At 38.4% G+C, this 121896-nt stretch overlaps 2 protein-coding genes across 8 annotated transcripts; both read left to right on the forward strand.

Moving 5' to 3' along the window:
• Positions 1 to 3393: 3393 nt before the first annotated feature.
• ZNF451 (zinc finger protein 451) lies at positions 3394 to 117397 on the forward strand. Of its 7 annotated transcripts, none has more exons than XR_010413661.1 (16): positions 3434 to 3737; positions 4305 to 4388; positions 13606 to 13686; positions 38451 to 38576; positions 43173 to 43284; positions 49571 to 49721; positions 50980 to 51106; positions 59860 to 60013; positions 60494 to 60641; positions 69681 to 71290; positions 75630 to 75773; positions 76837 to 76967; positions 78549 to 78735; positions 86622 to 86690; positions 114695 to 114804; positions 116912 to 117397. XR_010413661.1 is itself a non-coding variant. In XM_064597731.1 (15 exons), exons 1-15 carry the CDS (start codon positions 3717 to 3719, stop codon positions 99295 to 99297), a joined length of 3192 nt encoding a protein of 1063 aa, XP_064453801.1. In that variant the 5' UTR covers positions 3434 to 3716; the 3' UTR covers positions 99298 to 99460. The 7 variants fall into 7 exon arrangements, 5 of the variants coding, with proteins under 5 accessions (XP_064453805.1, XP_064453803.1, XP_064453802.1 ...); XR_010413660.1 differs by lacking the exon at positions 116912 to 117397 and adding an exon at positions 99251 to 99390 and having other exon boundaries at positions 114695 to 114807; XM_064597731.1 differs by lacking the exons at positions 114695 to 114804; positions 116912 to 117397 and adding an exon at positions 99251 to 99460.
• On the forward strand, positions 102980 to 118361 carry BAG2 (BAG cochaperone 2). The gene is made up of 3 exons (XM_045867058.3): positions 102980 to 103188; positions 114695 to 114804; positions 116912 to 118361. The coding sequence occupies exons 1-3, from the start codon at positions 103076 to 103078 to the stop codon at positions 117328 to 117330; spliced, it is 642 nt and encodes a 213-aa protein (XP_045723014.1). The 5' UTR covers positions 102980 to 103075; the 3' UTR covers positions 117331 to 118361.
• The last annotated feature ends 3535 nt before the right edge of the window (positions 118362 to 121896 follow it).

Here is a 121896-nt window from a genome sequence, read left to right on the forward strand (position 1 = left end):
CACCTTTATTCACAATAACTGAGACTTGGAAACAATTTATCCAGATGACTGGATAAAAACAATGTGTATATATACACAGTAGAATACTATTATTGTGCTATTATACACAGTAGAATATTATTCATCCTTAGAAAAAAGTCAAATTGAATTTTGAAGAACTATACCAATTACAATAGCATCAAAAAATATGAAATACTTAGTGATTAACCTGACAAGATATGTGAAATATCTACACACTGAAAAATACTAAACGTTGCTGAGAGAAATTAAAGAAAATTGACAATTTGAAAAAGAAGATTAAAGCTGGAAGACTAACACTACCTGATTTCAAGACTTATTGCAAAGCTACAGTAATCAAGACAGCATAGTATTGGTGTCAAGATAGATAAATACATCAACAGAAGATACTAGAAAGTTCAGAAATAGGCCCACAGATATATGAACAACTGGTATTTGGCAAAGGTGCAAAGGTAATTCAGAGAAGAAAGGATAGTCTTTCCAACAACTGGTGCTGAAACAATTGTACATCCATATGCAAAACCATAAACTTTAATCCATACTTATCATAGGTAAAAATGAACTCAAATGGATCATAGACCTAAAATTAAAACCTAATTGTAATTTTCTAGAAGGAAACAAAAATATTTGTAACTTTGCTTATGCAAAGATTTCTTAGGGGCGCCTGAGTGGCTCAGATGGTTGGGCATCTGCCTAAGGCTCAGGTCATGATCTCCAGATCTTGGGATCGAGTCCCACGTCAGGCTCCCAGCTCAGAGGGGAGTCTGCTTGTCCCTCTCCCTCTGCCTCCCCCCCCTGCTCCTGCTCTCTCTCTATCTTTCAAATGAATCAATAAAATCTTTAAAAAAAAAATTTCTTAGATACACCATCAAAAGCATGATAAGGTAAAAAATTGATAAATTAGACCTTGTCAAATGTAAAAACTTCTCTTTGAAAGGCAACTTTTTAAAAGATTTTATTTATTTATTTGAGAGAGAGAGAATGAGAGAGAGAGAGAGAGCATGAGAGGGAGGAGGGTCAGAGGGAGAAGCAGACTCCCCGCTAAGCAGGAAGCCTGATGTGGGACTCAATCCCTGGACTCCGGGATCATGACCTGAGCCTAAGGCAGTCGCTTAACGAACTGAGCCACCCAGGCACCCCTGAAAGACAATTTTAAGAAAATGGAAAGGCAAACTATAGACTGGGAGAAAATACTTGGAAATCACGTATCTGTTAAGGTCTTGAATCCAGAATAAACAACTCTTAAAATTCAATAATAAGAAAGTAATTTAAATAATGGGCAGAAGTCCATAAAAGGCATGACCAATGAAGATATATGGATGGCAAATGAATGCATAAAAAGATTTTCAACATTATTACTAATTAGGTTAATACAAATTTAAATCACAGTGTGATATCACTACACACCTATTAGAATATCTAAAATGAAAAAGACTATCCCAGGGGCTCCTGGGTGGCTCAATTGGTCATGATCCCAGGGTCCTGGGATGGAGCCCTGCTGTGGGCTCCTTGCTCAGCTGGGAGTCCGCTTGTCCCTCTCCCTCTGCCTCTCCCTCCAACTCACACGGGCATTCTCTTTCTCAAATAAATAAAATCTTTAAAAAAAGAAAAAACTATCCCTGCAACAATTACTGAATTGAAAGGCATGATCATATTTGGGCTATAGCCACATATTTACTGTTTGTTTTCCAAGAATTTAACTGAATGACTCCCACCTGCAACCTTTCACAGTACATGTTCCACTGAACTCTCACCAGCACATAAGAAAAATTGTTTAAATGCAAATCTCATCTAGATTTAAGAGATTTAAAAACGGTTAATTTACATGCAGCTTTTGGGTCTATCATCTTAGCAGATGTTTCTTTTTCTCAACTTTCATCTTCAAGTCCCAAATGTAGTTGGTACAAATGCACCTGCAGTTGTAATGCCCTTTGGAGAAATCAAACAGATTCATCAAATACTAGCAGGGAACATAAGTAATCAAATGACATGTTCTCATTTAGACCAGCAAAAACAGGCCTCCAAATGAGAAAGTAAATATCTGCTGGGCTCAAATAACAGACAGAGAGAGAAAGTTAGCTGAAAAATTAACAGACAATATTCTCCCAAAGAAATACTGCGCCTGTAGAATAAAGGTGACCTTGGTGACTACTGCTTTCTTATTTACACAATGAGAAAATTTGTTCTCTAAAATCATAGAGTACCAGCTTTGTTGTTTGAAAATCTATCAGTAAAAATGAAATATCCCTCCCTTGGCTGGTCACTGTGACACAGAGAACCAGCCTCATGCCAAACCAAGTGCAGGGCTACAGATAAGGGGATTCTGGGCCAACAATTAGTATCTATGTTCACTCTGTACTTTCCAAGTTAACAGAAGTCTGTAGTCCAGACATGACCTTGAACTCTTTACACACAGCCCTAATTGGCTTTGTACCTATCAAAAGACTGCTTCACTTAAATTTCACCTACCTCGACCCTTCCTTAAAATTTCCTAATAACTCGGGCGCCTGGGTGGCTCAATTGGTTAAGCGACTGCCTTCAGCTCAGGTCATGATCCCAGAGTCCAGGGATCGAGTCCCACATTGGGCTCCCTGCTCTGCGGGAAGCCTGCTTCTCCCGCTCCCACTCCCCCTGCTTGTGTTCCCTCTCTCGCTGTGTCTCTCTCTGTCAAATAAATAAAATCTTAAAAAAAAATTTCCTAATAACTCTATTCCTTTGTCTTGTGATATGCCTCATTGTTCCTCTGTTGTGTGATCTCACTCATTGTAGGCCACAGCCAAAATCATAAAGGTGATTTTGTGGGACTACAGATTTGTCAGGTGACCTTGGGCGGATATGCTAGGAGAAAAAGCTTTACAAGAGTATCGCCAGGAGGCGCCTGGGTGACTCAGTCGGTTAAGCATCTGCCTTCCATCAGGTCATGATCCCAGGGTCCTGGGATGAGCCCCACCTGGGGCTCCCTGCTCAGCTGAGAGTCTGCTTCTCCCTCCCCCCCACCCCCGCTTGTGCTCTCTCTCAAATAAATAAAATCTTTATTAAAAATATCGTCAGTAAACATTTGTTTTCATAAACTGTATCTCTTAACAATCATTCATGTGTAAATATTGAAAAAAGTCGGCCACTGTTTTGGTAGGGAAGTATCTGAGCAAACAATGAAAGAGCATTTTAACACCACTGATCTAGATTATTTAGACCAATGTTCGTATAAAAAGAAAAGGAAAAAGTAGAAGAATGGTGGGGAGAGGAAAACTGACTGAGAGAGAAAGGTCATCTATTACACTACTTTAGTACAGTAACCGCCTAGAGGAACGCAAGCGCCTCGCTGAGAGTCCCTTTCCACTCTTCAATTAGGCGCGGCACAGGCTCAGGAACGAGCAGAACTACAACTCCCAGCATCCTGCGCGGCCCGGGGAAGGCAGGCCGGGACTGCGAGAAAGAGGCTCCGGGGGATAGCGGGCCAGAGCCGGCTTCTCCTTTTGAAGGGGTTTCACACCTCTTTCCGCCCGCGGCGTCGGTGGCGTCGGCGGCGTCGGCGCTCACGCAGGGGCGGGTCACGGCGGCGCGAAGCGGTGCTGGGCGGGAAGGGAAGTCGTGGCGGCGGCGGCGGCGGCGGAGGCGGCGGCAGCGGGGGCAGCAGCGACGGCGGCGGCGGCGGGGGCCGCAGGAGCGGTGGTGCTGTCAGTTAGGCCGTCGGAGAAATGGGAGACCCGGGGTCGGAGGTGAGTGGTCGAGCGTTGGGCCGCGGCATTCTCAGCCGAGCCGGGAAGGGCTTTGTGTTTTTTGTCGAGTGTGAGGCCTGGTGCGCGGCGGGGCCGCAGCGGCGGGGCCATAGCCTCCGCGTCTCGGGCCGAGCCCAGCGTTCGGGCCTGGTGCGGGTCTGAACGAGGAACCAGCGGTAACAATGGCCGCCCGGCCGCCCCCGGCCCCCTGCGCCGGCCCCGGAGGTCGCTGTTGCGGCTGCTCTGGCCGTGAGAGCGACATTTTGAGACAGGCTCGCTCTTCGGCGGTGTGCGTGCATCCCTCCTCCTGGAGGAGATTGGGGAATTCGCAGGGGCTGGTAAGTCGTTTTCGGCGTCCGCTCCCTCTGGCTCCGTGTCTGCAGAGCCATAAGCCGACTCCATCGAGTCCTGTTCTTGGTCGGATTTGCATGCAGTTGTGCTCAGTTCGGTTTTCCCGAGAGCTCGCTGTGTTACAGAGCTCTTCCTTTTTCGTTGCTTTTGGGACAAATCTCCTCCTCCAAGTATGTGGCTGTATATAGATAAGCATGTTCTGCCTTATCTTTATAGATAATAGAGTCTGTCCCTCCAGCCGGGCCTGAGGCATCTGAGGCAACAACGGATGAAAACGAAGATGACATTCAGTTTGTGAGTGTAAGTAGCAACGATATTCGGGTTTTTCCCAGAATCCCAAACCTATGCGTGGTAAGCCATTATGTGATGATACCTCACCTGTCCCGTTCGTCATTCAGCAGCGAGGTATGAATGCCTCGCAGGTACTAGACACTGGGGAGCATGGCGTAGGATTAGGACATTTCCCGAAGGGGGGGTCTCTGAGCACCTACGGTGGCCACCACAAAGACTGTGCCCGAAAGGACATGTTGCGCATTGAATCACGCTTCTCGTGCCTTCATGAGCGCCATTTTATACTTCATCTAGGCCAAGTTCTGGTCTTTTAGAGTGTGTGTGGAAGCAGGGCAAGAGCGTCCTTTCAGAGATGACCTGCAGGTTAGAGGGAAGGGTCGGCTGATGATGGGGAAGGGTCGGCTGATGATGAGGAAGGAGGTAGAAAACAAGAAGGGTTGCAAGAACTCGAAATCTGAGCGTTCTGTAGCTTCATAACGTGAAGGCAAATAGCTTGAAGACTTCACCAACCTCTGAGATCGTCATGTTACAGCATAGTGCAAGAGTTGATGTTCATAATGAAGATCCCTGCATCACCAGGAGCACACATGGTTTTCAGACTTCCTTCCCTTTGGGACAGTGGTCTCTGAGCATTAGGAGGTGTAAATGTGCAGGTTCCTGGGCCTCACTCCACACCGACTGAATCAGAATCTGCAGGTGGGACCCAGGAATCTTCACTTTGGAACAAATGAAAGGAAATAGGAATCTGTGAACCATGCTTTGTAAAGCCTTGGTTTAGGGGGGAGCGGGTTATGATGTATTTGGGGATGGTTTTCACCCAAAACTGTAAAGTTTTGCAAAGGCTCTGTTTAAAGTGGTATCTTAGCCAGCTAAAAACTTCTCCAAACCAGTGATTAGTTGAGGTTTGCTGTTAAAGGTGTATAATTTTTCTTTAATAGATTGTCGGATGTGTTTTTGTGTTCATTGATTTGGGGCACTTTGTTAAGCTAGTTATTAAATGATATCCTTTACATACCCCAACAAGGGGCCGTTGTGGTGATCTATTGTTGTTCTGTGGTTTAATGGGTTTATTTAGGAGTCTTTCACAAGATTTTTTGTGTGTGTGTGTGGGAGCTTTCTTCACCATTGCCAGTGCGTATTGTGCTTTGTCCTTTTATTTCAATTCCAGTATAGTTAACATATACTGTTACATTAGCTTCAGGTGTTCTCTGTCCTCATTTTAACTTAGAAGGATTTCCGGGATGGGGGTGAATCGAATTGTATCCTGCCCCTTCTTCACGGTGGACTAAAGTATGTTGGTAATGGGATTCCATGTTCCTTAGGACAAATATTTCAGGTTTCTGAATATTGGTATATTTGGAGAATATTTACCTTGATATTTTGTGCAAATAAAAGAATGACATACTTTATAAACTATGGGCCTTGCTTTGAGAATCACAGATGGAATTAATAAAAAGATTTGAAACCTTTTTTTGGTACTTGTGGAGTGAAAAATTATAGTATAACTTGGATTAACAAGCTTAATAAGGTATTAAGCTGAAGTTTAAAATATTCTTAAGTTTTAAATAGTCTTTTAAATTTTAAATGTAGAGAATCTGTGTATCTTTGCCTGAAGAATAAAAAATATACAATCAGTGCATTGTGTATTCATCTCGATCCAACATCTTCTGTTTATCCCTAGGGGTTGGCAAAGGAAGGTTCGAAGTTCTGATAGTGCAAATGAAGGATTTTATGTAATAAGTGCAATTACAGTAGTAGAAGAAACCTATTAAAAACATTTCTTGTACATTTTTAGTGATAACACTTAAATGAAACCTTAATTCTGTTTCAAAATAAATTCAGAGACAGAGCCTTCTGCTTCTTTCTGTAAACTAATACTTGACTCCTTCAGGTAATGCTTATGCAGTAAAGGTAACAAACTGTTCTTTGCTTAAGATTTCTTCAGATACAAAAAGGACATCATGGTGTTGCTTCTTGATTTACTCAGGTTTGAATTTCTTAGTTCACTCTCACTAATCTAATTTTCCCATCTTTAATCCACATGGTGGCACAGCAGTCTTTATGTGGTTTGCAAAATATATAGTATCTGGAACCAAACAGCATGCTGAAGGGAAGGAATAATAAGGATGTGGAGGTGCAAAAATGAGTTCTTTCATTTAAATTTTTTTTTTTTTTTGAAATGTACATACAGAGAACTGTACTGTTTGTAAGTGTACTGTTTGATTTTGCAAAGTCAGTAACTTTGTGATCTCAAATGAGAAGTTACCGTAACAAAAACTTCAAGATTTTGCTCTCATTTTCTCTTAAGTAGTATAGGTGTGTCTCCACCCACCCCCTGCCCCGCACCCCACTATTGGAAAGTAGAAATTTTTGAAACCTCTGAAAACTTTCTTAAACTAAGATGGCATAAAGTGAAGAAGCAATTACCATTAATTTATATGGAAAATTTTTTAGCATTTCCAGACCAAAAAAATAACTCCTTTTAGGCTTTTTTGATACCTTAGGACACATCTTGCTAACGGATGCACAAAATAAATCAAGATACGGTACAGGTGCTTGCAGATAACTCAAAGCTGTAGCAGTGAGATGCTGAGTTCAGTTCCCAGGGAAGGAGCTTGCTTGGCTGTGCTACTCTTGCTGCTTGGGGTGCATGTTGGGGTGCAACAAGACAAACACTGTACAGTAGTTTGGCTTTTAAAAAATTTTTTTTTTTGTATAAGCTCAAATCCTCTTCATATTTCCTTCAGTTAGTGAAAATGGGTACTAATGTAGGTTTTTTGTTAAAGTGAAGTGATGTGGATGCAAGCTTTCCAAGAGTGAGAATACCTCTCTGATCCCTTATTCAGCCACCATCTTTCTGTCTTTGAAACTGCAGATACTTTAGTTAATTTACTCCCAGAAAACTTATTTTAGCTAAGAGCTGATGACATTTTCACAGTGCTGCTTTAGATACAAAGATATAAAAACTGCTGAGACAACGTATTGTAATTTCAGTAATAGCACATGAGATTTAGGTTTCAGCCAAGGTTATTGGTATTATGTGAAATCATTGAGCATGTAGAAATAGTGAAGAAAATCAAGGTGTAATTTCATAAATAACTTCAGAAGCACGTAGGTGGAAGGATAATACTTTAACTACAGTAGAAAGGGGTGATGGGCAAAAATATCAAGGTATCTTTTGGCTGGGTGTCTTGGGCCTGTAATTAGGTCAATAAATAAAAATAATGTTGGAACTCATGATATGCAAAGTCCTGAAGGAAGTACTCTAGAACTACAAAGATTAATTGGAAATATATCCTACCTATAAGTGTCCATATTTCAATGTGGGAGATAAAATAGGTGATGAGAACTGTGTAAATAGTTCTAGTAGAGGGACGCCTTGGTGGCTCAGTCGGTTAATCAACTGCCTTTGGCTCAGGTCGTGATCCCAGAGTCCTGGGATCAAGTCCTGCATCAGGCTCCTTGCTTGGGGGGGAGCCTGCTTCTCCCTCTGCTGCTCCCCCTGCTTGCGCGCGTGCTCTCTCTCTGACTAAATAAATAAAATCTTAAAAAAAAAAAAAAAAGTTCTAGTAGAAAGTAGTTCTTTTATAAAAAGTACATGGTGCTATTTTTAAAAAAGGCAGACTTTTTGGCATAAATAACATTTAGTATTTGTATTTAAAAGCGCATTTTGAAAAGAAATAAGGAAAGCATCAAAATGGGAAAAGCAGAGAGGATTATGTGTAGTTCTGGAGGATAAAAATTTTTTAAGTAGAAGAGAAAGGGTGGGCCGGATAGTGTAGATCTTGAGCTGTGGCCTAAATTTGAACTTAAAGTAGTCAGTTGGGAACCATTCGAAATTTTTGAACTGGGTAGGACTACAGAAGTAAACTATATCCCTAACTTCTATATATGGAAATATATCAAAAAAACATGTATTATATATAAGGTTTTATTTATTTAATTTTTTTTTTAAAGATTTTATTTATTTATTTGACAGCAAGAGAGGGAACACAAGCAGGGGAGTGGAAGAGGGAGAAGCAGGCTTCCCGCTGAGCAGGTAGCCCCATGTGGGACTCGACCCCAGGACCCTGGGATCATGACCTGAGCAGAAGGCAGACGTTTAACGACTGAGCCACCCAGGCGCCCCTATATTTAAGGTTTTAGATTAGAGTTGTGCATCTATGCTCAAATCCATATTCTTTGTTTTAGACTGGGGTAAACTACATTTCTTATAGACCATATCGTAGTGTATTGACATCCACTTACACTTGACCGTTGAGCAACATGGGTTTGAATTACATGGGTCCACTTGTATGCAGATAAGATTTTTTACAGTACTTTAAATGTATTTCCCTTATGATTTCCATAATACTTTGTTTAGCTTTATTGTAAGAATACGGTATATAATATATACAACATACAAAATATGTATTAACTGTTACTGGTGAGACTTCCAGTCAAGAGTAGGCTTTTAGTAGTTACATTTTGGGGGAGTCAAAAGTTACATGTAGATTTTCAATTCTGTGTGGTGGGAGGGAGGGTCAGAGCCCATAACCCTCATGTTCTGCAAAGGTCAACTGTAGTAGTAGGTAATTGGTGTCTGGCTTTGTATGAGAATCATTTTTCTGACAGGAGTGAAAGCTTTTTGTGTCATTAGAAAAAAATTTTTTTTAACTTAGAATATTAATTCAGCTGTGTTCCTAAACTATTTTGCTTGTGCCTGTGCTCCTAGCCCTAATTATGTGGCCTTGGGGAGTAGAATCCCTTGATTTTGTTATTGGTACAAAACGGATGAGAAGAATGATGGTTTACTGGTTGATGGATGGAGCAAATTCAAATAAAATACCTTTAGTTGGAGGACTACATGGATTTATACTTGTTAAGAACATAAGCAGTTGGGCGCCTGGGTGGTTCAGTTGGTTAAGCGACTGCCTTCGGCTCAGGTCATGATCCCGGAGTCCCTGGATCGAGTCCCGCGTCGGGCTCCCTGCTCGGCAGGGAGCCTGCTTCTCCCTCTGACCCTCCCCCCTCTCATGTGCTCTCTCTCATTCTCTCTCTCACAAATAAATAAATAAAATCTTAAAAAAAAAAAAAAAAAAAAAAAAGAACATAAGCAGTCATTATAAACATTTTAAGAAACCATGTTTGACATTTATATAATAAACATTTTTGGGGGGAATTAATAACTTACTTTTTGGTTAGTGTTATGAGTTATTCAGAGTTGGGGACAAAGCAGTAAGTCCATTTGCTCTTATTGAAGGAATACAAAGTATCTCAAAAACTTAGGTAATAAGGCATTGATTTAAAAATAGTATGTAGGGGGGTGCCTGGGTGGCTCAGTCGTTAAGCGTCTGCCTTCAGCTCAGGTCATGATCCCAGGGTCCTGGGATCGAGCCCCGAGTTGGGCTCCCTGCTCAGCGGGAAGCCTGCTTCTCCCTCTTCCACTCCCCCTGCTTGTGTTCCTGCTCTCGCTGTCTCTCTCTGTCAAATAAATAAAATCTTTAAAAAAAAAAAAAAATAGTATGTAGGGTTTCCTGGCTGGCTCAATTAGTAGAGCATGCGACTCTTGATCTTGGGGGTGTGAGTTCAAGCCCCATGTTGGATATAGGGATTACTTAAAAATAAAATTAAAAAAAAAATTGTTTTTTTAAGATCTTATTTATTTATTTGACAGAGTGCACAAGTAGGGGGAGCTGCAGGTAGATGGAGTGGGAGAAGCAGGCTCCCTGCAGAGCCCGATGTGATGTGGAGCTGGGCAGGATCCTGGGATCACGATCTGAGCTGAAGGCAGACACTTAACCCACTGAGCCACCCAGGCGCGCCCCCCCCCCCCCAAATAGTAGTATGTATACTTTGAACTTAGCCTCAGAATTATAATGACCACACAGCCAGTTACATATTTAGAGAACCAGGTGTAGCTCACTTAGTTTTCTCATTTGTTAAATGGAATAATAGTAATAATTCACTATTTCACCTTGTAAAGTAATTAGGGATTAAATGAAATAATATATATGAAAAGTTCAGCACAGTGCCTGTATAGAGCCCATACAGCAATGACAAATGTTATTGATTAGTAGTAAAATAAATGGAATACTAAAATGTTTTGATTCTTTAAGTCATTATGGTAAAACTTTTCCCGTATCCAGTGTGAAAATTAGCTAAAGTGTAGAGTGTTTGCTTCTGAGTAATATTTTCCTTTGGGATACTTCTCTTTTTAACCCAGCCTCTGCCTTTTTGGTGGTCTCAAATATGTGTCTTCATCTTCTACCACTCTTTCACTTATAAGTTCACAATTATTTGTTGAGTGAATGAGTAAGTATTTTAAATGACTCTTGCTTTTTCTCATTTTTGGTTTTTCTATCTTGGTTCTTTTTATTCTTTTAATTAGTGTGAGTAATGAAGTTACTTTTCAGTAGTTCAGAAATGGTTTCATATTAGTCTAATGGTTGACCCCAGTAGTAAATTTCTAATAGTCTTCTCTCATCATTCCCTGCTCTTGTCCTTTCTACTATTTCTGCAGCTATTTTTAAATCCCATCTGTGACCATTTTCCTTATTCTGGTTTTTTGTTTTGGAGGGGTTTTCTTGTTTGTTTGTTTTTCCCCATTCTACTTTTTGCTTTATATTCTATTACCTTCTTTCATCTCCCTTTTTTCCCTATCTGTTCATGGAAGCTTTCTCTGCCCCACCTCTGTGTATTTCTGATAACCTGAGACTTTCTTGGTGTGCTGTTTCTATGGACGTACATTTCTTGAAGAGACAAAATGTAACATGATTATATGAACAGGAGACGCTATCACATTTTTACTTCTTCTTTCTTTTTGTGTTTTTTGCTTGTTTTAATTCTTATTTATTTATTTGACACAGAGAGAGAGAGAGAGAGACAGCTAGAGAGGGAACACAAGCAGGGGGAGTGGGGGAGGGAGAAGCAGGCTCCTGGCTGAGCAGGGTGCCTGATGCAGGGCTCGATCCCAGGACCCTGGGATCATGACCTGAGCCGAAGGCAGATGCTTAACGTCTGAGCCACCCAGGCACTCCTCTACTTTCTTTTTGGATTGAATGTATGATGTTTCCCATAGCAGTGGTAGATTTTAGTCTTAAGGTAGGTGGTTCATCTCTGTTGATCGTAATTGGAAACTACTCTTTCCCTCTTTTCCTCTTTTTTAAACCTCCACTTTTACAGCTCATGCAAAAATCTTAATTATTTATTACATGATCCCTGCCCAGAAGTTCTGCTCTCTGGTTTTATTTTAGTGGCTAGATAAAACCTGTCTGAAAGGATAGCAGTTTTCTGCATGGGGAGAAGTTGTAGCCTAAGAGAGAAACAAGTTATGTTTGAGACTGGATGCCTCTTCTCAGGAAGAGGATCTTTAACTAGATCTTAGCTTCTGTCTCCTGACTCTATTCTTTTTCTGTTAGTTTTTACACTAAATATATCACTTTGGTTTGCCAACAGTCAGCTTTCTGCATCTTAAGAAATCTTTCCCTCAGGGCGCCTGGGTGGCTCAGTTGGTTAAGCGACTGCCTTCAGCTCAGGTCATGATCTTGGAGTCCCGGGATCGAGTCCCGCATCGGGCTCTCTGCTCGGCGGGGAGTCTGCTTCTCCCTCTGACCCTCCTTCCTCTCATGCTCTCTGTCTCTCATTCTCTCTGTCTCAGGTAAATAAATAAAATCTTTAAAAAAAAAAAAAAAGAAATCTTTCCCTCAGCTGAATTCGCCTCCTATGTTCCTTACTCTTGTTCTCAACATACTAGATTTTTAAAAATAATATTCTTTACTCATGGCTTTTACTGCCTCTTTTTCTTTTTTTAAGATTTTATTTTTAAATAATCTCTACATGCAGTGTGGGCCCGAACTCACAACCCCAAGATGAGGTTGCATGCTCTGCTGACTAAGCCAGCCAGGTGCCCCTACTGCTTCATTTTCTACTTAATTTTTTTAGAGCGTAGCTTCTGTATGCTTGCTACTTTATTAAAAGTTGCTCTCAGGCATTTTAAAAATCTTGTTGCCAAATTCAGTGGCAGTTTTTTTGGTTGTCAGCATTTTGGGCCACATTAGCATTGACAGCTTTTTGTTGAGGTTTTCTCTAGCTTCTTTGAATTTATGCATTCCCGATTCTTTTCCAGTCCCTGATTACCTGCTTAGCAGTTCTTCCTGAGTCCTAAAATTCTGGCATTTTCTCGAGAACCTTCTTAAATCTCTTCTTTCTCCTCTTTGCTTTCTTTGTTGGCTCTGTCACAGTTTCAGTTTAGTCTTTTAGGGGAGCAACTCCCAAATCTGTTTATCTAGCTATGTTCATACATCCAGATTACAGCCCTGGATTTCCAGCTATCTGCCAGTTACTTTTGGGTACCACTGGTACATCAGCCCATTATGTCTAAAAGAATGTCAGCTTCCTGTTTCTGTATTCCAGATTTATACTAAATGGCATTAGTATCCTTCCAGTTGCCCAAGGGTGAAACTTTAAGGACTTTTTTGATTCCTTGTTATTGCTGGGGTTTTGTTTTGTTTGGGGGGGAGGTGTGTTTTTTTATAGCCAATCTTTTTTTTTTCTCATTCTACCCATGTATTCTCTTGTATGTGTACCACAACATATTCTCTTTGCCATTATTTTAGTTTTGTATTATTGGACTGATTGATTATCCTGCTTTCCCCATTTTCCATACTTGTCTGTGTGATTAATCTATTTAAAGCACAGCTCTCATGTTTTTCCTGTCTTTGTATTTATTGATTCCCTTTTGCCTGTAGAATAAAATCTAGGCATTTAGGCCTAGCATTCAAGGCCTGGTCTGTGATGCAGTCAGAATGGTTCCAAAGAGGATGAAGAATCAGGTTTGATGTTTGACTATAGGAGTGGGAGATAAAGCTGAGCTGTTAGTCAAAGAACTGCATGTTTTTGAGCTTGGTTATCTAACATAATTAATACTCATCCCATCTAAAAAGCATTGAATCATACTATCTGCTATCTGTGTCCTTGTAGCAGTGTTCCTTTATTATTAATAATCTTTTCCTCAAAAAAATCAACATTGTCATAATATTCTACCGAGGTTTAAACTCTTAGATCTTATCGTTTCTTATGCATGTATCTGAATATTTTTCTGTTTGTTCTCATTACTTTCTGCCACCCATAGGCTTCTTCTTTAGAGGAATTTTTGCCAATCCCAACCAAAAATGGGATGTTTTAAATGACTAGTTTAGTTTGAATAACTATAAATGATTTGTTAATTTGCTCAATTCTTTCATAGGAAGGACCATTAAGACCTGTTCTTGAATACATTGATCTGGTCAGCAGTGATGACGAAGAACCTAGCACCTCTCATAGTGATGTAAGTACATTATATTTGATTTGCATTTCTTTCACTTCTGTGATTTAAAAGACATTGCCTAAAGAGAGTTATCAAGTCAATGATCGCTGTTTTTAGGAGCTATAGTATTTTAGAGAATGGCCCGTTTCTGTAGAATGAACCACAAAGGTGTCCAGTGAGTCCTGGCCCAAAATATCTCCTACTTCCAGTTTTGTTTCTTTACTTTCAGTGAGGATGTGAAAGGATAACACAACACAGGAAAGTTCTAAGCCTTGAAGATGGTATCTGATAAAAGGAAAATGGAATAAAAACTGCAAGCTGCTTGGCTCCTTGTGCCCTTCTCCCCTTCTCCTTTCCTGTCTCTCCTCAGGTGCCATGTATAACTGGATCCTTTTCTTCCAGAACCACCTGGCCACAGAAAGTTTGTTTTACCTTGGAAGGAAGGATATGTGAAGATCCTTTAGGAAATGGAATGTGGAAAAGGGTTTAGGTGGCGTAGTATTTCAGTCATCATTCCTTTTAACCTTGTTTATCCCTCACATATTTAAAGTTTTTTTTCCTCTTACCTGTGATTTTTTTAGTTGTGGGTTTGACCCTTAAACTAATACTTCCCTTACTCTGAGAATCAAACTAGCTGAGCCCTTTGTAGCAATCTTGTCTTTCATTTGTCTTAGCCCAAATTTCTGTTAATGGGCTATTTTCTTGATGGGTTGAGAACTCCTGGCTCTTGTTCAAGGTGGCCAGAAAACTTCTTTCTCTATGATACAGGGGATTGAGACTTGGACTTGGAATCAGTATACGTAGGTTTTAGTCTGAGCTTTACTCCTTATTAATTCTGTGATTTCGGACAAATTAGGAAGCCTTTAACCTTAGTTTCTTTATCAAATAAGAGTAATACCTACCTCACAGGGTTGTTGTGAGGACAAAATGAGGTAAAAAATACATAATGTAAGCTCCTTGGAAACTACGAACAATAAAGTAGGACTATGCAACTGGAAGGTTTTGTTATGCATGGAGACTGAACAGGAGAAAATTTTAAAGGGGCTTAAAAGTGACTCTGCAGTGGGGACTTTTAGAAATATTTTTTGTTCTCAGTGGAACTTTTCCCAAGTTCTCTGTACCATTTTTAGCCTCTACTTGTTGACTTACATACATTGAATGGGATTTTTTTAATCACCAGTAGTCTCACCACCTCTTCTTATCCTAGCATGGGACCAAGCAGCAGGCCAGGATGGCAGCACTTGAACTGGGCTTGTTTTCACTCTCTTTTTTCATAGACAGAGTGCCACATTAATGGCCATAGTTGGTATTGGGTTTTTGGGTAGTGAAGCTTGTGGATTTGACTTCTCTGACCCCCTTGCTGATCTGTAGTGGATTGCATCTTTCATTGTTGTTATAATAATTTAAAAAATTGAGTTCTACTTACTGGACATGCATCTCTGCACTTGAAAGTTAACATATTAAAAGCATTTTTTTTTCTTCCTTGGTTTTCTTGTTCATGTGGATAACCCAGAGAATGCCTGAGTCTAAGGTGCCATCCTCTGAGAATCATCGCCCAGAAATGTGCTCTAGCTGCAGTGTTCCTCTTCCCATTGGAGACAGCAGCTCCTCCTCTGGGAGTTGCACCAGCAGTCCACAAAGGATAGTTTCTCAACCTTCTTCTGTTGAGAACCCATTGGAGAACCAGAAAAATGATCAAAATAATTCAGATATTAAGATCTCTGAGACAGAGACACTTAAACCATCACAAAATTATCAGACTCAGCCTTCATCTCCAGTTCTGGTCCCCCAAGAATCTTTGGCCTCTTCAGAGGTCAAGGAGGATTTACCTGTAGAGTCTTCTTCAGTTTCACAGCATGGACAGGATGCCATCCTTTATCTTCAGACACAAGTGGCTGAGATGTCCCGAGTGATCCGTGATCTGCAGTCTAGGAGCTGTTTTAGATTTCATCATTCTAGGCCAAGTGAGAACTCCTCAGTGCCATGGGATATCTCCACCTCCAAGGATGAAAATTTATCCACAGTTGATGAAGAAGCTGACTGCAAATCCCCCTCAGCTGATGACAAAGGGCAGCCAACTGACCCCAGTCAGTCTAGTTTCACAGGTCTTTTGAAAAGAATGGAACAGAGAGGTGTTATAAAGAGAGTAACATTACAGTCTGAAGCAGAATCGTGTGAAGGGAAGCCTGATTATGTGACCTCTAAGAAACGTTTGGTTCCTCCATTGCATCCTCTTCTGAGAATTGCCACCACTGAGGTTTTTAAAGACCCTGCTGATTGCCATCCTTCTTCCTTCATGGGGCACAGGGTATATCCTGTGGCCAAGGATACCTCTCCTTTCCAACCAAATCCACCAGCTGAGGGCCCTATTGTAGAAGCATTAGAGCACAGCAAAAGAGGAAGCACAACATCTCCTCTAGATTCTACCTCAAAAGAAATGGAGGTCATGGGTTGTAGATTCTACCATGCAGCTTCCATTGCAGCCCGAGCTGCTAGCTACATGGCCTATATGACTCAATATCAGCGTAAACTCTGGGAAGATATGGAGGATCTGGTTCATGATCCAGAGTTTGATCGTGGAAAAGCAAGATGTATAATATCTGATGGTATGGATGCAGGCCTTTGGCAGCTTTGTACTACTAGGGACATAATGGATTCTGTAGTCAGAGTTATGGCAATGGCAATAGACTACAGAAGACAAGCCTGGCTCCGCCTTACATCTCTCACTAAGAAAACCCAGGAGAAGATATCACACTTGCCCTTTGATGGTACTTCCCTCTTTGGACAAGATGTGAATGCTGTTGTTGCAGAAGAAAACAGTATTAAAGAAAATGACTATAGAGACCACAACAAATACTATAACCAACATCGATACTTTTATAGTCATGATCAGAAAGCACATTATCACAATAGGGGGTATTCCAAAGGAGATTGGTACAAACCTCGAAACCACCCCTATAGATACAGAAAAAAGGGAGAATCCCCCGAACGCCATGGGTACAAGAATTAATAGCCTGTTTGCGTTCAGCAGCATAGTCATCCAAGATCCTAACTATTTTACTTGCTATTCCCCACTCAAACAGGATCTACAGGTAGGAGGTCACCTCAGAAACTGATGCATGTCTGGAATTATCACAGCTAACATTTAAATTCTAGACTTTTCAAATGAAGTATATAATAAAGAGACTCATGTTTTATTGGCCAAGTGAGCAGTAGAGACTTTCATCTAAGTTGGGTTGGACAAAGGTTTACCCATTATTTCTGGTCCAGAATAAGTTCAGAGGAGGGTACTCAGGAATCTGAATCCTCTTGTGATTAAAGAAAAATACAAAGATTTGTTCCTCAGGAAAATCTTACTGGTAAACTGAGGACTGGCCGATTTGGGGTCTGGAAATAACCTACTATTAGATCTTTGTTTACTAATACCAGAGGCAGATCCTTCGTTTTTAGGTCATCAGTGCTTCCTTGTTCAGGCGTCAGCTTGTCAGATCTTCACAAAATGACAAGTCTGTTGTACTCTGTTTATGTCAGGATGATCAACTTATCAAGAGTCCATCCTACTCTCAAGGTCTCTCAGACTTCAGAATCAACCATGAAGCTGTATGTCAAGAACTGGAATACAAATAAAATTTTGCCAAATCCAGTTTGCTTCCAGTGGGATGGCTAGATGTTACAGGTCTACTGTGGACACCAGCTGGAAAAAGACTTTCCTACCTGTAACATCTCTAGAAATTTTCACAGTAACTATCTATCGAGACTGATGGCTACCGTGTCATTACCACTCAGAGCTACATGTGAGAGAATTCTTTGTTACCATCACGCCTAAGTCTCCATCCTATCAAGCTCTCAGATGTAAAGAAGCTGTGAGACCCAGTCATGGTGTTCTCTCAGGATATTCTGGGCCTTTCACCAAGATGACCTCCTTAAACAAACCTACCTTCTAATCAATTAACTTTTTTGAGCTTGATAATTCATCACTCTAAACACAAAAAAGATATGTACATTAGTGCCCTGGATATAAAGGATGTTATACCATCCAGGCATGCAAATCTGAACTCTATAAGAGAATTCCAAACATGCCTGACAATCTGGTCCTCTTACTGAAATAAAGAAAGAGGGATGCCATCAAACTAGATGATACTGAGAATCCTTAAGTGTTAAGAGTCTTACTGTGGATGTCATAAAGAGAACATCTCACACAGCTCTGTTTCTGGATATCTATGTAAATGATGATATCCATTAGAGATTTCTTAAAAGTCTGAAATCAAGACTTCAACAACATGTTCTTGGTTTACTGGTCCCTTAATCTAGTCAGACTCTTATCACGAGAGACGACTTATCATTTTGCTCCCAGTTGGTTCCATTAATAGTTCTTCACAGTTCTGGAACTGGCAGCAGATACCTCAATTGTATATCCCACAGTATCTTTTTAATCTCAAGGCAGTGGCTGTACAGTATACCAGCCCTTAGATCCTCGTTTTCGCAGCATGACTTCAAAAATGGAGGAAGTGTCAAGTTTGAGGGGTCTGAATACATCACCTAATATTATTTGCTTGGCAGCCAAAAAAAAGTTTTTTTATCAACAGACTTAAAATTTTGTAACTTGATTTGTCAAACATCTTCATTTATTTCATCTGCTTGATCAAAATATCTTGGGTCTACTGTTAGTGGAATATAACACTGTTTTAGGGTTCGTGTGGTTTCTGTTTCTTGCCATAGTTCTTGCACAGTGGTGATTGACATTTTCCCTAGTGCCCCACTTTTTGATGGTTGAAGCTCATTCCCCCTCCATTGTAACTATCTTCACCCTTTTTACTACTTTTCTTTCTCTCCCTATTTGTGCTAGAGGTTGAAGACGCAAGCATCCCTACTTAGAAGAAGCTATTTTATTTTGTCAGATAATTTCAGAGTACTATATTGGTCCTCTTTTTAGATTAAGCCTAAACAACAGGCTTGATATAGGAAATCGTCTTGTAAGCAAATTTGGTCAAGTCCTATCTAGAGTTAGCATTTACCTTTATTTTTGTATATTTTCCACAGTGTTTTACTTCTGCCTTTTTTAGGTCCATGTCATTGATGTAGAAACTCTTCCAAATTAAACTCTAGAAGAGCATTGATTAACTACCTTTAACAAGGGCCTAAAAAAATCATAGATTTTTAGAGTTTACAGTATATATCACATCAGTCAAGCAGTCTCATGTGCCCTTGACATGGCACTGTAGGTTTTTTGTTCGTTTTTTTTTTAAGATTTTATTTATTTATTTGACAGAGAGAGACATTGAGAGAGGGAACACAAGCAGGGAGAGTGGGAGAGGGAGAAGCAGGCTTCCCACGGAGCAGGGAGCCTGATGCGGGGCTCGATCCCAGGACCCTGGGATCATGACCTGAGCCGAAGGCAGCCGCTTAACGACTGAGCCACCCAGGCGCCCCGGCACTGTAGGTTTTTTATGAAAGGAATAGTCACAGGTGAACTTACTGGAGAGAGGAGACCTTGGAACTGTTCTATGTGGCTGCACAGTTGTTCCCAATTAGCCAAGGCTACTTCAGTCTGTTCCGTTCCCACTTTTCCATTTCTCCCCTTTCTTTCCCTGAATTAGATACTGGGTTACAAATGTGTTGATTTTTGAGGTACTCTTATTTCCCAAAATCTAAACCAAAGTAAATGATGCTTGAAGATGTGATTCTCTGAAACTGCAATGGCATTTCCACTTAACATGCTCCTTTTAAGTTTTTTGTTTTGAATTGTGGTCAGAAAAAAGACAACATAAAATTCACCACCTTAACCATTTTTTTTTTTTTTAAGATTTTATTTATTTATTTGAGAGAGAGAGAGAATGAGAGACAGAGAGCATGAGATGGAGGAGGGTCAGAGGGAGAAGCAGACTCCCTGATGAGCAGGGAGCCTAATGCGGAACTCGATCCCGGGACTCCAGGATCATGACCTGAGCTGAAGGCAGTCGCTTAACCAACTGAGCCACCCAGGCGCCCCACCTTAACCATTTTTAAGTGCACAGTTCACTAGTGTTTGCTGTGTTTACATTGTGTAGCTCCTCCTTAAATATTTATAAAGCAGCATTGCTATTCTCTTCCTCTTGTGTTATTTATGTTGCTCAGTATTAAAGTAACATTACTTTACCACTCTCTCACTGATAAGCGCAAACATCTCCAGAAAATTTTCCTAAAAGTGGAAAGATATTGCGGAATCATCGAATTGTTGATCAAGTAGATAACTTCTGAAAGGGATTTGTTGAGTGGGGACTGTCTCAGAATGCAGTAGAATGGGAACAGCTTTTAGCTATAGATGAGTTGGTCTCTTGATTGCAGAAGAAACAATATCCTTAATCTGTTTATTTTAAAATCTTTCTCTGGTATACTTGGATGATGATGGTGTTAAAAAGGGGACTTGATCTAGGGAGACAACCCCTAAGGCATATGGAATTCAAAATTAGATATTAAGTTTTCATACTGTGCCTGCCACAGGAAGCTCCATTAGGTAAACCTTGGATGTTTAAATATCTCTAGATTTTCTAGGAAGCTTTGGGATAATTGCAAATTTAATGATTTGGTATTCTCAGTGGGGATGCGTCTAATGATCCTTTTTCTTCAAAATGTTATTTCTCCACTAGACATGAAATGTATGTGAAGACAATATGATTTCTTGCAGTTATTGTGTACAGAGAAACTGTTTCCATTGTTATATGAAGTGCCTTTTTAAATTTCACCCTATTGTTTAAAACTTAACATTTTGATGTCTTGCATATGTTGCTGGTGATATTTATGTGAGTTCTGTACAGTGATATTTTTTAATCTTGTAGTTTATTCATCATCTGTACAATTGCACTAAATGTACTCTCCTTCTGAATGTTAATTTGTTTTCTTTATAGCACTGTTAATCCATTTCAGAAGGTTGTAGAGTATGCCCCTCCCCCTTTATTTAAATAACTTCAGAGTAGTTCTTTTTAGTTATTAGTGATTGGCTCAGTTTCCTGAGCATTAAGGCAGCTTTGTTTTCTATCTGCACGTTCTAGGTTTTCGGATTGAGTCATTTGTCTCATAACTAACCTTGTTCTAAGCCATGGTAACACAACTTATATTTGATAAGTGGATGTGTTTACTTGGTAAGAAGAAACAAGAATATTAGGAAAAGCAGTAAATTTGCTGACACTTTATCCTTCCTTTTTAGACAGTGAGACAGTTTCCTTATCAGTGTAATTGCATTTAAACTTTTTTTTTTTTAACTGCGTGGCAGCTTCTTTATAATTCCATTTATTTACTTAGCCCTCAAGATAACATTTTGAGGGGAACAAACTCTTTCAGGATACTTGGATACTATTTAGTATATTACATTAGTACTATACTAACATTTTACTGAATGATACCTAAGTGACCTGATTGATAATGTCCTTAAGGGCCCAATACATCAGGATAACCTCTCAGGTACTAAAAATGAGGAGGTTGGAATAGACACAATCCAGAATCCCTTCTAGTTATAAAATTGGATACAGAGTTAAATGACACATTCACTATTCTTGAGGATATAATTTAGTGGGATTCTGATGAAGGTTAGAAATTATGGACTAGAACTTTGTAGAAATAGTTTAAAGATTGCAATAACTGAAAACTTTTTTTTTTTTTTACGTGAGGCATATTTTGCCCCAGACTTGCACTGTTTTAGGTTTCCTTGTCTTTTGAAATTTACCATTCTTAATGTTAGTGACTAGTCCAATAATTGATTGTGATATCTGTGTGCATCTTATGCATGTCAATCAGTTGGCCAGGTCCATTCTATATAGTTTCCATTTGTGGATACAGAAACCAATTAATTCTTCCGTTTTTCACTTAAAATATACAGGCGGAAATTTTATTTAACTGATGATGATCACTGTTGAATGCAAATCTTTTAGTTATTTTTCCAGAAATAATGAGTTTTGTAAGCCATTAAAATATTCTTTTATGGAATTTCCCTTCCTGGATGAATGATAAGAATATTGTTTTATTAAATTTTTTTTCTCCTGTTGATTAGTGGGATAATATTTTTGTACTACTTTGTGTTTTTGTTTGCTTGACTTTATAGTAATGAAAACTTTTTTATGGTAGTGTTTGGTACCATTGAGATTTCTTATTACTGGAAATTATATGTTTGCTTCCAGTGGGGTATATCTGGAAGTGATCACAGTCCAACTGTGTCCTTTTGATGTTATCATATTAATTGTTTCATTCTTTATATTGATCTTTTCTTCTCCTTTATGTAACACCTCTTTCCAGAAGGATGTCTGATCTTCCCTTAATCTCTTTGATGTAGATTATATTTTTTATTCTACCAGTAAATACTAGCCAGGATTTGATGTGGCTTTGTATTTGTGTACTTAAATACAATGCCTTCAGCATTATTGTAAGAGATTTTCTAGTTTTCTCTTTTGTCCTTTTTTAAAAAAGCAGCCAGTCCAGTCTCTGGAACTATTATTTCCTGGCTATTGAACTTCAGTCAGTTTTCAATGCCTTCTTATTTAATGGTAGTCTTATTTTTCTCATTTTGTATAGTTTTCACACAAATGTATTACTACATATGGTTTATGGTTAATTGCATCTTAAAAAAAATTCTAAGCCCATCACCATGAAGTTATAGAACAGCTCTGACATAAACTGTATCTTAAAATTAACCAGTTTTCTCTAGGTCTTAAGGGCTTTACGTATTTTATTGAGATAACTATTTCAAATGATCTCTTGGATTTTCTAATGCCTTGTCAAGAATTCAGCAAGAATTCTCAGGTTGTCTGTACTTTGTTTTAGGACTTTGGAGATCTCTCAAGTTGTATTGAGTTTTCTAATATTCCTAAGTCTATTCCTTGGTAGCAGTGAAAGTAAATGGTTTATATCTAGTTGTATTTTAAACTCTTCTTTGATCTTAAATGCTTCAAGTGTTATTAATGAGTTCTGTTAGTAGTCTCTTTATAAGACCTATTTTCATGTGCTATTTTTTCCCGTCAGCTATCTATCATACGCCTTCTCTTTTCTGTCATTGCCCATAAGAGTAGCTCTATCACATCATTCAGTTTTGAGGGCTACAGTTAGACCTCTTGTCACCTCCCACTTTTATCTGTGATGGCTATGTTTCACACTACTTAGTGTGCATTTAATACTAATATCCTATAATAACTATCATGTTTGTGGTCCCTTTATCTGTACCACTTTTAATTACTAGGGCAACATGATCTGGGTGATGGGGGGGAGCATTTTCCAAGTCACTAAACAGTCTCAAATTTTCAGTTCCATTTTTTTGAACATATTTAATTACATTAAACATCCTGCTGTTAGGTGTGCAGCCCTTCCTTTCTGCCTTGGTTCGAGTATAGTCAGTGTTTAGTTAGCCTCATTTAGATTCTTAGCAAGAGTTGCATGCAGGTTGGTCTTTGTCTAATGGCTTATAACAACTCATGTTTACTTTTAGCAAAAATACCTTTTGAGATCTTGGAAGCACCTTGATAGCCTTGGGCCTAACAGTTGTCTTCCTGCCTGGGAAGCAAGTAGAGGAGAGAATTTTCATTTATACAGCTCACGTTTACTGCGCTGTGTGCCAAAAGTTACAAGGCGTTCTTGAGGAAGAAATTCACTGTTATTTTGCAGATGAGGAAATGAAACATCATTAAGCACGTTGCTCAAGTGGTGGAGCCTAGCTTTTGAATATTGACTCTATTCCTCCACAGTCTCAGTTTAGCATTGTGTACTAGGCTGCCTCTTTGTATTTTTCACGGCTCAACTCAAGTCTTAACCTCTCTGATAAGCTAATTTGACCTATACTAACCTTTTTCTTCCCTAAATTTTGTGTTTATGGCTGTACTCTCATCCCTTAGTACTTGATGTCTTCTATTATCTAATTCCTGGTCATTTCACTTGTCAGATCAGAAACTCTAACCTCTTCATTTTCCCATTGAGATTTCACTGTGTGGGACTAAGATTGTCTTGATGTGTGGTCATTGGCTTGTTTCATATATTCCATTCATTTTCTGCACTGATCATTTTAGTCAAGGGTCTTTTTTGCTGGTTTTTTTTTTTTTCTTCTGCCTTTTTTGTTACACCGTTTTGTTTCAGATACGCAAAATTGTTTTTTTGGCGTTTTTTTCTGGCATCTTTAGGATATTGGCTAGAAAGGAAGGTGGAATGGTGCAAAGCACATGGTATTTAAATTCTAAGACCTTGATCTGAGTATTAGCAAGTCACTTATTTTCTGAGCCTCAGTTTTCCTACTCTCAAATGAGGTAACGCCTGGAAGTACTTTGAAATTTCAAAAGCCCAGTATAGATTTCTTTCATAGGTGTGCTGTTTCTACACACGTAGATATAACTGTGGGATGGTATTGGATATAAATACAGATACATTTTAAGATGTATATTTAATAGCATGTAATTGTTCATGTCATCAGATTATGATCCCCTTGTTTACAGTTTTTAAGGCTCAACCATTAAGCTGTATTACAAGCCCATCAATGGATTAAGTCGTTGAAAGGCATATTTAAAGTAAAATAGTCTCTTTTCTCAAGTACAGGCTAAGAAATGCTCATTATAAACAATAAGGAAATAAAGAGAATGTAGAATGAAGAGCTAGGTTATGTAGGTATGTGTATATGATTTTTGATGGATGCTGTTTTGTCACTTTGTGTCTGTTGGCAACAATTTTCTATCATAGTTTTCAATACCTTTGTGCAGGCAGACACTGAGGAAGGTCTGGGGGAACCTGGAGTTAATAAGAGATGGTATATTCTCTTTAGAGAAAGAAATAACAATACAATGTAACTGTCCTGTTTAGAGGCATGAGTGCAATGAAGTTGAACAAAAGAGGGCCATCTAGAGGAATCAGAGAAGCTTTTTTTACTTAGCAGATACTTAAGCTGAGGTCTGCAACATGATTGGAGAAGAGATAGTTGGACCAGTGGAGAATCAGTAGCCAGGCATTGAGATGAATCAGTGCATGCAAAGGCATGTGGAACGTTGTGTCTGGTTTCAGAATTGTAAGGAACAGCCTTTATGGGGGACAGTTGGTGAAGATTAAGTTGAAGAAAGGATAAATTACCCATGAAAATGTATTGGTTCCTAGCTATTCAAAGTGTACCAAGTTTGTGTGGCTATTATTTGTAAGGTTATAGAAGTAGTCTGTCTGCAGTTCGCTTTGTACCAAAATCCCCTGTGACCATCTAGAGCAATTCTTTTTCTTCTCTGAACTGAGACAAAGGAAGGCTTTCAGTCAGTGCACCTCTAGTCCCAGGGACAACTCAAGCAGTGAAAAAGAACTGAGACACTGGTAGAGAACAACTTTGAAGATGAATGGGATGAGGACACTGAAGTGGAATGTGACAGACCATTATGGGTATACAGTTGCATACTTCAGGACCTCCTATTGGCATTCTGTCCTCAGTGTAGCTAAATGTGGCTCATTTCCCTGTACGTTGGCTTACAGATAATTTGAGGGTAGACTTGGGGAAAATTAAGGTATTTCTAAAAATGTTGCTTCATTGGAGTTTGGAGTTTCAAAATGTTGTATTGAAGACAGACCCGTGAACCTTGTGCCAGTGGTATCTCCAGCAGCACCCAAAACACATTTTGTCAACTTCCTGTTTGTTTTTTCTGTGATTTGAGTTTCTTTTCTTGCTTTTGTTGCCACTTTCACCTTTTCTCTTCATAATTCATCCTTTTTCTTTCTGTGCCAGAGTTATAGCAGTGGCACTCAGGGTTAAAGTCATATTCCCCTTTGCAACTTCAGAGATACTTAAAAATTCTCAACTTCCAAATGTTTTTGTTTTGTTGTGTTTTTGTTTTTGTTTTTTATGGTCCTGTACTGAAGGAGAATCAAAGTCACTCTTCCTAGGAGGGGATTTTTATAAGTATAGATATTGGCAATTTACCCAAAAGACAATACAGGAGGAAGAATCTTATTTAATAGGTTTGGTGGTACTAGCCTTCTTAACTGAGTAAAGTACTTTACAGAACGGGGTATATCTGTATGTATGTTTTTTTAAGTTTGCCATATAAAGCAGATGTTCTGTGTACTTTGTGTTTGTAAACAATAACCAGTTGGGGGTGGGAAGATGATTGCTTTGTACAAAAGGGTTGTTTCCTGGTTCCAAAGCTTTGCTGCTGGAGATGGTAAATAAATATTGTACTGCTTTGCTGTGTTTATCCCTTCTGCTCTCTCTGTATTTGAATATAAAATACTTGAGAAAAATTGTTGCTTTTCAAAATTATTTTTGGGGGTGGTTTGAGCCATAAGTTGGGCAGAAGGGGCTTCTGGTAAACAGAACTTCTGGGAATGCAAACTATGGACCACAGCTTTAGGATGGGCAATAATAAGCAGGCTTTTAAATTTGAGTTTGTATGGAATAAAGCAGTTGTTTCAGGAATTCTGTTCAAACCCAAGTGCACTGGTCAGATGGATAGCTATAATTAATGATTTACAAAGTTAATTCATTCCATTTGTGCAGTTGGTTGCTCCTTTGAGCTTTCTTTAAACTTGGGATCCCTTCTTTACACAGAAGATAAGGATAATGGCTAGAATAATCATTCTCCATTGGATGCCCTGCTGACTAGTTTGTGTCAGCTGACATTCAGGGAGATATTATAACAACAACAAATAAACCTCTGCCTTGGATTATTCTCTATATCCCCTTTCCCTGTCCCTCCCCCATACCTCCTACAAAATTCATCTTAACTTATTACTGGCTATTCTGTAGCCAGAAAAGTACTTTTGGGGAGTCAGATAGGGAATTGGGTTGCGATCACTTCTCTGGATAACTCTTTTTATAGAGTATTTTCTCCTAGCTTATATCACCCTGTACAGAAGTGAAAGTCCATTTCAAAGGGAAGATCCTTTGACTATATTCGTATTTCCATTTAAAAAGTAATGTTGTATAATGCCAAATTTGATAGTTACTCAAAAGCTAAAGTGCTTTTTAGAGATTAGCAGTGATTTTAAAATAAAAAGTTGCTCGTTATAAAAAAGGCTCAAAATGATATAATGCCACAAACTATTGTAAAATGATAATTTCTTCTGTGAAACCCTGCTTTTTTTCAGTATTGTGCATCTAGAAATTGCTTTACAAAAGCAGAATTACTCCTTTAATTTTACATTTCCTTTGACTTGATCTTGGCAAATATATTTAGAAAACTGGTTTAGCTAGTTTATGGCAGTTAAGAAGTGACTTGGAAGCTCAACTTTTGGGTGAGCAGATGAAGGGTAAAATTAAAATGAAAGGTATGCCTGGTATTTAATATTTGAAAAATATTTATTCATGAGAACTTAAAAAAGTTTGTTAAACAGATTATAGCCCATTTTCTCAGCATTCAGTACCAAGCCCAGTTCTTTACTGCCACAGGGGAGTTGGCAAGTATATGGCACTTGGCTTCTTAAACCATAATACTCTGAAGGATTGAGAGTGAATGGTTCAAGAAACAGGCATTTGTAGATGAATTCCAGAAGAAAGCCCATCTGTGAAATTGTAGTTCTAGTAAAAATTACTTTTGAGACATTATTAGCTTCCATGCAAATAAGTATATTAAACAATGAGAAATTACCTTGGTCATTGGAAAAGTTAAGAGTCTTTTAGTCTTACATCCCAAACAGGAAAAGAGGAATGTCAGGTATAGTAGAATAAGCTAATATTTTTAAGTTTCAATTTTTAATTTGCCTGATTGTACTTTTTAATAATTTAAGTACACTTAAAAATACAAATGAGTATGTGTACTTTGCAGTTTGTTTTAAGCATATATGTATTTAAAGAAAAATACAAAATTTTAAGTATGTTTTAGCTAAGTGCTTTTGGTTTAAAATAGTCATGGTGTTTGACATCAAAACTATGTAAAATATATTTTCCTGATAGTCATTAAGGCTGTTGAATGTGACTTGCCTTGGTTATGATTAATATCTCTTTCTGTTAGGTTTGGAAAATAATGTAGCCTAGTCATTGGATTTCTAGAGAGAAAAAGGTGGAGAGGGAAAGAAAGTTAAATACAATTTACTAACAGATTATTTTCCTTCTAGATACAAAATTTACATCTACCTTTATGAAGGATAAATGTTCAACTTATATTTTTGTAAGGGATTAATTTAAACCAAATCCATTATTCCCAAACAAAAGAGTGAGATCCTCAGTACTTTTTGTCATTATTCCATCTTGTTGGTTAAAAATTGAATTTGTTAGTTTTATTACATGTGCTGATTGTAGAAATACTAGAAAATGAAAAAAAGAAAAATTCTCCAGACAGAAAAACTGTTAACATTTTGATTTCTAGCCTTCTAGATTTTACCTATGTATTTTAATAAAAGACAGGATTATTTTCACTTAAATATAAGTGAGGGAAAGAAAACACTGAAATATATACAGAGTATAGGTTCATTGATTAGTGGTATTTTGTGCCGTTTTGTCATTAGTCTATTGATACTGTATGATTTATTTTACAGTTCACATAGAAAGATCAGTTTCACATTAATGTTAAAAATTTTAATAGTTTCCAGGAAATATTTGTTAGCTTCTTAAACTTGATTAGTAAGTGAAAGTATTAATTACTTTGGTGAAAATTTTGTCTAAATATGGAATTTGCTTTGAATGTGACTCCTGATCTGTTATGATCAGGATTTTGAGTTCATGGTCAGAACCAATTTTAAGTTCAACTGAACTGATTTCAAGTTTGAGGTGTTATTGGTCTGTAGCAAAAAGAAAAATCAGGGTGGTGCAGCTAATTTTTCATAAGATAAATTTGTTTAGTATGAGACTACTAAGGGAAATTTTAAAGTATTAGTTTGAGGTGTTGTATCTTACTCTTTAGAAATCATGGTGACCATTGATATTAGTTCCTTAAAAAATGCCCTTACATGGGTCGCCTGGGTGGCTCAGTTGGTTAAGGGTCTGCCTTCAGCTGGGGTCATGATCCCAGGGTCCTGGGATCGAGCCCCATGTAGGGCTCCCTGCTCAGTGGGGAGTCTGCTTCTCCCTCTCCCTCTGCCTGCCAGGCCACCTGCTTGTGCTCTCTCTCTCTCTGAAATAAATAAATAAAATCTTAAAAAAAAAAAAAATGCCCTTACTTGACAAAATAAGGGAATCCTATGCCAGGCTTTCCATTTCCTTTTGCCCCCAGTTAGGTTGACCCATTGAATCCCATCATTCCAGATTAGATCCATAGGAAAGCCCTCTTCCTTTCCTTCCCAAGTTATACCTGCTTCTAGACTTGGAATTTTTGCTGTGACTCTACCACACCACATTAAACCTTAAACATTTTGTCCTCAAGAACAAAAGAATTCGTGCTTACTTTCACCTGTGTAGGCATACCTTGGAGATACTACGGGTTTGGTTCCAGACCACAAATACTTTATTGCTAAAAAATGCTAACCATCTGAGTTTTTGGTGAGTCTTAATCTTTTTGCTAGTGGAGGGTCTTGCCTTGATGTTGATGGCTTCTGACTGACCAGGTTGGTGGTTGCTGAAAGTTGGGGTGGCTGTGGTAATTTCTTAATATAAAACAAATAGTGAAGTTTGCCACATCGATTAACTCTACCTTTCAGGAATGATTTCTCTAGCATAGTAGTGTTCTACATCCTTTATTGTCACTTCAACAATCTTCACAGCATCCTCACAAGGAGTAGATTCTATCTCAAGAAACCTCTTTGCTCATCCATAAGAAGCATTTCCTCATCTGTTCAAATTTTATTATGAGCTTTCAGCAATTCGGTCACATCTCAGGCTTTACTTCTAATTCCAGTTCTCAGCAATTGCTATTTCTACCACATCTACAGTTACTTCCTCCATGGAAGTCTTGAACCCCTCAAAGTCATCCATGAGGTTGGAATCAACTTTTTCCAAACTCTATTAATGTTGATATTTTAACCTCTTCCCATGAATCATGAATGTTCTTAACGGCATCTAGAATGGTAAATCCTTTCTGGAAGGTTTTCATTTTTCTTTGCCCAGATCTTTCAGAGCAATCACTATCTGTGGCAGCTTACATTCTTACAGAGAAATAATAAGACTTAATAATAAGATATATAATAATATAAGATATTATAATAATAATAAGACTTGAGAATTAAAGTTGTTCCTTGATCCATGGCCTGCAGAATGAATGTTGTGTTAGCAGACATGAAAACAACATTCTCTCACTGTACATCTCCATCAGAGCTCTTGGGTGACCAGTCCATTGTCAATGAGCTGTCAAATTTTGAAGGAATGTTTGTTCTAAGCAGTAGGTCTCAACAGTGGGCTTAAAATACTCAGTGAACCATCATGTAAACAGATGTGCTCTCATCCTGGCCTTATTCCATTTATAGAGCAGAGGCAGAGTAGACTAAGCATAATTTTTAAGGGCCCTAGGATTTTCACAATGGTCAATGAGCATTGGTTCCAACTTTTAAAAAGTCACCAGCTGCATTGGCCCCTAACAAGAGAGTCAGCCTGTCCTTGTAAGTTGGTTTTTTTGTTTTTAAGATTTTATTTATTTATTTGACAGAGAGAGACACAGCGAGAGAGGGAACACAAGCAGGGGGAATGGGAGAGGGAGAAGCAGGCTTTCCGCTGAGCAGGGAGTCCGATGGGGGGCTCGATCCCAGGACCCTGGGATCATGACCTGAGCCGAAGGCAGACGCTTAATGCCTGAGCCACCCGGGTGCCCCTGTCCTTGTAAGTTTTGAAGCCAGGCATTGACTTCTCTAGCTATGAAAGTCCTAGATAGCATCTCCTCTCCAATAGAAGGCTGTTTCGTCCATATTGAAATTCTGTGGCTTAGTGCAGCCACCTTCATTAATTCTCTTGGCTAGAGCTTCTGGGTAACCTGCTGTAGGTTCTACCTCAGCACCTACTGCTTCATCTTGTACTTTGATATTATGAGACAACTTTTCCTAAGCCTCATGAATCAATTTCTGCTAGCTTCAAACTTGCCTTTTTCCTTACCTCTCTCAGCCTTCACAGAATTGAAGAGTTAGGGCTTTGTTGAGGATTGGGTTTTGGCTTAAGGGAATGTTGTAGCTGGTTTGATCTATCCAAACCACTAAATATATATCAGCAGTAAGGCTGTTTTGCTTTCTTATCATTCATGTGTTCACTAGAATAGCACTTGTAATTTCCTTCAAAAACTTTTCCTTTGCATTCACAACTTGACTGGTGCAAGGGGCCTAGCTTCCAGCCTATCGTGGTTTTCAATGTGCTTTTCCCACTAAGCTTAATCATTTCTAGCTTTTAAAGTGATAAATGTGTGTGCAACTCTTCCTTTTACCTGAACACTTAGAGGCTATCATCAGGTTATTGATTGCCCTAATTTCAATATTTATATCTCAGGAAATAGGGAGGCCTAAGGCAGGGGAGTGAGACGGAATGGCGAGTCAGTGGAGCCATCAGAACACACACAACGTTTATGTAGTCTTACATGGGTGCAGTTCATGGCACCCCAAAACAATTACAATACTAACATCAAAGATCACCGATCGTTAAACAAATACAATAATGAAAACTTCTGAAATATCTTAATTACCAAAATGTGACATAGGCATTGAGTGAGCAAATGCTGTTGGAAAAATCGTGCCAACAGACTTGCTGGGTGCAGGGTTGCCACAGACCTTCAATTTGTAAAAAATGCAGTATCTGCAATAAAATGAGGTATGCCTGTACATGCTTAACTTTCATGGATATGTGTACTCAGATTTAACCAGTATTCTTAATCTGACTGCCATTTGAAGGACACAGCCCAGATTTGCTTTCTACAACCCGAGTTTTAGATTTAAAAAATGTAAAGAATAGGGGTGCTTGGGTGGCTCAATCATTAAGCATCTGCCTTCGGCTCAGGTCATGATCTCAGGGTCCTGGGATCCAGCCCCACATTGGGCTCCCTGCTCAGTGGCGAGTCTGCTTCTCCCTCTCCCTCTCTACTTGTGCTCCCACTCTCTGTCTCTTTTTCTCTCTCTCAGATAAATAAATAAAATCTTTTTTAAAAAATGTAAAGAATATACTGGAGGATATAAGAAGTCATAATGTCCAAGGTGTGAGCACAGACAGGATCATAGAGGCCATATTAGCCTGGCTTCTGAGGTTCTGGAACAGCTTTTCTTTCTGTACCCCATGTGACCCTCATTTTGTAACCTTCCAACTCCTGATCATCCACAGATTTTTTTGTGTCAGACTGTATTATTTTAACCATATTATTTTTTTAATTGAAACCGTTATTTTTTAAAATTTTTTCATAGTTACTGAATTAGAATTTGCCTTTTAATGTTTTCTGACTTCACAACTTTCTTCTTAATTCTGTGAGGATCCCACACAACTTCCCCAATGGGAGGGGAGAGGTTATGGAAGAAAAATTGATGCAGGGAGTGATCTAAAATTAGAGGCAAATAGACTCTCCCCTTCCCAGTATGTTTCTTAAGACTTTCCTATCCTTCTCCCCCAAAATAACTGAGTGAATAGCATTTTCTTGCAGCTCATTTGCTATCACTGTGGACTCAATAGTATTCTTCAATAGTATCTAATATGGAAGTTAATGCAGGGTGACCACAGCATGTGTTTCAAGAAGAATGACTGAAAATCCTATAGCTGCTAACATTTTATTTTTACCATTCTTACATTGAGAGCCAATTCCATTTCTAGCTTGAGAATTTACAGTCTGAAAGTCTGACCTTAGAAAAGCTCTAAGGACCTAAATGCTTATTAATACAATAGGCTTTGGGGAAGATTGGCAAATCTAAGAAGAACAGTCCTAGAATTTTGTGATTTCATATTAAATTACAGTTCAGTATTTTGACACTAATGGAATAGTGGAAAACTCCCAAACCTGAGACTATGGTGTCCCCTTTTCATCTTAATTCTACAGGAAACATTTAAGACACTTTCATCTAGCCTGAAACAAGTTCACTTTCTGCCCATATTCCTGACAAATAATAGTATAGCTTTGGTTCTGCAGTTGAATCAGTAACAAGGTGGCCTGCAGTGAATGTTTTCCCCCTTGCCTTCTGATAAGTTAAAATTTGTTTCTGAACATACTGATTGCTTGAATTACCTATTACACTTCTATGCAAAATAAGGCCTTCTGTGACCTAATAGGTAAAATCCCTAGGATATATTTCAATATCCATGATCTCTGTTTTTCCAATGTGTATATGTTCTCTCAGAACCACAGAAGTATATAATTTAGTAAGATCTAGAGGCTTCCCCACATCTTGGATCACTAACAGTGGAAATCCAAGGGATTTAGCTTTCTGGAGAGAGTGAGTGTTCATAAATAACCCATTACTTGTACCTGGCTTTAACCAGCAACCTTGATTCCAAAACCTAAGTTGTGATGGAAAAATAATCATATGAGTATCATCCCCTGCCTCATATAATAATTTTTCCCCATTTTAGGAGAAAACATTTATATTAAGTACTTCATTTTTCTCATAAACGGTGGCGTTTCAAGGTTGAAGTTCATTCTTTCTCTAGCTCTACCATTCATTCCTTTTTATCTCCTCCTAGTAAATTGTCTTTCTAATTATATGCTTTCCATATAGGTAGCCAGAGGATTTTTGTTCTGTTTTATTTTCGTTTTTGTTTTTAAGAAGAAAATAGAAACTTTCCCCATGGAGGAAGAAGAAAAGGAAACCAAACTCAATTTTAAATGTCTTTTTGAATTCAGTATCAGAGCTGTTAGGTCTTTTGAGCCCTTCAAAGTTGTGAAAGATGATAAATAGATCAGAATTAGTTGGGAGTCACAGAAGTAATCTTTTTTATTAACATAACCAGATAGTTAATTAAAAGATAACATAGGCTACTGATAGCTAAATATGAGGAAAATAATTTTAGCAAACAGTAATACCAACAGGTTTTGCTTATTTGACCGCCAAAGAGTAATGTTCTAGGGCCAGAGATTAGTTTTAGAATGAAGTTGAAGAGATTTAAACAAATGTTTTAATGTTGATTAAAGGGCTAAATAATTTATCATCCAAGTCTATGAGTATAGTTTGAAGGGAGTAAAGTTCTTATCTAAGGGACAGCTAGGTGGCTCATTCGGTTAAGCGTCTGCCTTTGGCTCAGGTCATGATCCCAGGGTTCTGGGATCTAGCCCCACATCGGGCTCTCTGCTCAGCAGGGAGTCTGCTTCTCCCTCTGCCCTTACCCCCATACTCACTCCCTCTCCCCCCCCCCATCAATAAAATCTTCCAAAAAAAAGGTTCATACTTAAATTTTGTGACAAGTGAATTACTAAAAATTTTTCCCTTTGGATATATGTAATATCTGTGTTTCAAACTTTAGTTTTCATTTAGTTTTGTGTCCAGAGTATATTTATAATGTAAAGCAGAGAATCATTAATTGTGTTTTAAAGGAAACTTTAAGAAGAATAAATATTATGTAAAGTCTTCCTGAATGAGTGTAACTCCAGAAGTATTTCAGGGGCGCCTGGGTGGCTCAGTCGTGCTCAGGTCATGATCCCAGAGTCCTGGGATCGAGCCCCGCGTTGGGCTCTCTGCTCAGCGGGGAGTCTGCTTCTCCCTCTCCCACTCCCCCTGCTTGTGTTCCCTCTCTCACTGTGTCTCTCTCTGTCAAATAAATAAAACCTTAAAAAAAAAGAAAATATTGGTGGCCTAGGAAAAAGTAAAATGATAGTGGAACCATAAATTCAAAGGTAGCTCTTCCTGGATTAGGATTACTTTAGTTAATCCAAAACATGGCCACCTTTCTATCCCCAGAATATTGTGATCCAACAATGTATTTTTATACGTAAACCCTAATTTATACCTTTGTCTACCTCATGCGTTATTATGACCAAGCATGACTTTTGCTAGAGTTTAAAACCTAAAAATGGGGGCACCTGGGTGGCTCAGTCATTAAGCATCTGCCTTCGGCTCAGGTCATGATCCCAGGGTTCTGGGATCGAGCCCCGCATCTGCCTCCCTGCTCAATGGGAAGCCTGCTTCTCCCTCTCCCACTCCCCCTGCTTGTGTTCCCTCTCTTGCTGTGTCTCTCTCTGTCAATTAAATAAATAAAATCTTTTAATAAAAAAAAAAAAAAAACCTAAAAAATGTATCTGTGTCAGGAAAAATAACATACTCTAGGCCCATGTTTAAATATTATTAACTTCCTTAAATTAAAAGATTCTTTTAGGATCTACTCTAAATTTTCTTCTCAAGGTAGCATCAACGTTTGAAGTAGATAATATTTTTGTCTTCCCAAAGAGTACATTTAATTTGCTTTTAAGACAGGTAAGTGTACCTTTACTAAAGGATTGGAGCTCAGATAAATAGCTTTTTGTGATTCATATCTAGTAAGCTGCATTGTCCTATGACTTGTAAAAGAATATTTTGAAGTTAGGAGAATGTCATCTATTAACCTCTGGTACAAGGGTGTAGGCTGACCAAGTAGTTGGAAAGTGAGTTGGAACTACTTGCACCCAGCGTAATTTTGTGAGTATTTCTTATTGCAAAGATGTAGCCTCATACTGAAAATACCATTTTGGCCTTTTTATATATATACTCACTTCTGCGTAACTTTTGTGTACTTGGAAAATCACACCTGTTGTTTGACATGGTTGATGCAATTCTGTCCCACTGTAGATAAAATTTGGGTTGTACATGCATGACTGATTTGCCTAAAGAGTGTATTTTAGGTAGTAACCCAGTCTTTCTAGTTGAAAAAGGTTTTAATAGACTATTGTTTAGAGAAGTTTTAGGTTTACATTAAAACTGAGAGGAAGGTATAGAGATTTCCAATATACCTCCTGCCTCTACACATGCATAGCTTCCTTCCTTATCAACGTCCCCCAAAGTAATGTTTGTTTTAATCAATGAGCCTACAGTGATACATCATTATCACCCTAAGGGTTCACTGTTGATGTGTTGTACATTATGTGGGTTTCGACAAATGTATGATGATTTTTTTTTTTTAAGATTTTATTTATTTATTTATGGGGCGCCTGGGTGGCTCAGTCGTTAAGCGTCTGCCTTCGGCTCAGATCATGATCCCAGGGTCCTGGGATCGAGCCCCACATCAGGCTCCCTGCTCCGTGGGAAGCCTGCTTCTCCCTCTCCCACTCCCCCTGCTTGTGTTCCCTGTCTCACTGTGTCTCTCTCTGTCAAATAAATAAAATCTTTAAAAATAAATAAATAAATAAAGATTTTATTTATTTATTTGACAGAGAGAGAGCGCACAAGTAGGCAGGGCGGCAGGCAGAGGCAGAGGAAGAAGCAGGCTCCCGGTTGAGCAGGGAGCCTGATGTGGGACTCCATCCCAGGACCCTGGAGTCATGACCTGACTTGCTTAACCAACTGAGCCACCCAGGCACCCCAGGTATCCACCTTTATAGTGGACATATATCATACAGAATAATTTTACTGCACTAAAAATCCTCTGTACTCTGCCACTCATCCCTTCCTCCCCCCAACCCTAGGCAACCACTGATCTTTTTTACTGTAACCATAGTTTTGTCTTTTCCAGAATGTCATATAGTTGGAATCATGCAGTATGTGGACTTTTCAGATCGACTTCTTTCATTTAGTAATATGTATTTAAGTTTCCTCCGTGTCTTTTCATAGCTTGATGGCTCATTTGGGTGGTGGTGGGAGGGAGAAGGGCAGAGGGAGAGAGAATCTTAAGCAGGCTCCACGCCCAGCATGGAGCCCAAGGCTGGGCTGGATTTCACAACCCTGAGATTATGACCTGAGCCAGAATTAGGAGTCGGACGCTTAACCAGCTGAGCCACCCGGGTGCCCATTGATGGCTCATTTCTTTTTAGCACTGGATAATATTCCATCATCTGATGTACCACAATTTATCCATTCATCTACTAAAAATCATCTTGGTTGCTTCCAAGTTTTGGCCATTATGAATAAAGCTGCTATAAATATCTAATTACATAGGTTATTTCACCCCTAACTACTGTTTATTTGCATGTTGTTTTCTTAGAAAGATCATGTCGTCTGTGAACAAAAAGGGTTTTATTTCTTCCTTGATTTGTGTTTTGGTGTCTAACATTGATTGGGGGAAATTCTCAGCCATTATTGCTTCAAATATTCTGTTACTTTCTCTCTTTCTCCTGGTATTTTCATTATGCATATATAACATTTTTTGTAACAGTTCCTAGATATTCCATTTTGTATTTTTTCAATCCTTTTTTGTTTTGTTTTTCAGTTTGGGAAGTTTCTGTTGACATACTCTCAAGCACAGAGATTGTTTCTTCAGCAATGTGCAGTCTACTAATGGGGCTATCACAGGCATTCCTAATTTCTATTACAGTGTTTTTGATCTCTAGCATTTCTTTTTGGTTCTTTCTTTGGATTTCTATCTCTCTTACTTATATTACACATCTGTTTTTTTATGTTGTCTACTTTTTCCATTAGAGCCCTTAGCACATTAATCAGTTGTTTTGAATTCCTTATCTTGATCATTCCAACATCCCTGTCATGTCTGCCTTTTTATGCTTGCTCTGACTCTTCAAACTGTGTTTTTCTGCCTTTTAGTATTCCTTGTATGTTTTGGTTGAAAGGTAGACATGATGTATTAGGTAAAAGGGGCTGTGGTAAATGGGCCTTTACAAAGTAGTGGTAAGGTACAGGGAAGTGGTAGCACTCTGTAGTCCTGTGATTAAGCCTCAGTCTTGTTGAGCTTATGCCCCTGGACTGTGACCTTCAGCACTGATTCTCAATCCCTTCTTTTAAGCGGGAAGGATGGCTAGAGTGGCCTGGAATTGTGTATTTCCATTCTCCCAGGTTAGTTAGGCTCCAATAAAATTCCTACAACCAGGGTGCGTTCTGGTAAAATAGTTTTTGTTGAGGGCATGTCTTGTTAAGAAGAACAGAATGCTCTGGCATATTTAAAAATGCTTACTTTTCCTCTCCCCCGGCTGGAAGCGTAAGGGGATGTTTCTCCAGTTTTTACTGTGAGAACCTGGTGGAACTCTGGGAGATAAACTCACAGAAGTGTGAGGGCTCTCCGTGATTGGGTCATCTTGTGGTTTTTAACTCTTAGACTTATCCCATTGAGTGTCCAGCAATTCATCAGTTATAGTTCAGGTTTTTCCTCAGTACTGGCTTCTGCTGAGGTTTCCACTCATGGGTTTCTGCTCCATTAACTTGTGATCCTCTGTCTCTCTTTTTTGGAGCACCGGTTCACACCGTAACCTCACTTTTCCGGTCTAAGAGATCTAAGAAGAGCTGTTGACTTCTTGGTTTGTTCAGCTTTTTACTTGTCAGGATAGAGAGGAGAGATGCTGGACCAGAAACTGGAAGTTAGATCTATTTCTTTACATCATTTTCTCTTAAATAAATATTGTTCTGGCATTACTGAAAAACCAGAACCAAGGATGTTTGTACTGTTAGACCTTTTAGGGAGGGACTAATGGCTTAATGGCATTACCTTATAGACTCAGAGCAAAGCAACACCAAACCCTTCAGTATCCAGATGATTATAAAGTAAATAAAGATGATAAATTGTCTTAGCAGTTAGTGTATCTAACATTTTGAAAACCACAGATGCTGGTGGAAAATTGGCTGACCTACAAAATACCATATAAAGTATAAAATACATAAGACACCTTCTTAGAAATTTGCTGATGATAAAAATAAATGGTTCCTGGCACACCTGGCTGGCTTAATCGGAAGAGCATGTGACTCTTGATCGCAGGGTCCTGATTTTGAGCCACACGTTGGGGGTAGAGGTTACTTAAGTAAGTAAACTTAAAAAAAAAAAAGTAAATGGTTCTTTAGCACAATAACTCTTTAGTAAATGAAATCATTATCCCAAAGCTAATTTTGTTATTTAAAAGAAATGAAAATTGTTTTTTCAATTATAGGATAATGTTAAGCATAAAGACTATATTGACCATCAGAAGGATAAAGTTGCTTTAACTCTGGCTCGTCTAGCCCGCCATGTTGAAGTGGAGAAACAGCAGAAGGAAGAGAAGAATAGAGCATTCAGGGTATGTGACTATTTTAATTGGTGTTTTACCAAATCATGGAATTGTTTATAATAAAACAGTAACAGAAATTTGTCTTCAAAAAATGTATAACTGAATCCAAGTTCAGCATGGACTCTACATAGCTCATCACTTCAGTACTTCATGATAGCTTTCATTATCTCTGTCTTTAGTTTGATAGATTCTGATCATATATGTATATAGGAGAAAAAATAGAATTGAGTGGACTTTATTTTGGGGAATTAAAAATCATGGGATTTCTTTATAGCAGGTGAACAATTACGGGTTTCTGGTTTCTATATCACAAGAGTGAAAAAGAGTTTATTGGTGCTTTTGTAGACATAAGGTGTTAAAAGGTTATTTTCTACTAAATAGAATCAGACCACTTTCTCAAACTTCAGCATGCCCGTTCAGATTAAAGCTATTACTAAAAGGAAGAAATTTTAATCAGGTTTGTAGAAGAGCTGCTATGTGGAAAATGAAGCCTAATTTAGAATCTCTAATGATATAAATCTTTTTCTTCACTTGCTTTAGAAGGCCCCGGATGAATTACCTAAAGATTCTCTCAATACTGGGGCACCTGGCTGGCTCAGTAGGTGGGGTATGTGTCTCTTGACCTGGAGGTCGTGAATTCAAGCCCCACATTGGGAGTAGAGTTTACTTAAAAAATTTTTTTTGAATAAAAAAAATCCCTCAGTACTGACAGATGTTTATTAGGAGTAGAAAGTTGATGAGTTGGGTAAATAAAGCTTCATCCTAGGAGTTTAAAAATGGAAATTGAGGGGTGCCTGTCTGGCTCAGTCAGTAGAGCATGCCACTGTTGATCTTAGGGTCCTGAGTTCAAGCCCAACATTGGGTGTAAAGCTTACTTGAAAAAAAAAAATAAAAGGGAAATTGAAATCATGGCTCTGCCAGCAGCTGTTTGGATTCCAGCAGGTCACTTAGCTTTTGCAGACTTTGGGCTTTATTTAATCTGTAAAGGGATGGAGTTGGAAATGATCTTCCAAGTTAAGATAAGCACTATGGTTTTTTAATTTTAAGATCTGTGTTTTGATTCCTTGTCCATTGGTTATCATAGAGGAATTTATATATTTCTATAGCCTCTGTTTAGTATCTCCTAATCTGGTATAGAATAAATTAATATTCTTTACATTTAGAAGTAGATTTGTTTGGAGACTTTATAATGTAATACCAATTAAATTAGAGCATAGTATTCTAGCTGTATGTTTCAAATGCTTACTGCAAATAAATAACTAAATACATACATACATAAGTAAGTAAAATGCTTAATGCATAGAGATATAAAAAATAGGTTTGTTTCTCTCCTGGCAGAAATACTATTCAATTTTAAGGAAGATTCTTTCCCAAAACTGTTAAGTGTATTGTTTATGGGGAAAATCTCTTTGACAGAGGGATGATTTGCAAGCTGTCCTTTTCCACATATTTCCTGAATGATGCTAGCTTCTTTTTCCAGGAAGTGTTCCCACATAGATAATAAAGTGTAATGAGTTCAGAATCTTACAGGCACTATGGTAACTGAGGCTTTTCTCAAGGGTAGTTTCAGCTTCCACTCATGTTAAGTGTTCATTCTTTTTTTTTTTTTTTTTAAGTTTTATTTATTTATTTATTTGACAGAGAGACAGCGAGAGAGGGAACACAAGCAGTGGGGAGTGGGAGACGGAGAAGCAGGCTTCCCGCTGAGCAGGGAGCCCAATGTGGGGCTCTATCCCAGGACCCTGGGATCATGACCTGAGCCGAAGTCAGATGCTTAACGACTGAGCCACCCAGGCGCCCCTCATTCATTCTGTTAAAGACTTTATCTCAGCATTGAAGAAAGTTTTCTGAAATTCTGAAATTCTTGTTTAACCAATTTTAAAGAATAAATATATATTTATTTATTTATTTATTTATTTATTTTAAAGATTTTATTTATTTATTTGATAGAGAGCATGAGAGGGGGGAGGGTCAGAGAGAGAAGCAGACTCCCTGCTGAGCAGGGAGCCCGACGTGGGACTCGATCCCGGGACTCCAGGATCATGACCTGAGCCGAAGGCAGTCACTTAACCAACTGAGCCACCCAGGCGCCCAGAATAAATATATATTTAGATTTCATTCTTTTCTAAGGGAAAAACCAACTAACATATCTTAGTTCATTGCTTGCTATTCATTTATGATTTTTTAAAATTTGGTTTCCTGTATGGATAACTTGTTTTTTAAAACTCGATGACAGGAAAGAAAAACGGAACTATCCAGAAAGGAAGATAATCAAACTAAAATAAAAATGATTCTTGAGGAATTCTAGTGGCTGATAACTCTCACTAAAACTAGATAGTAGTAGAAAATAACTTCCAACTATTCTTAGGCCTTTGTGAATTATTGATGTATTACTATTACAGTGAATTTTTTATCTTTTGTGATGGAGTGGTTTTAAAGAAAGAAAGAAAATTCATTAAAATCTTCACTGGATATGGGGCATCTGGCTGGCTTAATCAGTAGAGCATGCAACTCTTGATCTCAGGGTCATGAGTTCAAGCCCCATGTTGGGTATGGTGCATATTTAAAATTAAAACAAACAAACAAACAAGAACAAAAACCCTCTTCACTGGATAAATGACTTTCACGAGATAATGTTGTCTTGACTAGTTGAACAGCTACCAGCTTTGCTCATTGATACTCTAGGAGTTAAGATGACTTGCCAGAAGGGATATAACCCTCAGGTTTGTGGAAGAAGCTTTGTAACAAAGGAAAAGTGTGGCTAATTAGAGGATGACTTAAGCCAATAAATGTTTTTTGAGCATTGACTATGTATGGCCACAGAGTTCAAATTCTATTGTAAAAAATGGCAGAGAACATTTTTAATTTTTGGCAGTCCTTTAAAATAAATGGCTATTAGCTGGCATCTAGCAGTATTTGATCTTATTTATATTAAGAGTTTTGTGATAGATTTTTTAAGGAGCTTTGATAAGTGGTTTAATTTTGTACATTAGAAAATGTCTTTGGAGTCTGCCAGAGACTTGTCATATTGCTTTCTTTGGATAAACTAGTTTTGTTCTCCAAACATGTTATTTGGAACACTACTATAGGATGCGCTTTGAAAAAAAAAGTATTTGTTGAGATACTGCATATTACATGCACATTAACACTTCAAGGCTTTGGAAGTCCTGCCCTAAAGGAACTTTTTAAATTTTGTATTAAAATCGGTGTTTATATATTTAATTTGGTTATAGAGAATTTTTTTAATGCTTGTTAACATTTTTGAAAATTAGTATTCTATGGCTGTAGTTTGAACAACGTTGTGTAGAAGATTTATTTCCGATTGAAATCTTGAATCTCCCTGTTCCCCTCCTTGCCATTTCTGATAAAGTATCCTGTTGCATTGCTTACTAGGCCATTCATTATTCTGGCCTATATCTTACAAATCTAGCATTTGTGACTGTGATTTCTTCTTAAGAACAAAACCTTGTTGAGATGCAATATGGTGTACTGGTTAAGAGCATGGATTCTAGAATCAAATTGTGAGAGTCTAAATCTGGCATTGTTATTTATCCTTAGGCAATTTATTGACCCTTCTGTACCTCAGTTTTCCCATCCTAAAATGCAAACAATAATAGTACCTATTTCACCGAGTTATTGTGAGAATGAAATCTATTATGCTTTTAGAATCATGCCTGGCATGTGGTAAGTGGTGAATAAGTATTGTTAGATACAGCATGATTAGAGATTATGCAAATAGATTTATAAATAATATATAGGAGGACTTAGAGACTTTAACAGTCTAAACCGTAAGTCTAGTTTCATGGTTGGCACTGGCCTACTGCCTGTTTTTGTAAATAAAATTTTATTGGAACATAGCAGTGCCCATTTGTTTACCTGTTATCTATGGCTGCTTTCATGCAGAGTTGAGCTGCAAAACCTAAAGTATTTACTGTCTGGCCCTTTATGGAAGAAGTTTGCCAACCCTAGATCTAGATGGTGATAAATGCTTTATACTGGCACATGCTAAGCTAATGAAATCAGCTCTTATTAATACTATTCACTGAACAAATATTTAATAGGTTTCTGTATACTTCAGGCTGTATGTGGAAACTTTGAAAAGAATGTATAAAAGTTTAAAAATGAAAATAATCATTCATATTTCCATTCCCAGAGATAGTGACGTTTTATATATTTTCAACCTTTGTTCCTCCTCTGCAGATACAGTTACATATAGCTTGAAATTAATCTTTATTTATATTTGGTCTCATTTATTTAATACTATTTGGTGACCTGCTTGATATAAAAAATATATTTCTGCTTCACTGAAAGTTTGGTTAGTGTTTCTAATTGACTTTCATGAAATGTATATACCATAATTAAACAGTACCCTATTGTTGGAGATGTAGGTTATAGCAAACTTTATGCAAATATAAATGACATTGGGATCAACATTTCAGAGCATGAACCTTTATTTTCACTTATCTTTTTGGGATAGATGTCTAGATGTGGAGTTACAGGGATAAAGGATAATCAATATTTTCTGATCACTGATGTGTTAAAATCCTTTTCTCAAGGAAATCAGATTAGTAATTATAGGTTAATTGATTTTCTTAATACCTTTAGGAAAAAATCGATTTTCAGCATGCTCACGGGTTACAAGAATTGGAATTTATTCGAGGACATTCTGATACAGAAGCAGCAAGACTGTGTGTGGACCAGTGGCTAAAAATGCCAGGTACTCTTTAGAAATCAGAGTGGAACACTGAGGTTACTGAGCTTCCCTAAAGCTTTAAGGGGTTATATCTGTATTATTCAGTTGCTAATAAGTATATAAAGTATTGAAATTTAGTTTCAGTGATACTTTTTTTTTTAAAGATTGATTTATTTGAGAGAGAATGAGAGAGAGAGAGAGAGCACATGAGAGGGGGGAGGGTCAGAGGGAGAAGCAGACTCCCTGCTGAGCAGGGAGCCAGATGTGGGACTCGATCCCGGGACTCCAGGATCATGACCTGAGCCGAAGGCAGTCGCTCAACCAACTGAGCCACCCAGGTGCCCAGTTTCAGTGATACTTAATAATGGTTTACTTTATCAGTTGTCTTCCAACATTGACAGAAGTAGGTTTGAATATAATAGGTCATCCTTGACCTCATTAGATATTGCTCATTTATTTATTCATGTTATTTCATAGTTATGTGAAATAGTGCATGTGTCTATGGGAGGGGTTTTGATAGGTTATTTGAAGTCAGGAAAACTTCTTTAATGAAATAGAATTTAAGCTGAGATCTAAAGGATTAGTGTTTACTTATTCATTCATCAGTACAGCCTGTGTAGATATTTTATAAGGACATGTCCACATGGGAGGCATCTAAAGCATTGGGTAGCTTCTTCACTAATTCTGCAGACCTGAGATTCCCAAAAGAGTCACTATGGAACACTTTCCCCCCACCAGATAATTTGGTGGAGTTGTTTTTGTTTTGTTTTTTGTTTGTTTGTTTGTTTTCACTTCTACCACGGCAACTTTTCTAGCCTGTAGAATAAACACTGAGCGTTTAAAAGGCTTGGGATATCCAAGAAACCTTAGCTGTGGATTTAATACAGCAGAACATTTAATTGCAAAAAGTCATGAGAAGTATCTGTGCATGCATTGCTCAATTTGAACCTAGATACCTTGTTGTTCTAAAGCTAGTTTTCAGGGGCACCTGGGTGGCTCAGTCGGTTAAAGCATCTGACTCTTGATTTTGGTTCAGGTCATGGTCTTGGGGTTCTGAGATCGAGCTCTGCATCAGGCTCCATGCTCAACGGGAAGTCTGCTTGAGGATTCTCTCTCCCTCTGCCCCTCCCCCCTACTCGCATTCTCTCTCTCTCTCAAATGAATAATCTTTAAATATAAATTTCAAATATAAAGATTTAAATCTTTAAATATAAATAAAGTTTTCACAGGGCTTTTCTTTGAATCAAATTACCACTGATAATTCCAAAGTTCTCTGACACAGTTTTTCCCCTGTTACGTTGGATTAAGAGGTTTGTATGCCTGTCTCTTCCATCAGACGCCATCCTCTGTGGGGACAGAGACCAAGGTTTATTAATCCTTTTTTGTGTGCGTACCTAAGAAAAGTGCTCAGCTTAGAGATACTCAGTGTTGTTTGAATATTATCCAAGGTAGGCTATAAACATTTGCATATGAACACAGAAAAGAAGCCTAGTAGAACTTGGGTTCCAAATGTCACTGTCATTCAACTAAATAAAAGAGCTGCTTGGCGGGGCACCTGGGTGGCTCAGTCATTAAGCGGCTGCCTTCGGCTCAGGTCATGATCCCGGGGTCCTGGGATCGAGCCCCGCATCGGGCTCCCTGCTCCGCGAGAAGCCTGCTTCTCCCTCTCCCACTCCCCCTGCTTGTGTTCCCTCTCTCACTGTCTCTCTCTCTCAAATAAATAAATAAAATCTTTAAAAAAAAAAAAAAGAGCTGCTTGGCATTCGAGATCTACTTTAGCAAAAGATACTTAGAAATTATGGTAAATGGTTTTGCCTCTTCGGGTGTTCTTGTTAAGGCTCATATTTAAAAAAAAAAAAAATCCCTCGAGATGGCTTCTGTTCTCAGTAGAAGTTAATGACTTAATTCAGCTATATCAGAATCACCTGGGAGCTTTTAAATATATACCTGGGGCTCATCTCCAGAGATAATGCTATGGTATCTGTAGTTTGGGGAAGATTCCTAGGTAATTTTGATAGGAAAATGAAGTAGAACTATAAGGCTTTATGATCTCCTAAGATCTCTTCTAAAAGTAGTTTATCTCATAACACCTTGAAGTCCTGTGTAGACCCTTTAGGTCTGATCCCTGGCCTCCAGATTGGCAGAATATTTTAATTCACTGTAAAATGAATTCATGAGTATCTGTTTATGATTTGTCTGGTCAAGTCAGAACAAATGACTCATTTAGCTGTGTCTTTATGATTCTTTTTAAAGATTTTATTTATTTGAGAGAGAGGGCAAGAGCACAGAGGGAGAAGCAGACTCCCTGCTGAGCAGGGAGCGCCATGCAGGGCTCAATCCCAGGACTCTGATATCATGAACTGAGCTGAAGGCAGATGCTTAACCAACTGAGCCACCCAGGTGCCCCTATCTTTATGATTCTTGACAGAACTTGGTATTTTCTGTATCTTCAGGACACACCTGATTCATTGGTGGCTGATAAGCTTGAGTTAAGGTCTTTAGTTATGCTCTTTTTATGTGGTTGTTGTATTTTTTTGCTTGCTCCCTGCAACAACACTATAACACTGAAGTTTAGGATCTATTGCTAGGACAGCTGCTTTTTAGCATTGGGCTATATTTGATCTGGTGCTATTCCATAAATTAGCTTTGGAGAGTGCTGAGATGTTTGAATAGGGTATAGCTGGGGAAACAGAAATGAGTCATTGTTCTCTTTAATTGTAAAAAGTGAGGTTCTACTTCTGAGTAGCATTAAGGGACTTGTTTAATCTATTCCAAAGTATCCAGCTATTGTAATTCAGCTCTTTGATTAGAAGCACTTTATTTATAATTACTCTACTGAAATTCATCTTTTATAGACTTTTATAATTAGGCCAGTTTGCATACATTTGAATACTTAGTAACTTAAAAACAGTACTATTCTATTTAAAGAAAAAAGCTATTTAAATTTCTGTATTTTGCCTTTCCATGGGCAAAGCTTATTTTCTTTCAATTGATTGTTTTCTCCAAATTGATTTTAATCCAGAGCCTCTATTTGGCTAAATAAAGGTCTTTTTTTTTTTTTTTAAGATTTTATTTATTTATTTGACAGAGAGAGACACAGCGAGAGAGGGAACACAAGCAGGGGGAGTGGGAGAGGGAGAAGCAGGCTTCCCACTGAGCAGGGCGCCCGATGCGGGGCTCGATCCCAGGACCTGGAACCATGACCCGAGCCGAAGGCAGACACTTAACGACTGAGCCCACCCAGGCGCCCCTAAATAAAGGTCTTAACTGGCAATATTTAGAATGTGGATGGACAATAAATATTGTCATAATTCTGACTACATAAAAAAATTAAGGATAAAAAAGTGTATTGTCATTTAATGCCTCTTTAAGATTAAAATATGATTAATGCTATACTATTCATTGTTTGTTGACAGAACACATTTATAAGCATTTTGGCAGCTTTTAATGGAGGCCTTCCCCCTCCCCCCATAAGGACTCAAAACGGCAGGAAAACAATTGAAACCTTAAATTATATAATAATCATTTGAAGATCTTAAAATTAGGTGATGATAAAAGAATAATGATCCATTCTATTTAAATCCTTAGGGGCTTTCTAGAAACTGCCATAAAGATAAATACCCAGTTTTCTGTTGTATGAAATATTCAAGGCATTGAAACAAACCACAAGAGATAATAATACAAGGGAGTCCATAATCAAATCATCTATATATAACTGCCTGATATATGGTCAGAATCCTACCAGTTTTACATTTCATGGTTTATATAATGTAACTCTAAATTTTCCATCATATATCATGCATTGGGAATTTCCCTGGAACACAATTGGCCGGGGGTATTAGTCTATAAGAGTGTGTGACTGTAAGATGAAAACTATAAAGAAAGAAAAGGAATGAAGAATGGACCAGGATAAAGGGAGATTAAGAAAAACTAGTGAAAGGAGTGCCTGGCTGGCTCATTCCGTAGAGCATGTGACTCTTGATCTTAGGGTTGTACAGCCCTATGGTAGGTGCAGAGTTTACTTTTTTAACCAAGAGAAAGGAGAAAGGAAAAAGAAAAAAAAGAGAAAGTAATGATGGACAAACTTTGAAAGGAGAAAAAGAAAAGGGATAAAATAGAATAAATAGAAAAGAGAAAGATAATAACAAGTAAATCTCTGGTTTGTGTTCTGTGAATTTATTGATGAGACCTGCATTACTTGATATCCACGTTGGAACTAATCAACACCTGGCTTTCCCAGAAAGTACCACTCTTATTCCCCTTGCCTCCCTGAACTCTCCACTCTTCCCCACTCTCCCAGTTGCATTCTTTAACATAATTTTCAGAGAACTCAGGTCCTTTATGATATAGCTAAACTTTCTAATATGTTTAAGATAGATAAAAGAGAAAAAAGAATGAGATCTTTGCCACTTTATATAAATGAAATGGAAGGTAGTGGTTCTGTAGAGCAACTGATTTTCTAATCAGTATTTGATCTTTGACATTTGTTGGCTGTTGAACTTAAACACATTTTTTTTCCTCAAGAGAATGTTAAAGATGTTAACAGCTTTCAGGGCACCTGGCTGGCTCTGTAGGTAGAGTGTGTGACTCTTGATCTCAGGGCTATGAGTTCAAGCCCCACATTGGGTGTAGAGGTTACTTAAAAAAAAATTAATTAAATAAACTTAATCCACATCACCTATTTTTTTTTTTTTTAAGATTTTATTTCTCAGAGAGAGAGCGAGCACAAGCAGGGGGAGCAGCAGGCATAGGGAGAAGCAGGCTTCCCACTGAATAAGGAGCAAGGTACGGGACTTGATCCCAGGACCCTGGGACCATAACCTGAGCCGAAAGTAGACACTTAACCAACTGAGCCACCCAGGCATCCCGTCTCCTCACCTATTTAAAAAAAAAAAAGAAAGAAAGAAAGGAGCTCCTAGCTGGCTCAGTAGGTAGAACATGCAACTCTTGATCTTGGGGCTGTGAGTTCGAGCCCCATATTGAGTGTAGAGATTACTTTAAAAATAAAATCTTGGGCGCCTGGGTGGCTCAGTTGGTTAAGCGACTGCCTTCGGCTCAGGTCATGATCCTGGAGTCCCTGGATCGAGTCCCACATCGGGCTCCCTGCTCAGCAGGGAGTCTGCTTCTCCCTCTGACCCTCCCCCCTCTCATGTGCTCTCTCTCATTCTCTCTCTCTCTCAAATAAATAAATAAAATCTTTAAAAAAATAATAATAGGGCGCCTGGGTGGCTCAGTTGGTTAAGCGACTGCCTTCGGCTCAGGTCATGATCCTGGAGTCCCGGGATCGAGTCCCACGTCAGGCTCCCTGCTCAGCAGGGAGTCTGCCTCTCTCTCTGACCCTCCCCCCTCTCATGCTCTCTATCTCATTCTCTCTCTCAAATAAATAAAATCTTTAAAAAAAAAATTTAAAAATAAAAATAAAAAAAATAATAAAAAATAAAAATAAAATCTTTAGGGGCACCTGGGTAGCTCAGTCGGTTAAGTGTCTGACTCTTGATTTCAGCTCAGGTCATGATCTCAGGGTTGCAAGAACAGGCCCGCATCGGGCTCCACACTGGGCATGGAGCCTGCTTGATTCTCGCTCTCCCTCTCCAACCAGTCCCTCCTCTCCCCTGTCCCAGCTCACTGGAGCTCTCTGTCCTTTCTCTCTCTCTCCCTCTCAAAAAAAGAAAAATCTTGGGGCGCCTGGGTGACTCAGTTGGTTAAGCGACTGCCTTTGGGGCTCAGGTCATGATCCTGGAGTCCCGGGATCGAGTCCCGCATCGGGCTCCCTGCTCGGCAGGGAGTCTGCTTCTCCCTCTGACCCTCCTCCCTCTCATGCTCTCTGTCTCTCATTCTGTCTCAAATAAAAATAAATAAAATCTTTAAAAAAAAAAAAAAAATCTTAAAAAGTGTTAACAGCTTTACTTGTCCCAAACACCTATTTATTTTTAGGTGATCATATCTTCTTTAAGAAAGACAGTAAACATTTAATTACAATTAGGATCACCCAGTTGATGCTGTATCATAATTTTTATGATTTTGTCATAATTTTATTTTTTTTGAAGATTTTATTTATTTGACACAGAGAGAGACAGCAAGAGAGGGAACACAAGCAGGGGGAGTGGGAGAGGGAGAAGCAGCCTTCCTGTGGAGCAGGGAGCCCAATGTGGGGCTCGATCCCAAGACCCCGGGATCATGACCCAAGCCGAAGGCAGACGCCCAACGACTGAGCCACCCAGGCACCCCTCATTTTGTCATAATTTTGATTACCAGTCCAAGGACAAATATCTGAAGTAGGAACATAAGAATTTGTATTCCAATGATACAGGACTCAAAACAGGAACAATTAATTCTGGAACAAAAAGTTCATTCCGAAGAGGAGGCCAAATGCGGGTGTCTGGAAAACCAATTTTATGTCCCATAATGCACTGTAACAAGGAATTTGATAATGGGCACCTTCTCTTAGGACATTTAAAAAGGTGAGTATGATAGAATAGTGGTTGCTGAAGAGCAAGTGAGTTACAATGTGATTGCATAAAATGAAAGCATGATACATCTGTGCCATTGCAATCATAACTTTATATTCCAAACTCAGATTGTTTTGTGCTCTTATGATAGTTATTTTAAATTTACATTTCTTAGGTTTCCTACAAGGCTTAAAGTCAGATTTTTTTCTAGTGATATTCTATCTTTCAAGGCATATAGCCTTTAAGTATGTATTTATTTTTAATATGTCTCATAAAATTCTGAACAGATTTTTTATACTGATATGCAGTTGAATCAGTTTTAGAGAAATCCAGCCCATAAATACAAATTTCAAGAGACACAAAGCACTTAAAGATATTTGGTCTAGCCTAAAGAAAGCTAATATGGTATTACAAAACAAATGTTAAAGGCAAGCCAAATGTAGCAAAATTCATAATAAATATTCTATTTATGAAACCCACCTTATTAATTTACTGAATTTTCGAATAGTAGAGCTTGAAAAAGTAAATATCAAGGGAAGGCAATATTAAAGGCATTAAGCATTCTTACCTTCATAGTTTCTCCTTCTAATAGTTTAAAGATGGGAGTTGAGAGTTTGGGGGCTCTTAGCCATTATCATTTCCAGGTATCTCACCCTACTTAGGCATTAACCTATCTGTAAAGGCTCCTAGAGGGAGCTTCAGCATTCTACAAATAATTGGGTAGCATACCATATCTAAAGTATTTTTATTAAAAGTCTTCAATTGTAAAATGGCACATACTTACTAAATGATGAAAATGAACATTAAAGGGATTAAAAGCCATTTTTAAGAAACAAGTGTGTGCCAGAATCTTGACATGAGATTATTATTCCATTGGTTCATTCACAACTATTTGTGAATTTTGTGGTAAATAAGGCAAAAAGGAAAAGATGATGGCTCTATAATTTTCAAATTGGAATTTCACCATTTTATTGGATCTTGGGTACATTTTATTTATTTCATCCATTTTATTGGATCTTGTACTTTTGTGAAATCTTGAGCTAACTATTGATCACTGTTTGAAGGGATTACATGGCATCAAGGAGCCATTTTGATATTTCTTGAAGATGAAAAACGTTATTTGGTATTTCAGTAGAAAAGTATAAATTTCTGAGTGTGTGTGTGTGTGTGTGTGTGTAAACAAATGAACAAATGCTTAACAAATGAAGCAACATAGTGTGGCTCCTAAAATGTGAACTTTTCTAATGTTACCTCTTCTTTTGCTGAGTAGGTTTGATCACTCTCCATGTGATCCAACAATTACACTACATGGACCATTCATGAATTCCTTTGCTTGTGTAGTATGTTACAAAAACTTTGTTACTCAACAGCAATATAGGGATCACCTTTTTGCTAAGGTAAGAAGAGCATGTCCTAAGTTAAGAGTAGGTATTTTTTTCTAGAGAACCATGGAATTCGATATAGGTGTTTTCTTGCTGCTTTTAATCACCTACAGTCACCTACAATCACCGATCACCAAAGATACACATAAGGATCAAAATTGTGATTGTTTATGGAGAATAAAATGATTTGGAATGTTAAATTTTTGTGGACAGGTAAACTTGATTACTGAAAGCCAGCAGTCCTAAAGATTATCAAAGAAACCCTTCCCTTGATGGAGTTGTTCTGTGGAATTAACCTTGTTCAAGATGCTCATAATGAGAACTAGAACCTGGATCTTAAGTCCACTGCCTTTCACTGCCTGTTGAAATGTTGGAGCATGTAGTAAATAATGATTCCTTTATTAATGGTAGTATTAAGAAATCTAGTATTTAAAAGGCTATTTTATGTAACTCTCATTAAGCATTAAATCTCAAGGGATACAAGTTGATTCATGGCATATTCAAATCTGTATAATATACAGTTCTGGGCGCCTGAGTGGCTCAGTTGGTTAAGCGACTGCCTTCGGCTGAGGTCATGATCCTGGAGTCCCTGGATCGAGTCCCGCATCGGGCTCCCTGCTCGGCGGGGAGTCTGCTTCTCCCTCTCCCGCTCCCCCCTCTTGTGCTCTTTCTCTCTCTCACTCTCTCTCTCAAATAAATAAATAAAATCTTTAAAAAATATATATATATACAGTTCTGTAATAACTGTTTTCCATATTTGAAATTACATATCTTTAATGACTTACTAACATTACCGAATGTTAATTGTACAGTATGTTCACTGTGGAAAAAAATTTTTTTAAGTTTTTATTTTAAACACTCAGTGCTCATCATGAAAAGTCCACTCTTTAATCCTCATCACCTATTTCATCCATCTGCATACCCACCTCCCCTCTGGTATTCATCAGTTTTTTTCTCTCTTGGTTTCGTGCTCTCTCACTCTCTTTTTTTCCTGTGCTCTTTTGTTTCTTAAATTCCACATATGAGTGAAATCATTTGGTATTTGTCTTTCTCTGACTGACTCTTTTCACTTACCATTATACTCTCTAGCTCCATCCATGTTGTTGCAAATGACAAGATTTCATCCTTTCTGATGGCTAAGTAATATTCTGTTGTATATATATATACCACTTCTTTATTCATCAGTCAGTGGATACTTGGGCTCTTACAATAATGCTGCTGTAAATATAGGGGTGCAGTATCCCTTTAAATTAGTGTTTTGTATTCTTTGGGTAAATACCCAGTAGTGCAGTTACTAGGTCAAAGGGTAGTTCTATTTTTAACTTTTTGAGGAACCTCCATGCTGTTTTCCACAGTGGCTGCACCAGTTTGCATTTCTACCAACAGTGCACCAGGGTTCCTTTTTTTCCACATCCTCTCCAATACCTGTTGTTTCTTTTGTTTTTGATTTTTTTTTTTAAAGATTTTATTTATTTATTTGAGAGAGAGAGAATGAGAGACAGAGAGCACGAGAGGGAAGAGGGCAGAGGGAGAAGCAGACCCCCTGCCGAGCAGGGAGCCCGATGCGGGACTCAATCCCGGGACTCCAGGATCATGACCTGAGCCGAAGGCAGTCGCTTAACCAACTGAGCCACCCAGGCGCCCTTTTGTTTTTGATTTTAACCATTCTGACAGATGTAAGGTGATATCTCATTGTAGTTTTGATTTGCATTTCCCTGATGATGAGTGATGTTGAGCATCTTTTCATGTGTCCGTTGGACATCTGGATGCCTTCTTTGGAGAAATATCCGTTCATGTTTTCTGCCCATTTTTTAATTGGATGATTTCTTTTTTGGCCATTGAGTTGTATAAATTCTTTATATATTTTGGATACCCTTATCAGATATGTCCTTTGCAAATGTCTTCTCCCATTTAGTAGGTTGCCTTTTAGTTTTGTTGATTGTTTCCTTCACTGTGCAGAAACTTTTTATTTTGATGAAGTCACACTAGTTTATTTCTGCTTTTATTTCCATTGCCTCAGGAGACACATCTAGAAAAATGTTGCTATGGCCAATGTCAGAGAGACTGCCTATGCTCTCTTCAAGGATTTTTATGGTTTCAGGTCTCACATTTAGGTCTTCAATCCATTTTGAATTTATTTGTGTGTATGGTGAAAGAAAGGGGTCCAGTTTCATTCTTTTGCATGTAGCTGTCCAGTTTTCCCACACCATTTGTTGAAACTGTCTTTTTCCCACTGGATATTAATTTCTCCTTTGTTGCAGGCCATATAATTGTGGGTTTATTTCTGGGGTTTTTGTTCTGTTCCATTGATCGATGTGTCTGGTTTTATGCCAGTACCACACTGTTTTGATTACTATACCTTTGTAATATAACTTCAAGTCTGGAATTGTGATAACTCCAGTTTTGCTTTTCTTTTTCAAGATTGCTTTGACTATTTAGAGTTATTTATGATTCCATACAAATTTTAGGATTTTTTTTCGAGTTCTGTGAAAAATGCTATTGTTACTTTCATAGGAATTGCATTAAATTTGTCGATTGCTTTGGATAGTTATCGACATTCTAATAATTTTTGTTCTTCCAGTCCATAAGCATGTAATGTCTTTTCATTTCTTTATATCATCTTGAATTTCTTTCATCGGTGTTTTATAGTTCTCAGAGTACAGGTCTTTCAACTCTTCAGTTAAGTTTATTCCTAGATATTTTATTTTTATTTTTTTAGATTTTATTTATTTATTTGACAGAGAGAGACAGTGAGAAAGGGAACACAAGCAGGGGGTGTGGGGGAAGGAGAAGCAAGCTTCCCACTGAGCAGGGAGCCCAATGTGGGACTCGATCCTGGGCCTCCAGGATCATGACCTGAGCCAAAGGCAGATGCTTAATGACTGAGCCACCCAGGCGCCCTAGATATTTTATTGTTTTTCCTGCAGTTGGTTCAGTATTCACAATAAGAGAAAGTATAAAAAACATCATTTCAGTAGATGCAGAAAAAGCATCTGTCAGTAAGAGAAAGTATAAAAAACATGATCATTTCAGTAGATGCAGAAAAAGCATTTGACAGTACAACATCCATTCATGATAAAAACCCTCAACACTGTGGGTCTCGAGAGAGCATAACCTCAACATAATAAATGGCATATATGAGAAACCCACAGCTGACATCTAATCAGTGGTGAAAAACTGAGAGCTTTTCCCCTAAGGTCAGGAACAAGACAAGAGGGGTGCCTGGGTGGCTCAGTCGTTAAGTGTCTGCCTTCGGCTCAGGTCATGACCTCAGGGTGCTGGGATCGAGCCCCGCATCAGGCTCCCTGCTCCGTGGGAAGCCTGTTTCTCCCTCTCCCACTCCCTCTGCTATGTTCCCTCTTTTGCTCTCTCTCTGTCAAATAAATAAAATCTTAAAAAAAAAAAAAAAAGAGGAACAAGACAAGAATGTCCACTCTAACCACTTTTATTCAGCATGGTACTGGAAGTCCTAGCCACAGCAATTAGGTAACAACAACAACAGTAAATAAGAAGGATCCAAATTGGTAAGGAAGAAATAAAACTTTCACTATTTGCAGATGACATGATACTTTAATATAGAAAACTCTAAAGACTACCAGAAACTGCTAGAACTGATCAATGAATTCAATAAAGTAGCAAGATACAAAATCAATGTACAGAAGTCGGTTGCATTTCTATACACTAATAATGAAGCAGCAGAAAGTAAAATTAAGAAAACCATCTGATTTACAACTGTACCAAAAACATTTATAAATATTTTTATGTAAGTGTCTGAATTGTTATATAAGAAAAGCAGTGTGTTGTAAACATGAATTCTTAAATATTTGTTGAATAAATGCATAAATTTTAAATCAGTGAATAACATTCTACTGTATGAATATATTATAGTTCATCTAATTTCCTATTATATGTATCAGTTGTTTCAATTTTTCTATTATTAAAAACAATACCACTTTAAATCTCTTGGTAGCTAAAAACCTATAATAAATCACAGCTATGAGTACAGCTATATGCTGAGTGCTCTGAATCCTTGGGGATGGTCTTGGGGACTGCCAACACATGTGGTAATCTTGATACTGCTAAGAGGTTACTGTTGTAGGACAGTGATATGATGAAAATAATGCTTTATACTTTCAGAGCTAGAAGGACTCTTAATTCTAGAACCCAGTTACTTCCCTTTTTAGGGACACCAAAGAGACAGGGTGATTTAGAATGGTAGCAGTGTTCAGGGTGGATTCATAGGTGCAGAAAGGTGACCAGTTTAGGTGACTTATAGTAATTTGAGATGAAAAAAGGCTCTGCTTAGGTAATGGCATTTAGCATAAAGACCTTAAAGTTAATCTAAAAGAAATGATAGGGCTTTCTATTGTTGTGACAAAGGTTTGAGGAGAGAAAAGAAGAAGGATACAAGAGGACTGTATTATGTAATTTTGGGGGGCTTTTCAGGTGGTCACTAATATTCTACCTTTTTCAAAACTAGAGTCTTTTCAGGGCATGTTTTCCTATTCCAGGCCATTAGTGTGTTGTTTATTTTAATGAGCATATTTATCTTTTTTCTTTAGTAAATCTGAATAGGTATTTTAACCTTAAAATTAATTCTCTCATTTGTGTTTTCCCAAATATCATTAATTTGTTTCTTTTTTTTTTTCTGGGAATCACTCATTTCATGCTGTTTTACCTTGTCTCCAGGAAGTAAATTTATGATGTTTAGCCTTCTGGGAAGGATTATGGTAAAATAGAACAAAGGCTTTGGTGTCACACAGACCTGGATTCTACTGTCACTTTTATTAGCTATATGTACTCAGAAGTTACTGAACATCTGTGAGCTTTATTCTTCGTCTCTAAAATAGAATTGTTATACTTACATGCAAGATTGATGAAAGTATAATACTATTATATAAAGCACTGAGGACCTAACATAGCTCTCATTGAATTCTCCTTATTAAGGGCGCCTGAGTGGCTCAGTTGTTAAGTATCTGCCTTTGGCTTAGGTCATGATCCCAGTGTCCTGGGATCGGGCCCCGCATTGGGCTCCCTGCTCAATGGGGAGCCTGCTTCTCCCTCTCCCACTCTCCCTGCTTTTGTTCCCTCTCTCTCTGTCAAATAAATAAATAAAATCTTTTAAAAAAATAATTCTCCTTATTATTCTTTGGAGAGTCCATCACAAGAACTCTAAAGGAAACTGGTATGCATTAGATTATAATTGCCTATCTTAAATCAGCCAGAAGAGGTCACTAGAAGATTGTATGCCTATGAATTCTATTTTGTAAGGCTGGCATTCTTCAATGAAAGCATGAAATGATCACAATTTGCATTTTTGCCTTGCTTCCCTCCTCTTTCCCTTTCATCTCCAGTTTCTTCTGTCTGAGCCAGTGCTTCTTAAACTTTACATACTCATCGCTTGGGTATCTTGTTAAAATATAAGTTCTTATACTAGATCTGAGGTGGGGCCTTAGATTCAAGATTCCTAACAACCTTGTAGTTGATGCCAGTGCTGCTGGTCCTTAGGTCACACTTTGAGTAACAAGTGTCTAGTTGGTTTTGACATTAAAGCCATTCATTGGGTATACCACTAGATAGCTTCCTGCTTTTCTCCCTTTTTGGTCGTGGTGGAGGGAGGTGTGGAGGTGGTGGAGAACATATTGTAAGCTCCAGTGTGCCTCAGTGTCATTTGTGGGTCAGTAGGGCCATTCTATCATTGAAAGTGATTTCTCCCTCTTATTAGCCCATCTTCCCTACCCTAGGCAATCTGTAAACTACTTTCTGTCTCTATGGTTTTGCCTTTTCTGGGCATTTCGTATAAATGGAATCCTATAATATGTGGCCTTTTGTGACAGGATTCTTTCATTTACCATAATTTTGTCAAGGTTCATCCATGGTTTTTTTTTTTATATTTTATTTATTTATTGGAGAAAGAGCACGAGCAGGGGGAGGGGCAGAGGGAGAAGCTGACTCCCCACGGAGCAGGGAGCCCAATGCAGGGCTCGATCCCAGGACCCTGGAATCATGACCTGAGCTGAAGGCAGACGCTTAACCAGTTGAGCCACCCAGGCACCCCGAGGTTCATCCATGCTGTAACATATATCAATACTTCATTCCTTTTTATTGCCAAGTAATGTTCTATTGTTTGGAAATATGCCACCTTTTGTTTATCAACTCATCAGTTGTTGGATACTTGGGTTATTTCTACTTTTGGGCTACTGTGAATAATGTAAACGTACAAGGCCTCATGTGGACATATGTCTTCTTAAGTTAAATTTTGGGGTAATTTGATAATTATGTTTAATTGTTTGAAGAACTGCCAAATTGTTACCCAACACACTACCATTTTATTTTCTTAACAGCAATATATGCAGGTTCCAATTTCTCCACATTATTAACAACACTTATTGTGTGCCTTTTAAAACAGCCATCCTAGTGGGTATGAAGTAATACTGTGGTTTAACTTTTTTTATGTATACAAATGTGTATGATGTATTTTATTTTAATATAATCAGAAATATAATCGTAGAAAGGAATTGAGTACTTTAACTTATAAGACTTCCTATTTCCCACTCCTTCCCCTTCTTTGTACAGGGAAATATGCTTTACTTTTGCAGTAGGTATATTTCAATAAAATTTTATGTAGAATCACATTCTTGTTCTACTGAGCAAACACTTTAAACAAGCTTTATATTGAATCCATTTATGACTCACAATTGAACTAAAAATTATTTTGTTAGCGTTCTTCAAGTAAGGGACATTTCTATAAATTTGTGTTTAGGAGATGCCTTTATTGCTCTCATTTAGAACCTTCTCATTGGAATGCAAAGTATCTTCTTGGATGTTATCTTCTGTGTGGCACTCACAACATTAAAATGGGGTGGGGAGTAGTGGAAAGAGCATGGAATTTATAACCAACATATAAGGCTATTTTGAATGGTAGTTTTCTCTCTTCTCAGGGTACTATTTGATTGGAGGGAAATTACATTTTAGTTTTCTCATTTGTAAATAATGAAAATAGTACTTTGTGGGATTATTAGATTTTGAACCCTAATGTGATGTTTTACATGTGCTCAATACAGATGTGAATTTCTTATTCCTTCTGTTGCATCTTAAAAACACTACATATAGTATTTCTTTTCTTTTTTTTTTTTTTTTAAGATTTATTTATTTGTCGGAGAGAAAGCACAAGCAGGGGGAGCGGCAGGCAGGGGGAGAAGCAGGCTACCTGCTGAACAAGGAACCCAGTGTGGGACTCCATCCCAGGACCCTGGAATCATGTCCTGAGCTGAAGGCAAACGCTTAACCAGCTGAGCCACCAGGCATCCCACATATACTGTCTATATCCCTAATGTTAATGATAGTAAATTTAAGAAGACACAGTACAACTTTTAAGGCTATTATTATAAAGACCATTAACAAGATGTTAAATTATATTTATATACAAGCACACATACATATAAATATACACTTTAAAATATTTTCAGTTTTGGGTCAGCTGGTTGTCTCAGTCTGTAGAACACATGACTCTTGATCTTGGGGTCATGAATTCGAGCCCCACATTGAGGACAGAATTTACTTAAAATTTTTTTTATTATTATTTTTAGTTTTGAGATAGAGGAGCCTCTTAACCCAGTTTGGACACTTTCTGGACACTAGAAAAGACATACCTGTTTGACTACGTCAAAATTTTTAAATGACCACATACAAAATTAATAGATGTTTGAAAAATATTTGCAAAATGGAGCATGGCACAGTTAGTTTTGATAATGAAGAAAAGATACAAGTTGACCAGAAGAGGAGAAAACAAAAATGATTGAAACAAAGGATATGAATAAACAATCCACGGAATATGGAATATCTATAGAATTGTATGAATTAAGTGCTCAGACTCACTAGTAGGAAATACTAATTAAGGTAACAATGAGTATCACAATATCTGTCAGACTGCAAAAATGAAAAAATGATCTATAGGAGCTATTGTGCCAGGTTAAGTCACTCCTAGGGAATATGTAAATTGATAGAGCCTCTTTGAAAAACTATCGTATGGTATCCTTTAATATTCAAGTACTAAACCTTTTAACCCAATGGTGCCACTCGGAATAATGAGAAAACACACCTATAAATAAGGATATGTGTTTAAGGTTGGTTACGGGTACCATTGTTTATAGTAGCAAGGGAAGAAAAGCCTGGAAATGAATAGTTGACTAAGGAGTAGTTTGCTACCATTGAGAAGAATGAATTAGAGATATGCCAGTTGATTTTGGGGGATTTCCGTTAGGTATTGTGGAATAAGAGAAACTAAGCGGCAGAAGAGTCTGTAAGATGACAGTATTTGGTCAAACAATGGCAGTCCCCTGTATGTTTATTTCTATATATTTTTGTAAATTATTAAGCATGGAGACATTTATGGAAGAACACATAAACGTAGGTTATATTGCAAAGTAGAGTGAAGAAGGAAAAATGGAAGAAAAAGTATATGTGGTATGAAAACATTTATCCATTAACATAATATAGATGTATATAAAAAAAGGAAAAACATAAAAGTAAATGTATATTTATTGTCACAGAAAGATGGTCAAGTTTTGTTTTTAAGAAAAAAATTTTTAATTCACATACGGAACCTCATTTATGATAAAAATTCCATAGTTCACACTCAGGGAAGAAAAGTTTTCATGTTAAAACCTGATACAGAATATTCCAAATAAATAAATTTTGAAAATTGATTTTAAAAGATTGAATACTGATTTTAGTTGTTTGTAATACAGCTTTGCCTTGTATTTTAGGAAGCTGCAGATGATGAACATAAAAACAACCTTCTTCCTCAGATTATTCAGTGTTTTGCGTGTCCAAATTGCTTCCTTCTTTTTAGCAACAAGGATGAGTGTTTGAAGCATATGTCTGGAAAGAATCATTTTCGTCAGAATTTTAAACTGGGTGGTATGTTAATACTCTCTTCTGAAAATTATTGAACTACTTTAATCTTTGCTGATTTACCATACTTCTCAGATAATTCTTGAGAAAACTTATCTTCACATTAGATGGAAAACATAAAAGTGAAAGATGGTCCTCATTTTTATTTTTCAAAAAAGATTTCTCAATATTGATCTGCACCTAACAGGTTTACTTACTTTGAGGAATGAAGTGAAACTTGGGAAGAAAATATTTATTTAGGATGATGTTTTTATATATCCATAATATCTGGGAAGTTGGATGTTACTCTGCATTTAAGACTCAGATTTTGAGCATGAGTTCAGCAACTTTTGCACTTAAGGCTAGAAAATTACTTCCCTTAGATTTTTATCACTTAAATAACAGTCTTTTACTTATGCCAGCCAGTGTTGAGAAAGGCAAAGGGGAGGAAGGTTAGGTTGCTATCTACTCAAATCTTTGCAAGTTATAGTTTATTTTGTCTTTCAGATGACCAGGGGATAGCACATCCAATATCATTTCCGTCTTTTGCAAAGAAACTTCTGATCTCTCTGTGCAAAGATGTCCCATTTCAAGTTAAGTGTGTGGCCTGCCACCAGACACTACGTTCCCACATGGAGCTCACTGCCCATTTCAGGTTTGTACAGGATTAGTCGGGCTTAAGGGAATCCTTCCCTAGTAGCTCTTTACCAGAGGGAGGATTCAACAAAACTTTTCTATTTTATGTTTCTCTGCTTTTAAAGTGAGAATGTACATTAGTCTGGAAATTAATCAAATTTAGCATAATAAGAGAAGTTAAAGGTGTGGAGAACGTGGATATATTGATATTGCTGTGAATGTAAAATGAACTAACAGCTCTATGTGTATTTTTCTCTGTGTGTTATGTGAGTAGTATGTATATAGGGGAGGAGCAGGTTAAAATAGAACCTTGGCTTTAAGTCAGCCAGAATGAAAAGTATCATATACATATGAAAGGTAAAATTTCTGTAAAAGGCCAAATTTATCAAATAATCATTGGCTTTACAATGGAAATTATCAAGCAATGTACAATCCCCAGTGTACCTTTCACCCAGCTTCAGTAATTATCAACACATGGCAGTCATGTTTCATTTATATTGTCACCCCCTGCAAGTTACTATTTCAAAGTAAATCATGTCATTCTATCTATAAATACTTCAGTATGTAACTATAAATGGTAAGGACTTTTTTTTTAATTCTATAATACTGTTATCATACCTTTAAAAACTGTTATTTTTTTAATAGCATCAAAAACTAGTCAGTTATCAAACTTCCCTGATTATCTCATGAAGTTTTTTATTTTACATTTGGTTTGTTGGAATCATGATCTAAACAAAGTCTGTATGTATTTTCTGTTTAGGTGCTGTGTCTTTTAGTCTGTTTTTCCTGTTATACCATTAAAATGTATTAAAAGTTTAGATCTACTAAAAGTATGACAATTGTTAAAGTTTAAATAAAACATTTGTTTAAATAAAACAATTATTTTCACAAACCTTCAAGTAAAATACGTTCTCAATAAACTTGAGGCAGTAGAATAAAATTCTGTGTATATATTCTGTAACTACTAAGTTTAACAGTCCTGGTTCTGTCTTATATTTCATGAGTTGAAATCCTGGTTCTGCCTGTTATTTTTATTCTTAATTTTTTATTATGTAAAATTTCAACAGAAATGGGGCGCCTGGGTGGCTCAGTTGGTTAAGCAACTGCCTTCGGCTCAGGTCATGATCCTGGAGTCCCGGGATCGAGTCCCGCATCGGGCTCCCTGCTCGGCAGGGAGTCTGCTTCTCCCTCTGACCCTCCCCCCTCTCATGTGCTCTCTCTCTCTCATTATCTCTCTCAAATAAATAAAAATCTTAAAAAAAAATTTTTTTTTCAACAGAAATGAAGTTAATAGTATACTGAACTTCCATTTACCCATTACCCCAACTTTAATAATAATCAACACTGTCATTCTTGGGTTTGTTTTTTTTTTGCATAAATTTATTTATTATTATTTTTTTAAATTTTATTATGTTATGTTAGTCACCATACAATACATCATTAGTTTTTGATGTGGTGATCCATGATCCATTGTTTTCGTATAACACCCAGTGCTCCATGCAGTACGTGCCCTCCTTAATAATCACCGGGCTAACCAATCCCCCCTCCCCCCTCCCCTCTAAAACCTTGTTTGTCTCTCAGAATCCATAGTTTCTCATGGTTCATCTCTCCCTCCAGTTCCCACCCCTCATTTTTCCCTTCCTTCTCCTAGTGTCCTCCATGCTATTATGTTCCACAAATAAGTGAAAACATATGATAATTGACTTTCTCTGCTTGACTTACTTCACTTAGCATAATCTCCTCCAGTCCCATCCATGTTGATGTAAAAGTTGGATATTAATCCTTTCTGATGGCTGAGTAATATTCCATTGTATATATGGACCACATCTTCTTTATCCGTTCATCTGTTGAAGGGCATCTCGGCTCTTTCCACAGTTTGGCTATTGCAGACATTGCTGCTATGAACATTGGGGTGCATATGGCCCTTCTTTCCACTACATCTGTGTCTTTGGGCTAAATACCCAGTAGTGCAATTGCTGGGTCATAGGGTAGCTCTATTTTTAAATTTTTGAGGCACCTCCACACTGTTTTCCAAAGTGGCTGTACCAACTTGCATTCCCACCAACAGTGTAAGAGGGTTCCCCTTTCTCCACAACCTCTCCAACATTTGTTGTTTCTTTCCCTGTCCATTTTTGCCATTCTAACTGGTGTAAGGTGGTATCTCAATGTGGTTTTGATTTGAATTTCCTTGATGGCTAATGATGATGAACATTTTTTCATGTGTCTGTTAGCCATTTGTATGTCTTCTTCAGAGAAGTGTCTTTTCATATCTTCTGCCCACTTTTTGACTTGATTATTTGTTTTTTTGGGTGTTGAGTTTGAGAAGTTCTTTATAGATCTTGGATACCAGCCCTTTATCTGTAATGTCATTTGCAAATATCTTCTCCCATTCTGTGGGTTGCCTCTTTGTTTTGTTGACTGTTTCCTTTGTTGTGCAGAAGCTTTTTATCTTGATGAAGTCCCAAAAGTTCATATTTGCTTTTGTTTCACTAGCTTTTGGAGATGTATCTTGAAAAGTTGCTGTGGCCGATGTCAAAGAGGTTACTGCCTATGTTCTCTTCTAGGATTTTGATGGATTCCTGTCTCACATTGAGGTCTTTCATCCACTTTGAGTTTATCTTTGTGAATGGTGTTAGAGAATGGTCGAGTTTCATTCTTCCGCATGTGGCTGTCCAATTTTCCCAGCACCATTTATTGAAGAGACTGTCTTTTTTCCATTGCATGTTTTTTCCTGCTTTGTCAAAGATTATTTGCTCATAGAGTTGAGGGTTCATATCTGGGTTCTCTATTCTGTTCCATTGATCTATATGTCTGTTTTTATGCCAGTACCATGCTGTCTTGGCGATCACAGCTTTGTGTAATATAGCTTGAAATCGGGCAACGTGATGCCCCCAGCTTTGTTTTTCTTTTTCAACATTTCCTTGGCGATTCGGGGTCTTTTCTGATTCCATACAAATTTTAGGATTGTTTGTTCCAGCACTTTGAAAAATGTCATTGGAATTTTGATCGGGATGGCATTGAAGGTATAGATTGCTCTGGGTAGCATAGACATTTTAACAATGTTTGTTCTTCCGATCCATGAGCATGGAATATTTTTCCATCTTTTTGTGTCTTCTTCAATTTCTTTCATGAGTGTTTTGTAGTTCCTAGAGTATAGATCCTTTACCTCTTTGGTTAGGTTTATTCCGAGGTATCTTACGGTTTTTGGTGCTATTGTAAATGGAATCGTTTCTCTAATTTCTCTTTCAACAGTTGCGTTGTTAGTGTATAAGAAAGCAACTGATTTCTGTGCATTGATTTTGTATCCTGCCACATTACTGAATTGTCGGATGAGTTCTAGTAACGTGGGGGTGGTGTCTTTTGGGTTTTCCACATAAAATATCATGTCATCTGCGAAAAGAGAGAGTTTGACTTCTTCTTTGCCAATTTGAATACCTTTTATTTCTTTTTGTTGTCTGATTGTTGTTGCTAGGACTTCTAATACTATGTTGAACAATAGTGGTGAGAATGGGCATCCTTGACGTGTTCCTGATCTTAAGGGAAAGGCTCTCAGCTTTTCCCCATTGAGGATGATATTCGCTGTGGGTTTTTCATAGATGGATTTTATGAACTTGAGGAATGTTCCCTCTATCCCTATACTCTGGAGAGTTTTAATCAGAAAAGGATGTTGTATTTTGTCAAATGCTTTTTCTGCATCAATTGAGAGAACCATATGGTTCTTCTCTCTCCTCTTATTAATGTGTTCATTGATTTCTGCTCTAATCTTAATTATTTCTCTTCTAATGCATGGCTTAGGCATCGTTTGTTGCTTTTTCTCTAGTTCTTTAAGGTGTAGAATTAGTTGGTGAATTCAGGATTTTTCTATTTTTTTGAGTGAGGCTTGGATGGCTATGTATTTCCCCCTTAGGACCGCCTTTGCAGTATCCCATAGGTTTTGGACTGATGTGTTTTCGTTCTCATTGATTTCCATGAATTGTTTAAGTTCTTTGATTTCCTGGTTGACCCATTCTTTTTTTTTTTTTTTTTTTTAAATAGAGATACCTTTTTTTTTTTTTTAAAGATTTTATTTATTTATTTGAGAGAGAGAATGAGAGAGAGAGAGCATGAGAGGGGGGAGGGTCAGAGGGAGAAGCAGACTCCCTGCAGAGCAGGGAGCCCGATGAGGGACTCGATCCAGGGACCCCAGGATCATGACCTGAGCCGAAGGCAGTCGCTTAACCAACTGAGCCACCCAGGCGCCCCCTGGTTGACCCATTCTTGAGCAGAGTGGTCTTTAGCTTCCAAGTGTTTGAATTTCTGCCAAATTTTTTCTTGTGATTGTGTTCCAGTTTTAAAGCATTGTGGTCTAAGAATATGCAGGGAATAATCTCAGTCTTTTGGTATTGGTCGAGACCTGATTTGTGACCCAGTATGTGGTCTATTCTGGAGAAAGTTCCATGTGCGCTTGGGAAGAATGAGTATTCTGTTGTTTTAGGGTGGAATGTTCTGTAAATATCTATGAGGTCCATCTGGTCCAGTGTATCCTTCAAAGCTCTTGTTTCCTTGTTGATTTTCTGCTTAGATGATCTGTCCATTGCTGAGAGTGGTATTGAGGTCTCCTACAATTAACGTGTTGTTATCAGTATAACTTTATTTTGGTTAACAGTTGGCTTATGTAAATGTCTGCTCCCATGTTGGGGGCGTAGATATTTACAATTGTTAGATCTTCTTGTTGGATAGATCCTTTAAGAATAATATAGTGTCGGGCGCCTGGGTGGCTCAGTTGTTAAGCGTCTGCCTTCGGCTCAGGTCATGATCCCAGGGTCCTGGGATCGAGTCCCACATTGGGCTCCCTGCTCGGCAGGAAGCCTGCTTCTCCCTCTCTCACTCCCCCTGCTTGTGTTCCTGCTCTCGCTATCTCTCTCTCTGTCAAATAAATAAATAAAATCTTAAAAAAAAAAAAAAAAAAGAATATGTGTCCTTCTGTGTCTCTAATTACAGACTTTAGTTTAAAATCTAATTTGTCTGATATAAGAATTGCTACCCCAGCTTTCTTTTGAGGTCGGCTGGCATGGAAGATGGATCTCCATCCCTTCACTTTCAGTCTGGATGTATCCTCAGGTTCAAAATGAGTCTCTTGTAGGCAGCATATGGATGGGTCCTGTCTTTTTATCCAGTCTGCAACCCTGTGCTGTTTTATGGGAGCATTTAGGCCATTCATGTTGAGAGTGATTATTGAAAGATATGAATTAATTGTCATCATGTTGCCTGTGAAGATGTTGTTTTTATAGATTGTCCCTGTAAATTTCTGTTGTAGATCACTCTTGGGGTCTTTCTCCTTTTATAGAATCCCCCTTAATATTTCTTGCAGGGCCAGCTTAGTGGTCACATATTCTTTTAGTTTCTGCTGGTCGTGTAAGCTCTGCATCTCTCCATCCATTCTAAATGAAAGCCTTCCCGGATAAAGTATTCTTGGCTGCATGTTCTTCTCATTTAGTACCCTGAATATGTCTTGCCAGGTCTTTCTGGCTTGCCAGGTCTCCGTGGATAGGTCTGATGTTATTCTGATGTTTCTCCCTCTATACGTAAGGAATCTCTTCCCCCTAACTGCCCTTAAGTTGGTTTCCTTGGTTCTGAGATTTGCAAATTTTACTATTACATGCCAGGGTGTTGGCCTGTTTTCCTTGATCTTTTTTTTTTTTTTTTTTTTTAAGATTTTATTTATTTATTTGAGACAGAGAGAATGAGATACAGAGAGCATGAGACGGAGGAGGGTCAGAGGGAGAAGCAGACTCCCTGCCGAGCAGGGAGTCCGATGCGGGACTCGATCCCGGGACTCCAGGATCATGACCTGAGCCGAAGGCAGTCGCTTAACCAACTGAGCCACCCAGGCGCCTGTTTTCCTTGATCTTGGGAGGGGTCCTCTCTGCCTCTAGGACGCGAATGTTTGTTTCATTCCCCAGATTAGGGAAGTTCTCAGCTACGATTTGCTCAAATACATCTTCTAGTCCTGTCTCTCTCTTCACTCCCTCCGGGATTCCAATTATTCTGACATTGGAACGCTTCATGGTGTCACTTATTTCTCTGATTCTATTTTCATGGATTCTGAGTTGTTTTTCCCTGGCCTCCTCTTTTCCCTTTTTATCTATTATATTGTCTTCCAGGTCGCTTATTCTCTCTTCTGCTTCAGTTACCCTAGCTGTTAGATTATCTAGATTGGATTGGATCTCATTGATAGCATTTTTAAGTTCTGCCAATTCAGCTTTCATTTCTGCCCTTAGAGACTCTATGTTGGCATTAATTGATTTCTCCATTCTAGCCACTGTCTTCACAATTGCTAGCCTGAATTCCATCTCTGACATCTTGGTTATATCTGCATCCATTTGTAAATCTGCTGCATAGGTCATAATCTCTGAGTCTTTTCTATTTTGGGGGCTCCTCCTCCTAGTCATTCGGTTGATGGGTGTTTGAGGGAATGTATAGAGTCCAAATTATTGACCAGAACCCAAGCAAGATGATGCACCTGTTTTCTTGGGACCTTAGGGTTGCTGGCCTGTTGTTTTCCCAGCCGGTCTTCTGGGGGAGGGGCCTGCCGCGCTGTACTCGGGCAACCCTGTTTGGGCGGAGTTGCCCTGCCCCCCTGTGGCAGGGGATGGGCTCAGCGGGAATCAGTTTTTGGGGCTTTTGTTCTCTGGCACCTTTCCGTGGCAGCTTTCCACGTCTCCTCCGCGAGTCAGAGCGGAAGAGATCATTTCCAACCCTCTGCCTCAGAGCAGAGAGATCGCAGTCTGTTCTTCAGTGAGCTCTCCAGGCCACACTGTCTCCGTTTCTGTCCCTGCTGCTATAAACTGTGCCCCTCCGCAGCGCTCCCAGTCCTGCCTCCAGGTCGGAGCACGTCTCTGTCCTTTTTGCTTCTAAAACCGCCAGCCGCTGCCAGCCGCTCCCAGTTCGCACGCACACGACCCCACTGCTCCGGGTTTCCGCCCCGGGGGCTGCCCTAAAGTCCTTTCCCTGCCGCTACCGGTCTCCCGAGTCTGTGCCCAGTCCCCAGCGCACGAGACTGTTGCTCACCGGTGGTGTAGGATCCCCACGGTCAGGCACCCTCCCGCTGCTGTTTATCCTCCAATATCTGCCTGCGGTATCACGGCTCCCCGCTTCATACCTTCCTACCTCAAAACCAACCGCCTGTGATATTCTGCTTGTAGAGATCCAGATCTTCTTACGTCTCAGGCTGGTTTCGTGGGTGCTCAGAGTGGTCTGGTAGATACCCAGCTCAATTCCGGGTACCAGTTGAAATAGGGTCCCCTAGTCCTCCGCCATATTTCCTCTCTGTCATTCTTGTTTTATGTATACATCTGTTTGCTCCTTATTTCCCTTCATTATTTTGAAAGTTCTGTTTTTGAGATACAAATTAAATTCATTGCAGTGTACACACCTTAACTTTTGTGAGTTTGACAGATGGCTACATCTGTTAACCTACACTTTTATCATAATAATTACTCTCTGTGGAAAGTTCCATTGTGTCCCTTCCCAGTCATTACCCACCCTCTCACCCCTGCAGTCTCTATTCTGATATTTTTTCCACCTTGCATTGGCTTCATCTCCTTTAGAACATCATGTAAATGAAATCATATAGTATGTACTCTTTTGTATTTGTCATTTTATCTGTGAGATTCATCTATATTGTTTAGGACATTGTTCCTTTTTATTGGTTAGTAGTAGTCTGTTACATGAACTCAATTTGTTTATTCATTCTCATGTTGATGGACGTTTGGATTAAAGTTTTTAGCTATTTTGAATGAAGCTGTATATATTTTGTACAAGTCTTATGGACATAGGTTTTCATTCATCTTGGACTAATATCTAGGAGTGGAATTGCTGGGATCAAAGAGTAGGTGTATATTTAATTTTATAAGAAAGTACTAAAAATTTTCCCAGTGTTTGTACCAACAAAGTATGAGAATTCCAGTTACTTTGCATCATTGCAAAGGTTTGGTATTGCCAGTCTGTTTCATTTTAGCTGTTCTTTTGAGTGTCTCTTTGTGGTTTTAATCTGCATTTTCCTGATGAACAATGATGTTGGGCACTTTTTCTTGGGTTTATGGGCCATTCATTTATCTTTGTGAAATATCTAAGTCTTTTGCCTAGTTTAAAAATTGGATTGTTTGCTTTTTTTCATAGTGAGTTGGGGTTCTTGATGTATTCTAGATACAAATATTTTGTCAGAAATATGAATATAATTCTCTCCCAGTCTAGACTTTATATATTCATATTATGTCTTTTGATGAGCCAAAGCTTTTAATCTCCTTAAGTGTAATTTAGTAGTTTTCTTTTGATGGTTGTTTTTCTGTCCTGTCTGAGAATCCTTTGCTTATTCTTGCTTCAGGAATATATTTTGTTTACTTCATTTTTTATGAAATTCAGCTTTTTTTTTTTAAGTTTATTTTTAGCTTTTATATTTATTTCTACAATCTGTCTCAAATAGATTTTTGTTGATCTTTAAAAACAGCCAGAATTTGACTTTACTGGTGATTCTCTATTGTTTGCCCATTTTTTACTTTGTTGATTTCTGCTCTTTAAACTTTGGATTTAATTTGCTTATCCTTTTCTAGCTTAAGGTAGCAGCTTAAATTGCCTTTGGACCTTCTTTTTCTATATAAACATTTAAAGTTATGAATTTTCCTCTAAGCATTGCTTTACCTTCAGATTTTGATAAGCTGTTTTCATTTTCATTCATTTAAAAATATTTTACCTTTTCCCTTTTAATTTGTTCTTTGACCCATAGATTTATTAGAAATTTGTTGTTTAACTTCTAAAGAGTTAGGGATTCATTTTCCAAATACTTGCATGAATTTTTTAATCTTGATTTTAGTTTTACTGTTCTGCATATGGATTAGAAACAGACAAAATGTAGATAATACTCAGGTATTTTGAGATGAAATTATTCTATTATCTGCATTTTTATTGAAAAATATCTTTCAGTATTTTATGTGTACATTGTTTATAATTCCTATGAAAAAGCAGAGTTACTGTATTTAGAAAGTACTTACAAAAGCGTTTATTTTTTTATCCAATTTAGAGTTCGTTGTCGAAATGCTGGTCCTGTAGCTGTAGCTGAGAAGAGCATTGCCCAAATTGCAGAAAAATTCGTATTAAGAGGTTATTGTCCAAATTGCAAGCAAGTCTTTATGGATGAAACCAGTACCCGAAATCACAAGCAGAATTCAGGGCACAAAGTCCGAGTCATTACCTCAATGGAAGAATCAGTTTTACTTTATTGCCACAGCAGTGAAGGGAACAAACCTCCTTCTGACTTGCATCTATTACTAGATCAATCAAAATTTTCATCACTTAAAAGAACTATGTCTGTTCAAGAATCTAGCTCACAAGATTGCACCACTGTTCCAAAAAAGAAGATGAATTTAGAAGGTAGAAACCATGAAGGTATAGTTTGTGTTCAGAAAGAAAAGTCAGTTGTAAAAACTTGGTTTTGTGAATGTCATCAACGATTCCCAAGTGAAGACGCAGTGGAAAAGCATGTTTTCTCAGCAAACACAATGTGTTATAAGTGTGTGGTCTGTGGAAAGGTGTGTGAAGATTCAGGGGTCATCCGTTTACACATGAGCCGAATTCATGGAGGAGCACATTTAAATAACTTTCTTTTCTGGTGTCGGACATGCAAAAAGGAGTTAATGAGAAAAGAGACTATCATGGCACACGTGACTGAATTTCATAATGGACACAGATATTTTTATGAGACAGATGAGGTAGAAGGTGAAACTTTGCCATCATCTTCTACAACACTGGTGAGTAATGTGACTGCTGAGACTCCTTCTTCAACTATTACTATTATTGATCATTCTCCAGCAAACAGTCCTCCAAGGGGTAAATGGCAATGCCGAATTTGTGAAGATATGTTTGATTCCCAAGAATGTGTAAAACAGCATTGCATGTCTTTAGCAAGTCACCAGTTTCATAGATACAGCTGTGCCCATTGCAAAAAGACTTTTCACAAGGTAGAAACACTATACCGCCATTGCCAAGATGAGCATAACAATGAAATAAAGGTTAAGTACTTCTGTGGGCTTTGTGATCTTATCTTTAATGTGGAAGAAGCATTTTTAAGTCATTATAAGGAGCACCACAGCATAGATTATGTGTTTGTGCCTGAAAAAACTGAAACTTCAATTAAAACTGAGAATGATTTTCCAGTAATAGAGACTAGTAACTTGTTAACCTGTGGTTGCCGTGAGAGTTACATCTGTAAAGTCAACAGAAAGGAAGATTATAGTAGATGTCTCCACACCATGTTGGATAAAGGTAAACTGTGGTTTCGCTGCAGCTTGTGTTCAGCAACAGCACAGAGCGTAACTGACATTAACACTCATATCCATCAAGTGCACAGAGAAGAAAACAGTGAGGAGGAAGAGGAGCAACAGTATGTGATCAAGTGTGGCACCTGCACTAAAGCATTTCATGATCCTGAGAGTGCTCAGCAGCACTTCCATAGAAAACATTGCTTTTTACGGAAACCCAGTGTGGCTCATTTTGGATCTGAGAAAACAAGCCTATACAAGTTTGCTGCCAGTGCCTCACGTACAGAGAGAAAACTGAAACAGACAGTAAGCCATCCAAAAAATTCAGACACGGAGAAAGGAGCTGAGAATGACCTAAGCTGTCAGAATATAGGTATGGCTTTTCAATTCTAATGTCTGTGCAAATTTCATATGCTGATAGAAAAACATACGTGTATTGTAGACATCATTTTTGTGAAAGCTAATAATGACTCAGTTTTGAAATAAGAAACATGGTAGGATGATCAGTTAATTAGTGTGTACACTTTTTAGGGATGTATATTCCTAAACACTAATAAATATTAATATTTAAATATTCATTCAACTACTCTAAACTTAAGGGGACAAAGAGTATATATTAGCTTTTTTTTTTTTTTTTAAGATTTTATTTATTTGACAGAGAGACAGCGAGAGAGGGAACACAAGCAGGGGGAGTGGGAGAGGGAGGAGCAGGCTTCCCGCAGGGCAGGGAGCCCGATGCGGGGCTAGATCCGAGGACCCTGGGACCATTACCCTAGCCGAAGGCAGACGCTTAACAACTAAGCCACCCAGGTGCCCCGAGTATATATTAGCTTTTAACAGTGTGTTTAAGATAACATTTTCTTTTACAAAAAGCATAGGAATTTTGAGAGATGATGGAAATTGATAGTCTTTCTGAAAGTCAGATTTGAAAGTTATCCTGAACATTTAGACTCTTCTTATCATTTAGATTTAGGTTCATTAAAAAGATAAATCAAGTGAACTCTTTTTGTTTCTATTTTGACTTTATTCTTTTGTTGTTGTTGGCTGAATCTTTTTTTATTAAAAAATTTTTTTTTATTCCAGTGTAGTTAACATATTAGTTTCAGGTGTACAATATTAGTAATTCACCAATTCTATGTAATAGTCAGTGCACGTTACGATAAAGTGTACTCTTAAGCCCTTCACCTATTTCATCCATCCCCCCATCCAACTTCCGTCTGGTAATCACCAGTTCTGTATATTTAAGAATCTGGTTTTTTGTTTGTCTTTTTTTCCCTTTATTTCTTAAATTCCACATGAGTGAAATCCTATGGTATTTGTCTTTCTGGCATTATACCCTCTAGATCCATCCATGTTGTTGCAAATGGCAAGATTTCATTCCTTTTTATGGCTGAGTAATATTTTGTTTATATATATATATAAAAATATATAAAATGCACATATATGCCATGTCATCTTTATCCATTTATCAGTGCACACTTGGGTTGTGTCCATAATTTGACTATTGTAAATAATGCTGCATTTAACAAAGGGATGCGTATATCTTTTTGAATTAGTATTTTCATATTCTTTGGGTAACTATCCAGGAGTAGAATTACTGGATTATATGGTAATTTTCTTTTTGATTTTTCAAGGAACCTCCATATTGTTTTCCACAGTGGCTGTACCAGTTTGCATTCCCACCAGCATTGTATAAGGAAAGATTCCTTTTCCTCCACATCCTCATATTTTGGCCTAATTTTATAAGTATGAGAAGTCTTAAAGATCACTTCAGAATTTGTATATTTTTGTTATGATTTTCTTGGAAGCAAAACTATTACTTAGAGTTAAAATGGCAATTAGAAGTAGAGTTACAGGGGCTCCCGGGTGGCTCAGTGGGTTGGGTATCTGCCTTTGGCTCGGGTCATGATCCCAGTGCACTGGGATCAGGCTTCGCATCGGGCTCACTGCTCAATGAGGAGCCTACTTCTCCCTTTCCCTCTGCCTGCCACTCCCCTTGCTTGTGCTCTGTCTCTCTCTCTCAAATAAATAAAATCTTTAAAAAAAAAAAAAAAGAGTTACAAGTGGTAGCAAGAAACCAGGGAGAAAACTGAGGTATAGATTCCTTTGTAATTACTCTAGACTTGACTTCTTGCACCATGTGATAAGACTAAAGTAAGTCTAGAAGGGTACAATGTTTTTATTTCATTTAGAAGTATAATTTTAAGTGTATATTCTTTTAAATAAATATTAGATTTTGGTAAATTATACAATATATAGTGGGGACAGTGAGGATATATGAAAATTTTGGCTAAAATGTTTTTTTAAAGATTTATTTGTTTTAGAGAGAAAGCTTACGCATGAGCGGGAGGGGCACAGGGAGAGAGAGAAAGAGAAACTCAAGCAAACTCCACACTGAACACAGAGCCCGACTCAGGGCTTGATCTCATGACCCTGAGATCATGACCTGAGCCGAAGCCAAGAGTTGGACGTTTAATGAACTGTGCCACACAGGTGCCCCTAAAATTTTTCTATAAACTATTTTTGTGAACTATGGAGTTTATGCAGCCTTGCTCTATAGCATGTGTAGATCTCAGTATCATCTTTAGTCATGGCATGTTTTATGTAAGAAATGATTACATGACCTGCTACTGACCCATTCAGCTCTACTTCAAACAGTAAAGCAGTGGTCACACTGTTTTTATATTCTCTTGTGCTTTTCTTTTGTTTTTCCGATTAGTTTTTGGGAATTTATGTTGGTCTGTGTTTGGTAGATGATTGTAGTATCTAAATCTACAGTTAACTAAGAATTAAAAAAAAATTTTTTTAAGTAATTTCTACACCTAACATGGGGCTCACACTCACGACCCGGAGATCGAGTCATATACTCCACCGACTGAGCTAGCCAGGGACGCCTACAATTACTAAGAATTTTAAGAAAAGATAAAAGAAGATGGGTGGCTTGGAAATGGGGAGGAGATGGCAGTAGTATATTTGAAGGAGTCTCTATTAGGTAGAGTAAAACCTAGTCATTTTAAAAATAGTTTAAAATATTAAGGTTTACATTGCTAACCACTAGAAACTTCAAGGCCTTATCATTATAGAAAAGTATGAAAGAAATGAGAGGGATGGAGAACAAGAGTTGGAAAATGGTGGAAGAGGAAAGAATCTAAGAGAACCAAGAAGAGATGTGTTTATGGTGGGAGGTGCTGGTGTGCTACCAGGACCTCTTATGCACCACTTTATGGTAGCAGGGTTGTAGGTTATTTCATTTCTGCTCTCCAGGGTTTTTAACGTAGCTAACAGGTTACTAATGAATCAGTCTAGATTGGGAAGAGAAACTTCTGGTGGGAGAAGTTCTTAACAGATAACCTTGAAATTTTATTTTGATGGAGGGTACAAGATTTTGGTTATTTAGCCTCAAAACTTGGTCTTCTAGTTCCTCCAATACATTATTTTTTTTTAAAGATTTTATTTATGTATTTGTCAAAGAGAGTGAGCAGCACAAGCAGGGGGAGCTGCAGGCAGAGGGAGAAGCAGGCTCCCTTCTGAGCAAGGAGCCCAATGAGGGACTCTACCCCAGGACTCAGGACCATGACCTGAGCTGAAGGCAGATGCTTAACCCACTGAGCCACCCAGGCATCCCTCCAGTACATTATTTTTTTAAAAATTCCTTGTATAAATTACTTTTAAAGAAATCCTTAGCTATAATGGATTTGGTGATGATGGGAGCAGTTTTGGAGGTAGTGGAAGCTGTAATGATTTTGGCAATTACAACCAATCAATCTTGAAATTCTGGACCCATGGAAGAAGGAAATTTTGGAGGCAGACTCTCTGGCCCCTGTGGTGGTGGAGGCCAGTACTTTTCCAAACCACAAAACCAACATGGCTATGGCGGTTCCAGCAGCAGCAGTGGCATAGCGGTGGCAGAAAGTTTTAATTACTGCCAGGAAACGAAGTTTAGCAGGAGAGAAGAGCCAGAGAGGTGACAGGGAAGCTGCATGTTACAACGGATTTGTGAACTCAACCAAACAGTGGTGGCAGGGCCTAGCTGCTACAAAAAAGACATGTTTGAGACAATACTCATGTGTATGGGCAAAAAATCTCAAGCACTGTATTTGTGACTAATATAACAGATTGTTTAGTTTCTCTTCTGTGGAAAAAAGCATTCCAACAAAGGATTTTAATACAGATTTTTTTTTTTTAAAGATTTTATTTATTTATTTGAGAGAGAGAATGAGATAGAGCATGAAAGGGTCAGAGGGAGAAGCAGACTCCCCGCCGAGCAGGGAGCCCGATGCGGGACTCGATCCCGGGACTCCAGGATCATGACCTGAGCCGAAGGCAGTCGCTCAACCAACTGAGCCACCCAGGCGCCCTACAGATTTTTTTTTAACACCTATGCTGTTGATTGCTAAATGTGATACCCTCATCATGATGCTGAATAAATAGGTCTTTTTAAAAAAAAATTAGAAAAAGAAAGGCAGGCTTTAGGGTCAGTGGCATGTATATATAGAAAGAATAATGAAATTTTTGAAATGTTCAGAATATTTTTTATCTGGTGTTAGTATACTGTGTCATGTACAAGTTTGGACTTCATGAAAAGGTTTAGAAATTAATAATATTCAAAATTAACAGTTTTGTATAGTCTCTAATATCTTTTAAACTTGAGCAATTAAAATGTTTTTAGCTAATTCTTAACCAAATTCAGGTTAATGTTTTTCTCTTCTCAGATGAAGAAGTTGTTGAGCTTCCAGATTTGGATTATCTGCGAACCATGACTCATATAGTCTTTGTAGATTTTGATAACTGGTCAAACTTTTTTGGTCATCTGCCAGGGCATCTTAACCAAGGAACATTTATTTGGGGTTTTCAAGGTATGGTTGATAAGGAAAACATTTGAAATTATACCCTCTCCTCTTTTTTCCATTAGAATATGTTTCACGTTAAAAAGACTGCTCTTGAACCTTCTTGATTAGAACATACAAACATAATTAGAATATTGTCACTTTGCATTATACCTACTCTGCTAGAATATTTTTCTCTTTACATTTCTGTGTGGTAAATGTTAATTCTCTTTGGTGACCTAAAGTTTGTGGATCTTTAGATACATACTGAAAAAGCCTTTATTCAACACCTGCAGTGTGCCAGGTACTATGCTTCGTATTAATTCATGTTTACTGATTATTATATTTATCTCATTTTTTAAATATAAGAAAGTATGCTGAGTTTATTTTTTTTCCGAAGTATAAAACTAATAAATAGTAGAGTTAGCTTTTGAACTTGGTTGGGCCTCATGGCTACAGAACTAATATGATTTTCAACATGCCACAACTGCCTCTTCAGTTCATCCTTACTGTATTCATCTAAATATCTCTTTACAAACCATTGACCAAACAGGGAGAGAGACTTCTTTGATTTACAGAAGGTTAGTATAGTGAACATCCAATAAACTTCATGTTTGATAGGGAACAACATAAAAAGAGGAGGATTGGATTTAAGATAGAAATGTACTGACCTGGATAAAGTTATCCAGTACAGTCTTTTAGTAAATTTAGCTTTGCTGATTGCCCATAATTTCTATCCACTGAGTAGCCTTGACATATTTGTGAAAAAAACCACTAATACGGTTTTATAGAAGTATACCATTCAGAGTCTTATCACACACATTACTTTTGATTCTCACTAACATACCTCTGTGTTTCCAGATGAATAGGCAGATTGAAGGAAGTCGGCCTGTTTTGCCAAGATTTTGTAAAGCAACAAAATGGTGATACCCATACTAGAATTGAATTCTGCATTCTAATCTAGTACCTACCCTCTAGAAAAATTTTTCTCTAATAGTGTTTTTTCATGATTGAGCTTTCAGTTGTATCTAGTGTTCTTTTCTTCTTTTTTTTTCTGTTTGACTATCATTTATGCCTTTTCTAAAAATAATAGGAGGAAACACCAATTGGAAGCCTCCACTCAACTGTAAGATCTATAATTACCTGAATAGGATTGGATGCTTCTTCCTTCATCCTCGTTGTAGTAAAAGGAAAGATGCTGCTGATTTTGCCATATGTATGCATGTGAGTGAGTGTTTTATTAAAAATCTAACATGAATCTAGGACCCATTTGGAATTTCCTTTCCACTTGGATTGTAATGACACCTATAGAGCATGCTTCAGTGCTGTATTTTTGTATAAAATCTTCTGCATTGGGTTCTACTTATGACTAATGAGGGCAAGGGCCCATATCATACTTTTATTTACTGCCTTTTTCCCCAATTCCTAGCAGACTGTCAGCTACTCATTGTAGACCCTTAACTATTTATAGAATAACGGTCAAGAGATGACATTGTACTTCATGTATGCTAAGATACTTTGACATTTTAACATCTCTGAAATTGGGGGGCACCTTAACAGTCATCATTGGTCTAGATGGGATTTGCATTTGCTTCTCTGCCAGTCACCTAAGAGAAGCTACCAACCTGAGACCCATTTTAAATTAAATTCTCTGCTTAAGGATTTATGTATCACACTGATAGCATGAATTTACTCTGCAGATTTGTTTTTTAGGTATTTCTGTGTGTGTTTTTTTAAAGTTTATTTATTTATTTATTTATTTAGAAAGAGGGGAGGGGCAAGGGGAGAGGGCGGGAGAGAGAATCTTAAGCAGGCTCCATGCCCAGTGTGAAGCCTGACACAGGGCTCCATCTCACAACCCTGAGTTCGTGACCTGAGCCGAAATTAAGAGTTGGACCCTTAACCAACTGAGCCGCCGAGGCACCCCTTAAGTTTTTTATTTATTTAAGTAATCTCTGCACCCAGCATGGGGCTCGAACCCATGACTCCAAGACCAAGAGTCACATGCTCTTCCGACTAAGCCAGCCAGGTACTGTCCCTCTCTGCAAACTTGTTGGCTGCTGCTTACATTTTAAACCATAAGACATTTCCTTTTTCATTTATTCAGTGCTAAGATTGAGTTATGCAAATTACCTTGCTTACCCTCTCTCTATGGCAGATTTATTTCTTATGTATTACCCTTAGATTAAGTATGTAGCCCTTATAGCATTCCAGCTTTATGTACTTCTTTTGGCTTTTTTTTTTTTCTTTCTTGGTGGCACATAAAATATCTGATAATTGATGGCATTTTACATTTGATTAAATATGGCGTATTTTATTTATGAAGGAGATCTTTATATCATACTTTGGTGGGAGCTAGAAAACAAGCTAAATATATCTTTCTAGGGGTGCTTGGCTGGCTCCGTCAGTGGAACATGCAACTCTTGATCTCAAGGTTGAGTTCAAGCCCCATGTTGGGTATAGAGATTCATTTTTAAAAGTAATAAAATCATGGGGCGCCTGGATGGCCCAGTTGGTTAAGCGGCCGCCTTCAGCTCAGGTCATGTGGGATCGAGCCCCGCATCGGGCTCCCTGCTCCGCATGAAGCCTGCTTTTCCCTCTCCCACTCCCCCTGCTTGTGTTCCCTCTCTCGCTGTCTGTCTCTCTCTGTCAAATAAATAAATAAAATCTTTTAAAAAAATTAAAAGTAATAAAATCTTAAATAAATACACCTTTCTAGGTATGTATTCATTCTGAAATAGATGTAACTTAATTTAAACCTCAAGTACTAATTTCTATCAACATATGCATTTTGTTCCAACTTAGGCTGGCCGTCTAGATGAACAACTACCCAAGCAAATTCCTTTCACCATCCTCTCAGGAGATCAAGGTTTTCTGGAGCTAGAGAATCAATTTAAGAAGACTCAGAGGCCAGCACATATACTAAACCCTCACCATTTAGAGGGAGATATGATGTGTGCCTTGTTAAATAGCATATCTGATACCACCAAAGGTACGCAGCTGCAGTCACAGTGCAAACCGCCCAAGAGGAGGAGACTTCACTGCTGAGAGAAACCAATAAACTGCTGTCCACTAGTGAACTGTTGGCTGCTCACTAGAGCATCGTGTTCTCATACTTCTATATTTCTTATTTTTTACTTTTCTCTCATTCTTTAGTGTTCTAGAATTTTCTGGAGCCTTTTCTGATCTATTAGATAAAATCTGTATTCATGTATATAAAATATATATTCATATGTTAGTGCAGTTTTGCAAAGCTCAGAATCCAGATTTTCACTGTTTCTAAAATACCAAATTTATCTTCACTTTTTCAGAAAGCTAATTGCTTATAGGTTAAACCAGAAAGCAATAAATACTATGGCAAAAAAAAAAAAAAGACAATTTTAAGAGGTTGACAGGGACAAAAATGAAGCCCTGAGAGATCTTTAATTCCTTGGAAGAGGTTGGTACCTCCTGTCCTATTCCCAGGATTTACACTGTTTTCTCTGACTTTCTGATATTGTTCAGTGAAAGAGTGTGCTTATGTTCAGTTTCACTAAGAAGTATTTAAGAAAGGATGCAATTCTAGGGATTCAGATGAGTTTTTTTTCGTAATTTCTGAAATATGGTAGAAGAAAAGAACAAATTTTTAAATATCCTAATGGTTTGCAGCCATGACTAAGATTTGAAGATACTGATATATGACCTCAATGAAAACCTATTTTTGGCATTTTTACTATATGCCCCAAGTTTTCCAACTCTCCTCCTAGCTATTTTTTTCTTTTAGCATGTTCGGAGCCACATCTTGATTGAAAACCCATTCTGAAGAATTTTGCTCTCATCACTGAATTACAGTGGATGGATTTACTTCTGCAAAGTTAGGAATCCTTAATCTATTAGCCCAACTGCTCTTTAAAGGGAAATCGACTCTGTTTTACATATTTATGTCATGCCTTAGTACTGAATTTTATCTTCCTATTCTGTAATTTTTGTTTTCATCCATCTGCTTTTCTTATCTTTGGTTGCTGCTTTTTTTTTTTTTTTTAATCTTTTTCTTTTATTCTTTTGCCATCCTGTCCTCAGTCCTTAACAACATCTACTTAATATCCTGTAAAGTACTTAAATTTTTATCTTTGCCACCCAAGGCTGACCCTTTTTCTCCTTTTCCTATGCTGCTGCTTTGGGGAACATCTCTTTTGTAATTGTCACTGTGAAAACTGTTAGGGATTTGCTTCTCTTACCAACTTTATTTGGAAATGAGAGCTGCATGTAAGTAGGTCTGAATGGGTATATTAGGGTTGGAGATAAGATACAGGTTATTATTACATGCTGATTGTTCCCCTCTGAGTACCCCTATGTGCTAGGTGTTTTTTTAATCATTCGTTCATATTCAGTGCTCTTTTGAATTTACTGCTCTTTGGGGACACCTGTGTACTTCATTCTGAATTTTTGTGAAATGCAGAGATAGTACAGTGCATAAAGAAGGGCATGGGCTTTCTTTGGTTTGAATGCTAACTTTGCTGCTGCTTTGCTGTGTGATTTCAGGCAAGTTACTCAACTTTTTCTGACCCTCACTTTTTATATCTATAAAGTCTTAAGAATTAGTGATATGTATAAAGTATCTAGCACAGCATATAAAGTACTATGGGTGCTCAATAAATAGCAGCTATTTTTATTATTACTACCATAAGAAGAAAATATGATTCCTAGCCACTACTTTTTTTTTTCCTTAGTTTTTCTTTCCAATAGTTTTTATTGTGGTAAAATATACAGAACATAAGATTTACCATTTTAACCATTCTGAAGTATGTACTTCAGGTGTTTCCTACATTTACATTTTGTGCAGCCATCACCATCATCCATTTTCACAGCTCTTTTCATCTTGCAAAACTGAAACTTTATATCCATTTAACAGTAATTCCCCATTCCCCTTTTCCCGGGGAAAACCCCTGGAAAACACCATTCTATAGTATTTTGACTAAATACTTCATATAAGTGAAATCATACAGCATTTGTCTTTTTGTACCTGGCCTGTTTCACTTAGCATAATGTCCTCAAGTTTCATCTGGGTTATAGCAAAGGTAAGAATTCCCTTCCTTTTTAAGGCTGAACAATATTCCATTGTATGTGTAGACTTTATTTTGCTTATCCATTTATCCATCAATGGATACTTGCATTGAATCCATGTTTTTAACTATTGTGAGTAATGCTGCTATGAACACAGATGTATAAATATCTCTTCAAGACCTTGCTCTTCTTTCTTTTGAGTATGTACCCAGAAGTGGAATAGCTGGATCATAAGCTAGTTCTATTTTTAATTTTTTGAGATATTTCTGTACTGTTTTCCATAGCAACTATATCATTTTACATCCCTACCAAGAGTATACAGGGTTCCAGTTTTTCTACATCTTTGTTAACACTTATTTTCTAGGTTTTGTTTGTTTGTTTTTGTTGATAGCCATCCTAATGGGTGTGAAGTGGTATCTCATTGTGGTTTTCATTTCCATTTCCCTAATGATTAGTGATGTTGAGCATCTTTTCATGTGCTATAGCCACTACATTTTATTTTTTATTTTTATTTTTTTAAAGATTTTATTTATTTATTTGACAGAGAGAGACAGCGAAGAGGGAACACAAGCAGGGGGAGTGGGAGAGGGAGAAGCAGGCTTCCCGCGGAGCAGGGAGCCCGATGCGGGGCACAATCCCCAGGGTCCTGGGATCATGACCTGAGCCGAAGGCAGACGCTTAACGACTGAGCCACCCAGGCGCCCCTAGCCACTACATTTTAAAAGTAATGAGAATTATTAAAACTAAGTGGCCAGAGATATGTATAGTCCTTAAATCATGATGTTTCAGTTAGACCTAGATTTGAAGATGCTTTTGTAACTAATTCTAAAATTCAAAAAAATAAGTTCTACTGAATCACAGTATGTTCAGATTCAGTTTAAGACAATTTTTTTTTTTTATGGAAGACTTAAAGACATCAAGTTGCCTAGTAGTGAACTTTGTAATGAGAAAATCAAAGAACAGTCCTTGGATAACTTTATTCTATCACCTTTCCTAACAAATGGCTTTGTAAATGGTAGAATAATAGTATTTGTTTAAAAATATTTGATACATGTTGGGACTTAGAAGATTTCTCAGTGTCCACAAATACTGTAATTCTTCTTGGGCCTTTAGGTACTTTTGGTTACTCTAAGGAATGCCAGGATAACTCCTTCCTTCTAGCTTATTAGCACAGTGTTCCTATCTTCAGATTTGACAGCTAGACAGTTTCTTAAGGCAGTGTGGTTTTGGGGTGGGAATCAGTGGACCTTTTTGAGAATCTGACAAAAGCTTTCAATGCTTCTTTCCTCAAAAATGGACATGTATATATAATATCACATGCAACTTCAGGGGATTTGTGGTCTCAAGGCTCCTAGTTACCAACCATACCACAAAACTCTCCTTAGGATATGACAGCAGTTCATACTGTAAGTAACATCCAGTGAGAAGTTCTCTTATATTAATCATTGATTTAGAGACAGTCTGCTGATTTTTCAGTTTTTTTAAATCTCCACCATAGCAGAGACAAATGATAAAAGTTTGAACCTCTTATTTCTTTCTAACTTTTCAGAAATTTTCCATTAGTAGGACCAGAAAGTGATATTAGACTGGAGCTTCCTGTATAAACAAGGAAGAATCTATTGAATAGTGTCATGAGAATCAGTGATTATGTGGTATCTTATTTTTAGTCTTTGCCAGTTTTTCAGTTAATTGAAGGTTTTTTTCAGGAGGTGTTTATCTCAGTAAAAATAAAGATATTCAGAGTGGCTGATATGAATGATATGAATGTCCAGCCAGTTGGCCATAAGGTATTACGTTTTAGCTTGGCATGGAGGGAACAGCTAAGTAGCTTTACTACTGGTACTTTTTTAGATCTTTGACTTAGGGTAAGTCATTTACTTTTTGCAGCAAAGTAAGCCTATAGACTTAAGTTTGAGATTTGAAAATGTCATGGCTTTTGCCCTATAAAAATCTCTCTCCTTCTAAGCATCAGGATTCCAGCACAGGATAAATGTATAAATATAAATCCCTGTAGAGATATTTTAAAACATTTATTAATCTGTCCTTAATTGACACCTTTGGCCCTCTTATCCTTTATCAGTTCTGTTTTATAGTGTACTCCTCACTGTTTTAAAACTTGCCAAGATACATGGACCCTTTCTAGTAATTCTAATCAGAGGAGCCAGGTAGACTTTCTCTTCTTTTGGACCTTTTACATTTTATTCACAAATATATGTTGATTCTAACTCGAGTCATATTCCAAAAATGCGGTTATAACTTGTCACTTAAATGTTTTAAAGAAGAGGGGTACCCGAGTGGCTCAGTTGGTTGAGCTACTAACCCCTGGTTTTGGCTCAGGTCATAATCTCAGGATCATGGGATCCAGCCCCAAGTTGGTTCTGTATTAAGTGCAGAATCTGCTTGTCCCTCTCCCTCCCCCTCTGCTCCTTCCCTTTTGTTCCTACCCCTCCCACCCCACCCCGCACACTCTTGCACCCTCTCTCTCTCAAATAAATAAAATCTTTGAATGTTTTAAAGAAGAGAAGGGCGGGGGGTGCACCTGGGTGGCTCAGTTGGTTAAGCATCTGACTTGATTTCAGCTCACGCCTTGCTCTCTGGGTCATGATTTTAGACCTTGCGTTGGGCTCCATGTTGGCCTCCACTTTGGGTGTGGAACTTACTTTAAAAAAAATGTAAAAATAAAAGAACGGGAACTTTTTTTTTTTTTTTTAAGAGAGGGAGGCTCCAGGGAGGGACAGAGGGAGAGAGAAAATCTTAAGCAGACTCCATGCCCAGCGCCGAACCCTAGGCAAGGCAGGACTCCATCTCACAACCCTGAGATCATGACCTGAGCCAAAATCAAGAGTCAGATGCTCAACTGACTGAGCCACCCAGACTCCCCAAAAGGGAACTAATCTTTATTGAAGGCTATAATGTGCCAGCCACTAATGCTAGCTATTTTTTATATTTGTAATGTTTGAAGACGTTTAAAAACATGTTTAAAGAATAACTTCCACATGTTATTTAATTCTCTTTGCAACACTTAGAGGTAGGATGTGTTAGCTTGTCCCATTTCATAGATGAGGGAGCAGAGGTCCAGAAAGGTTAAAATAAGCTACCTGCGTATTTTTCTCCTTATCAGTATCTCCTGCTAAGGCTGAGGCTTTTACTGACACAAATGTCTGATTTTGTGATGTAGAGAATTCAATGTGAATCATTGACTCTAACCATTTCCTTGAAAAATATAATGAGAGATTTTTTGCTGCAGTGTAATGACATTGCAGAGTTTGTGTAAAGATACCAAATATAAGAGTTGTGGTGTTGTTTTTTTTTAATAACATTTAGGAAGATGCATGGGAGGGGCAGAAAATAAAGAGGTTTGATTGTGGGTTCTGATATTTCTGATTATATGTTAAACATAGCTAAGGAAAGTGATCAGCACAATGAAGTAAATTCCCTTTTATCTCATAATTAAACAAAGAAGCCCCTATCTCAGCCCCACTTTTCTGTGACTGAATTTCTGCATTACCATTTTTTACTATATCATTGGTGACAATTGCTTATATAAAAAATTCTGTGGGCTCTTAAATATAACACAACTTAGCCAGATCTTGTAACTTAGTTGAAGAACATTGACTTGATTTCTGTAAAGTTTTCTTTTTAAAAACACAGTTTTCGGGCACTTGGGTGGCTCAGTTGGTTAAGCGACTGCCTTCGGCTCAGGTCATGATCCTGGAGTCCCTGGATCGAGTCCCGCATCACGGCGAGGAGCCTGCTTCTCCCTCTGACCCTCCCCCCTCTCATGTGCTTGCTCTCTCTCATTCTCTCTGTCTCAGATAAATAAATAAAATCTTTAAAAAAAACAAAAACAAAAACACAGTTTTCTGTGTTCAGTTGCTTATAATTCTTTAGTAGTTAAACATCTTCCTTGCAGTTTTATGTGAAGTATTAACTTACCTAGATATTTTTTCTTAGGTATTACAAGGATGAACTTGAACAGAAGATATTATGAATTAGTGAATTCACACTGAAAACAGATTTTACTATGCTTTAAGATAATTTTTTTTGAATATGAACACCACAAGTCCTAGGACTTTGTCATATCTGTTTACGTTATGTTTTCATTTTGGAATGAATGGGTGGAAGGAAGCCTTAAGTATAGTTGGTATTTATAGAGCCATATCAGTTACACAGATTTTTTTTTTTTTTTTAAGATTTTATTTATTTATTTGACAGAGACACAGCGAGAGAGGGAACACAAGCAGGGGGAGTGGGAGAGGGAGAAGCAGGCTTCCCGCCGAGCAGGGAGCCCGATGCAGGGCTCGATCCCAGGACCCTGGGATCATGACCTGAGCCGAAGGCAGATGCTAAACAACTGAGCCACCCAGGCGCCCCAATTACACAGATTTTTAAAACCATCTTAAATATTGAACAGAAAAGTTCACCTATGCTGTGAAAATGTGGCTGATTGAAGTAGCATCGTGCTCTATCCAGGAGACATTATATAAAATAATTGTTGAACTTAATTTTAAGTCTGTCTGCCTGTTTCTTCAGCCTGTTAATGAGACCGACTATAGGTTGTTGCTTTGGGCAACATCCTAAAAATCTATATGATACAATTCTTTTTAAGGTAATGAAAATAGGAAAGAATATTCATGATTTTCTCTGCTCTTCAGGGGGTGCTGTTTAAGGGAAAGGAAACCTTTTTAATTTTTGCAGCTGAGACTCATGCTGATCCTTGTGATTCAAACCTACAGTTTTGCCTTAGGCCTTGTATGCAATGATGAATTGTTTAGTCCATTAAGACATGCTTCTTTTGACTGGCATTAACTTTGAATTGTAATAACAAAAACCTTGGGTACTTTCTCTTTATTTCTAATGTTTTACATTAAGGCTTAATTTATTGTTCTTCAGGTTGTCAATGCAATGTTTTATTTCCCTAAAACATTGCTTGAAATACTTGAATTCCTGGGTGTATATAACAGATTGTAAAAACAACAACAACAACAATATTTTTGCTAGACTGGCAAAAGATGACTTAAACAAATTTTTGCAGCAAAGTGAAATATAGTGGTTTTCATTTATAATATAAACACTTAAAAAATCTTTATCTTTTAAATGTATATTTGAATTTTTACATATTTTCCACAGAATCAAATATGTCCATATGACTTATATTCAGTTATTTAAACCCTGATTCAGTCACTGTGATGTATATATTGACTTAAATGTAGTTAAAGTGATAAATCCAATATTTGGTCACTGGTTCAAATTTTAAGTGACTTTGGCAATACCTGGTCAGCCAATGTCATTTTTATAGACTTAGGTCTTTCATTATGAAAGTATTTAAGATGTCAGGTAAGTGAGTTTGTGCCATGCAGAGGTATTGCTAATTTAAACCCATGGTCTCTGTAGCAATGAATGCATGATTTTCAAAATAAGAGTTTTATCTTACCATTCTTAAAAATTTTTAAGATGATTTCATGCAAATTAAACTTTGGAATTTATTTGCTGGATTTAAACAAGCATACTAGCTTTTCTTAATTTCCAGTTTTTTAAATAATAGAATTTTATATTTCATCAACAGTTGTGCTAAAAGAAATTTTTCAAATGATTTGAATACAGAGCTAAAATTAAGTTGACTATTTCATTAGCTCCCCCCCCCTTAATTTAAGTAGTATTTGGTAAGCATTTTTAAAAAGCAAACTTACAAGGAAAGAGGTATAATAATGAATTGTAATTAGTAAGCTTGGGTATGGAAGTGGTCATCGAAAATAAGATTGTTTGAGAATACATAAGTTATGGCACAGTAACTTTTTCAGAAATAAATTTGCATTTATTGATTCTGCCTTACAGAATGTGACAGTGATGATAACCTGGGTATAAAAAATACTTCAACAGAAGAAGAATTGAGATCCACAGAAGGTAACCTAATGAAGTTAATCCTTTTTCTATTTGACTATATCTGCGTGTTTTTTAATTGCTCCCTCTCTTGCCTTTTCACCTGCTCTTCACCTACTCCCTCCTACCCCTGAATTTCAAAAACATTTTTTCCTTGTTTAAAGAAGAGTTTGCATTTTCCCATGTAAGATGAGTTAGGAACAAAAGCCTAAAATATTTTCTGACCCCTTGCAGAAAAAGTTTGCAAGTGGGCTAGGAGAAGGTTTTGGTTTCCAAATTTTTCTTTATTTTGAGTAGTATTAAATTAAGAATATTAAATGTTAAGCAGTAGAATTATGAAAACAAGCACTTACATGTGAATATTAATAGACTATTTCTATAAATTATTTTCTTTCTTCTTAAAGGAAAAGCTATATTCTTCCATAGGTTAAAAAGAGCTTTTGTATTAACCTCACATCAAGTCATTTCCTGGCTGTACCACTATTTGGTTGGCATATGCCCATTTATTCACTTTGGTTTTTGTATAACAGACTGTGCTTCTTAATAACCATGGGGAAAAACAAAACAGTGATTTTAGAGAATAGTTTAAACTTCACAGAAGAACTGAAACCATTATACTGGCACCTTTAACATTAAAGGACAACAGTAGAAGCCTTAATATATATTCCAATAAAGTATTTGTTATTGGAGATTTGAAAGTGGGAATGTGGAGACTAGAAAGTAGGGAGGAAAATATGGCTAAACAAGCACAGACAAAATGGCTCAGCTGATTTGTTTTCTGTGTATTTGCTTGATCTCTCACATAATGCAATTAGTTTAATTAAGAGTATACTAGAGCTTTGTGCTATTAGGAGTTTGGGAATTTGAATCTGGCAGTGAAATTTATTCATCCATTCAGTGAGGTAGAAAACTCTAATCTGGGGCGCCTGGGTGGCTCAGTCGTTAAGCATCTGCCCTCGGCTCAAGTCATGATCCCAGGGTCCTGGGATCAAGCCCCACATCGGGCTCCCTGCTCAGCGAGAAGCCTGCTTCTCCCTCTTCCACTCCCCCTGTTAGTGTTCCCTCTCTCGCTGTGTCTCTGTCAAATAAATAAATAAAATCTTAAAAAAAAAAAAGGTAACTCTAATCTTTCTTTCTTACAGCCAAAATTCAGTGGTTAAGCGAAATTGGCAGTAAATCTACAGCCTAATTAGAAGCAAGTTTTTTGACCAACTTGTTTTCCCAACATGGTTTTTCAAGATCTAGCTCACTGCTTGCAGCCACATAATGATGAGTTAAACAAATGAAAGAAGTTTTGTGGGTTAAAAAAACAAACAAGGGGCGCCTGGGTGGCTCAGTCGGTTAAGCGTCTGCCTTCCTAAGCATGTCTTCGGCTCAGGCCGTGATCCCAGGGTACTGGGATTGAGTCACGCATTGGGCTCCCGGCTCAGCAGGGAGTCTGTTTCTCCTCCTGCCTCTCCCCCTGCTCATGCTCACACTCTCTCTCTCAAATAAATAAGATATATATAAATAGGGCGCCTGGGTGGCTCAGTTGGTTGAGCGACTGCCTTCGGCTCAGGTCATGATCCTGGAGTCCCTGGATCGAGTCCCGCATCGGGCTCCCTGCTCGGCGGGGAGTCTGCTTCTCCCTCTGACCCTCCCCCTTCTCGTGTGCTCTCTGTCTCTCTCATTCTCTCTCTCAAATAAATAAATAAAATCTTTAAAAAAAAAAAAAAAAAAAAAAAAAAAAAAGATATATATAAATAAATAACCTGCCACCTAAGTTGTTTATCAAGGCCACTAAAAGTTAAACACCATTGAGCATCTAAGTAGTTTAGACTTGGCAACCTTTATTTGCCACTCATGACTAATCCCGTGGAAGATGCCACACAAAATCATAACTTTTAAATAACCACTCTTGGGAAACCTTCACAGTTTTTATGGTTCCTAGTTAATCCAGGAAATCTGAGATATGTATAACGCAATGTGTACCAGAGTTTCTAACATTTTGTTATCTATGGTTATTTTATGATTAGGAGAGTTTTTACATTTTTGTGATTCTTTAGTTTGGCAAAAGGATTACTATTAAAGAATTCAAGAAAAGATTCTCTAAACTTTTAACTAGTTATGAGGTAGGAAAAATCAACTGGAAAAATCAAAGTGTTAGGTATGTGCTTTATTTTCTGATGCTTTTTATGAATAAGTTTGAGAAACACACTGTGTTCCCTAGAAGTTAAGGGATATGTTTCCTTCACAGTTTCCTCTGATGCCCTTCTTTATCCCCTCCACCCAACAAGAACTATCTCAAATATCATCTCTTAGGTTGAACCGTAGAGAACTGACATTCTGTAGACAGTTTTGGATGGTCCGTACTCGATTTACCAACTTTAGAGAGAGTGAACTACTGCCTTCTCTAGGCTCCCTCTGAACCATACCAGGTAGATTTAAAATTTTTCTCTCTTACCCTCTTTAGAAGTAAGATTCTGTTTGTTGTTGTTTTTATTTCGACAGCACCTAGCACCTAGTGTTTGGCACCAAATAATTGTTTGTTGAAGAATAAACTTATAACAAACTCAGAACATGTTAGAGCTACCAGGACCCATCTCTCTATAGCTGAATAAGGGAAATTAAGATAGAGGCAATTTGGTTGGGAGAAGAGTGGGTGATTTTATTGACCCTACACCATGGAAGCAAAGTGATATTTTAGTCCAGACCTAACAGCAAAACTCAGAAAAGTTTAAATTACTTCTTAAGCCTCTTTTCATTCTTTCCCTTCCCGACATAACACTCTAAATGCCTGACAAATGGTAGCAAAAGGCCTGATAAATCTGCTTGTGACTTTTACCTTGAGGAATGGTAGTTTCCCTTATCTACCCTCTCCTTCCACCACCATGATTTGTTTCATTCTTTGTTATTCTCTGTAGACCAATATCAGACTCTTGACTACCCATGCCAATCATAAAGATCCTCTATAATCTATTTTGTATACCAGACAGGGGAAATAGAGGCCACATAATATGGTGGTATAGAGTGCAGACTTTGAATTCAGACTGCCTTGGTTAAAACTCAGCTCTGCTACTTACGAGTCAGGTTATGTTGGGCAAGTTATTTAACTTCACTGTGTGTCAGTTTCTTCATTTTAAAAAATGGGAATACTAGTATACCTATCTTACTAGAATAATCTGGTACGTGGTAAACAGTACATGTATTGGTTGCTTGCATATCTTACTGCATTTGATGATACTCCACCTGTCCCTTAGCCTCTGCTTGCTTTTTTCCTTTTTTTTTTTTTTTAAGATTTTATTTATTTATTTGACAGAGAGAGAGACAGCAAAAGAGGGAACACAAGCAGGGGGAGTGGGAGAGGGAGAAGCAGGCTCCCCGCAGAGCAAGGAGCCCGATGCAGGACTCGATCCCAGGACCCTGGGATCATGACCTGAGCTGAAGGCAGACGCTTAACGACTGAGCCACCCAGGTGCCCCCCATTTTTCTTTCTTATCTTCAAACTGGATAAATTGTTCTGTCTTCAAGTTTGCTATTTCTTTTTTCAGTTTGCTTAAATTTGTTAAACTCCTGTAATGAATTTTTTATTTTAGTTGTACTTTTCAGCTCCAGAATTTCTATTTAGTGGCTTTTCATAATTTCCATCTCTTTATTGATATTCTCATTTTGTTCATACATTGTTTTCCTGGTTTCCTTTAGTTCTTTGTCCATGGTTTACTTTAGCTCTTAGAACATATTTAAGATAGTTGGTTTAAAGTCTTTGTCCAGTAAGTCCAATGTGTAGGCTTTCTCAGGGACAGTTTAACTCATTTTTTTTCCCTTTAAATGGGCCATACTTTCCTGTTTCTTTGTATTCTTTGTGTTTTTGTTGTTGTTGAAAACTGGGTATGCAAATACTATAGTACCTCTGGAAATCATATTCTCTCTCTTCCCCAGAGTGCTGTTTTGTTGAAGGCTACAGTTGTCCATCTGAGAGAAAGAGAGGCTCACACCCTCTCTTTCTTTGTCTCTCTTAAAATAAATCAGTCTTACAAAAAATAGTACACGGGCGCTTGGGTGGCTCAGTCAGTTAAGTGTCTCAGGTCATGATTTTGAGGTCCTGGGATTGAGCCCCATGTCAGGCTCTCTGCTTAGTGGGCAGTCTGCCTCTCCCTCTTCCTATGCCCCTCCCCCCACTTGTGCATGTGCATGTGCTCACTCTCTCAAATCTTTAAAAAAAATAGTCAATACATATTTTATATATTATATGTACTACATACTGTATTCTTACAATAAAATAATCTACAGATAAAAATATTAAGAAAACCATAAGGAAGAGAAAATACATTACATTTATATACTGTATTTATAAAAAAATAATTCATATATAAGTGGACCCTCACAGTTCAAACCCATGTTGTTCCAGGGTCAGTAATATTTTTGCAAAAAACTTTCTTGTCATGTCTGATCATTGAAGTATCTAAGCATCTATTCTTTTTATTTGTTTTATTTATTTTTTTAGTAATCTCTACACCCAGCGTGGGGCTTGAACTCACAACCCTGAGATCAAGAGTCACATGCTCTTTCGACTAAACCAGCCAGATGCCCCTAAGTTTCTGTTCTTTTAGCTTGTGTTCAGCTGGTGTTTTCCCAGGGGTTGCCTTGAATACCAAAAGCTTAAAAAAACAAACAACAGAAAAACACCTTTCCCAGTGTTTGCAAATTGGCTCTGTGCTAGAACTCTTCAATATTTAGCCAGGCTTACACTGATGTACAGATCACCCAGTGGTGAAAGCTTAGGGTCTTTTCAAGTATTTTCTTAGCATACATTCTGTCCTATGCATTTGCCCAGCTTTCTAAATTCCCTAGTATACATAGGTGCTTTTATTTTTTTTGTTTTACTTTTTTTAAGATTTTATTATTTGACAGAGAGTGCGAGTGAGCACAAGCAGGTAGAGCAGCAGGCAGAGGGAGAGGGAGAAGCAGGCTCCCCGCTGAGCAGGGGGAGCCCAATGTGGGACTTGATCCCATGACCCTGGGGTCATGACTCGAGCCAAAGGCAGCCGCTTAACCAGCTGAGCCACTCAGGCGCCCTACATAGGTGCTTTTGAATGCTCTGATTTCCCAAAGAAATTTTCTGTGGCTTTTCCTTCTGGGTATCAGGCAGTGTGTTGTATGTCCCAACCATAATCTCTAGCCACAGGCTGTGGTATTTTTTATTCTTACAGTGTTTTAAGCAATACTCAGTGCTTTTCTGTCCTGAATGGGTTCTGAGCTAGGAAAAACAGAGATGAGTGCTTTGTATCAGTCCTTCTTGTAGCCCCCACACAGATTAAAACAGACAACACAGTAATTTGTAACTTCTACTCTGCTCCATATGGAACCAGGGACCAGGGTCCCATACTAGGAATATGCACTGCTGCCAAGTCAAGGTTTGGTGAAGAAAGGGCAAGTAAAAATACAACAAAACTTTCCTACTGTGTTTATGTTGTCTTTTTCTTGATTTAGTGTTTGCTTGGTTTCTCTGAACCTTTGAGGTTTTTTCAGACATTTGACAGTTGTTTCAGATGGTTTCTAATTGTGTTTCATTGTTTTCTGTGAAAGGACTGGTGTTTAGAGCTGCCTACTCCACCATTTTGTTGAACTCACTCCAAGACTGATTTTATTCCTTCTTTAAATGTTTTATACCATCTAGTCCTGGAATTTTCTTTCTGGGAGGTTTTTTGATAATAGATTAATGTATAAAGGTGTTCAGATTTTGTTTCATTTTGTGTCAGTTTTAGAGAATTGTGTTTTTCAAGAAATTTGTCCATTTTACCTAGATTGTCAAATGTATCAAATGTACTTTTTATTTCTATAGGATCTGTGGTGCTGTTTCCTCGTTTGTTACTGATATTGGTGATTTTTGTTTTCTCTCCTCGTCTAACTAGAAATTTATCAATTTATTTGATCTTTCAAGGAATGAACTTTTTTTAGTTGATAATTTCTCTCTCTTGAGGCTGCTTTCAATTTCATTGATTTCTGCTCTTTATTCCATTTTTCTACTTTGGGTTCAGTTTGCTTGTCTTTTATAGCTTCTTAGTGAGTTACAATGTTTCTTTTTAATAGAAATATTTAAAGGTATAAATTTCCCTCTAAACCAGGGTCAACAAGCTTTTCCTGTAAAACACCAAGTGGTAAATATTTTAGACTTTGTAGTTCCTGTTGTCTCTGTTACAATTACTCAGCCATATACAATACATAAACAAATGCATATGGATGTGTCCAATAAAACTTTATTTACAAAAATTGCCTTTGGACTGGGTTTGGCCCACGGACTAGTTTGTCAATCCTCTACTTTTACCATGTTCCACGAATTTTCATATCTTGTATTTTTGCTATATTTCAATTTGAAATATTTTAATTTTCCTTGGATTTTCTTCTTTCACCTGTTTGCTCTTTAGAAGTATATCATGTAGTTTCCAAATATTTGAATGTCTTAGTATTCATTTCTAATTTAATTTTGTTATGGTAAGAGAGTATACTCTGTAAAACTTTAATCTTTTTAAATTTATTGAGATTTTTATGGCCCAGCATGTGGTCTGTCTTAGTAAACATTCCATATGCACTTGAAAAGAATGTGTTTTCTGTGTTTATTGTGTAGAATGCTTTATAAATGTCAATTAGGTCAAGGTGATTGATATCAAATCTTTATCCTTACTGATTTTTTTTTAATCTAGTTCTATCAGGTATTGCAGAAGGGATAATAAATTCTTCATCAGTAATTGTGTATTATTTTTCTCTTTGGTTCTGTCCGTTTATTCTTTTGTATTTTGAAGTTTTTAACTGAAAAATTCTCTTATATTTCTGATGTGTCTTCCTAATGAATTGACCCATTTATCATTATGAAATGTTCTTTATCTCTGGCAATACCTTTTATCATGAAATCTTTTTTTTTTTTTTTTAAGATTTTATTTTTGAGAGAGAGAGTGAGCAAATGGGTGGAGGTAAGGGGAACTGGGAGAGGGAGAGGTACATCTCTTATAGACACCATGAAGTTCAGTCTTACTTTTTGATTTACTGTAACAGTCTCTACTTTTAAAGAATGGATTATTTAGTCTGTTAATATTTAATTTCTTACATGGTTGAATTCTTGTCTGCCATTTTGTTTTCTCTTTGTCCCCTCTTTTATCTTTTAGTTCCTCCTTTCCTACCTTCTTTTGGATTATTATAATACTATATTTCACTGTATTGTGTGTATTTAGTTTTTACAGATTTATTTATTTATTTATTTATTTGGGAGTGAGAGAGAGCACAGGGGGAGCAGCAAGGGGAGAGGGAAAAGCAGACTCCCTGCTGAGCAAGGAGCCTGACATGGGGCATGATCCCAGGACCCCTGGGATCATGACCTGAGCTGAAGGCAGATGCTTAACCGACTGAGCCACCCAGGCGTCCCTAGTTTTTACTATTTTAATAGGTCTATGGGCTTTTTAGCCCTTTGTATTAATTTTTATGGTTGCTGTAAAGATTTACAATGTATATTTTTTTGCTTTTTATAGTGTATTGAGTGCTACTGTACTCCACTTTATCTAAAATGTAGAAACCTTCCAGTACTATAGGTTAGTTTATGTCCTGCCCCCAAGTCTCTATGCTGTAGTTGCCATATGTATTACATCTACATGTATTATAAATTCTACCAGAAAATCTTATTTTTTTGCTTTAAACAGTGCTGTGAATTTTAAAGAAAGAAAAGAAAAAATATGTATCCTTCTACATTTATTCACAGCTGCCATTTCTAGTGACCCTTCATTCTTTCCAGTAGAGTTTCCCTCTAGTGTCATTTTTCTTTCATCAGCCGTAAGGATTTTTTTATTTTTATTTTTTTTTATTTATTTATTATTTTTTTAAGATTTTATTTATTTATTTGAGAGAGAGAGAGCATGAGAGGAAGGAGGGTCAGAGGGAGAAGCAGACTCCCCGCCGAGCAGGGAGCCCGATGTGGGACTCGATCCCAGGACCCCAGGATCATGACCTGAGCCGAAGGCAGTTGCTTAACCAACTGAGCCACCCAGGCGCCCCCATAAGGATTTTTTTAAAAAAATTTTTTATAATATTCATTTTGCTAGTGAATATTCTTTTTTGCTTATATGAGATATCTTTATTTTTCCTTGAATTTTGAAGAATGTTTTCTCTAGCTTTAGAATTCTAGTTGACAAATATTTTTTTTCCTTTCAACACTTTAAAGGTGTCCTTCTGTTGTCTTCCAGCCTCCATTATTTCTCATGACAAGTCACCATAATTTATATTTTTGTTTCCCTGTATGTAACGTGTCCTTTTTTTATTGTTGCTGTTTCAGTATTTCTACTTTGTCCTTGGATTTAAGTAGTTCTTGATAATGCCCCTAGATGTGGTTATCTTTGTATTTATCCTACTTCGAGTTTTCTTAGTAATTATATGTTTCCCCCAATATTAAGGATTTTTTTAAGTAATCTTTACACCCAGCGTGAGGCTTGAACTCACAACCCCAAAATTAAGAGTCATGTGCTCCACTGACTCAGCCAGCCAGGCACCTGTTTCCCCCAATTTTAGAAATAATGGGTTGAAATTTCCAACCATTATTTCTTCATAATTTTCTGCCCCACTTGGTCTTGCTTCTTTTGGACTCCAGTTACACATATGTTAGGTGGCTTTAATTTATCCACAGGTGTGTGCATTTTCTTCCGATCTTTTTTCTCTGTTGGATTTTTTTTTTTTTTTAAAGATTTTATTTATTTATTTGACAGGGAGAGACACAGCGAGAGTGGGAACACAAGCAGGGGGAGTGGGAGAGGGAGAAGCAGGCTTCCCGCAGAGCAGGGAGCCCGATGTGGGACTCGATCCCAGGACCCTGGGATCATGACCTGAGCCGAAGGCAGACGCTTAACGACTGAGCCACCCAGGCGCCCTGTTGGATTTTTTTTTTAAGATTTATTTATTTGAGAGAGAGAGCACAAATTGGGCAGGGGCAGAGGGACAAGCAGACTCCCCGCTGAACATGGAGCCCGATGCAGGGCTCCATCGCAGGACCCTGAGATCAGAACTTGAGTGAAAGTGAGACTTAACCAACTGAACCACCCAGGCACCCCTTTGTTGGATAATTTCTGTTGTTCAAACTTCAAGTTTATTAATACTTTTTTCCCTACCTTCTCCAGTGTAAGCTCACTGAGTAAATTTTCCATTTCAAATACTATATTTCTCAGTTCTAGAATTTCCATTTAGTTGGTTTTTTAAAAACTGATTCATTTCTCTGTTGAGATTTCCTATCCATTCATCCTGAAGTCCATGAAAATAGAACTTTTCTAAAATTCTTTTCTGCTAATTCCAACAGCTTGATTATCTTGGGGATTTGTTTCAATTGGCTGCTCTTCCTCTTGACTGTTGAGTTACATTTCTTTTTCCTTTTTTGATGTTTATGGATGTTGTGGATGTACATCACAGATTCTTTTGATTCTGCTGTTTTTATCTGAGGAATGTTGTTTTGTTTTTTTCCAGCAGTTACCTTGCTAGACCTATACTCCACAAACTCTGCCTCCTCCACATCAGCAACAGCTAAAATTGCTTACTTCTTTTACTTCCCACCTGTTATTTTTCACTGAGAATCTTAGATCCTCTCCTTTGTGTGCACAGTTCAGAAGTCCACTAAGAGTCTAGATTTGGAGGATCCTATCTTCTGTTGCTTTGTTGTTTCTTCTGGGATACCTTTCTTTCAAAACCTCCCTTCCCTGCAGCTTCACTTTCTAGCTTCTATGACTGACCCAGACTCTCTATGATGCCTTAAGCCACAGAGTTTGGCTTTCTGGGTTAAGTTCTGTTACCTTGTCCCAAAAGGATTGATGAATGCCCCGACACAACAAAACCATGAAGCTGCACGTTGAACCCTGTGCAGTTTGCTTCTTTTGGTGATCAGCTTCTGTCCTGTTTCTACCTAATTTTCGTTGCTCTCCAGTGTCTTAAAATAGTTTATAATTGTTGTCTTTGGGAGGGTTAATCCAACATAAGCTACACCACTATTATTAGAAGTGGAACTATTTAATTGTTTTTGTTTTTATCATCTTTTAACTGTCAGATTTAATTCATAAAAGTTCACTATAGACAATATTTTTTATTCATTTCTGTTTTTTTAGTTTTCTTTTTCTTTTAATTGGTTTGTAAATTATATAGTTTCTAGTTTTTGTGGTTATATTGGCATTTTGCCACATTTTATTTATATAATTTAAAGACTAAAGTATACCTACAAAGTGTCTGCCTATTTATGCAACAATAAAAGGACTCTAGAACACTTCAGTTCTGATCCTTTCCCCCCAATTTATATGCTGGTATTCTCCAGTGTTTAGTTCTGTGTGTGTATATGTGTATTGTATAATGCACACAAAAATTGTACAAAACATCTCACAAAGCTGGTAACCATGCGTCAGGTTAAAAAAATAAAACATCACCAGCACAGTAATTTGCTAGGGCTGCCATAACTACATACTACAAACTAGAAGGGTTAAAACAACAGAAATTTACTGTCTCATGGTTTTAGAGGTTAGAAAACTAAAATCAGGTTGTCTGTAGAGCCATTTTCCCTCTCCTCGCTTTTAGTTATTAACAGGCAATCATATGCACTCCTTGGTTTATAGATGCATCACTCCAATCTCTGCCTCCATCATCATGTGGCCATCTTCTTCTACCCGTGTGTCTGTCTTTACGTGGCATTTCTTTCTTATAGGGACACCAGTTGTGTTGGGTTAGGGCTCAACCTAGTCACCTCATCTTAAATTGATTACACCTGCAAAGACCCTATTTTCAAATTAGGTCACATTCATAGGTACTAGGGATTTGGACATGTTTTGGGAGGAACATAATTCAACCATAACAACCAGTACTTTAGAAGTATCCCCCTCATTCCCTCTTCCAGTTACTTCCCCTGTACTCCTTCCCAAATGTTAGTGGCCACTATCATGTCTTGAAATACTAGTTTAGTAGTGCTTGATTTTGAGCTTTATTTAAATTGCATCATACAGACCATCATTGTCCAGTAGAATTTTCTGTAATGATGAAAATACTCTATATCTGAAGCTGTATGGTTGCTAATAGTCACGTGTAGCTGTTAAGCACTTGAAATGTTGCTTAACTGAGGAACTGAATCTTGAATCTTATTTAATTTTAATTGATTTAAAAATAAATAGCCACACAGAGTCAGTAACCATCATATTAAGACAACATGAGCATGGTCTGTACCTTTTTATGTCTGGATGCCTTTTTTTTTTTTTTTTTTTTTTTTTAAGACTGATTTATTTGAGGGCGCCTGGGTGGCTCAGTTGGTTAAGCGACTGCCTTCGGCTCAGGTCGTGATCCTGGAGTCCCTGGATCGAGTCCCACACCTGCTCGGCAGGGAGTCTGCTTCTCCCTCTGACCCTCCCCTGTCTCATGCTCTCTCTCATTCTCTCTCTCAAATAAATAAATAAAATCTTTAAAAAAAAAAAAAAGAAAGACTGATTTATTTGAGAGAGACCAGGAGAGCGGCCGGGAACAGAGGGAGAGACAGTCCCAGGCAGACTCCATGCTGAGCACGGAGCTCGACATGGGGCTCCATCTCACGGCCCTGAAATCATGACCTGAGCTGAAACCAAGATTTGGATGCTTAACCCAACTCCACCACCCAGGCACCCCTAGCCTGTAGTATTTTAAATTACAGAAACATAACACCAGTGTTCCTGCTGAGAGGAAGGTGTAGCTGCATCTTAGAGGGATCACTGGTACCTATGAACCAAGGAGACCTCTGAGAGACTTTGGACTGGATGGGATGAAATAAATCTGGTGTGAGAAGCTGGTGAAGGCCAGGAAATGGAGAAACACTTGTAAACCCAAGAATGTCTTTCTTGTTCACTATTGTATTCCTATTCCTGGTATACAGTGGGCATGCAATAAATATTTGTTAAATGAGTACATATATACAATATATGCTTCTCAAGACATTATATAGCCATGAGTTTCACTCTTTGCCTGCGATGCTAGAAAGTTTAAAACGAAATTGTTAATGCCTATGAGATTTTGGCATTTCATGGTTTTGCCTATTTCTATTTTAAGTCTTATATGTATTGCCTCAACTGATTATTTGTCAGTGATTCTAGAAGTTTGTTGACTTTTTTTTTGAAGATTTTATTTTATTATTTATTTATTTATTTGACAGAAAGAGACACAGTGAGAGGGAACATAAGCAAGGGGGCGTGGGAGAGGGAGAAGCAGGCTTCCCGCTGAGCAGGGAGCCCGATGCGGGGCTCGATCCCAGGACCCTGTCATCATGACCTGAGCTGAAGGCAAATACTTAATGACTGAGCCACCCAGGCACCCCTAGAAGTTTGTTGACTTTTGTCCCTAAATGGAAATAACTTGCAAGTTCCTTAGTAAGCTTATATGTTAATTCAATCTGAGGTTATATCCAGATATTCATTATTTGAAATACTCAAGTTTTATGAAGAAACTGCCAAGTCATCCTAGTTTTCTCAACTTTGTATTTCCTTTCCTTCTTGAACAGACAGATGTAGTTGATGAGATTTACATAAAGCACATTTATTAGTTTTCTGCCCTAAATATTAAAATTCTCTGTTTTGTTAATGCAGATGTGGAATTAGAAGAAGCTATTAGAAGAAGTCTTGAGGAAATGTAATTATAAAGATATTACCACACAACATCAAGTGGCCTTGAAGAGACTCAGGATAATGAATTCTTGAGTTGGTTTTCTAAAGGAGACCAGAAATCTGTTAGTACAAATGTATTTGGAAACATGCTTTTTTTGCTTTTGCATCTGATATTTGCTTTGTATTTTTGTGCTATTTTGCAAAAATGTACAGAGGAATAGAATACATGTTCATGCAGATATAATCATGTATTCTAATATAGTTATCACAGTTTCCCAGTTAACTTTGAATTTATATATTTAGGTTAAAAAAACTAAAAAATAGAGAAGCTCTTGACTATTGTTTATATGTTTCCCAAATAGCATTAGTTGTTTAATTTTATTTGTACTGTACAGATGATTCTAGTTTATTTTTTTAGGAGTGAAAATGAATATAAATAAAGCAGTCATAGCTCAGTTTTTCTGTAAATTCTATTATGTGGCACTAATATAGAATACCTTTGAGATCTTTGTTTATGATTATTAGAAGAGAGTAATGGAAACTGATCATGGAAACAGATTAAAAACTTTTACCAGCAATGTTCTTTGTGGGTTTCACTCAGATGTATCGTCCTGCTTTATTGGAGCAGCACATTGCTGGAATTAAAAAAAACAAAGAAAAAAAACCCTAATTTCTTTGAAATTATTAAAAAGAAACCTTTTCCATTCCTTTTACCTGCTTAGGCTTTCGTGTGACTTGTATTATCTAATGTTTAAAGGGAATGATGTCAAAATGTTTGCATAGAATTAAATGTATTTTTAATAACAGTCTTTTTTTATATATATTTGTGTAAACATAATATTCTTCCAAAAAATAATGTTGATGGTTTACTCAGGAGTAATCTTCCTTAACCTTTAAAATTTTTATTTCATTGGAAGTGTCTTCATTTTAATTATTCATTAAATAAATTGTCAGTTTCCTACATTTGGTATTACACATTTAATTTTTAAATGGTCAGGCTCCATTGTGAATAATAAAAAACATTACATAATTAGAAGACGAAGAAGGGCTTGTCATACTATCTGTGCGTGTGCTTCATGACCAGAAATGTCTTCCCTAAAGATTTTAAGTAGTAATTACATACCAAACTTAAAATTTTCTATAAATATATATTTGTCTTTAAAACAAAAAAATCATGGCTAGAATTTTCTTCCTTCTCTGCAAATTGATATTTTAGTGTTAAATGGCATTACTGGTTTTTTTTTATTACTATAATCTTTCCAGTCCACATTGGAAACAAGTATGTGTTTTTATTTCTTACGATGTCAGTTCTGTCCTACCTGCTTGCATTTTTTTTTTAAGTAGACAGACATGTAGGTTGAGAATTTGGCATTTTTTCAAAATGACCACATTATACTTTTAATTTGTATGTTAAATCTTCAAGCAGGGTTTTAGGAGATAGTCATGAGCTAGACCTTAAAGACATCTCCACAATCTTGCTCAATAGTGAGGAGCAGAGAAAGGATGATCCAGAAAGAAGAGTGGTGAAACAGATGTGGGGGAAGAGAAATCTACACCTCTTTGCTAGAGGTGCCACACACATATGTGATATACACTGATGTTCTGTTAAGCTTTTGTGGTGTGTATAGTAATAGAGTAGAGAGTAAATGAAGTTTTTTTATATGACAGTGAAGGAATATTTCATCATGACCCTTAAAAAAAGATAAATGGGTTGTTTAGTGTTTTTATTAATAATTGTCACTGATTGTATTTTGATTTGTTAAGCAATTAAAAATCATTTTAAGATTACTTCATAATTTGAACTTAATTTAGACACAAAGAGGAGAGGTAATCAGTGGATGATATTACAGAAAGTTAAATGGATTATTATCAAAAGTAAATGTTTCCAACATTGATAAAGATGTGTATCTTTTCATTACATCATTCATTTATTTATTCATTCACTCCCTCACAAAGTATTGTGTACTTACCATGTGCCAGTGACTATTCTAAGCACTGGGGATATACCAGTGAGCAAAGCAAAGCCCATACTCCTTTATGGAGCACATAACGGGGAGAGAGGGTTGGATAGAGTGTTATCCATTATTATCATAAGCAAGTATATCCAATGGTGGTAACTAATGAAGGCAAATAGAGAAGGGAAAGATTATATTTCTGAGACTGAGTGGTGTGATCTGGCTTTTTGGGAAGGATTACCTGTAGTTATTATATTGAGAACATACACACCAGAGGCAAAAGTAGAAGCAGGAAGACCAGGTAAGAAGATGTTGCAGTAGTCCAGGTGAAAATTGATGGTGGCTGGGACCAGAGTGTTAGCCGTGGAAATGGGGAGAAGAATCCTAGTATATTCTAAAAGTAGAGCTGAGGGGATTTACTTATGGATTGGATCTATAGGATAGGAGAGAAAAAAAGAGTCCAGGATGATTCTAAAGTTACATGATAGACTTTCTTTTTTTTTAATGAGAGAGAGCATGAGAGGGAGGAGGGTCAGAGGGAGAAGCAGACTCCCTGACGAGCAGGGAGCCCGATGCGGGACTCGATCCCGGGACTCCAGGATCATGACCTGAGCTGAAGGCAGTCGCTTAACCAACTGAGCCACCCAGGCGCCCCTACATGATAGACTTTCAAACTATTCACAACATGTCTTTGGATTCCAAGTCTGTGTTGTGATAATGGCAAAATATATTTAATGAGGTCAAATAATCCCCTACAAAAATAGTTTATTAATATGTAGATTAAGTTCAGAGAGAACTGGAATCCAGACTGAAGGCCCTCATCTCTGTTCAAGTATTTAAATGGCTTTGATCTCAGATTAAAGGTTGTGATTCAGCTTATACTGCTATTATCATTTTACGTGCCCTGTACATTCTCATCCTGCAATACGAGGCGTTTGGCTATAATGACACGAGAGCAAAGAACAAGTTTTTAAGTACATAAGTCTATACTCCCAATCCTGTTACGCTTTTACTGACTTTTATAGTATCTGCCCTAGTGACTTGCCGCACCTTTTTTAATTAACAGGAGATTTAAGTAAATTGGGTGTGAAAGACAAAGATGGGGTAGCTTTTTTTCCCCCTGTAAGCTTCAGTGGTGTCCAGGCTTTCTTTATTCCCAAAGGGACTGGTAACAAGACAGGGTCAGGCAAGTACGGACTGCCAAGGAGCTGCGCTTAAATGCTACCTGTGCCACAAAGGAAACTTTCCTCCCCCATCAAAGGATTTTTAATGGTTTTGGTTTTGCCGTGAATTATGGGCGCTGGGAGAAACTAAGCGAAGCCGTCACCGAGAAATACCCAGAGCCTACCGTTAGGTACCTTCGCGTGTGGGCAGTTGGCTACATTCAGGCTGCAGTGTCGGGGGCGCCCAAGAGTAGGGGGGCTGTTCTGGGGGGTCTCCCTTGGGCTCAGGGTTGGTCCACAGTTGGGAGAGGAAGATCCACGATCGCGTTAGGCCCTCCCCTTCCTGCGTTCGCCCCTCCACGTGCCTCGGAGGCCGCCTGGCTTTGCTCCTCTGGCCCCGGGGCCCTGGCGGCCCACCCTCGACGCCCGGTGACCAGCGAGCTCCCTCCGTCCGCCGCAGCCGCTCCCTGCGGGCACCGCAGCCCCGAGCCCGGCAGGCGGCGCGCCTGCCCTTGTCTGGCCGCGCGGCGGCGGCGGCGGCGGCGCGTCCTCCCGGGCCGCCCCCCGCGGGCGTCAGAGGGAGGCGGGCGCCCCGCGCGGTGACGGCGACGCCTGCGGCCGCCGGCCTCTCCAGTCGCCGCCGCCGGAGAGGCCGGGGACCTCTTGGCCGCCCCGCCTCGGAGGTTCAGATGGCTCAGGCGAAGATCAACGCGAAAGCCAACGAGGGGCGCTTCTGCCGCTCCTCCTCCATGGCCGACCGCTCCAGCCGCCTGCTGGAGAGCCTGGACCAGCTGGAGCTCAGGTGAGCGGGGCGCGGGCGGAGGCCGTGCGCGGCGGGCCGGCCCGGCACAGCCCCGGGCGGGCTGCGGCCGGACAAGTTGCTTGCCTGAGACTGTTCTCCATGGAGATGGGGCAGTTTTGCCCGGCGCTTGGTGGATTTTCCTCTCCGAGAGAAAACGCATTCGATTTAAGTAAAAACCTGTGAGCGCATTATGGGTGGCCCCGTTCTCATCACCAGACCTGAGCGTTTGGGAACGGAGAAAAACCAGAGAAGGTAAAAGTTACGGTGACGTTATTTGAGGTGAGAGACCGTGACACTCCGGGTCTGCAGAACTTCTAGAATTTTCTGAGTGCCAGTATGTGGTCTTCCCAGATGTTTTTAACTTACTCTTTTCCTGTTGTGCATTTTTTAAGAGCGGCAGCAGTTTAGTGGTCCCCGGTGTTGAGTGATAAGTTTCTTTCCTCCAAAACACAGCAGAGCAAAAAAGAAAAAATCCAGGAATCTGTCTGATAGCAGGGATTAGGGAGGAATAGGACTGCGGGGTGAACAGTGGCTGGGTGCTTGGTGGAGTAAGACCCTGCAGCTTTCATTTTCCCCCTCAGCCCCGGCATGCTGTATTTAGCCATTCCGTTAGTTTCTCAGTATTTATTGTGTACCTCCTTCCATAGAAGACACCTTCTTGAAAGTGCCAGTCATTGGCCTGAAAGCATAAGATGGGGGTTTTTTCCCCCCCTTTACTGAATAAGATTTTATTAATATACAGTGTTGTGCTGGTATGCAGTTTCTAAATAATGTAGAGTAAATTTTGGAAATCCTTGTTTCTCTTAACAGCGTATGAAAACTTTTATGTACTTCCTGTAAACGTTTATATCTCCAAAGTTACTGTGTAAATTGTGTGCAGGTGTAGTTAAATGAAAATCTTATTAAGGCCCCCCAGCTCCTGGAAACTACAGTTTTTCTCCCCCACAGTTTTCACCAGGTTCTGGGTGAGCAAAGAAACATGTAAGCCAAAAATTTTAAGAAGCAGTGCATGTATGTCTTTATCTCCCTCAATTTATATACCAAAACAAGAAGAGGTGTTTGTCAAGAAAGTGCATTAATAACCACAGTATATCTCAGCAGTTGAGGCATTCATTATTATTATTACTCTGAGAAAAGAGTCAGAAAATGAGAAATTCTCCATCCACAATGATTTCATGGATGACAACAGACAGAGAAACCTGAGCCAAAACCACATTCTGGGGTTCTGCTCAGAATGAGACAAATGGAGCAAGAGAAAAGTAATGCTTCCCCATGGTTGAGCTTGATGCGTTTACACCCCAGAGAAAGTGCAACAAGACTGAAGATCAGTAGTGTGCCTCTGAGAATAATACTTCTTTTCAATGTAGCAGTATTCCAAGTAACTCACATATCTCCCCAGGTATTTAGAACTTTGAGGGTGTGTTCTTAACCATTTCAGGGCTCTCTCTCTAGTCAGAAAAGATTTTTTCTGAAAAGAAATAGGAGGATGTTGCCCCTCCCTTCTTCAAGCTGAGTCATTCTCAAACTTGAATTAACACCTCATGTTAGGTACTTGAAAGCCTCTGGTTTTGAGTATTCGTATATTCTAATGTTTGATTAATCTGAAGTGAATTGATTACTGTATACGAGTGATTAAATTATAACTTGCTTAATTAGCCCTTGAGTTGAGGAGGAAGGACTGGTTAAAATGTGCAAATTACTGATTTTAAGGACTTCTCTAGCAATTTTAGACTTTTGTAAGCTTTGTTTCTTAAAAAAAAAGTAATACTGATCTAAGGAAGTGTTTTAGAAGATAGTAAAAATAAAAAAAAATGCTAATGATGATCCATTAAAGTTCCTTTGAAAGCACATGGGCCGTGTCACAGAGCACCATATTGTTAAGAACTAGCATCATGCCTAGAAGATTTATTTGTAAAAGAAACATAGGTAGGGGAGCCTGGGTGGCTCAGTCATTGGGCATCTGCCTTCGGCTCAGGTCATGAAACCAGGGTCCTGGGATCAAGCCCCGCATTGGGCTCCCTGCTCAGCGGGAAGCCTGCTTCTCCCTCTCCCACTCCCCCTGCTTGTGTTCCCTCTCTTGCTGTGTTTCTCTCTGTCAAATAAATAAATATTGATTGATTGACTCATAAAACAGTGTTTTAGGTAGAATAAAACACTGTAGTTTAATACTTAAAAGTTTACGTGTAGTTCCTCAACCATACTAATTTTGTCTATTGTGGTAGAACTTCTTCCATATGAAACTGAAGACAGAATTATGCTAGATGCTTTATGACCTAGAATATGAACTACTGGTGAATGTGATTTTTTAAATGCTTTAAAATGCTTGGCAGCATTCTACGTATCATTGAAGGAATTCCATTTGCTTCTATTACTTTACCACGACACTAGCCTCTTTCTTGACTCTACCTCATCTCCTTTTTTCCTTCCTCCTGAAAAGGTGATTCCCTTCTCTCCCAGTTTTTTTTTAAGATTGTATTTTTATTTGAGAGAGAGAAAGAGAACAGGGTTGGGGGAGCAGAGGGGGAGAGAGAGGGAGGGGAAAGATTCTCAAGCAGACTCCACACAGAGCCCCATACAGGGCTCGATAAACACAACCCTGAGACCATGACCAAGAGTCAGACCCTTAACCGACTGAGCCACCTAGGCACCCCTCTCACCCTGTTTTTTGACCAATTCTAAATGGTGTCAGATTTTTGCATTCATCAGTGGCTCAAGACACCTTGCTTATTATTATTACTTTTTTAACAATTACCATAATTTATAAATAATACATGCTAACACTGATTCATTAAATGAGCAGTGACTCTATACCAGGCCCCATTCCTTTGTGGAAGTTACTATCACCTCCATTCTCCAAATGGGAAATTGAGGCTTAGGAAGTTAAATGACTTGTCTAAGGTCCCCCAGCCTAGAACCCAGGAAGACTGGCTGTAGAGCTTAATAATTCATGCTTGTATTCTCTTAAAGTTAGATGTGTCTTATTGTTACCAAGGTTTGCCTCTTGGTGGGTGTCAAGCCAAAAGACACAACCAAACCAAAGAATAGGAAAAGAAAGGGTTTTTACTTGCAACAAGTAAAGGAGAACATGGGGGATCTTTCCCAAAGAAGCATCTCCCGGAACAACAAAATTGGGGAAGTTTTAACTGAGGGTGCATACATGTTCATGAAGAGGCTTGCACAGTGGGGAATACAGCATGGAATTGGGGTGACTAAGTACAAGCCAAAGTCATGAGGGCCGGGAAGGGTCAGCATGATCAGTTCTCTGGCTCCAATTGGTCTGGTATCTGAGTGCTCAAAGGGGTTTAAATCCTACAGAGATAATCAGGAGTGTGCATCAGGTCAGTCTTCACTTCTGAATATGATTAGGCTGTCTCCTGGCCTCGTGGTGACTGTTCTTACATTCTTTCACAAGATGGCTGGGGGCCTAAAATGACTCTTCTTATGTCAAGAAAGCTATGTCTGTCTTTCTTTACCCAGAGATCCCTAACTCTTTCTGCTTACAGTATTTCAAAATGTAGGAGTAGTATATGGATGAATATATGATTTTACTGAAAGAGGTGAAAATTCATTTATTTATCTATTTATTTACTTTATTTTTTGAAGATCTTATTTTTAAGTAATCTCTACACCCAACATGGGGCTTAACCTTACAACCCAGGAGTCACACGCTCCCACCAACTGAACCAGCCAGGTGCCCCTGGCTGGAATAAAAATTCCATTTAAATTGGTTGTCAAAATCGGGGCACCTGGGTGGCTCAGTCATTAAGCGACTGCCTTCAGCTCAGGTCATGGTCCCAGGGTCCTGGGATCGAGCCCCACATCGGGCTCCCTGCTCGGCAGGAAGCCTGCTTCTCCCTCTCCCACTCCCCCTGCTTTGTGTTCCCTCTCTCACTGTGTCTCTCTCTGTCAAATAAATAAATAAAATATTTAAAAAAAAAAAAGTTGGTTGTCAAATTCAGTAAATATCAAACACCTACTGATTGCCAAGTACTGAGTGGCTCCTAGAAGGCTCTGGATGGTAAGGAAGATGTTTGGGATATGGGTTGTGGAGGATGGCAGAGGGGAACATGGTAGGACTGGGAGATTGATTGTTCACCAGTTTCCCGAAACTGGTCATGTTGTAGCTCCTTCCCCCTGCTATCAGCCATCTGCAGTGACTTCTTCGGCATCCAGGGAATGAAGGGTTGGGGGTGGGAGTGAGATGGATCATTTGGCCAAAAGTTTGCTTAAAGTTTCTTAGGGTGTGCCAGTGTCCCAGGAGTCACAAAACAAGTAACATCATAGTTAATATTGAACAACAGCCTGTAATTTAAAAGAGCATTTCTTACATACATTGTCATTTGAACCTTACAAAATCCTTTGAGGTAGAGGAGGGCACATGTATGTTATCTCTTTTAGAAATGAAGGAACTGAGGTCCAGAGGGATTGAGTGGCCTGCCTAAGGCCACAGTACTGATGAGTAGCTCCTAACACCAGTCCCATTAAACACCAGCTCCATTTTTATATTAAAGGGTCTCAGTGGTCAGTGTATTTTAATACTTGGGTGATGATTAGGAAAACTTATTCAAAATCTTACATTGCCTAGAATATAAGTGATCATTGTAGCGTTCTTTAGATAATAAGAGTATTTTTTTAAAGATTTATTTATTTAATGGGGCTCCTGGGTGGCTCAGTCGTTAAGATTTATTTATTTATGAGTGAGAAAGAGTAGGGGGAGGGACAGAGGGAGAGAGAGAGAATCCTGAAGCAAACTCCCCTCTGAGCGCAAGAGCCTGATGTGGGTCTTGATCCCAGGTCCTGAGATCATGACCTGAGCCAAAATCTATAGTCAGGCACGCAATGAACTGAGCCACCTAAGCACCCCATGAGAGTTTTTTTTTTTTTAATTTTTAATTCTAATTCCAATATAGTTAATATACAGTGTTATATTAGTTTCAGGTGTACAATATAGTGATTCAGCAATTCTATGCATTGCTCAGTGCTCATCAAGATAAGTGTACTCTTGGGCGCCTGGGTGGCTCAGTTGGTTAAGTGACTGCCTTCGGCTCAGGTCATGATCCTGGAGTCCCAGGATCGAGTCCCGCGTCGGGCTCCCTGCTCTGTGTATTGACAGACACTTGGGCTACTTTCATAACTAGGCTATTGTAAATAATTCTGCAATAATCATAAAGGTACATATACCCTTTCTAATTTGTGTTTTCATATTCTTTGGGTATTACCCAGTAGTAGTGTGATTATTGGATCATAGGGTAGTTCAATTTTTAATTTTCTTAAAGATTTTATTTTTAAGTAATCTCTACACCCAGCACGGGGCTCAGACCCACAACCCCAAGATCAAGAGTTGCACCCTCCACCAACTGAGCCAACCACGTGCCCCCATTTTTAATTTTTTGAGGAAGCTCCATACTGTTTTCCACAGTAGCTATACCAGTTTGCATTTGCACCAACAGAGCATGAGGGATCCTTTTTTTCCTCATCCTCGCCAACTCTTGTTTCTTGGATACAAGAATATTAAATATGAGATGGGACTATGATTTTAAGAACTTGTTTTAGAAATTATTTTTTGGGGGGTGCCTGGGTGGCTCAGTTGGTTAAACATCTGACTCTTGATCTCTGCTTAGGTGTTGATCTCAGGGTCATGAGTTCAAGCCCCATGTTGGGCTCCACACTGGGTGAGGAGCCTACTTAAAAAAAAGAAAAAAAGAAATTATTTTTTTCAAATAAATTCATGATGGGAGCATTTACCTGTTCCTTTCCTTTTTATGAAAACAGCAATTCTTGTTATTTATAAGCCTGAGTTCATAATGGTAAGTGTGTCATAAATACCATGAAGCTTATGTTTGCCAGCACCAATTCTTAGACACACCACACGTGTTAACTCATAACGGTTTTAGTCAGTGCTGTCAGTCATTGTGTTAAACTCTTCACCTGCTTTATTTCAATCACAACCACTCGCTCATTATCCCTTTTTCATAAGTGAGGAAATTGAGGCAAAGAGAACTTAAGTAACTGCTCAAGGGGGGCGCCTGGGTGGCTCAGTCGTTAAGCGTCTGCCTTCGGCTCAGGTCATGATCCCAGGGTCCTGGGATCGAGTCCTGCATTGGGCTCCCTGCTCTGCAGGAAGCCTGCTTCTCCCTCTCCCACTCCCCCTGCTTGTGTTCCTGCTCTCGCTGTCTCTCTCTCTGTCAAATAAATAAATAAAATCTTTAAAAAAAAAAGAAAAAGTAACTACTCAAAGGATACACAGCCAGTAAGTGGCAGAGCTGGTTTGAACATCGTGACTGAAATCTCGGGCCTCTAAGTCTTTCAACCATGTGTCCTTTTGATAGCTAGGCTGCAGAGATTTGTGAGGTGTGGGAGACCCAAAGACTATCCAAGAATGTGTACACTTCAGTTTTGCCCTCAGAAGAATTTTCTGACTAAAATTTCTTTTTGTCAAAGCCAGCTTCATCGCAGTTTCATGCAGAGAGTTTTCCAGGAGTACAACTCAGGTCAGTCTTGGTATGAGGAGAAGTTCGTAACCAATTTTGGAAATGTAGCTCTTGTAGGATCTGTTAGTAAAAACAGAACCACCCTTCTCCGCCAAGAGAAGTGTTGTCAAATGAGGTGTTAAAAAACATGAAGGATAAGGTGAGGTGATCCAACACTTGTCTAACCAGAGTTCCAGAAGAATGGAAGACAGGGAATATTTGAAGATACGATGGCTAACAATTCTCTAGAACTAAATGGAAAGGTTGTAAACAGATTTATATGTTGAGATGAATTTAAAGATCTCAGTGGCTGAGAAACAGTACAAATATTACTTAAACTAAGTAGAGATCTAGGTTCAGCTAGAGGGAACAGCAAATGTCAATGGTGCCAATAAACAAACCCTTGAAATGTTTACATTCTGAAGAATGGCATTTTATCTTTGCTATGAAATGAAAAAGGTATACATAAAAATGTATTTGAGAAGTCCAATAAAAGATGAAATCTGGTTTTCACAGGGAAAACGCCCTGGCAATTTCTAGCATTGGGGGAAAACCAAAAAACCACAAGACTCAAAATTTCCATCTGATGTGTTCTGTATTTGGTCTCATTTAATGGCAAAATATCTTCCTTATATGATCGACTTACTTTTTTTTTAGAGTGTCTCCTTTTAAACCATTTTCTTGTTAACAACTCCCTGAACTTGCTGTTGTAACGTGTGTAAATGAAGCCTTCTTTTTTTGAATAACATTCAGTTCTCTATCATTGTACATTTGAGTACAAATTCCAGTGAGTCTTGAAAAATTCATCTCTTTCAGCATCTTCTCATTTACCAATCACATGATTTATCTGTGTCATTTAAGCACTGGAGTCGTGGTTTGTGTTTTTAGCATAAATATTTCATATTAGTGCCAACTCAATCTCTCTCATATTTACTGGGCCCTAGTTTATCTGTCTGAGAGTTTGCTAATGTAAAATGTGTAGGCATGTAATGGATGGTGCTGTAAGTGGGCCTGCTGTTGTATTATTGCCATTTTATATAATACTGTTTTTTTATTGTATTTTCCAGCCACATTTGTCATGTAAGATTCTTACCAGCTCTTTGCTTTTACTGGCTTTTATAAACACAAGGTTCAACATATTTTTAGTACCTTGAGGAACAAAGAGACCCTGTGACTTTGTGGTCTATCAGTGCTATTTTGGTTTCTAACAGGTGGATGGCTGTTGAGGAAACATGTTGCAGTTGGGGTGGGTAGGGGAGGCCTTGAATGGAATGGACATGTGCTCAAACATTAGTGAAGTTGTTCCTTCTGTGCCCACTTACGGCAGCAATCAGGATTAGATCTTCCATGATCTCATGTTTCTAAGGCCGTCTGAATACTGAGGATAAGTCTGTCACTGTTCATTTTGCAAAAACTGGCAACTTATATACGGAGTAATGCATAACAAGAAGTGCCTTGAAAACAAAGCACTTTAAATATATAGGATTTTCTTTTCTCTTGCTCTCATGATTCCACAGCCTTGCTCTTTAGGGACTGGGTATGTTCATATGAATGTGGAGTAAATGTATGTGTGTTTATACTTGGGGGAGTTAGGCAAAGTAGTGCTTCTATAGTTTGATACAGGCTTTATACCAAAAACCTACACAGACGTTTCCTTTAAATTCACGAAAAGACAAAGATGCTCTCTCTCATCACCACAGTTTAATAAAGTAAGAGGACTTTAATCAATACTATAAAAAAATAGAAGCTAATAGGATTAAAAAGGAAGAGATTAAAACTCTCATTTTGTCCAGGTGATATGATTGTCAATCTAGAAGAATCAGGGACGCCTGGGGTTCAGTCGGTTAAACGTCTGCCTTCAGCTCAGGTCATGATCCCCGGGTCCTGGGATTGAGCCCCGTGTCAGGCTCCCTGCTCAGCAGGAAGCCTGCTTCTCCCTCTGCCTGCCACTCCCCCTGCTTGTGCTCTCTCTCTCTCTCTCTGACAATAAATAAATAAAATCTTTTTAAAAATCTAAAAGAATCGGTAGAATCAAAAGACAGATCATTAAAATTAATAAATAAATCCATTACCAATTACAAATGAACCTTACAAAAACAGCATTTCTCTAACCAGCAATAACCAGCAAGAAATTATAATTTAAAATATATTATTCATGGGGCACCTGGCTGACAGTCTGAAGAGCATATGACTTTTGTTTTTTGTTTTGTTTTTAAGATTTTATTTATTTATCTGACACAGAGAGAGCACAAGCAGGGGGAGCAGCAGAGGGAGAGGGAGAAGCTGGCTCCCTGCAGAGCATGGAGCCCTACGTAGGGCTCGATCCCAGGACTCCAGGATCATGACCTGAGCAAAGACAGACGCTTAACTGACTAAGCCACCCAGGCGTCCCAGCATGTGACTTTTGATCTTGGGGTCATGAGTTTGAGCCCCACACCGGGTGTAGAGATTACTTTAAAAAAAAACATTAAAAATAATAATAATAAATAAAATGTATTATTCACAATAACAATATCCACAAAGGATCAAAGCACTCAAAAGAGTCCACAAAGACTACCATTAAGAATACTTCAAAACTCTATAATAAAGAATATAGAAGATCTGAATATATGGAGAGACATTATCATGCCCTTGGATAGAATGACAATATTCTAAAGATGCCAAATTTACCCCAGTTCTTTGACAAACCCAATGAACTTACTCAGGAGTTAATATGGAGAATTAAAAGTCTAAATAGCTAAGTTATCTTTAAAGAAGATTAGAGGGCTGGTTCTCCCAAATATTAAGGTATATTACAAGGCTGCTGCTATTTTTTAAAAATAGGTGTTGGTGTAAGAACAGTCAAATATACTAGTGGATGGAATAGAGATTTCAGAGTAGACAAGCTATAAATCATTGGAGGAAAGATGGATTTTTGGTGGATATAATGTTGGGGAAAAACAGTTCACTATTTGGAGAAAAATAATATCCTTACCTAAACACATACAGGTGGATTCTAGATAGACTAAGACATAAATATGAGAAAGGTAAAGCAATAAAGTTGATAGGAAGAAAGGTAAGAAAATACCGTATGACCTAGGATGGGAAGACCCTGAAGTAAAATTTCAAAAGCATAAACCGTAAGGCAAAATAAAACCAAGAAAAGATTAATTTGATCACTTCAAAGTAAGGATATCTATTCAGTGAAGGATATCCCAGACAGAATTCATATATAATAGGATGGAAGGAGATGATTATGATGTCTGCAACTAATGTGGGATTAATTCCTTGAGTATGCATATCAACAAGAGAACAATAACCCTGTTTAAAAAAAAGGAAAACTGGGACGCCTGAGTGGCTCAGTCGTTAAGCACCTGCCTTCTGCTCAGGTCATGATCCCAGGGTCCTGGGATCGAGCCGGCATCAGGCTCCTTGCTCAGCGGGGAGCCTGCTTCTTCCTCCCCTGCTCCCCCTGCTTGTGTTCCCGCTCTCGCTGTGTCTCTCTCTGTCAAATAAATAAATTAAATCTTTAAAAAAATAAAAAAATTTAAAAAAGGAAAACTAAAATAGGCAAAGGCTATGAACAGGCTAACAAGAATACAAAGAGATGTCCAAAATTATTAGTAATGAAAGACATGCAAACTAAGTACGAACATATCACTGTATACTTAGTAGACTGGCAAAAAATAGAAAGTTGGAAAATGCTGAGTAATGGTAGGGCTGTGGGGACACAAGGATTCCTATGCTTTGCTGCTGGGAATATTGCAAAGGGGTTCAGGACGGGGCCCCCTCCAGAATGTGCCACTTTGGCATGTCGGTTATTTTGAGCTGAAGGCACTTGAGAGCCTGCAGGCTCATGAGAAACTTCTGCCCCTCCCTTAACCACACAGAAGAATCTAAATTAGGGGTCTTTCCCAGAATAAGGGTTATAAGTAGAGATAAATTTTATCTGAGTGGCCCATCTGTATGGCGGGGCAAACATCTAATTAACAAACATCTGCTCTTCTTATCACCCTATGAAGTGTATTCCTTTTCTCTGAAGTCCCAGACCCTTACCCCCTTCTTCATTCAAAATAACACATACCTCATTTTGCCTGACTGTCTGGAATTTCCCTGTCTCTGTGGATTCCCCTTAAGTACACTATTAAATTTGATTTTCTCCTGTTAATTTGTCCCATGTCAATTTGATTCTTAGTCTAGCTAAGGGGACTTTGAGGGGGTAAGAATGCTTGCTTCCTGACAATGGTCTAGTCTGGCCCTTCTGGAAAACAGTGGTAATACTGAGTTAAATTGAGGGTGCACATACCCTGTGTCCCAGTTCTGCCCTGAGATATATCCTAAGGAGATTCTCATTCAAGTCCATAGAGGACATGTATTCAGTGAAGCGTGGTTTTTGTTTTGTTTTGTTTTGTTGTGATGAGAAGTAAGGGGACAAAGTGAGCCATTCCACTGGGAGAGTGGAGGTAAAATCAGGTGGATATACATGGAGTGTTATGCAGTAAGCTACTGACTAGATAGATGTTCACATAGGAAGCTGGATGGTTCCTAACAAAATAATGCTGAGTGAAAAAAGAAACAGTGAGATATAAATTGAAAATAGATGAAAACACAAATATAGATTCTGTTAAGAACAAATACAAAATAGAATGATTGCCATACGAGTGGGGGGGAAAATGGGGGTGGGGTAGGTGGATTTAAAACAACAGAAGATTTTTTAAAAAATGTTAAAGAGGGATAAAGAATTTTTTTAAAGATTTTTTATTTATTTATTTGACAGAGAGAGCACAAACAGGCGGAGTAGCAGGCAGAGGGAGAGGGAGAAGCAGGCTCCCCGCCAAGCAAGGAGCCCGACGCAGGGCTCGACCCCAGGGCCCCAAGACCATGACCCGAGTCGAAGGCAGTTGCTTAACCAACTGAGCCACCCAGGCGCCCCTAAGAGGGATAAAGAGTTTTTGAAAAGTGTTCCTAGTGATCTTTAAACTTGAGTTGGAGCAAGTGAGAGAGATGAGGAAAAGTAAGCTTCCATGTGGTAACTCTTGTTTCCCCAATTTATATAGGGTGGAAGCTTTGAGGGAAGCAGCAACTGCCGTTGAGCAAGAGAAAGAAATCCTCCTGGAAATGATCCACAGCATCCAAAATAGCCAGGACATGAGGCAGATCAGCGACGGTGAGAGCGTTTCCACAGACGGGAGCTCATCTTTTCACTCCTTTGTGGGGTTTAAGACCTGGGGTTTAGGTCCATTTTCGCTTGACTTGGGGAATTCGTACACTTGGCTTCGGCATTTCCCGTGAGCGCGGACTGCAGCTGCAGCTGTCAGTTTATTACAGGAGCCTCTTACCCAGGGGTCACCCTGCTGGCCTGCCCCCTACCTCAAGGGCGTGGCTGGAAATGGTAGAAAAGGCCTCCAAGCCCGGAAGAGGTGGCTTCAGGGAGTAAGGGGCGACGCCTTTGACCTCAGGCTCACACTCCTAACTTCAGTCCCTCAGATGTTACCGGACTGTAGAAGCTGCAAAAGCAGAGAAGACAAAAAGAGAGGGGTTGAGGTGTAATTTAAGGAGAGGAAGGAGAGAAAATGCAGGGGCAAGAAATTATGGGCCCAGTAAAACCCCATTAACGTAAAAACATGCTATCATTTCTATATGAAAAGCACGACTGCCTAGGGAGGAACAGGGCACTCGTGGTTTTCTGTCACTGGCAGCCGTCTTCCTACTTCAGTTGCCCTGGGGCCCCCCGAGACAAGCCAGTGGGCCAGCGGCTGGTGCCAGGAGCATGCAGTCTAACTCCAGGCCCCGAACTGTTCGACACGCACTGCGGGGTCAAGATCCAGCCAGTCTGTTCACCATCCTCGCCAGAGATCGATGAATAGGTAGAGAGTTACAGAACAGGCCAAAGAGGAGATGGCTGACTTTTTCATATAAATAATGAAATGTGGATCCTTTTCCCACCACTGCCTCTCTGTGCTGGCCAAGACTTACACCACTGGCCTGCTTAAATTTCCCTGGCAAGCATGAAGTCAGTGCCTACTTTTCAGGCCAGCTTTTTCTCCACTATCATGGCTAAGTTTGCTCAGCCAAAACTGGGGCATTGTATTCTGAGACACATGCAGAATATGCCACCCCAAAGTATGGCTCTTTGGCATAAGAATTATTTCAAGCCGATTATTTTTGAGAAGCTGCAGACACAGGAGAAGCTCTGAAAACAGAGTAGAAGTCATTCTTTTGTAAGGGAAGTTTAAATTTATAAAGGCTATTTCCATTTGCAAGGGTGCCTCCCTCTGTGTACCAGGAAGAGAAGGATGACTGTAAATCACAGAAACTCTTATCTATGCAGAAGGCCTCTACTAAATCTGCAAAACAACCTTACCTTGGTTTATCCTGCTTTTCCTGGTAACCTCACTAAGGAGGGGAAGGTCTCCCTCCAAGTCTTAGTCCTTAGCTGAACATGGTTTTTAAGATGGTGGCTTGGACCATCCATCTCAGGGAGGTGGGCCATCTCAGTGTCCCTGAAAACCTCCTATGTACATGTGAAGTATACATGTTCATAAGCTTCTGCTTTTTTTCTTGTTAATCTGTCTTTTATTACAGGGTTTCTCAACCAAGAACTCAGAAAGGTACAGGGAAAATTATTTTTCCTCCCCTACATGCACATCCTTATCAAGAGATCCACCGTGTCTGATCTCTTGCTCTACCCAGCACAAAACCCTGGTTATGCACACTATTCACTCTATGTTAAGACTTGATCTCCATCCCAGTTACAAATGCATACCTGCCCAAACATCTTCAAACATGACCACTTGAGAAGTCATCTGATATCCCATGTATAAGACTTTCAGGGAGGGGTGCCTCGGTGGCTCAGTCGGTCAAGCACCCGACTCTTGATTTTGGCTCAGGTCATGATATCTGGGTTGTGAGATCAATCCCCACGTGGGACTCACAGGCTGAATGTGAAGCCTGCTTGAGATTCTCTCTCTCCCTCTCCCCCTTCGCCTCCCCAACCTGCGTGCACATGTGTGCACTCTCTCTCCCTCTCTCTCTCTCTCTCAAAAATAAAAAAGAAAGACTTTCAGGGAAAGGTATTCTGCAACCTCTCTCTGTAATATAATACAGTTCATCAGTTAATCTTAGGTGCTATAGTTTTGACTTTTACCTTTAAAAATTTCATAGCCAAGGTGCTTACAGAAAATAGTTTTAGCCACAAATGAATGCCTTAGTGTTCTCAACATGGGTAAGTTTATGTCTCATATTGATTGATATTTCAAACTTTCTACGTTTAGGTGAAAGAGAAGAATTAAATCTGACAGCAAACCGTTTGATGGGACGAACGCTCACCGTTGAAGTTTCAGTCGAAACAATTAGAAACCCCCAGCAGCAAGAATCCCTAAAGCATGCCACCAGGATTATTGATGAGGTTGTCAGTAAGTTTCTGGATGATTTGGGAAATGCCAAGAGTCACTTGATGTCGCTGTACAGTGCATGTTCATCCGAGGTGCCACCTGGGCCTGTTGACCAGAAGTTTCAGTCCATAGTAATTGGTTGTGCTCTTGAAGATCAGAAGAAAATTAAGAGAAGATTAGAGACTCTGCTTAGAAATATTGAAAACTCTGACAAGGCCATCAAGCTGTTAGAGCATTCTAAAGGAGCTGGTTCCAAAACTCTGCAACAAAATGCTGAAGGCAAATTTAATGAGTTTTGAAACATAGGAGCACTTACAAATAATGACATAAAAATGATTAAACATTTGTTCTTTGTGTTAGGCATAACATTTGATACTGATTGTTGTTTCACATGAGGAAAATATTCCAGTGTCATCAGTTTTGTGAATAACACAATTAAATCTAGAAATATTTTAATTATCTTTCTAGAAGTTTTTAGATTGAATTCTTGTCTTGTATTAGGCTCTAGCACCTAATATATATAATATATATTTTTTACTATTCTGTGGATGAATACTTAGTGTATAGGAGAGAGTAACTGCTCAGCCTGGGCCAAAAGCATCATTATTCTTTCCTGGGCTTTGTCTGGCATAGAGATACTTGGGCACATGGGGCATTTGGTTGACTAGAAATTTTTGACAAACTTACCACTCATCTATTGTTAACTAAGTAGTGTGCTTAAAAGGACAAAAGGAATCACAAAATAAGAACCTTTCCCAACATCTTCTTTTTCATAAAGCACTTTTTTTGGACATCTGTATCAAATTATTTTGAATTTAAGATTTATGCATCTGATAATATGAATATATTTCTTGATATATATGAAAACATGACATAAAGTGTGAAAGAATTCACATCTAATGTTATCACTGTGAACAACTATATGTCCACTTCATCTTTTTCCAAATGCATCATTTCTCTAAATTTTTAATCATTGCAGAAATACAGTGTTGTAACTTGCCTTTTTTAAAAAATGCTGCTATAAGGTCTATTTGTCAACTTTAAAACCTCTATTCTGTATTGTTGTATAATTTACTTCCCCATTCCCCTCATTGGACATTTAGTTTGTTTCCAATTTGTTGCTTATTCCTGCAACATATTTATATACAGAGACTTTTTTCCTTCTTCCTTTTGTTTTTGATTTTCTTTGTATAAATTTCCAGTAGTGGGATTTACTGGGTCAAAAGGTACATACATTTTCATGGCCTGACATATTTCCAAATTTTTTTGTATGAGAGTTACATCAATTTGTACTGTCTTCAGTAATTAAAATGTAGCTCTTTCACTAGATGCTTTCCAGAGTTGAGCATTATTTTTTCTAACATTAGATATGAAATAACTTAATTTTGTTTGCATTTTATTTACTAACAAGGTTGACCAATGTATTGATTATTCTTTTATCTGTGATAAATGAAGCAACTATAGAACACTTTTGTTTGAAGTAACTAGTGCTGTTGATACACAAAAACCTCAACTCCCCTCAAATACTACTTCAAAATGAATACATCATACTCAGTTTTCATGAGAACGTAGGTATTCTTTCACACTGGGGAAAAAAATGTCAATATCCAGATTGGCTTTATATATTTAGATCTCTCAATGCAAACAATATTGAGCTTCATTTTCTAGGCAAAAATGTCAAATTAGTCTCTCTTCATAAAAAGCAATTACAATCTGAGAACATTATGGTTTTGATTACCATTGCTAAGTCTGCCTCACTTAAATCTTTCCATTTCATGGGAAACATCATTCTCATTGATAACTGTGGCAAAGCCTCTTGATTTGTCAGTTGACTCTCATTTGCTATCATCAGGTTCACTGTCAGATAAAGGTTTTCTTTTTGTGCCATCTTTATTAGCTTTTTGAAAATTAAGAAGCAACAATCAAATTTTCTTCCAAGTTCTCAAGGACTGTCAGCATCTTTAAATCCCTTCCACCCTGGGAAATACTCCCCCTTACCATTCACTCACTCACTCCATGTCAGCATAGGACATTTTCTTTTCTTTTCTTTTCTTTTTTTTTAAGATTTTACTTATTTATTAGAGAGAGCACTAGCAGGGAGGAGAGGGAGAAGCAGACTCCCTGCTGAGCAGAGAGCCCAACACTGGGCTCCATCCGAGGACTCTGGGATCATGACCTGAGCCGAAGGCAGGCACTTAACCGACTGAGCCACCCAGGAACCCCAGCCTAGGACATTTTCTACCACAAACTATTCCAGCTCTACCTCCTCAACCTTTGTACTCTTCACATTGTTCTTTTCCCATTTTTTGCAATGGAATTTTATTGGAGGCCATTCATTCTCACTGACGTGAAGAGCTGTGATCTACCATCTCCAAGCTGCTTCAGTCCCTAGCCTGTAGCATTTCCAGCCCTCTGTACCTTGAGCCACATTTACGGAGCAGGGACCTGAATGTGTCGATTCTTAACATTTTTATTTATTATAAGATTGGAAGTGTGGGGTGCCTGGGTGGCACAGTCAGTTGAACATCAACTCTTGGTTTCAGATGAGGTCATGATCTCAGGGTTGTGTGATCGAGCGCCACCTTGGCTCCGAGCTCAGCGCAGAGTCTGCTTGGGGTTCTCTCTCCCTCTCCCCCTGCCCCTTACTTGCTTGCTTTCTCTCTCTCTCTACGCCCCCACCTCTAAGATTAAAAAATCTTTAAAAAAAAAAGAATGGAAGTGTAATTTATTTTTAAATGATGAAACTACCAAGAGTAGTTTCTGTCTGCTTTTAGGTAGATAATAGCTTGGGACTATAATGGAATTCAGAGTATATTATTTGTTTTTTATTCATATGTTCCCTAACAGCCCCATTCTAATTTCATACCATTTGTAGAATGGAGCATACAGTTTTGGGACAGCCCCGTTGCCATCCCCCATGAGCACTGCTTCCCAGGAGAATGTCCCCATTCCTACTCAGGCTCTTCTGTGTAGCTGGCAGGACCTGCAGAAGAGTTGACCGAAGAGCACTCAATGGACATCAACTGAGGACAGAGTGACAATGCTGCCCAGTGAAAAATCTGACCAACGTAGAATTGACCCTCCTGGTATTTTAATGTAGGAACCCTTGATGTTAAAGAAAAAACAAGAAGAAGAAGAAAAATCCTGAAAGCTTTCAGAGGGCTAGGAAGGAAGGAAGAGAGCTAACAGTAATGAGTGTGACCTGGGCCTTGCCGCTGTGCTTCCTTCCCAGTTACCAGTATTGCATCCCCTAGGGGGCACCCTTCACACTCTCTTCCACGGGAATGCTGTCCTTCCAGGGATACATTAGCCATTAGCCAAGTGAGCTATTATGCAGAGGGACACTATAATGAGTACAAGGTCCTCTGTATTGATGCAGCTCAATCTAGCACTCCGACTCAAAATGCTTGGAATTCACCCTAAAGAGATGATCAACTAATAAGAGAACTCTGCTTCAACATTTCAAAATTGGAAAGCATGAAAGATCAACTCCTGAAAGTAACAGGGTAAGGATCTGGCAAACAATTACATGCAATGATTTTTAAGTAGGAAATATCCATGCATGTGTCCCTTTCAAATGACTGATTGTGACAAATGCTGATACATTTGGAGCGCACATATGTGATAATGCTATTTTTGAAGGCTGGATTTCGCAATTATTCAAAGACAAAAATGAAAGTAAAAGCTGAGAATTTTGGAAAAGAAAAGGCAATGAGGACAGTAGTGAGCTTGAACTTGTTTGTGTCTAATCAGAACAAGCAAGCAAAATGACATGGACTTCTGTTTAGGGATATGACCACATTCTTAAGTTTTCTATCATGACCAAAGAGTAAACAACTTGAATTGGGCCACACCAATCTTCAATTATCCACCTCAAACCACCAAATATTGGGGGCGCCTGGCTGACTCAGTCAATAGAACATGCAACTCTTGATCTCAGGTTTGTGAGTTCAAGCCCCACGTTGGGTGTAGAGCTTACTTAAAAACTTAACAAATTAAAAAAAAACAAACAGATATTGTAGCAAACATATTTCACTTGCATATAGTTGGCATTCGAATCACGATGGCATTCACAGCAGTTTGGTGAGGGCCAATTTCAGTATCTAGTCCAGCTTTAATATGCAGCTAAATTGGACACAATTTCTGCAGGAATTTGACAAAGGCTGTCAGAAAAGATTGAAAAACCTGGCATTGGAAAACTGACCTCAAATTCAGATCCAGGGAGTATTATAAATACACTTCCAAATGTAATCGTCAGACCTCGGGTCTGAAGATGGTACAGCCCTGGGACGGAATACACGCAGTGGCTTTAAGCCCTGCTGCAGAAATACCTGGTGAGCTCCCAACCCCAGCTCTTATCAGCCGAGGGCCCCAAGAATGTCCCTGACCTCCCCAGCTGTAAAGTCAGGATGATAATGCTCTTGTGAGTTAGAACTTTAAATGAGATGCAGTACGCAAGGTGCTTGACATGGTGGCTCACACAGAAAGCACTTGTTAAATAAATTTGAACAGGGGGAACCTGGCTGGCTCAGATGGTGGAGCATCCAACTCTTGATCTCAAGGTTGTGAGTTCGAGCCTCACGCTGGGTGTGAAGAGTGCTTTAAAAAAATTTTTTTGTGGGGGGGGCGCCTGGGTGGCTCAGTTGGTTATGCGTCTGCCTTCAGCTCAGGTCATGGTCCCAGAGTCCTGGGGTGAGTCCTGCATCGGCCTCCTTGCTCAGCGGGGAGCCTGCTTCTCCCTGTCCCACTCGCCCTGCTCGTGCTCTCTCTCTCTGTCAAATAAATAAAGTAAAATAAAAGTAATCTATTTCTCCTCCTCCTACATAAAAGGAAACCTGACATGGTATTTATAAAACGTCCGAGCT

The sequence above is a fragment of the Mirounga angustirostris genome, unplaced genomic scaffold (genome assembly GCF_029215605.1).
Source record: "Mirounga angustirostris isolate CCGP_5_RB_7025 unplaced genomic scaffold, mMirAng1.0.hap1 SCAF_8, whole genome shotgun sequence".
Classification (NCBI taxonomy): Eukaryota; Metazoa; Chordata; class Mammalia; order Carnivora; family Phocidae; genus Mirounga; species Mirounga angustirostris.

Coding starts and splice junctions, on each gene's coding strand:
- ZNF451 (XM_064597731.1), top strand. CDS start 3,717: ATGGGAGACCCGGGGTCGGAG. Junction 75,774..76,836: donor ATTTATTTGGGGTTTTCAAG/GTATGGTTGATA, acceptor TAAAAATAATAG/GAGGAAACACCAATTGGAAG. Junction 86,691..99,250: donor AGAATTGAGATCCACAGAAG/GTAACCTAATGA, acceptor TTGTTAATGCAG/ATGTGGAATTAGAAGAAGCT.
- BAG2 (XM_045867058.3), top strand. CDS start 103,076: ATGGCTCAGGCGAAGATCAACGCGAAAGCCAACGAGGGGCGCTTCTGC. Junction 103,189..114,694: donor CTGGACCAGCTGGAGCTCAG/GTGAGCGGGGCG, acceptor CAATTTATATAG/GGTGGAAGCTTTGAGGGAAG. Junction 114,805..116,911: donor CATGAGGCAGATCAGCGACG/GTGAGAGCGTTT, acceptor TTCTACGTTTAG/GTGAAAGAGAAGAATTAAAT.